Raw genomic sequence first — 144,179 nt, 5'->3', positions numbered from 1 at the left:
GTGTTTCTTATTTTAATAAGACAGTTGGTTACATCTACATCTGGCACCCAAAGTGGGGCTCGAACCCATGACCCCTGGATTAAGAGTCCCATGCTCTACTGATTCAATGGCAACAGAATGCCCCTTCCCTCTGGAGTATGCAGAAGGTGTGGTAAGGGAAAACACTGGACCAATGAATGTAGATCAACAAAGGACAGACGGTAATCCTTTGCCTCAGTTTTCAGGAAACTCCCAGAGTGGCCTCATGCAGGGCCCCTTAGCAAATCCAGTTCAAACCTTTCCTGCAGCCATAGAGGAAACCCCTGCTCAGAGCAATTAAATAACCAAATGCCTATTGGAATGAATAAATCATGCTGGTCAGGATGATGAAACAGAGAGAATAGAAAATTCAATAGAAAACTTAAAGAATTTTTTTGGCAAACTTTTATTAATGAACAGAGACCAAAACTAACAATAAAAATAAATGGTGTTTTCTTGTCTGGTCTGGTAGACACAGGTGCAGACTTTACAATAATTGCACCAGAATTTTGGCATCCAACTTGGCCTCTTCAGGAGGTAAACGTTCAATTGTTAGGAATTGGGACATTATCTCAGGTGAAACAGAGTGCAAGAGGGCTGGAATGTATCGGTCCAGAAGGACAGAGAGGAAAATTAAAACCATATGTGGCTAACATAGCTATGAACCTGTGGGGTCTACACTTGTTGCAACAATGAAACACTCAGATTAACATCCCTCAAATCTCAGAAACAAATCATAAACTATCACATGTTTCTGAGAGAAATATTAGAAGGCATCATTTTGAGTGGTCACCAGCCATCCATATTATACAAGAACAGGGCACAACACCTGATGATCTTCCAAAGACACCAACAGCTCTACCTTTAAAATGGTTAACAGACAAGCCTGTATGGGTCCAGGAATGGCCTTTAACAACAGAGAAACTCCAGGTTTTAGAAGAGCTGGTAGAAGAACAGTTAAATGCTCAGCATATTGAAGAATCAACTAGCCCTTGGAATTCTCCTGTATTTGTTATTAAAAAGAAATCTGGTAAATTGGAGAATGGTAACAGACCTTAGAGCAATTAACAAAGTAATTCAGCCAATGGGCTATCTACACTCAAGTGTTAGGATTAAGAGTGTGCACCATCATTGTCTGGCTTTGATTCCTCTCTGAGACTGAGTCAGTCTTGTGTAGTCCAGGGTGTTCTTGAGCTCACAGAGATTCAGATGATCACAGAGTAAACACACAGCGACTTATATTATTTACAAACTTTATGGCTGCAGCAGGCTTTTTGTTATTTAGTTTTTATATTTCAAATTAAGCCATTTATATTAGTCTATAAGTTGCCATGTGGCCCGTGGCTTACTGGTACCTTACATCTCGCTTGTCATGGCAGCAGCTGGCAGCATCTGTATGCCTCAGCCTTCTAATTTTTAGAATTCTCCTCTCTCCTTGTCCCACCTATACTTGCTGCCTGGCTACTGGCCAATCAGTGTTTTATTTATTAACCAATCAGAGCAACACATTTAACATACAGAACATCTCCCAGAATCTCTGCTTCCCAAGTGCTAGGATTAAAGGTGTGTGCCACCATTGCCTGACCTCTATGTCTAATCTAGTGGCTGGCTCTGCCCTCTGATCCTCAGGCAAGTTTTATTATGGTATACAATATATCACCACATTTCCACATTTTTGTCAAAAGTAATAAAAGAAGATTATAACTAATATAAGAAATCTATATTCCATAAGTATTATAAGTATATATAATATATCCAATCAAGAATTACGTTAACATTGTCCAGTCCATTAACATTGGACAGACTCAGAGAAATTATTCTATTATTTATTCCATTTTGGTGAGTCCAGAGTGTTGTACCTAATTCACATACTATCCTGCCTTGTACTACCAACTGAATATTCTCTTTTAATGACTTTCAAACATATGCACTTTACACATATTTAGTGAGTTTCTTTTCTGAATCTAATTCACTTTTTATTCTAACCTAAATACCAATAGAAAACTATCTTATGATGTCTTTCATATTTATACCTTTAACACATCTTAGTGAGTTTCTTATCTAAATTTCTTAAGTAGGAAATTTATGACTACACCTATTTATTGTTTAACTGCCTAAGAGACCAAAGAAAGAAATAATACTATCTAGTAAAACAGGAAGTGCAAATAAGCGACTTCCAAAAAACTGAGAGTTCACTGAAACTGTCAGCTGCCTGAATGGTTATCTGAGGTTTCTTTTACTGTTGCGGCATCATCTTCAACCTATGAGCTTAGAGTATCTGACAGACTCATTTGTGAAGTAGGGTGTATGCAAGGCCTACAGCTTAACATCATATTTGGTGCAAGTGTTCCATGTGCCATATAAACTTGAATTCCACCAGTGTCCTGTTATGATTCAGGATTTTAAATTCTGGAAATTGCTGTTGTTTTTGGTATTTTGGTTGTCCATTTTTCTCAACTAGTTGGTGGTTTCAACTCAGATTCCCATCAGTCTCAGCTTATGGGTGGTTTCATCTCCTTTATAAATTCCAGTCTATCATTGAGAGGTTGGATGCCATCAGCCTAGTTATTCCTTCAGGAATAACTGTTTCAGTTACTATTCCACTACATACCAGAAGCCATCAGGCCACTCTTTGTTTGGTTGCCTTGCAATAAAGAGGCACTGTACCTTTTCTGGATTGCAAAGCCACTTTGGTAATGGTAGCATATTGTCCTGGTCTCAGAGGACATCTGTTGACAAAGTTGCAACTACACTTGTCTCGGCAAGAATTGTTCATCCTGTGTTTGGTGTACTATTTGTCCATTTTGGATAGCACACTGTCAGCAGTCAATATGAGGTCACTTTATTGCTCAGTGGCTAAAATTTGCCACAAAAAGTTAACTCCATATGAATTTCTTTCATTGCCCATATCTTCTCTGATATAGATTTGTGCTGCTAGGAACATATATATATATATATATTCATATATATATATATATGAAGCCTTTTTTCTAGAATAATTTTGTACTTTATGACCATTAATAATATGACATAAGTTTAATATATATGTATATACATACATATGTATACATATATATTAATCTTATAAATTGTGACATAAAATTCATACCTTAAGAAAAGTTTAAAGAATCAAAATAGAACAAAAGAATTGAGATCAGTGGCAATAGAATAGTTCCATAATGTTTTGGTTTTCTTTTGTCCCATATCAGAAGATGGCTCTTCTGACACGATGCAGAGATTTTGCATTTTCCTTTTAACAACACACTTGGATATAGAGAAGGAGAGAACCATTCTCCATCTCAAAAACCAGCTTTAATTTTTAATAAAACTGGGACTACATAAAGACCATTTGTATTAAGTGTCTGTAGAGAAGAGTAGAAACAATCATTTAAGGAAAATTTATGAAATTTTATATGTGATATACCAATAGGCCATTTTTCTCTGTCCTATTTCTTCAGATGTCTTATTTGTCCAGTATTCTTCAGATTCCTTAGCCTTCATTATTCTGAATGACAAAAGCAAAAACCTTTCCCCTAGCCTAATTCAGGGATGTTCCTTTTTAGCTACTTATATCTGATTAAATGTAAAGCATTTGTTAGTTGTGTTAGTTACTTTCAAATTGGATGGTCATACTGGTTGATGAACTATCACCTCTTCTAATTAAGAGGACTCTCCTGTTCAAATCAATCCTTTATCACTTTTAATGATATCTATAGCTTTTTTCTCCTGTAGAAACAAAGCAAAATATCATCCCCAATGTAACACATACCCTGGTTTCCATTTTGGGGTCATCATATCTTTAAAGTATATAGGCTAATTAAATACTGTAGATTTTTTCTATTATCCAATGTCTCTCCACAGCTGTTGCTTCTTTCTTATTAGCATTGAAAAAATTCAGTGCCAATAGAACACTATGTAATCTATTTCTGGGGAGGGGGTTGACTTTTTCTATTTATTTAGCATATTCTTTAGAGTTGTATTTGATCTTTCTGTGACTGCTTGGGATGTAGGATTATGTGGTATACCTGTAATATGCTTTATCTTGTAATAAGCAAAAAAAAAAACTGTTTCACTTTAACAGAGACCTATGTTGGAGCATTGACAGTTTAATTTCATACAGGTATACCCACAATAACCATCACTTCTAGAAAATGTGTAATTATAGAAATAGCCTTTTCTGAACTGAAAGCAGTTGCCCATTAAAATTCTGAATAAGTATCAATGATGTGGTGTACATATTTCAATTTTCCAAATTCTGCAAAGTGAAACATTCATCTGTGAGATTTCATTCCTCTGAGTACCCTTTGGATTAAATCCTGCTGGTAGTGGAGTCTGATTTTAAATAAAACAAGTAGGACATTTCCTTATAATTTCCTTGGCTTCTTGCCAGCTTATGGAAAAATCCATTTTTAAAACTTTTACTATTGATATGATTTTTTTAATGAATACTGAGGCCTCCAGCACATTTCCTACCATTAATTTATTGATCTCATCATTACCTTGTGGTAGAGGGCCTGACAGACCTGTATGGGATCAGATGTAAGGTACATATGAAGGATGCTTCATCTTCCTGATTATATCTTGTAACTGAATAAATAACAAAGATAATTCTGACTCATTATGTATAAATTCTGCATTCTCAATATGTAAAACAACCTTTTTAGCATACTAAGATTCAGGTACTATGTTGAGAGGTTCAGAAAAACCCATTAATACTAACAGAAGAGCATACAATAATGATTTTTTAACTGAATTACCTGGACTTTGAACCACTTTACTTATTTTTTATTTGTATCCTGCCTTTCCTTTTATTTTTCATCTGTATAAAATGCATGGGCTTCAGATATGGGTGTTTCCTGAACAATTCAAAGCAGAATCCAATCAGATCTCTTTATAAGTTGAATTCTATTACTTTGGCATATTTACTGTTAATCTCTCCCCAAAATTTACAGCAAGTTCTTTGCCAAGGTTCACTTTCTGTCCATAATTTGTTATTTTTTCCTTTAATTAAAGGTGCTACACTTACTCCTTCATCTATTCATGCTAATTGAAAGTCTGAATTTTCCTTTTAAAATTAAGTAAGAGATATTTTCCACATAAATTTTTAATTTTTTACCCATTTCCTTGGTAGTAATATTCATTCCAGTATATTGTCTTCCCTCTGCACTAAAATTCCTGTAGGATAATGCTGAGACTACAAAATAACCAAAATGTAATCAAGCCTTTGATCCACACAATATACATGTCCTTCTTGTACTATCTATGAAATCAAGGCTAATTCTTTCAGCTTCACCTGATAATTCTTTGGACTATTAAAGTTCTTTTCACTTTCTAAGGTTTTGACCAAATTACTGAGTTCATCATTTTTTACCCCAAAATAGTTTGTGGACGGGAAATGTTTCCAAATAATCTTTGAAATTAATTAAGAGTCTATAATAGATCTCTCCTAATTTGCACCTATTGGGGTCTAACTTTTTGTAGACCTATGTTATATTCAAAATAATTAATAGATTCTCCTCTTTGTATCTTTTCAGGAGCAATTTTCAATCCCCAACAAGGCAAAATTTTATTTACTTCTTCAAACATTTCTTGTAAATTATATGCATTTGAAATAGCTAGTAAAATGTTGTCCATGTAATGATATATTATAGATTTGAGAAACAGTGTATGCATTACTTCCAATGGTTGTTGTACAAAATATTGGCACAAGGTTGGGCTATTCAACATTCCTTGTGGGATAACCCTCCATTGATATCTCTTAACCAGCTGAAAATTATTAGTAGTATGCACCATGAAGGCAAATCTTTCTCTGTCCTTTTCTTGTAAGGGTATTGTAAAGAAATAGTCTTTTAAATCAATACCTATAATAGGCTATCCTTTAAGTAACAGAGTAAGCAAAGGAATTCCAGATTATAGACATCACATTGGCTGAATTACTTTGTCAATTGCCCTTTGTTCTGTTATCATTTTCCATTTACCAGATTTCTCTATAATAACATATACAGGAGATTTCCAAAGGCTGTTTGATTCTTTGATTTAATTCTGCTGAGATTTAAGTGTTCTTGTACCAGGTTTTCTAAAGCCTGCAGTTTTTCTGTTGTTAAAGGCCATTGCTAAACCCATGCATCTTATCTGTTAACCATTTTAAAGGTAGAGCTGTTGGTGTCTATGAAACATCAATAGTTGTTGAGTCCTGTACTTGTACAATCTGGATGGCCAGTGATCTCTCTTTGTAATAATATCTCCTAATATTTCTCTCAGAAACATATATTGGTTTATGGTTTGCTTCTGAGCTTGGAGGAATGTTAATCGGAGTATTCCATTGTTGTAATAGATCATGGCCCCATAAATTCATAGCTATGTTAGCCACATATGGATTTAATTTTCTTCTCTGTTCTTTTAGACCTATACATTCTAGCCATCTAGAGATCTGTTTCACTTGTGATAATGTTCCCATCTCTAACAGCTGAACATTTACCTCCTGAAGAGGCAAATTTTGATGCCAAAATTCTGGTGCAATTAGTGTAACATCCGCACCTGTGTTTAACAAATCTTCCAAGAGAATGACATTTTTCATATTTTTAATTTGGTACTTGTTCATTTATAGAATTTTGCTAAAAAATTGCTTTATGATTTCCCCTGCAATTTCTGTTTTCACTGCTAAAGCTGTTCTATCACCCTGAGCAGCCTGGTTTATTCCAATAGGCATTTGGTTATTTAATTGCTCCGAGAAAGGGTTTCTTCTATGTTGACAGGAAAGGTCTGTACTTAATTTGCTGCGAGTACCTGCATAAGACCCCTCTGGGAGTTTCCCAAGGGTAGAGGAAAAGGATTACCTTGTCTGTCCATTGTTGATCTACATTTGTTGGTCCAATGTTTACTGTCACCCCACTTTCTCCATAATCCAGAATGGAGGGGCCTTCTGTTGCTGATGTTCCTTGAATTAACATTCTTTCTAGGAAAACCTTGTTTACACTCCCTTTTCAAATGACTTTGTTTCTTAAACCCGAAACATCTGACATTATTTTTCCTCTCTTATCCACATCTCATCATGGTCATGAGACTCAATATTAATTGTATCCCTGATCCAATACTCCAAGGGTGCTATTCAGGCCTTTTGCGGCCTGATTATTCTTTTCCATACCGCATTCACATTCTCAAAAGGCAAATATTCAATTATTATCTCTCTGTCTTCTGAATTTTGTATCATTCTATTTACTGCTGAAGACAGCCTTTGTAAGAAATCCGTGAAGGATTCTCTGGGGCCCTGTATAACTTTTGTAAATGATTCAATTTTATTTCTTGCTTCCTCAATTCTCTCCCATGCATTCATGGATGCCACTTAGCATAGAATAAAGGTTTTGTTATCATATAAACATTCTCTTTGTATATCAGTGTATTTGCCTTCTCCAAGAAGCTGGTCCTGGAAAATTTCCACACCTCCAGGCCTACTTTGTTGCTGTATTGTTTTAGCTTCCTCTTCGAATAACATTCTCCATGACAGCTGTAACAAATTCTTTCAGGTCCAGAGGGAAAATTCTGTTACAAGTTGACCAAAAATTTAACTCAGCCTAACAAATGGAGAATGCATACCATATGAAACTATAGCTTCTTTATATCTCCTTGAATCTAATATTTCAACCGGAGTCCAATTAGCTTTTACAGGCTCTTGAACAGGTAATTTCTATAAGATTACCAGTAGATTAAGTTCGTTTGTTTGAAAACAGGCTATATCTCTGTAATCTTATAATTCAATCCTGAAATAATTTCACCTTTAAAAACTTCTGTGTGTGTGTATAAATTTCTCTATAAGTCATTTAAACAGGTTTTTCCAAAGTCAATTTTAGATGAATTTCTAATCAGTCTTTTAAATAAGAAACAGAGTGCCAAATACAGGACTGAAAGCTGAAGAGATCAGAGAAATAAGCAGAGCCATCAGCTAACCTTAGATCACCATGCTGCTGTAGCTTCCAAAGCAAACCAGCTTCTTCCTGTCTAACCTGCACCTTTTTATTGCCTTGCTGTCCTTCCTTCTCAATGGCTTTTATCCAGCCACATCACTTCTTCATCAATGCCTGTCTGTACAGACCTTCAAATCTTTATGGTTGGCACTGGGATTAAAGGTACATTTCACCACTTTTGGCTGTGTCATTCAACAACACAGAGAGACTCTGCCTGCCATGTGATCTGATTAAGGGCATGTGCTACCACTGCCTGACTTTTCTTGATGGCTGGCTACGTCCTCTGATCTCCAGGCAAACTTTATTTATTAACATACACATAAAATATCACCACAGTCATTCCTGAGTTAGGTTAACATTTTAATTCTCCTGACTGGGTATGAATTTCTATGTTATTCATTTTAACAAGTTTTTCTAAAACTCTCATCCTGGCACTTAAGTTGATCAAACACTTTTAATACTATAATAAAGATGACTAAACAAATAATATTGATAATTGATGATATATATATATATATATATATATATATCCTATCAACATTAATTATACTCTCATTTAATTGTTCCATGTTCAGACTCCTAATATCTTATCAAACAGAGACCAGATTCCTTCCCTTGTGAAAATATTTACCATTTTTTAATGTGGGAAAAGTTTGTTTTTGAACTAATTTCACCCTTTAAGATATCTTAATTGACTCACCCAATCTGTTTTCTGCATAGAACTCTACAAGCCTGAGGGAATTTCAAAGCAGCTAAAAATTATTGTGGCAGTACAAGATGGAAATCCACAGAGAGGCAGAGGTATTGGGAGTCTGCTACCCACAAGTAGAGAGAACACCAAAGAGATTCTGGCCATGTGCTTGGGCCTGAGTCGTGCAACTGGTAGTGCAGCCAGGGACTCTGTAAGCCCAGAAGCAGTCTGGCTGCATGTAGCTCTGGCCACTTGCAGTTCTAGCTGAGGGCAGTGCCTGGCTCTTGTGGAGCTGGGGCCCTGCAATGCCACAGGCAAGTGGATTTTCTGTGAATTCCTGCCCCACAGTTGGATGCTAAATGTAGACAAGTCTCTAAATTGTCTTATTAAATAAATAAAAAGGCATGGAGCCAACTATAGGGGTGACAGCCTGTCCAAGATCAGGGAAATAGGAATAGCCACTAGCCATCCTTACCTCACCAACTCTGCAGCTTCCAAATACGAGATACTTCCTTTCTACCCACACCTTTGTATGCCTTGCTTTACTACCCTCTGGTTGGTTCTTAGCCCAGCTACCACACTTCCTAGTCACTGTCTGTCAGTACAGATATCTAGGTCTCTAGAGTTGGTACTTGGATTAAAGGCATATGTCACCACACTGGCTCTGTTCTCTAGTATGAGCTTAAAAACACAGAGATTCTGCCTGCTAAGTGATCAGATTAAGGGCATGTGCTGCCTGACTTTGCTTACTTAAAATGGTTGGCCTTTTAACCCTGATGTCCAGACAAGCTTTATCAAAGCACAAATAACTATTACCACATTTCATCACAAATAAAATATCACTACATGGTCTAACAAAATTAATATTTAACTCTTATTGTTATTGGTCAAAGTCAATATCTTTATAAAATAAGAAAGGGGGTATGATAGAGAAATGTATTATATGGAAATTATAAGTTAAGAAATTTGATTATTGAATCTACTATAAAAATGTAGAAGTGATAAGTTAAAAAAGTAGATTGTTGAATCTACTACAAAAGGAAAAAAAGTGGATATAGAAAAGAGGTAGATTACTGAATCTTCTCTAAAAATGTCATAGAAATGATAGGAAAAAATGGGTAGGTTACTGAATCTAATCTTAAAAATCAACTAGTAGTTTTAAATATTTTACATCAGATTGGATTTTTGTATGTTGTATACAGATTTTGTATATGAATACAAATTTGATTTGTTAGACCATGTAGTATTTCTTCTTCTTCTGAAGAGTTCTCTGAGATATAAAGTAAGAGATTTGGTAGAGACAGATGAATTAGGGCTGATTGTCCAAGATCGTCTCAAACTCTCTGTGTTGTCTGTTTGTTCCCCACTGCTTTGGGAGAAAATTTATCTAATGATGACTGAACAAGTGACTAATCTGAACATAGCAGAACATCATTAGTCATCATTTTTCACAATATTTTAGACCGGTATTATTTGGTTTTATCCCAGTCTCTTGTCACCAAACAGTGTCTGGAATGCATCCCATCTCATGGAGTGGGCCTTAAGTAAAATCTGTTACTGGTTGTTTATTACCATGAGATTTGTGGTATCATTGGCCTATCTTACCTTGCAAGATTGACTATGTAAATGAATGTTTCCTGTTCTAATTGCCTGGTCCCAAATAAACAACACAGAGTGTGAATGTGAATTATGAATGATTGGCTGATAGCTTAGGCATTTTACTAGCTAACTCTTACCTTTAAATTTACCCATTTCTATTAATCTATATATTGCCATGTGACTTCTGACTTTACCTGTCCTCTAGTATGTCTTGCTTCCTGGGTCAGAAAATTCCATTAATACTAACAGAATAGCATAGAATAATGGTTTTTGAACTGAATTACATGGACTTTGAACCACTTCACTTATTTGTTTTTGATTTGAACAATTTAAGGCAGAATTGAATCAGCTCTCTTTATAAGTTAAACGCTATCACTTTTGGGATATTTACTTAATCTCTTTCCACATATTTATTTGGAGGCAGGGATTCCAAAGGGTATGTCAATAAGGGAGTCTCAGTCTTGGCATGTAGCAGAGGATGGTTTTGAACTATTGATCCACTTGAATATGTCTCATGAATGTTGTCATTGAAGGCTTGCACCATAATAGTCAGCTAGGATATTTATTATTTTGTTACATTTTCATTGATGTTTATCAGGTGATGAGACCTAATGGCTGGATCTTAAAAAAAAAAACCACAAAATCTATGTGTTAACAGGGAGTAATGTTCAAAAAGCAAACAAGTAAATACCTGCCTCCTGGTGAAGTGTGCTATGAGGAAAGAAAGTTTACATGACAGAAATGGGAAGAATGATATTTTGTATGTTAGGATGAATGATTCCCATCAATACCAAAACATGTTGAGTGAAAAGAATTGATGGTATGAATCAAGGTTATATGACATTGTTAATAATCACATCAATGAACAGAGTGAGGAGAATAAATCATCTCATAAAGACTGGGGTGGGGAAGCAGAGAAGGAGTGGGAAAGATAGAGATGGAGGGTGGGGAGAGAGAGAATGGTTTACATGGACATCCAGCTAGTATGCGACACCCTAGAACCTTGTAGTTAATGAAATCCTTTTCAGGAGATTTATTTTTATTTTTGTATATGTTTGTTCATAATCAGAGGTGTATGAATCTGTGTGTGTATGTGTGAGTTGCATGTGTGTGTGCTCACTGAGGTTTGCAGAGTGTCAGTTCCCTAAAATGGAGTAATTAAACAATTTGAGCTACTTAATGTGAGTGCTAGGAAACACATGCCACTCTTCTAAGTACTTTTTTCTAAGTATTTCTAAGTACTTTTGATTACTAAAGTGTCTATCCAGTCCTAATGACATAATTTTGAAGAGTAAGTTATAAAAACAACTTTATTGAAGAAGGAAGTGTAGAAATTTTCACAGATGACATACACAACAAATAATTGTAAATAAAGTAAATAAATATACAAAAGGGAATGGTGGCATTATGAGAAAACAATGGGTAAAAATATACATTGTTCATTATAAACCTGATGATCAAATTGTCTCTGTTACCCACATATATCAGAAGTAGAAAAGTAATTTTGCAACATTGTCCTCAAGTTTTCTCAAATGTTCTTTGAAATTAGTGTAACCACACAGCCACACATGCACACATACACACTAGATCATAATTTATAAGATATTTTTACAGAATGGTGTGGGGGGAAGGAGGAGGGTGAATCTATGTGTGGTATGTGGAGTGAGTAGAAAATTTCTTAATAAAGAAAAATGAAAAAAAATGAAAAAAAGGTTTTAAAAGGGTATATTTAAAGGAAAAATTAATAGTGTGAAGGCAAGATGAAGGGCTTGGGACAATCCAATAATAACAAAGATAACATGATAAGAAGATAAAATTGGGAATTCCAAGATATCTATCATCCTATGCAAAGATGAAATATAAGTTCATAGGTGTAGTAAACATTTTATGATCGTTTCTTGTAATTAGGAAATGAGATATTATGTTTAGTAGCTTTTGATGTTAATTTAACACATCCTATATCCACCTTGGAAGAGATTTGCAATGAGGAATCATCTAGATTACATTGGCCTGTGAGCATGTCTTTGAAAGAGTATCCTGATAGTTCATTTATAATGTAGAATGATGAATCACATTGTGGACAGCATCATTCCCTACTCATAGGAGTCCAAATAAGTATAAGGGAAGAGAAAGCTAGTTGTAAGTAAGAAAGCAAGAGTAAACACTTTGTGTTTCTGATTTTGACTGTGAATACAGTGTTTTAACTTCCTAAGAAGACTTTTTATCAATGATATACTGTACTCTGGAGTTGTAAGTAAAACAAACCCTTTTCTCTCTAAGTTGCTTTTTGTTAGAATGGATGCACATTCAGATACAGGCAGAATTTAGAATCCCACATAGATAAGACCAGAAAAGAACCACCTCTCAGAATATTATATTTAAATAAAAATATGTATTGACATTGGCAAGAGAGAGACATCAAGACAAAATTAAAGGAAGACCTGTCAGAATAATAGATTTTACCTGAGATTGTGAAAAGCAGGAGAAACTGGAAAGCTGTATTTCATGTTCTAAAAGACAACTAATGACCATTCAGACTACCCATCAAAGCTGCTTTTCATTACTGAAGGAGATATAACAATTCATATGCTAAAAATATGCAAAATGAAATTATGACCACCAACAAAGCTCTATAAAGCATATTGAAAGGAAAGGAGTTTTTACAGTTAAGAGAAATATAGGCGTATCCTTAAGAGTGAAACAAACAAAATTCATTTCACCAGTCAACTTGACACAACCTAGATTTATCTGAGAAAGCCTCAGTTAAGATATTGTCCTCATCAGGCTGACTTGATACCAGGTGTTTGAGATGTCGTCTTCATTGATGATCATTGTGTTTGGGCCCACAGCATAGGTAGCAGAGACTGAGTTGTATAAGAAAGAAACTGAGCATGAAACACTGATGAAGTTAACAAGCAGATTAATAAAATGGTTTCTGCTTCAGTTCCTTTTGGAGATATTGCCTTGACTTCTCCAATAGATAAATTGTGACCAGAAAGTATAATAACTTCTTCCACTACATTGATTCTAGCAAGAGCGTTTTTTTTTTCACAGAAACCATAAAACAAAGTAGTGCAACAGCTCAACAAAAAATAATGAAAGGAAAACAACTTGAGCACATTGGCAAAATCATCAAAATTGCAATCGTGAATAGGCACCTTTCAGTAATATCTTAATTATAATGGAATCAATTCCTTAATCAAAAGACACAGGTTAGGAGATTAGAATAATAAAGTATGAAGTATTTTTTTGTTGTACTCCATCATAAAAGACATATGTAACCTTAAAATGAAATGATGAAAAAAGGTACTTGAGGCAAATGGAGCTTGAAAACAAGCAATTGTTGCTGATGCAATCTGACAAATAGACTTGAAAACACATCTAATGAGAAATGATAAATATCACTTCCTACTGAATAAGGGAACAATTCATGAAGAGAACTGTACAGTTCCTCACACAGGTACACCCAGTACTACACAGAAAATACTACTAGATGTAAAGCCAAAGTCTATCACAGGTATCATACTTGTTCATTCTAAGAATTAATCTTTCATCACAAAACAAGTAGAGAGAGTTAAATGAAATCAAAGGTAAAATTGCCTGAAAGACAACTATAGAATAGTGTATCCAAACATTGCAAAATACAAATTGTTCTCAGCAGCCCATGGAACTTTCTTTAATATAGATCATATATTAAGACACAAAGAATGTCGGAGCAAATATGGGGAAACTGAATTATTTCCTTTTATTGTACATGACAACAATGAAATATCTTCAATAAACAAGAGAAACACTAGAAGGTAAAGAAACTCATGGTGGCTTAACAACTCACAACATAATCATGAATGATTTCTTGAAGAATCCAAGAGTAGAAAGACACCTATAATAACATGAAAATTAAAACCAATCAATGTACTTTAATCTGTGAGATGCAATGTAAATAGTCCTAAGAGAGATGTTTAAAGGTCAACATGCCTACATTAAAAAATTAAAGAGATTTCTAATAATTTAGTTAATGGTTCACCTTAGGGCTCTGGAAAAAGAACAAGTTACACATCAAAATCAGGAGCTGGAAAGAAAGCGCTGACATTAATGAAATCAGTGAAATGCAAACAGTTGAAAAGGAAACAAACCACAGAGTCAATGAAATTGATTTTGGTCCTTCAAAATATAAACAATATTGACAAAATTTACATAAACTATGCAAAAGGAAGCATGTAATCCAACGCTGAATATGTAAGATTCAAAAATGGAGGCATTATGACAAGCAGCAGTCAAATTCAGAAAATTATTAGAGTTTACCTTAAGAACATTCCACTAAACTGGAAAAATCTAAGACATATGAATGAATTTCTAGACAGCTTAAAAACTACCATAATTAAACTAAGGTGATGATTTAAACATTTAATCAAGTGTGGATGGGGATAAGGCTCAGCAGTTAAAAGCATTCACTGTTCTTGTAGAGAACCAGGATTCAGTTTTTAGTGCCTGTATAACAATTCACAATGCTATTGCCTAGATTCTTGGGGCACCAGACATTTAAAACAAACACATACATGCATGCAAGAAAATCGCTTCTACACATAACATAAAAGGAACCTTAAAAATAGTCAGGACTGGCTCTGCCCCTTGCCCATCACCTCTGGGGTGAGAAAAGGCACAGCAAAGACCATCACTGAATAATTCTGCTACAACTGAGGCCCAATCTAGGGCTTTGAGTTGGGTCACCCCAGCATTGGCCATATCTATGAGCTGTTGGAGAAGTTGAAAAGGCCTGGTCCTTCAGAACCCAGTCACAGGATATCCATGACTGTTTGATAGTAACATATCCAAGATGTGTCTAGGTGAGGATGCAGTATTGATGGTGTAACCGAATGTGGAGGCCCTGAACCAGACCAACAGCTCATTGCAATGTACATTATCAGTAAGTAAAGCTTTTCAGGCAAAATGATATACTGCATCACACTCTCCAGTTTCCCATGCCATTATGATGAATAAATAATGGAGATGTGGGAAAAATGGAGTAATAAAGTGGTACAAGTAGGTTGGAACTGAAGGCATGACATGTTTGACTGGTATGAGAGAAGACTGCTATTGATAGTGGCGCATATCCATACCCAGAGTGTTCGACAAGATTTGGTTTTTGGTTTGTGTGTTTTTCTTTTCATTTTAAAATAAATTTACTTATGTATATTTTTACATTCAAGCCATAGTTTCCCATCCCTCCTCGTCTCCCAGGAACACCCCCATCCTCCCTTTTTAGGCACCCCTCAAACAATTCCTTCTACGTTTCTGTTTAGGAAGGGGCAGGTCTCCCATGAGTATCAAAAAATCATGGCCTATGAAGTTGCAGTAAGACTAAGCAATTCCCTATGCATTATAAACACAGGTGCGATGAACATAGTTGAACAATATCATTGTTGTATAATTGCGCATCCTTTGGGTATATGCCCAAGTGTGGTATAGCTTGGTCTTTTTGTAGGTTGATTCCTAGTTTTCTGAGAAAACTCCACACTGACTTTCAAAGAGAATGTACAATTTTCCACTCCCACCAGCAATGGAAGAGTGTTCCCCTTACTCTACCTCCTCTTCAGCATGAGCTGTTTGATATAGATACATATAAGATAAAAGGGTAGATTGTTGAACCTACATTTAAAAAGCAACAACTTGTTTAAAAATGTTTTACATTGCTATGGATTTTAGTTTATTGATACAAATTTAAAGTTAATTTTGTTATACTCTATATGTATTTTTACTCTTATTTAAGGTATTATGATCATCTAACGTATTTAAATTGTAATAAAACAATTAGTCTTCTATGATAGTCAGTCTTCAAGGACTTGAAGTTTTTGTCATGCAGGTCTTTCCATTGCTTGGTTAGAGTTATGTCAAGAATAAATTACTTCTACTTTAGTAAGTTAGCCTTGAGCAATGGCATATACCATTTTCCCAGTCCAAATTCCTGTTTTCTTTGTATGGTCTAATATGAACTCTCTAGCTATGTGCTGTTTGATAGGTTTTTTAATTTTTTCCCTTTTAGTGTGTTGAGAAACTCCTACAGAAATACTGTAATCATTACATTTTACCTTCTCTCTGTTTTGCTACTTCCCTCCTCTTGTGGTCCTCATTTACCAAGTTCTTAAAGATTTTTACGTATCTTATAATTGTACAAATATAATGGATACATTTATATGTTATGTATGTATATATGGAAATGTGATGCTTTTATATTGTTATACATATATAATATATTACACCTAATGTGTTTATTAAGTTTTGATCATATGTATATGTGTTTTGAAGTCACCACTTGGATGTATATAACATAGAAGAGCTGTAGGCAATTGATATATTTTAAAGAGAAAAGAGTTAATATTTTTTCTAGAAGGAATACAGATGTGAAAGAAGATAAAGATGATGCCTGATAGAGCTTATAGGAGAGACTTGCTGTTTGGTCCAGTGATAGGCAGCTGGACATAAGTCGTTTATTCATTAATAAAACACAAGTCTTCTGGTTAATATTTAGGCAATTTTATATATACCAGGTTCATCCTGGAAGAAGAAATTGCAATTTTGAAAATGCCTCCAACTGACTGGCATGTAGTTATGTCTTGGCCATTTCTTGCTTAATTATTCATGTGGAAGGACCCAATCCAGTGGTTTTGGAGGCACCTGCCCTAGGCAGTTTGTCTTGGTTTGTTTGGAAAAGCAGACTAAGGAAACTATGAGGAATGAGTTAGGGAGGAGTGAACTTCCATGTGACCTCTTCAGTTCTAAATAGACATCTGCCATTTTCCTTTTAGAAGTGACCATCACTTCCTTTTAGCTTGGACGGAAACTTCTGTTTGCTATAGGTGAAACAATTCTTACTAGAAACCTGTAATTTCAGCTTCTGTAAAATTTGGTCAGTTCCAGAAAAAATAATCTTTTATGGAACATGCATGAAAAGGGCAACCTGGAATAATTGCATAGACAAGATTATGTTGGTGCTTCCTCTTCTATATAAGCTATGGAATGTTCATGATCAGGAATAGACATTCTTGAGCTGAAGCTAGAGTTTTTGTGTCCTGGCTAGTTTTATGTCCACTTCACACAGCATCAAGTCATCTGAATGTAGGGAAATACAACTGAGAAGTACCTCCATAAGATTCAGCTGCAATGTATTTTTTTAGTTAGTTCTGGGAACATCCAACCCATGGTGATTAGTGCTATCCCTTGGTTGTTGTTAATGGGTTCCATAAGAAAGCAGGTTGAACAATGTCATGGACATGAGTCAGCAGCACCAATCTCATAACAAAAAATTATCATTTTGAATTCCTTTCTAACAAATTGTTATCATCTGACACCAAGTTGTGGTGGTTTGAAAGAAAATGGTCCCACATATCGCAGAATCTAAGGACTCCTCCACAAAACACTCAAAATGTATCACTACTTTCCACAAGAAAGCATTGCACAAGATCCATGATCTTTTAAAATTACAGTGAAAATGTTGAAAAAAAATAAGAAACTAATACTCTTAACAATAGATTAAACTATACTGGGAGGCGCCTCAAAAAAGGAAGTGAAATTAAATACAGTAAATATTTAATACTTAAAGAAGCACCTAAAGTGAACAACATGAACTGGAATGACACTCTCCAGCAATACACTCTTTACTGATTGACAAATTTAATATTATGAATATGATTAAATTAGCACAGAAAATCCATATTAAAATTTTGTCAAAATTCTAATTTTATTTCTTATTTTAAAAAGTTGTTTCAAATTTATTTTACTTTTATTTTTGAGCGTTATAAATGCATGATTATCTGTGTACCTCATGCATTTCGGGTGCCTGTTGAAGCCAGGAGAGATTATTGGATTCCCTGGAACTGTAGTTACAGATGGTTGACAGTGACATATGAGTGACAAGATGGAATCTGTGTTCTTTGGAGGAACAACAAATACTCTTAACAACTGATCTACATTGTGCCTCTCCCATTTTATAATCTTCATATAAGTGAGTAGATTTTCTACAAAATCAATGGAATATTTACTTCTCACAGTCCTAATATCTTGTATCTTCACCTATGACAATTAAGATTTGTTTCTTAGATAGTTTTTCTGTTGTTATGAGGAAATAAAATGACTTCAACAACTCCTATAAAGGAATATATTTAATGGGTGGTTAGTTTACACTTCAGAAGTTATCCAATTAACCTTATGGTGGCATGAATGGTAGCAAGCAGACAGATAAAATACTGAATCTGTGAGTCCTCACATCTTTATAGAATGGCAACAAAATGTGGTCTGAATCACTGGGAGTAGCTTGATCATTTGTCAAATCACAAAGCCCACCCCAACAATGTCACACATTCTCCAACAAAGCCAATCCTACTCCAACAAAGTCATACCTCTTAATATTACCACTCCATTTGTTGGGCATTTTGTTTCAAACCACCACAATTTGGTATCAGATAATAATAATTAGTTAGGAAGCAATTCAAAATGATACTCTTTTGTCATGGCATATATTCTATAATGTTTCACAATTTCTTCAAAATGAAATCCTGTTAAATATCAAAATAATAGGTAAGATCAAATTTTCTTCAACTTGTGGGGGCTAGTGTTTCCTAAAATTGATACTAAATATATTTTGAAAAGCCATATGAAAACCCACTAATTTAGATGCTTTCTAAAGTAAATAAAATAATTAAAATTTTATTATGATATATAGGGATGATCATGTCTTAACTAGAATTTATATGCTGTCAATTAATATCTATAGTATCAGGTATTGGTTTTCATCTTTTGAATAGTTGGCAAAAAGGATCCCATAGACACCCCCAAATATTACAGGATGTTGTCATTGTTATTGGTTACTTTCCACAACCTGATGATAAGGCCCTACTCCTGATGACAGAATTAACTTATATTATTCACCATGGAGAAACTGTTCTTGTGTCTAACAAGAAGCTTCATCTCTAATGATTATCATTAACAGTACTGGAAGGTACTCTGCAAACTACAGGAGGAGAAAAGCAATCATAAATATCATATATCTTCAAATACTATGACCTATACAAGTGACCTACCTTCCAGATTTATTGGTACTTTAGTAGAAAAAATATTATGGGAGTAGTCAACACCATTATTACTGGGATTAAATCCAATTCCATCAGATGGAACCCACATCTGACACTGATAATGAGGCCAAACCTGGTCCTAGATTGGTCATGGACTTATAGGAAAATCTATAACAATTATTGAAACATGCCCTGACTCTGAAACCATTACCAAAGAAACACTCTTGGTCCCTAGAATCAAAGTCAGTGAAAGAAATATGCCTTAGCCTTAGAATTAGGGTGAAAATGCCAAGAAAGCCAGTAAAAGAAACACAGTTTGGTTCTGAGATCAAGGCCAACTCTGCCCCTAACCCACAAAACTAACAAATCCCTGAACAGAAAAAAAAAAACTAACCAATATTTGGTTGACTCCATGCCGAAGATAATCTATATAAAGCACCCTGCAGGTTCAATTGTGGGCTACTTTCTAAACCTTGTTAGAGGCAGCCACTCTCCTGGACTACTCCCTCCCATATAAATTTCTTTCTCAAAAGAGTTTTAGGTGTGAAGATCTCAATTCACCCTTTCATGCTGAGCTGTCCTAGAAGTTCCAGGCCTGACTCTCCTGGGCAGTCAGAATACCTTCCTTTCCAGGGCTGAGCTGTCTCATTGCAGATCCAGTCATCAGAGCTGTCCTAGCAGCTCAAGATATCTGGGAGACCTTCCCCTCCAGGGATGATCTGTCCTAAGCCAGTCAAGGTATTTGGGATACCTCCAGGTTTGAGCTATCCTGTCAGCTTGAGGTATTCCAGATACCTCACCCTCTAGGGCTGAGCTTTCTCATTGCCGCTCCTGCTGTCAGGGCTGTCCTAGTTGTCATCTGACTCTCCAAATAGTTAAGATACCTTTCACCCAGAGTTGCAAAATTTATTATTTGGTGCCAATACCTGCGACCAAAAACACAGAGTTGCAAAATTCACTTACATTTTGGTGCCCAAAACTAGGACCATGCCCACAGAGTTTCAAAACTTTTTTACAATGAATCCACTCAAACCTAAGGCTTGTGAAAAACACAGAACCTGAGGATATCTGTTGATAGGATATATCCTACAGATATGACAGAGCAATACACATTTGAACACTCACCAGTATATTTATACAAATGAACCACCATAATGGCACAGTTGTTACCCAAATAATGATAGGGGAAATTTTACATTGTCTTATCCATAGAGGAAAAAAACAAACACAACAAAACAGGTCAGTGAAGGCAGAATCAACTACTTCAGGATGGGAAATCCCATATTGGTTGTTCAGGTCCTAGTGCTCATCTAAAGATATATTCACATACAAACAGAATTAAATGGACTCTGTATGTTATGTAAATGTGTGATCATATCAACATAGCAGTGAAAATTAAAGAAGGGATCATTAATATGGAAAAGGAAGGAAGGCAATGGAGGGGAAAAATGAGGCTGAGGTGTATCGAAGGAACTATATTTATCCAAAACAATCCCTACTTTTAAAAAATGATTGTATGTACATAAAAACTTTTTTTTCAGAGCAACATTTTTTATGGTCTCTGTAAATTTTTTGCACATTTGAAACCATTGAGAATGCTTAATTGTATTAGAAAATATTTTAAATAAGCCTTATTTCAATGTCTAAATAGTTGTTATTGAGTTTCTGGTTTGGGTCCATGACCTCAGTCTCACAATTATCTAGAACAATCTCTGAATATGTTCACAGTTGCTTAATACAGTAACCTTTGACTGATTTCTGCAATCTGTATTTCTTCCTATCAGCATCTCATTTTGTACAAACTTTGGGTGTTAATGATTCTTTTACTGCACTATAAATTTTACCTCTCAGCATTTGCTTTAATCTGAACAGGTGATCAATGCTGGAATTTTCACAGCACCAAGAAACAGTTTTTTGGGATGTCAGCCTACTTTTGGTTTGAAGGAATACCTTTCCCTGCTATGTTGTATAAAAGAGAAATTATTAAAGAAAGTCGTGATAAGTTTGTGATCAGAGATGAAGACACTGTTATAGTGACTTATCCTAAGTCAGGTAAGAACATCATTGAGAATGATCCTGAACTGTCTGTGGAAGTTTTGGGCTTTAATCATCCTTCATATAGGTGGTGAATGGAATGCTTTATATATCTCATGTGTTCAATGGTTTGTGGGTATGAAGAGCTGTATCAGAGCATTTTCACTCAGAGGAAGAACTCTAACCTAAGCAATGTAGTCAGTGGAGCAGCTCAGGCACTGCTAGTGCCTGAGCTGATCCTTGGAGCATTGACAGTGCTTCCTAAAGCAGATTGTGGCATTCGTTTCTCTGTGTGGAAGAGATATTGATTATAATAACCAGATAAAAGAGCATCAAGAAAAAAGGCATGAATGTAAGATTATGTGGAGGAGAGCACAATGTCATGTAGAAGAATTACAATGGACCTTCTTCAAGTAGAAGAAAGAGTCTCAAAACTCAAGGAACCAAGAAAGGCATCATGGTCATTGGGGGAGTAGTGTGGTGGGTGGCAGAAGCAGTAAACATTGGTTAAGTATTAGGTTGCTAATATCAAAGAGCAATAACTTGGAAAATCTAAGGACAGTGGACTGAATAATGCTAGAGAAAAACTCATTGACAAATGAACATATAATCACAAATACATTGTGTATGGTAAATAGACCATGGAATTTATTTAAGCTAAAGTGAAGCAGTACCAATACATACAGTGCAGGATGATGCATCTTAATGACCCTGTATTAAATAAAATGTTCCAATCTCTAGGACAGATACCATGACTGCATCCATGACAAATATCTGCAATAGTTGAATACACCAAAACAGAATGGTTCTTCAAATGAGTGTCAATAACTTTTCCTTCTTGTTCAGGAACTAACTGGCTGATTGAGATTGTCTGCTTGATTCAGACCAAGGGAAATCCCAAATGGATCCAATCTGTGCCTACCTGGGAACGTTCACCCTGGATAGAAACTAAAAAGGAACTTTCAATGTTGATCAATATGGAAGGACCACGCCTCATGTCCTCCCACCTCCCTTTCCATCTTTTCCCCAAGTCTTTTTTCAGATCCAAGGCCAAGGTCAGTGTTCAGTAGTTGAGCAATATTTGGAAAAATGCTCTTTGCAATTATTCTACTTCATTGGGCCCTAGAACTCTGCCAGAAATGCATTCTGTGTAGATTTTGAGAGGGAAGTTGGAATTTCATGCACTAGGTGATGCTAATCTGTCCCCTCCTCAGACTATATCAGAGTACCAGGATATCAACCACCTCTCAGTGATCCTGGGCAGATATAATGCGAAAATGTGTTATCACAGTAGGGCATTCATGGACTACACATACAGGTCATGTAGAGCTCAAACTCGTGTACAGTGGATATTACTGTTTTGTTGTCATCAAGGACATTTAGTTAAAATTGGTTCTATATATAGCTTAAACTTAATGGGTGTATCACCCAAGCAGGGTTGCTCATAGCGGAAGCATCCTCAACAGGCACGAATGCTGTAATCTGGGAGCTTGTTCAACAATCATGGCTTATCTGTATCCATTGTGTCTTGCTATGTGTAGCTGTCCATTAAGACCAGTAGCCACAAAAATCACCGACATCACTGATAGAGGATCTGCTAAGGGAATCAGAAATATCCAAGTTCTGACACATCATTGCTCATTGTTAATAAGAAAGTTTTGTGGAAATCCCCATACCTTAGAAACTAAAATTATTTATGCTTAAACACAAAGACAAATGTAGAAAATAATGTCTCTTGAAACTATCACAGTGAAGTTGTGATCATAAAGCTATATTTATGTGTCTTAAGTAGATTTAGAAAACTTATGTCTGGAGAAATTAAGGCCCAAAAGATGATTTATATAATAATGTCACAATGAGCATTGGGACAAAATATTTATTTCATTTCATTAATTTTTTTTAAAATTATTTCTTCTGTTCTGAGATTATACTATAATTACATGCATTATTCCCCCTTCTTCTTCCTATTATCAAACTTACCATCATACCGCTCTTTTCTGTCTTTCAAATTTCTGTTTTTTCATTATTTGTTGTTACATCTGTATATGTATATACATAGTCCTAAGTACCTTGGTACAATCTGCTCAATATTTACAATGTTACTTGTATTATGTTTTCAGTGCTAAGAAATTGGTATTGCATAACCAATTGCTATGCTTTTCCCATTTTTTCCCATCTCGACATTTTTTAGGTGCTCATGGGTCTTTGTGTTCACCATTTTGCAATGAAACATTAGCATTAAACTCTGCATAATGATTCTTTTGAGAGTTTTCTCTTATAGTTACATTTACAGAAACCAATTAGTTTGTCATTTTTAAGATAAATTTAGCTAAGTATGCATTATTCCGAGTACATAAAATATTCTTTCAGAATGGATAGATAGGCTTTTACCCTGTAAAATATTGATCTTTATAAGTATTGAATCAATCTTGTCTTTTTATTGCTGTTGTTGGTTTTATTACAGTATTACTGACCTAAGTCATTTTGCTGTTACATTTTTGTAAATCAAATAAAATTATAAAAGAAGATTCTGACAAATATAAACATTTTGCACTTCTGTTCATATTTTGTTCAAATAAAAATAATAAATATTTTTGGAAACCTCATTGGTATTTGATTGACTTTTCATATAAACTAAGCCAGATCAAATTGTTTTATGACTATATTGACCTTCATTTACATATTTTTCCGTTTAAGGTGATCTATGTCATCAGAAATCCCAGAGATGTTCTTGTGTCTGGTTATTTTTTCGGTCGTAACACAAACCTTATTGATAATCCAGAGTCACTAGGAACTTACATTGAACGGTTCCTCAAAGGAAATGGTGAGTGTCATGTTAAATATAGGGGTTGAGGGAGGCTCAGTTACATTTATGAAGATAAGGTGTGATACAAATTAGGCTGGCCTTGAATTCTCTATGCAGATAGGAATTACCTGGAAGATCTGCTCCTCGTTCCTGTACTTCATGAGTACTAAGACTATAAGCACTCACTTCAATATTCTGTTTATTTAATCATGGGATTCAACCCCCAAATCATTTATGTTATCTAACTTGGTTACAACTTAAGCCTTTAGTATATTCTATAATTTTCTCTTAGCTCCATCTTATTCCTCTACATTCTACCAACCTGTTGATCCAAGGATCATTACCATTACAAACCTAATTGTGAAGTCTTCCTGTTCTCACAAGCCACTGCATAATGGCACAGCTACAGCTTGACCTATGACTAACCATCCTGGCAATATTTGGAGTAGCTAGGTTTTCTAGTACTAATGAAGATGTTATACCTTGTGGTTAACAGAGCAACAGTGATAGCAACAACACTAGGACCTATTTCCTTCTCATCATGAATATTTGAACATGCTGACTATATCAGATGTGAAGTCTTATCAATCAGAAAATGATTGGTTACTCTGATACCACAATTGTAGTTATTGCACCAGTGGGTATATGTTGTATGGATAGTTGAAGTATAGATATCAGTGTCCATAGCTGAGTAATATTATTGACAAGATTCTCCCACTAGAATCCTACATAAACCTTTTGTTACAATGAGGGCTATTCAGCAGAAAGATATATTTCAACTCATTCCCAGTTTTCATTCCTTACGTTGTGTGATAAGAATATGAGATTGGCTTTAGGAATAGGTAGTGGTGGTGCACATCTTTAATCCCAGCACTCTGAGGCAGAGCCAGGTGAGTCTCTGTGAGTTCAAGGCCAGCCTGTTCTACAGAGCAAGATCCAGGACAGGCACCAAAATTACACAGAGAAACCCTGTCTCCAAAGCCAAAAGAAGAAAATAAGAATGGAATAGGTCTTTCCAAGCAGTTTTTGTGGGCAATTGACAATAGTGACAATTGCCTACATTATTTGGATCCCCAGGCCCATTTTAGGCAACAATTTCTAGTGAGGAATCCCAATAATAGCAATACAGCTTTGATTTTATAACCGATAACTTTTTGGAATGTTAGTATCTGCTCATGAAAGCTGCCTTGATTTAAACTCTTTAATAAATTTTTAAATGAGCTTACAAACTAATGGCATTTTCATATATTCTGGGTTTTGGTTAATTCTATCCCTAATTTACCCACCCCATCTTTGCATCCACACAATCAGTCTCATATTCCCTTCCTTCATATTGATACCATATGTGCCCTGGTGCTTCTCTCTTCTTAAGGTCTCTTTTTTCTTGCTCCTCTTCTAATGGTTCTTTTCTGCCTTCCTCTCCTTTATATACACATCAAGGTAAACATGCTAAGAGTTTGTCTAGAATCGAAATATGAGAAAAAGATGCAGTGCTTGTCTATCTGTGCTTGTGTTCCCTCCTTAGTTATATTTTCCAGTTCCAAATATTTTATCTTGAATTTCATAATTTTATCTTTATAGCTGAATGAAATTTTATTGTGTATACATATCACAATCTCATATATTTTCAATTGATGGGCACCTAAGCTAAACATGTTCTGTAGCTATTGTGAATAGAGCTTCAATTAGCACAACTGTTCAAGTATCTATGTAGTTGTATATATCTAAGTCTATAGTAGTATATACCTACCTAGTTTGAGTATATACCTAAGATTTTACAGCTGGGTCATATGGAATTTCTGTTTTCAGAATTTTAAATCTTCCCACAGTGATTTAAATAATGGCTGTGCAGTTTTCAGTCGCAACAGTGTTTTTCTTTCCCCACATTTTTTTCTGAAATTTAAAAAATATTAAAAATGAGTTTTATTATAAAGCAACTTGTACATAAATAAAAACCAGATACAGCAAAATTATAGAGACTCAAAGTCTATACAATTTAATGAATTCATGTACAGTTAGAATTGGTATAAAAGGGAAGCTGGGAAACATCACATTATATGTTATAATTGCAATATTGCTTATATTTCACCCAATTTTAGACCACAAAAACCCCAAATCCATGAGAAATTTACAACAAGAAAAACATTAGCCTATATGCCCATTCAACAGTCTTGTCCATTACTTACATCTATTCCTTTCTCATCCCTTTATATTTAAATTATCTCCTCTTTTCAAACATTTTCTACATATACTTCAAACATTTATTTTTTTCCCTTATGTCTTTTTTGTTGTTGTTTCTGAGACACATTTTCTCTGTGTTCCAACTCTGGCATATTTTTTTTAATAAAGGTGGCATTCTGACATAGATAAGATGGACTCCTAAGTAGTTTTTAATTTTTATTTGTATTTCCTTGATAGGTAATGTTGATGAACACTTTCAAAATTCATATGAGGCATTCTCTTTCTTTTACAGTATACTTTTTAGTTCCATAAAACAAGTTTGGATCCATTTCTTTCTTTATATTGAATATTTTATTATCTTTAATTTTTTATTTACTAGATACACATTTTCTTGAAGCATATAACTAGCAAAGGTTTCTTCCGTTTTATTAGCTAAATCTTCACATGGTTAATGATTTCCTCTGGTGGATAGGAATCTTTTAATTTCAAGGGGTCCCACTTGTTGAGTATTTGCCTTATTTTCTGAATGAGATGAGTAGCATTTAGAAAGTCCTTACCTGTGATTACCCCTCAAAGTACACTTCCTGTATTTTCCTCAAATGTGTCAGAGTTTTGTGTCTTATGTTCAGGGTCTTGATAAATTTACAATTATTGTGAATCTCTCTCTCTCTCTCTCTCTCTCTCTCTCTCTCTCTCTCTCTCTCTCTCTCTCTCTCTCGGTGTGTGTGTGATGAAGGATTAAGAACGAAATTCATTCTTCTACACATAGCAATCTAGTTTCCAAAATACTGTGTACTGAAGATACCAAGTTCTTTCTTCCAATGCATGTTTTCAATATGTTGTCAAAAATACAGTGCCTGCAGTTCTGTGAACTTACGTCTTGGTTTTCTATTCAATTAATTCACATGTTTGTTTTGTGTCAGTGCTTTGCTGTTTTCATTACTCTATCTCTGTAGTATAACTTGAAATAAGGTACTATTTTATTCCAAGGTTGCTTTGATTATCTGCAATTGTTTGTGCTTTTGTATGAATTTAATATTGAATTTGTTCTTTAGAAATTACAAAGATGTATAAATTATATTCTGCTTATTGAGACCCTTTTCCCTCTCTAATCTCCTTCTCACCTTTAGTAACCCCATTCCCTACAGTTCTCTTTTATAACTTTCCCATCTGTTTATCGGTGGCCCATTCAATTTAACCATGATTTTTATCTTCTGTGGGAATGTGGGGGGTTTTGATTACCAATGGAAACCTAGTTGGCACCTCACTGTGGACACAACTGAAGACAGTGTCTTCCTACCACCCAGAATCATTCAGTATTCATAATTTTATTTTGGAGTTGTAGTGTCCAGTGAGTATCTTAACTGCTCTATGATAGCTCATTTTTGAGCAAGTCTTATGTAGGATCTTTGCAGCTGCTTCAGTTGCTTTAAGATCATGAGTACACTTGTTCTGTCATGCCCACATGTCAGCATTTTCTAGCCCTTCTCTTTCTCTTTTTCAGCTTCTACATTATTTACACTGCCTTTTCTGCAATGATCCCTGAGGATTAGAGACAGTTCTGTAGTGTTGAATTTAAGAATGAGCATCCAACCATTCCATAATAATTTGAAGATTATTAACTTTTATTTCTATTGATAACACTCTTGATTGGTATTGTATTGAATCTGTTCATTGCTCTCGGTAGGATGGACATTTTTATAACATGAATTTCTCTAGTCTGTGACCATGGAAACATTTTCCATCTCCTAACATCTGCATAAGATTCTGTCTTCAATGTGTTGAGGTTTTCAGTAATGAGGGTTTTGCCTCCTGGGTGTATTCATTACTTTTCTATTGCTGTGATAAAACACCATGAACAAGGCAACGTATTGAAAGAATGCTTTGTTTGGAACTTATGATTCCAGAGTGATAAGAGTCAATTATTACCATTACAACAAGCATGGCACCAGGGAGACAGCATGGCATGGGCGTAACTCCTGAGATCTCACACCTCAACCCACAAACAGGAGGCAGAATGAGAGCACTCGAAACAGTGCTAGTCCTTGAAACCTTAAATCCCAACCCTGTGACATATTTCATCCAGAAAGCTCATACTTGATGATCTTCCCATAAGATACACCAACAGTGAACCAAGTTTTCAAACCTAAACATTATATGGGACATTTTTAGAACCCAATACACTTGTTTAGATTTATTCTGAGGTGCTATCTTTAGACATTTGTTAACAGACTGATAACTCTGATTTGTTTCTCAATTTGTTCATCATTGATATAGAGAAAAACTATTTGTTTGTTTGATAATTTTGTACCCTGTCACTTTGTTAAAAGACTTTATCAGATCTAAGTGTTTTCTGCTAAACACTTTAAGTGTTGCACTGATAGAATCATATCACTCAAGAATAGGTACATTGACTTTTTTTTCTTATTTGTACAGCTTTCATTTGTTTATTTTTTTTTTCAATCTTGGTATTTGGTACTATATTAAAAAAGAGTGGAGTAAGTGCACATCATTTTCTTCTTGCTTGTACTGGAAATATAGTGGATTTCCACCTACCTAGTGGAATGTAACCTACACTTTTCCTACATAGGGCCAATACTATGTTGAAATATTTTCCTTCTATTCTAAGTTCTTTGGCATTTTATACATAAGGGGATGATAAATTTTATCAAAAATTCTTTTCTTTATCTACACAGATTACAATGGGTTTTCTGTTTTTGAGTCCATTTATACTATTTAATTTATATTGATTGATGTCTGTGTATTGAACCAGCCCATCACTGAGTCTCTGAAGTAAAGATCATGGTTAATGGCTGTTTCGATAGTGTGTGTGTGTGTGTGTGTGTGTGTGTGTGTGTGTGTGTGTGTGTGTACTTGTGCATGTGCAGGTACATATATATGTATATTGTATGGGTCCATGTATACCCAAATATGCAGGTGCAAACCAGAGAAAAACTTACAAGAATGTGTTCTATCTTTTGGGACCATGTGGATTTTCGCCTTAGGTTTGGCAATAAACAACTTTACTGCTCAACCATTTTACTATCCACTGATATGTTCCTGAATATGTTAACAAAGTATTTTATTGAGAAACTTTGCATCTATGTTAATCATAGATCTTGATCTATATGGTTTGTTTGTTGGTGAATATTTGTCTGTTCTTTGTATCAAGAGGATACTTCAAAAAATATTTTGGTAATCAGCCTCATTTTCTTTTATATAATAGTTCAATAATCTTTGTGTTCTCTGAAGGTCTGGGAAAATTCATCTGGTCTGAACATTTCTCTTTCTTTAGAGATTTTTAATTACTTTTGCAAACTCGTTGATGTTTTAGGCCTTAGAGTATTTTTATAACATAATTTTTATTGATTCTTTAGAAATTTTCATCATGCATATCATTCACACTCATTGTCCTGTCCTTTCATATCTACCCTCCACCCTTGTATCCTGACACCCAAAACATAATAAAAATGAAAACAAAAATAAAAACAAAAACAAAAAACAAATATCTCACTGACCCCTCTGGGGAATGACAAGCTCTGCTGCCAGTCAGCAGTTTTCTCTCATACCAGTCACAGCTGTCATGTGTCCAATTCTGGCATACTTGTTCACTCCTCTGTATTCCCCATCTACCCACCACATATTTGTTCATTATAGTTGCACTGGGTGCTGCTGTGTGTCACACCACATAACTTTTGCCCAAAAAGCTTTAATTTCAAATGTTCATTGCAATAAATGGCTGGTCTGGTTCAGGGCCTCTGGCTTCTGCTACAACATTAATACTGGAGACTCATCCAGACTCCTCTCAGATATCCTGCTATACCTCAAAATCAAGGAAATTCTGTGGCTATGGTTCCACAGGACCAGCTCTTTCCATCATCTCCAGCAGCTCATAGACAGGGTAGATGTTGGAGAGAGCCAACTAAAGGCTGAGGATATGAACTTCAGTGAGAGCTGAGTTGTTCAGCCTCAGTATTTGCTGTGCCCTCCCTTGGCTCCTGAGGTAGCAGATGAGAGGTAGGTCAGGCATGACTATTTTACAGGTTTATTTTATGTTATGTGTAGAAGGGATTTGTCGCATGTATGTGTGTGTTTTGGATATGTGTCTTGTGCCCACAGAGGCAGGAAGATGGCATTGTGAGCTATCATGTAGGTACTGGAAATTGAATCCTGACCCTCTAGAAGAAAAGTAAATATTTTTAACTGCTGAGCCTTGTCACCACATCAACACATTTAAAATTTTAAAATGCCATTTTAGTTTTATTTAGATAGGTTTTAACCAATGTAGAAATTTAATTCATATATTTTAGATTTTCTGGTTTAGTGGAATGATTTTAATGTAAACTTTAATAATTCTTTGAAATCACTGGTGCTTGTCATAATGAGTGATTTCTTTTTTATGACTTAACTGTATTATCTTTTGCTGTTTCACTTCCTTTTCTTAGTTTATCTATGGTGATATTTTATTTGTGCTGAAATGTCGTGACATTTTACTTTTGTATTAATAAATAAAGTTTACCCTGAGAGAAAAGGAAATAGCAAGCCATTTTAAGTAAACAAAGAAGTCTGGCAGTGGTAAAACATGCCCTTAATTCTATCACTTAGCAGACAGGGTCTCTGTGTGTTCAAGGCCACACTAGAGAACAGTGCCAAGCATGGTGACATGTGCCTTTAATTCCAGTACCAATCATAGAGGCCTGGAGGTCTGTACAGTGAGACAGAAAATGACTGAAATGTGTAGGAAGGGGAAATCAGGTATCTGGGCTAGGAGACCAATCAGATGGTAAACAGCAAGTAATATAAGACTGGTTAGATAGGAAGTCACTCTCTGTGGAAGCTGCAGAGTTGGTGAGTTAAGGTTGGCTAGTGCTTTCCCTAGTTCCCTGATCTCCCTAAGGCTTTTACCCCTATATTTGGCTTCATGTTTTTTTCTTTAATAAAACCATTCAGAAATTCATCTACATTTATCTGAAGTTTTGTCAATATTATTTATATGTTGAAGGAAAAACTATTTCATTGACTCTCTGGATTTGTTTGCTTTCTGTTGCTGTTTTCATTTCACTATTTTTTTTTTAATATCAGTGTTTTTTTCCAGCTTGTAATTTTGATGTTTGAGGTATTCCTTTTCCAAAGCCCTAAGGGGATTCCTTAGCTAATTTATTAGAAATATCTTTGACATTATAATGTAGTTAATTTGAACTTTAAACATCCCTCTTTGGGCATTTTTCATTGCATCTCATAGGTTAAAGAATATTGTGGTATTTTTGTTTCATTTCATTGTAAGAATCTTTCCATTCTTGATTTCATCAAGAATTCTTTCATCATTAAGTTTTGAGTTGTTTACTCTCCATGAGTTTGTTTATGGTCTGGGGTTTTTCTTATTTATTTATAGTCATTTTATAGTTTTGATGTAGAACATAAAGGATTATTTCATTTTCCCTATGTTTTTAAGATGTTCTTTGTGACCTTGTATATGTCTATTTTATAGAAAGTCCCATGTACTTCTGAGAGAACATGTTGTATTCTTCAGTGTTTGTGTGTTCAATATTATATAGATGTCTTTAAAGACCATTTTACCTGTGATGTCAGTTAATTCTAATTATTTTCTATTGTGTTGAAGTGTTAACTATTGGAAATGAAAGTACTGTGATGCTTGCCTATGGCTTTACATCTAGTAGTATTTTCTGTGTATAATTGGGTAAACCTGTGTTTGTAATTGTACATTTCTCCCCATGAATTGTTCCCTTAAGCAGTAGATAGTAATGTTTATCAGTGCTCAATATATTTCAAGTCTATTATGTCAGATTAGATCAGCAACAAATCCCTGTTCCATTTCCCCAGAATCTTTTTTCCATTATTTCAAGGCAAGGTTATAGCTGTCTTATATGATGAACTACAACAAATGTAAACATCCTAGTACTTTAATCCAATGTCCTCCACTGTGTCTTTTGATTAAGGAATTGGCATCATTTATATTCAGTTACTAGTGTGTAGCTGGAGTTTTCTTGTGTCCTGGCCTTCCAGTAGTCAGGGCAAATCTCTCCCACAAGTGTCCCCCAAGTAAACACACAGAGACTTATATTATTTACAAACTGTATAGCCTAATGGCTCAGGCTTCTTGCTAGCTGTTCTCATATCTTAGATTAACCCATTTCTATAAATCTGGACTGTAGATGTAACCAACCATCTTATTAAATAAGAAACACAGAACCAATGCAAAGAAGAAAGCCAAGAGATCAGAGCCAAGAGCCTTACCTGTCTGCTGCAGCTAGCCTCTTTACTCCAGAGACCTACTTCTTGTGTTTTTGTCTTTATAGAGACTTTCTGTTCTGCCTTCTCATTGGTTGTAAACCCAACCACATGACTGCCTTGTCACTGCCTGTCTGTACAGACCTCCAGGTCTTCTATGGTTGGTATTGAGATTAAAGGCGTGTGTCTCCAATACTGGCTGTATCCTTGAACACACAGAGATCTACCTAGCTCTGCCTACCAAGTGCTGTTATTAAAGGTGTGCACCATCACCAATCAGCTTTCACTAAGGCTTTAATAGCTCTAACCACCGGGCAACTTTATTTATTAACCTACAAATAAAATCACATTTCAGTACAAATAAAATATCACCATGCTATACTTTGCCATGTGGCTTGTGGCTTACCTGTACTTTACATCCTCCACCCCATAGCAGGCTGGCACCATCTCTCTGACTCAGCCTTATTCCACCCAATATTCTCGCTCTCCTTTTTCTGCCAACACTATGCTTCCTGCCTGACTACTGGCCAATCTGTGTTTTATTTATCAATCAATCCTAGCAACATATATTCACAGTATATATGACATCCTGAACACTTCAGCTACACTAATGAAAGATCATTGTTGATTCCTCTCATTTTGATGATTTTATGAAGGTGATTGAGTTGTTTTCTTATTTAACTATTGGACTAGTTTGCTTTATGATCTCTTGAGCCAGAAGCAATATAGGGGAAGAAATTGTTTATCTGGCTTAACCTTTCAGATTGCAAATATCTATGGGTGAAGTCAGAGCAATTTCTCCAGAAGGAACTGAAGCAGAAAACATTTTACTAATCTGCATGTTAACTTGTTTCAGTGTCTTATGCTGAGCTGTCTTTCTAATAAAATCCAGTCACAGAGACCTATGCTGTGGGCCCTAACAAACCAATCATCAATCAGGACAACTCAAATACTTTGTCATCAGCCAATCTGATCTGTACAAACTCTTTTTTTTCCTTTTATTTTATTTTATAATACCATTCAGTTCTACATATCAGCCATGGATTCCCTTGTACTCCCCCATCCTGCCCCCTCAACTTCCCCCCAGCCCACCTCCCATTCCCACCTCCTCCAGGGCAAAGCCTCCCCCGAGGACTGAGATCAATCTGTTAGACTCATTCCAGGCAAGTCCAGTCTCTTCTTTCCAGACTGAACCAAGTATTCCTGCATAAGCCCCAGGTTTCAAACAGCCAACTCATGCAATGAGCACAGAACCCGGTACCACTGCCTAGATGCCTCCCAAACAGATCAAGCCAATCAACTGTCTCACCTATTGAGAGGACCTGATCCAGTTGGGGGCCCCTCAACCTTTGGTTCATAGTTCATATGTTTCCATTCATTTGGCTATTTGTCCCTGTGCTTTATCCAACCTTGGTTTCAACAATTCTCCATCATATAAACCCTCCTCTTTCTCGCTAATTAGACTCCCGGAGCTTTACTTGGGGCCTAGCCGTGGATGTCTGCATCCAGATTCCTCAGTCCTTGGATGGGTTTTCTGGCATGACTATTAGGGTGTTTGGCCATCCCATCACCAGAGTAGGTCAATTCCGGCTGTCTCTCGACTATTGCCAGCAGTCTATTGTGGGGGTATCTTTGTGGATTTCTGCGGGCCCCTCTAGCACTTTGTTTCTTCCTTTTCTCATGTGGTCTTCATTTACCATGGTCTCCTATTCTTTGTTCTCCCTCTCTGTTCTTGATCCAGCTGGAATCTCCCGCTCCCACAGGCTCTCTTTCCCTAGACCCTCACCCTTCATTACTGCCACTCATGTCCAGGTTGTTCATGTAGATCTCAGCGATTTCTCTGTCATTATCCACCACGATCAAGTAGGCTTCATCCCAGGGATGCAAGGGTGGTTCAACATACGAAAATCCATCAATGTAATACACCATATAAACAAACTCAAAGAAAAAACATGATCATCTCACTAGATGCTGAAAAGGCATTTGACAAAATCCAACACCCCTTCATGATAAAAGTTTTGGAGCAATCAGGAACACAGAGAACATACCTAAATATAATAAAGGCAATTAAAAGAATGCCGACAGCCAACATCAAATTAAATGAAGAGAAACTCAAAGCAATTCCACTATGATTTGTAGAAACTCTTAAATGAGTCTCTCTCAGATAATTCTAGGCTGAATCAACTTGAACATGGAAGTTAACGTTTGCTTTGTTGCAGCCTTATGGATTCATTTTTTTCTCTTTACTGGAAAAGATTCCTGTAAGTATATTTTGTAGAACTCTTTTGATGGTCATAAATTCATTTTGCATATTTTTAGCATAAATTTTTTTATCTTTCAATTATGAGAAGCAGTTTTGGTGGGTACAGTAGACTGAGTTGTCATTGCCTTTAGAATTTGAAATACAGCTTCCAGGCCCCCTGGCATTTTAAAATCTCTGTTGAAAAATCTATTATTCTGACAGACCTTCCTTTACATTTGCTTGGTGTTTCTCTCTTGCCAGTTTCAATGTAATTTGTTTGATTATAATTTTATGAGGGAAATATATTTTCTGGTCTTGTATATATGGTGTTCTATATTCCTCCTTTATCTTAACTGGCATCTGTTCTAACAAAAAACAACCTAGAGAAAAAATGGTTAATTTTTTGTACAATTCTAAGTTACACTTTATTTTTGAGGAGAAGCCTAGGCAGGTAGTTAAGGCAGTGTGTTCACAGACAAGAGTAGAGAGACAATAAATATGCTTGCCCTTGCTTTCTTGTCCTCAGTTAATATTCTCTTACCGTATGCTTTCCTGAACCCACCTGAGTAGAAAATGGGGCTGCCACAATAACCCTTCACCTTTTACATTATCAATTAACAATCAGAACAATCATTCATTGACATACCCACAGGCTTTTGTGATCTAGATAATTCCTCAATAAAAATCTGTTCCAAGGCAGTTATAGGTGTTATAGGTTGTAGCAAGTTATCAGGAGGTAATTTTAATATAACATCTCTTAGGTTTGTTTTTCCATAGAATGACAGATATCTTGGAATTCCCACTCATATCTTCTTCTTATATTATATTTGTTCTTGTTGCATTGCCCCACATCTTTCACCTTTTCTTCACACCGTGATATATTTTTCTTTTAAATTTTTCTTATTTATTGTGATCTACTGTACATGTGTGCTTAAGTGTCTGTGTGGATACACACATCTCACTGAACATTTGGAAGAACCTGAGAAAAACCTTGTTGAGTCAGTTGTCCATTTCTAATTTATATGGTTTACAGAGACTGAGGTTTTGGTCATCAGGTTTATATGATAAGCATTTTACCCATTTTCATATCATTATCCCACCATTCCTTTTTATATCACTATTTAATTCATTTAAAGTGTATTTGTTGTGGAGATCATTTTGTGGTACTTTATACTTTTCATTGTACAGTATGAATTATTCTTTAAAATTCTATTATCATAGGAGTATAACAGATGGCTCTGGCCAAAAGAACTTAATGCTTTTTAGAAGAAGGTGCTTAGTTTTCCAGAACCCTCATAGAGTGGTTTTCTACTTCCTGTAACTCTAGCATCAGTGGACACTAACACTCTTACCTCTGTAGACACACACTCACAGACTTATACTCACATAAGAACGCATAAACATACACAAATAAAAATACAATAAACCATTTAAATTTATTTCTTTAACTACAAGTTTCTAGAGACTTGTATATTCTCCAAATATACATGTTTACAATCCCCAGTCTCTCTCTCCTTTCCCTGCTCTCTCTCTCTCTCTCTCTCTCTCTCTCTCTCTCTCTCTCTCTCTCTCTCTCCACTTCCCCCATATCCCTCTCTCTCTACCAGTTCACTTTTACCTCACTCTGGTCATTAATGTAATTATTAATGTGGTCATAAAACCTTGATACATACCTTCATTTGATTTCACTCAATAGGTTGCTTTATTGATGGGAATCTTCCTTTCTATCATATTATGAGTTGCCATGCTTTACATATTTGTAACTGGAGTTTTCAGACTTCCTCTGGAAGTTTTCTAGGTGACAAGTATTTACTTGACTGGTTATTGAATATTACTCATCACTGACACTAAAATGTTGTTGTTTGTTGTAGATACAACCACTAGGTCTCATAATTTGATACCTATTTATTAAAATATTAACAAATAATAAATTTACAGACTGAGTAGGATGATGTAAGTATTAATTGGGTGGAGATGAATAGATCAAAAATTGAAGGCCATCCTTGTTTACATACTAAGATTGAGGACAGCCTTGTGATGGGGAAATGTCTTTCTGTATGCTGTGAATATGTGTTGCTCTGATTGGTTAATAAATAAAGGTATTTGGCCTATGGCAAGGCAGCTTAGAAGCAGGCAGGAAGTTCAAAGGGAGAGACAGGAAGAGATGCCAGCGAGCTGCCCAAGGAACTACAAGTATTGGGATGCAGATAAAGCCAAGACCATGTAAATATACATAGATTAATATTTATGGAATAATTTAAGATATAAAAAATAGCTAGTAAAAAGTGTGAGCCATGACCATGCATTTATAATTAATATAAGCTTTGTGTGTTTACTTGTGGGATACAAGTGGGAGGGATGTGTCCCTACTGCCAGAAGGTCAGGACACAGGAAATCTTCCAACTACAGTCTTGTTGGCATACACTTTGTAATTCATGTCCCCAAACAAATACCTTTTAAAACAACTTCCAAAGCAGAAATGCTATTAATTATTATCAGTATTTATCACTGGATTATTTTTGGTACACCCACTAAGATGTTGTCTTTTTTTGTATTTTGAGACAGGATCTGTTGTATCCCAAGTTGACAAGAAATTCATTATGTAATTGAAAATCACATTGAATCCTTGGTATTTGGGCTCTCCCTTCTTACTTTTGGCATTACATATATGTGACACAACATTTCACTTGGCTTCTAGCTTTTCCTTTTATGCATGTATGTTCTTGTGTTTATGATGATGTGTATGCAAATGTTAGAATTTAGGTGTTCTTATGTTAAAGACAGATGATAATATCAAGTGTTGAACCTTCATTTCTATTTTGTTTGAGACAATCTCATTCTTGTACATCCCTGGGTGTGGCATATTGGCAGGTCCTAAGCTTGTAGGCAATCTCCTATCACCAACTCTCATGTCATAGAAGGGATACTAGGTTTAAAAAAACAGGCTGTATCACCATGTTTGAATGGTTTTTGAGGATCCAAACTCAGGTCTTGTGACATACAAGGCAATTGATTTCCATTGAGCTATCACATGAGCCCAGATTTCAATCTCCTTAAGTAACTTAATTCTCTTATATATTACACAATTGACTTTATCTCTACACATTCTCTGTATATCATTAATCACCACCAGGTTTCAATCAAATCTTTGATTATCTGAATTCATGTATCCTACTTCTCTGGCACTGGCTTAAGTCTTACCTTCTCCCTGACTTGATTCAGTTGGTTCTTCAGATAATGGGAAACAATACAAGCCTGCAATGGAGAGTGAGGCAGGAAGAGACAGCACAACTAGACCAGGAACAGTTAGGACACTCTGACTATTGAAAACACATCAAAGTAGTACTAGGCATGTAAATGAAGCACTTAGTGAATGTGGGAGGCTATGCCTTGAACATCTCTTTCTGCCTATGTTTTGGTGTCTTTGGTCTTAAGGAGTCACTATTCACAAGTTGTGGAACCTTAGAGGTGAAAGTTTATGGAAACTGCTCTCTCTCCAAAGGGATTAATAGAGTTCTCCAGACATGATCATAATAAAAAGTCTCAAGCTGGACATGCTCAGAATCCTCTGGCTTCCTGTACTGTTGTGATCTCATTTTACCAACTCATGCCTTTGTCACTGCTACGTGCCAATTGCATGTCTCCTCATGGCATCAGTAGTAAATCTGTGAGGTGATGAGTTCACTAATGAACTGGATTTTATCTGCTTACTAACTGTGTGTTTATGGCAAATGATATCATTGAAATGATGACCAGACTTCAGGAGCTCATGATTGAAGGGGAAGCCTTGGAGTCAATAAATTAATCACTTAACTTGACTTTTTTATCTGAGGGTGTAAAACATAATTTGCTGGCCCAGAGAGAGGACAAAATTTAACAATCTGGGGCCAACAAAAGGAAAAAACATGCACAAATATTTATATTTCTCCATCATGTTCTCTGTCCTTCCTCGATGTTTCTCTTACAGCTTATATATCTGAACAAAATCTCTCAGGCAATATAAAAGTTACAAAGTGGATACACTCTATTTTTCAAGTGCATGACTACAATGAATACAGTTAGACAACATGATTTCCAATTTCCTTCAAATGATTAAACATCCTACACATTATGGATATAAAACAAATTATCCCAAGAAACCACATACATTCTTATCCAAGCAACTTGGTTTAGGTTAACAGAATATAAGCAAGTAAGATATATTTCTCAGCAATTCTTTTACTGCCATGCTGAATTTTGTGTTGCAAAGGAAGGATCAATGACTTTTTTAATTATCTTAAATGATAATCTTATAAACAATCTTAAAAGAATCACAAACCTAAATTATTATATATGAAAAACAATCAGTCTTCTGTCTTTTAAATACTCAGATTGTGTTTTCATTCATCAATAGCTTTTTTGTATCAAGAAACAGAGGGCATGAATGGGCATTAATTAATCACTGTCTTTGAATTAATTATCAGGATTTAAGAATTAAGGAATTAATCATCATCTTGGATTGCCAAACCATCCTAAGAAGAAATATCCATCCACAAATAATAACTTGGCTAGTTTGTTCTTATTTCTTGACCTCAATGAGTCCCTCACTCGACTATGTGCCTTTCTAAACTTTAGATGGTTTCCCCAGGTTTTTCACCTCAAATTATTAACAGAAATATCTTATCCTATCTATAAGTCATATTGAAACTTTGTTTTAGCTATGATGCACACTGAAGCCCATGAACATCTCTCAACATTAAGAATAAAATAACTTGAGCTAGCTTAACATCTGGGACACAATTTTGTTGTTGTTCATTTTTTACTATTTTGGGTGGCCTACCACCCAGCTCCCAAATGTATCAAACAAGAGGCTTATTCTTATTTGTAAATACATGGGCTTAGTTTGACTTGTTTCTTCCCAGCTTTCCTTAACTTAAATAATCTCATCTACATTTTGCCTTTGGGAATTTTCCATTCTCTTACATCTGTAAATCTTACTCTTACTGGCACTGGCTCTGTATCTGGTTGGCTGACTTTGATATACTCCTTCTCTCTCATTCATTGATCTGGTTTACTCACAGAATTCTACATATTCTCTGCCTGCCAGCCCCTTCTGTCCTTTCTCATGCCTTACTCTTGCCTTCAGATCTTTATTAGACCATCAGGTGTTTAGACAGGTACATAACATAAATTCAGAGAGTTAATAAATGCAACATAAAAAGTAACAGACTTTAAAATAATATTATTCAACACAATGGTTTTTCTTAATCATTAACCTAAACCACAATCCATATGTAACCTCAAATAAAACTACATATGTGAAAATTACTTCTTCTTGTTTTCTATCCTGGGCAGAATTTATCATGGGCAGGGGAAATGCCGTATCTTGCTTTTGACTTTATGAGTTTCCCCACTAAACGAAACTCTGTCATAATCAATTACTCCATTTATTAAAGAACACAAATAACCAAAATCCCATTTAAACCAACACTATTATTTTGTATAAAATCATTGCTCTAAACAGAATAGCTTAGGAGGAAATCATTTTTATAATAATCCACAAATTAAAATGCCAGTAGAATGGGATATTTCCTGGAGATAGCCATAATAAATTAAGGGAAGTGGGGATCTTCCCACATGCATTCACACCATGCTAGATAACACAGGAAAATAGCAGTGGCATAAATGTTAAGGTACAACATTAGCAGAAGACATTCTAGATCCAAAGTCTTTGGGCTTTAACTCTCTGAGACTCACCCATTAGAACTTTCCTTCCTGGTGGACCAACCTACTGATCTTCAGTTGCTACCTACTACTCCTCTGACATGTCTACATAAAATATCACATTAAATGTAGTAAATACTGGTTTTGTTTTTCTTAGTAAAGTTGTCTGCCATTTGTGAAAGTGATTAATAACAGGGAGACCTTAATTTTATTCTTTGTAATCAATAATTCCCTTCCCCTTTCACACAGTGCCATATGGATCATGGTTTGAGCACACACGTGACTGGTTGTCTATGAGAAAAAATGACAACTTCCTGTTACTGAGCTATGAAGATATGAAAGAGGTAACTGTCATTCTTACAGCAATCACAAAATCCTTTAGCAATTCACCCCATGCAGCACCCCACATTGTTCACTATCCCCATTCCACCTTCACTATCACTGGTAGAATAATGAAGAGTCAATAAATGTGAGATTATACCCTATTTCCTTTATTAAGGTGCATCTGTCATTTATTCTCCAGCCTCCTGGTCCCCCCTACTAGACCCTGAAGTAGGTTGGGAGAGCTCAAACTTGTTCTAGTGGTGTTTCAATCCTGTCTATGCAACAATTTTGATACAGCTGATAACCCAGTGGTAGTGGGGAAGGTGTAAACAGTGTCATACCACTGGTGTGCCAAAATGTATGCCATCTCCTTTTGATGAAAAGAAGAGGGACAAAGGCATGCAATCTTTCAGGAGGAAGGTGTCCTGTGCTCTTAAGTACTGAGGGTTTCTGCATGGTGAGCTAGAATACACTGGAAATTTCAATATTCTTATAAGAGAATATCTAAAATGTTTCAACACTAAGAAATGAAATGTATCTAAATATTCTGATAGGCCACATCCTTATGTTATTTTGCAGATTTCATTTCCCTGAAATGTCCCACTGAAAGTCATAAATATGTTTGAGTAATATGTGCATGTCATAAATATCTCTTACTTTAAAAATTAAAAAAAAACTTATCTTGGCAGGGTGTCACATGATTGTAAACCTTGCACTGAGATGTAGAGACTGATTCGGAACTACAGGCCATCCTTGGTTGTCTAGTGTGTTTGAGGCCAACCTTGTGTATGAGAGAACTTGTTTCAAAAGACTACAAAGGAAATAATTATGAAGTTAATTTTTGTATTTTATTTTCATGAAATTAAAAAAAATTCCCTCTAATGATGGGCACATAATAATGAAACCAAGCATATAAGCAAAAAAATATTCTCATTTGATCAGCAACTCTAAAATTTAAGTAGTTTGAAAGTTTTATGTGATATGTAACCATCAGTTACATATATATATACCAATGATAAAGATATCAAATGTACTTTTTATTGAGCAAAACAAAATTGTGCTGAGTAAACAGTCAGTTAGAAAAAATACTTGTCCACCATTAGAATTCTTCAAAAATTTAGTTAAGGAGAATCAGTCTTTTTTATATATAACTAATTTAATTTTGCATATCAGCCACAGATTCCCTTATTCTCCCCCTCCCACTTGCTCCCCGCCCCACCTTCCTCCCAGCCCACCCCCCATTCCCATCTCCTCCAGGTCAAAGTCTCCCCTGAGGATTGAGTTCAACTTGGTAGATTCAGTCCAGGCAGGTCCAGTCTCCTCCTCCCAGGCTGAGCCAAGTGTCCCTGTATAAGCCCCAGGTTCCAAACAGCCACCTCATGCACATAGGACAGGTCCCTGTCCCAATGCCTGGATGCCTACCAAACAGATCAAGCTAATCAGCTGTCTCACTTATCCAGAGGGCCTGATCCAGTTGGGGGGATACTCAGCTATTGGTTCATAGTTCATTGTCAGGGACAAGGACAGAATCTCTAGTTACTGGAAAAATACAGACCCCCCCATAAGACAGGGAACTGGAACATCTTAAGGACAGGTTGCCTAGCAAAAGGACACTGAGTCAGAGCCGTTGACCTTTTCACCCTGTCAACATCCTGCATAAACAACCTATGCAAACATCCTGCAGCTGGGTTGGCTTGCCCCACCCTATGCAGATAATAGCTTCCTGCTCCCCCCACCCTGCAGGAACTATATAAACCCTCCTGGAGAAAAATAAAGTTGCACCTTGATCATTATCTTGACTTGGTGTATTTCCTTTGTGTCTCTGTCCCTATTATTCTGTCCTTAGGGTGGTCGAGAACCCTTTGAAGGCCTGCTGGCCGGGGCAGTTATTGACTTTCCATTGATTTGGCTATTTGTCTCTGTGTTTTTTCCAACCTTGGTCTCAACAATTCTCACTCATACAAACCCTCCTCTTTCTCACCATTTGGACTCTTGGAGCTCCACCTGGGGCTTGGCTGTGGAACTCTGCATCTGGCTCCCTCAGTCATTGGATGGGGTTTCTAACACAACACTTAGGGTGTTTGGCCATCCTATCACCAAAGTAGATCAGTTCCGGCTGCCTCTCAACCACTGCTAGTAGTCTATTGTGGGGGTATCTTTGTGGATTTCTGTGGACCTCTCTAGCACTTTGCTTCTTCCTATTCTCATGTGGTCTTCATTTATCATGGTCTTTTATTCCTTGTTCTCCCTCTCCGTTCTTGATCCAGCTGGGACCTCATGCTCCACTAATCTCTCTTTCCGTCGAACCTTGCCCTTCATTACCCCCACTCATGTCAGGGCTGTTCATGTAGATCTCATGCATTTCTCTGACATTGGGCATTCCTTGTGCCTTTCTTGGGGTCCTGTTTTCTAGGTAACCTCCCTGGGTTTGTGAGTAGCAGTCTAGTCATCTTTGTTTTACATCAGTATCCTCCTATGAGTGAGTACATACCATGTTTGTCTTTTTGAGTCTGGATTACCTCACTCAGGATGATTTTTTTCTAGATACCAACTTATGCCTGTCAGAATGGCTAAGATCACAAACACTGAAGATACCTTATGCTGGAGAGAATGTGGAGCTAGGGGAGCTCTCCTCCACTGCTGGTGGGAATGCAATCTTGTACATCAATTTGGAAATCAATATGGCACTTTTTTAGAAAATTGGGAATCAATCTCCCCCAAGATCCAGCTATACCACTCTTGGGCATATACCCAAGGAATGCTCAATAATGCCACAAGGGCACTTGCTCAGCTATATTCATATCAGCATTGTTTGCAATAGCCAGAACCTGGAAAGGAGAAGCAGTCTTACAGCCACTGCTAACCTTATAGAAGTAGACTCTGGTGATGACAAAGGCTGCTGATAAATGTAACATCTTTTTTGTTGCTTTAATTTATCTTACATTTTTTATTGTTTAAAACAATTATATATTGTTATATATTATAGTGCATTATATATATTATATATATGATATATATTGAATTATAGCATATATATATATATATATATATATATATATATATATATATATATATTGCATCATTTTGGGAGACAGGGCTTCTCTGTGTAGATTTTGGAGCCTGTCCTGGAACTCAGTTTGTAGCCCAGTCTTGCTTTGAACACACAGAAATCTGCCTGCCTCTGCCTCCTGAGTGCTGGGATTAAAGGCAAGCACCACCACACATGACAATTTAAATATATTTTCATCATATTCTTTCACTCACACACTTCCTCCAAATCATCTCCTCTTCCTTATACACCCAACTTTAAATTCCTTTTTAAAAAAATCCCCAGATGAAAACAATAGCAAAAGAGCAAAACACCATGAGACTGGACTAGGACCTCTGCATAGGCAAGACAGTTGAGTAGTTTGCTCTGCTTAATGGGCACCCTGACAGTGGGATCAGGAACCATCTCTGGTGTATAGCAGGCTTTAGAGAGTTCACACATCCTAGCGTGGGACAACTTACACAACCTTGGTGCAGGAGTAGGGACTTGGACCAGCCTCAACTGAGTGTATTAGGCTCTGCTGACTGCCCATTGACGATCTTGCATTGGAGGAGATGGAAATGGGGGTAAGGGTTGAGAGGGATGGCAATGGGGGTCAAAGGAAGGTGGGGAAGGGGATATGTGGTCACTATATAAAATGAATATAAAAACTCTAATTCTAATAAAAAAGGAACAAAAGAAAAACACTAAAGTGTAACTAACTGTGAGCACCTCCCCGCCACACACTCACACAAAACTATGGAGTCTATTATATATCGGTCAATTACTCCTAAACATAAAGACTGCCCTGGATTGGTTGATATATACAGGGTCACTGCACTGGAGAAACCTGATTTTTCCTCTCCCAGAAGGAATAATTGACAGATCAGGTGTTAACCTTTACCCTAAGTGGTTAGATTTTCATCATTCTTTCATTCATTCATTCTTTCATTTGTAAAATGTATAATAAAATAAAATACAATATGATGAAACAATACTATCATCTTAGAGTTGGACAAGACAAACCAACAGAACAAAAACATCACAAGAAATGGCACAAAAATCAGAGATCTGTATGATTGATCACTTGGGAAGCCCGTAAAATCATGAAACTAGAAACTCTAATTTATAAGTGGAGAACTGGTGCAGACATGGAGCACAATGCGGTATGCTTCAGAATGTGGCTTCATATGTGTTTTTCTCATGCTGATGTGGAGGGCCCTGTTTCTTTATGTCCTCCCTCCTTTCTGGCTCTTACACTTTCTTCTTCTTCTGAGAAGTTCTCTGAGCTATAGAGGGAGGGATTTAGTCATCTGGTTGGGTTTACAATGAAAAGGCAGAACAGAAAGTCAATAAAAACACAGATACACAGGAAATAGGTCTTTTGCTGAGGGGAAGAAAAACAGCACCAGGAAGGGTAAGAAAGAAGGTGGTTTTAAGTCACAGATCTTACTACTGCTCTGACCTCTTGGGCTTTTAATTCTGCATTTGGCTCTGTGTTTCTTATTTAATAATAAGACTGTTAAATTTACAGAGATGCCACCATTTTCTATTGTCTCTCCTAATTCTCTCTCAACCCATCCTCCACCCACATGATCCCTCCTGTTCCCATATCCATTCTCCCTTCTAAGTCCCTCCCCCATCCACTAGCAATGTCCATGTTACTTCCTCACAGTGACATTCATGCATACGCCCTTGTGCATACCTAGTTATTTAGTTTCTCTTGGTCTGTCAGTTGTAGCTTGGTTCTCCTTTACTTTCTATGTAATAGTCATTTATGATTTAGTACATACCATTCTTGTATTTCTGTGTCAGAATTGCCTTAATTATGACTATCTTTTCTAATCCATCAGTTTGCCTTCAAATTTAATGATGTTATTGTTTTTAACAGCTGAGTAATACTCCATTATATAAATATACCAGATTTTCTGTATCCATTTTTCTATTGGGGTTATTTAGAGTTTCTGACTATTAAAAATAAAGTTTCTATAAACATAATAGTACAAGTGTCCTGTGGTATGGAGTGTTCTTTTGGACATATGCCCAGTAGTGGTATGGTATAACTGAGTCTTGAGGTAGATCGATTCCCAAATTTCTTAGAAACTGCTGTATTTATTTCCAAAGTGGGTATATAAGTTCACATTACCACCAGCAGTGGAGGAACATTCCCCTTTTTCTACGTGCTCTTCACCATAAATCTGTCAATGGTAATTTTGATCTTAGCCACTCTGACAGGGGTAAGATAAAATTTCAGTGTTGTTTTTAATTGCAGTTCCCTGATGGCTAAGGATTTGAATATTTCTTTGACTATTTCTCAGCCATTTGATATTTTCCTGTTGAGAATTCTCTGTGTAGATCTGTACTTCATTTTTAAATTGGATTATTTATGTTATTGATATCTAGTTTTTTGTGTTCTTTATATGTTTTAGGTATTACACCTATGTCAAATGTAGAACAGGTTAAAATCTTTTCCCATTCTGTGAATGGCCTTTGGTCCTATTGAGAGTTTCCTTTGCCTTACACAAGTGCTTCAGGTTTATGACATCCCATTTGTTAATTATCAGTGTTAGTGCCTGCTCAATTAGTACTCTGCTCAGGAAGTTCTGTCTTGTTTCAATGTGTTCAAGGCTATATCCCACTTTCTCTTTTATCAGGTTAAGTGTATCTGGATTTATGTTGATATCTTTGATCTTCTTGGACTTGGTTTTTGTACAATGATAGATATGCAATTATTTGCATTCTTATACATGCAATCATCCAGTTTTACCAGTGCCATTTGTTGAAAATGTTGTTTTCTCTATTGTGTAATTTTGACTTCTCTGTCAAAAATCAAATATCCACAGGTGTGTGTATTTACTTCTGGGTCCTTGATCTTATCAAAAGAACAATCTCTCTGTTTTTAATGACAAAAGCATATGAGTTTTATTACTAGTACTTTGTGGTATAGTTTTAAATCAGGGATAGTGTTGTTATTTTCTCATCCAAGATTGCTTTAGCTATCCTGCTTTTCTTTTTGTTTTTTCATACAGAGTTGAGTATTGTTATTTTCTGATCTGTAAAGAATTGTGTTAAAATTTTGAAGGGTATTGCATTAAATCTGTAGATTTCTTTTTATAAACTGGCCAGTTTTACTATGTTAAACCCGATGATCAATGAATATGGGAGACATTTCCATGCTTTGAAATCCTCTCCAATTTCTTTCTTCAGAGTCTTTAGGTTCCTGTCATACCGGTTTTTCATTTGCTTTCTTACAGTTACACCACGATATTTTATCTTACTTGTGGCTATTGTAAAGGAAGTTCTTTTCCTGATTTCTTTCTCACCACATTTATCATTTGAATATACGATGGTTACTGGGAATTTTTTAGTTATTAATGTATCCAGCTACTTCACTCACGATGTTTATCAGTTTTGGATCTCCTTGGTAGAATTTTTGGGTTAGATTATGTATCCTATTGTATCACCTGCAAATAGTATTTTTTTTACTTCCATTACAATTCCTTAATTTTTCATATTCTTGTATACAACATTTCAAGTGCTGTGTTAAATAGATGTAGAAAGAATGGAAATTCTTGTCACATTCCTGTTTTTTTTTGTGTGTGTGTGTGTGTGTGGAATTGCTTTGATTTTCTCCCCATTTAATTTGATGTTGGCTAGTGGTTGCAATATATTTCCTTTAGTATGTATAGGTATGTCCCCGTATCCCTGATCCCTCCATGATATTTATCATGAAAGAATGCTTCTGTTTGTCAAAGGAAATTTTGTTTTGCATCTAATAGGCTGATCTTGTGGTGCTTTTCTTTCAGTTGGTCTATATGATGGATTAAATTAACAGATTTTCATATGTTGAATCATCCTTGCATCTCTGTGATGAAGCCCACCTAACCAGGGTAGATTATTATTTTGTTTTCTTAGATCCAGTTTGTGAGTGCTTAATTGAGTATTTTACATTTATGTTCATAAGAGAAATTGGTCTGTAATTCTATTTTTGTTTCTTCTTTGTGTGGTTCAGATATCAGGTAACTGTGGCCTCATAAAATAATTTGGCAATATCCCATCTATTTCTATCTTGTGGAATAATTTGAGGAGTATAGGTATTAGCTCTTCTTTGAATATCTGGTAGAATTATGTACTAAAAAATCTGGATACAATTGGTTGGGAGACTTTTAATGACTGCTTCTATTTACTGGAGGATTATGTATCTATAAATATTGTTTTGAACTTCATATAACTTCAGTAAGTGATATCTAACAGAAATGTTCACATTTTTTAGATTTTCCAAGTTTGTGATGTAAACATTTTTGAAGTATGACCCAATGACTTCTTTAATATCCTAAGTGTCTCTTGTTATGTCTCTCTTTTCATTTCTAATTTTGTTAATTTGGATATTCTCTCCCAGCCTTTTAGTAAGTTTGGATAAATGTTTTTCTACCTTGTTGTTTTTCCTCAAGAACCAACTTGATGTTTCATTGATGACTTGCATTGTTTTCTTTGTTTCTATTATATTGAGTGTAGTCCTCTATTTGATTATTTGCTGAATTCTTTTGTAGTACTTGTGTCGGCTTATTATTGTTCTAGAGCTTTTAATTGTGCTGTTAATTATCTGGTATGAGAATTTTCTAATTTCTGCTATCAGGTTTTAAGTACCATGAGCCTTCTCTTAACACAGCTTTAATTGTGTCCCATTAGTTTTGGTAGGTCATGGAATTATTTTAATTGAATTCTAAGAAGTGTTTATTATATTTCTTTCTTTTTTGACCCATTATTAATTCAGGTGGGGATTTTCAGTTTTCATGATTTTATAGACTTTCTATATTACCTAAAATGCAAATTTTGCTCACAGTGGGCTCATTTTATATTGTGGGTTATTTCAAGTTTTTTTTTTTAAATCTGTGGATACTTGATTTGTAACTGAGTATCTAAATGATCAATTTTGGAGAAGGTTCCATGAGGGAATGAGAAACAAGTATAACCCTTTTGTGTTTGGGTGAAATGTACTATAGATGTATGTCCTGGTCATTTGTGCCATAATGTTTGATAATTCCATTATTTATCCATTTAATTTCCTTCTGGAAGGCATGCCCATTTATAGGAATTTGCTGCTGAAGTGTCCCACTATAAGTCTTTGGGATTTGGTGTTTGATTTAAGTGTTAGTCATATTTCTCTTACAAATATGGGTGCCATTGCATTGGGAAATAAATGTTAAGAATTGAAATATCATCATGGTGGATTTTTACCCTAATAAGTATAAAATATCCTCCACCTTCTCTTTTGAATAATTTTGGTTTGAATTCTCACTTTTACATTTAAATTAACCCATTTTTATTCATCTTTGTATTGTCACAGGTCCTGTGGCTTTACCTGTCCTCCAGTACCTTGCTCCTTGGGCATCTCAGATGTGTCTGTCCACTGTGCCCTTCTTCTTCCCCTCTGTAGTTTAGTTTTTTCTCCTAACCTTATCCAGCCAGGGTATTGGTGAATATGCTTCTTTATTAAACCAATCATAACATAATTTACACAGGGTGTAGAAATATTCCACAACATTTCCCTCTTTTTTGTCTAAATTAATAGGAAGGTTTTAGCATTATCATAGTAAAGCTATGGAAAATGGAAAAAGGTATTAAGATTTACAGTACGAATACCCAATCCATTTGTGCTTAGCAAAACAGATAAAATAGTTATGTAACTTATCTTAGTCTAAAGTTTTGTATCTAATTTTCTTTCCATTATAACTAAGGAATATTTATTTATAAATATTGATTTTTCAACTCCATCAAATCCCAGAAGGATGAAATATTACTCAATGACAGGGACATCATGCTATCTCAACAGTCACCCAAAGATCCTCTGCAATGATGGGGCATCCATCTTTTGCGTACAGGCCTGGAATATCCTACCGACTTTACTGTGCAGCAAATATTCTGAAAGACTTCCTACCTTGTCTTGGCAAAGTTTGGCAGTCCCCATTTGTTGTTTACCCCTAGCCAGTTTTTACAGTGACAGCAATTGAAGCAAAGGCCATTTCTTTGCCCACATTGCTACCTTTATTCATAAATAAAAAAAAACTCCGTACAGTTTCTTTGATGTTCACCATCTATTCTGAATTAGATTGGTGCTGCCAGGATAGACATATCTCACTTTCATGAAAAGCTTAAATTATTATAACATTTAAAACGTCATATTTTGTACTTCTTTGAATGTTTTAAAGATTGCCTATCTATTTAAAGTACATGATTCTATACCTAGAACATCTAACTAACAAGACTATAAATTTGAGTATTATCGATGACTACTGATCAGTATTGCCTAATTATACATTACATTTATTATTGAGTTGCATAAAAATTACCTTAAGCAATTGTGGTAGTATACATACATTATAACAAAAGTAACTTTAAATTTGTATAAATAAAGTAAAATTCATTCCAACATAAAATATTTAGAGATTAACAGTTTTTGGGGGGAATTAAATATTCCATAATCTACTCTTTTTTTTCCCTCATAATAATCTAACCTGTTTCTATCATTTCTATATCATATCCCCTTCCTTTTTTTAGAGATTATGACCAATTTCAATGTGTAAACATCCCTTCTTAAATGAAAACAAACATTTATAACCAATATTTTGGGACTGTATGTCTAGATTCCTAGACAATTTTCTGCTGATTGGTGGGTTCTGGTAAACTTTCAGGAACTCTGAGAAAATCTGGATCATTGTTAAGGTTTGGCTTGAATATTTTTGTGAGGCTAGATCATCACAGCTAGCAATATTAAAGCTTTTTTTTGGATGTTGAATCACCCTCAACATTTTTATTGTTTTTTTTGTCCTCTTGGTCTGAAATATTTAAAGGTATATATATGTATATATTACCTTTATTAAAAATATAAACTGTGCATTGTACACAAACTAGCCAGAAATAATGTTTTTTTGTTTTATTTTGGAGCAGGTAAAATATACACCATTTTTCTTGTATTTACTTTAGGTTTGTTTTTTCATGTCTGTAGTCAGGATTTTAGGGGATCTTTCTTGATCAAACCTGAATTTCGTTGACTCAGGATGAATCCACAGGCTCTTATTTTCTGTGGAAACAAAAGCAAATCAAATGTCTCTGAGACATTACCATTCACTCATTAAGAGTCAAAAAATCTAAACACAACATATAACATAATATAGAATCTAGAATCTGTTTTTGATCTATATATGGTTTATAATAATTTTTATTATTTTAATTCTTTTTTAAGGATTTTACTTAATTGTTTTTAAATCATTTAAATCTATGACTGTTTCTATTCTTTCTCTTCCTCTCCCAAGCCTACACACATTTTTCAAACATGCTGCGACCCACTTAGAGGCCTTTATGTCTGAATATGTACTTATTGTGTATCTCTAATACTTTCTGTCTTTATGAACAAAAAAACATAAATTTGCCACCTACCATGTGGCTAGAAGATGCCTATCTGTATCTCATCCTGTGTGAAACTGTGATAACTTGTCATGCTTCAGCTCAAGCCCACATGTCACAGCCAGGGAATGTGTCTCTGTATAGTGGCACACATGAGAGGCATGAATGATAATGCTGGTCTTGGCTCTGTTTTTGTGTGTCTAAAAGCTTTTTTAAGACATCTCACACTGTGGGACACACAGTGGTTGCCATATGTAAATCAACATTTCCCACATTTCAGTTTTGGAATTATCATCAGAGGTTTATATTAAATTCAAAATGCTCAGCCAATAGCTCAAGCTTGTTACTAACTAGATCTTACATTTAAATTAACTCATATTTATTAATCTATGTTGTGCCACATGTTCTGTGGCATCAACTGCCTATAACATCTTGCTTCTTCAGTGGCTCACTCCCATTCTGCCCTTCATTTCCTGCTCCATAATTTGGTTGTATTGCCTAACCATATCTTGCTTGGCTATTGGCCACTCAGCTTTTTCATTAAATTAATCTGGGCATAATTTATACAGTGTACAGGAACATTCCATGGCACTTAGAAAAGGGGGTGGCCTATGAGTGGTAATAGGAAGGATATCAGGATGGAAGAAAGCAGAGTTTTCCACAGGAACTGCATAGATAATCACCTGGAAATGGGGGCACTGAGTGAGGACAGGCCACAGCAAAATTTTGATATAAAGCTGTGAATGAAACTGAATGATTGCCTTGAGTTAAAAGAGGTAGATGTGAGGCTTTATAGATAGCCTACTTGCTTTCCTGGTCAGAGTGACCTGTGTTTTTTTTTTTTTTTTTGGTTTTTCGAGACAGGGTTTCTCTGTATAGCTTTGCGCCTTTCCTGGAACTCACTTGGTAGCCCAGGCTGGCCTCGAACTCACAGAGATCCGCCTGCCTCTGCCTCCCGAGTGCTGGGATTAAAGGCGTGCGCCACCACCGCCCGGCTGACCTGTGGTTTTTTATGGAGTGTCTTCTTCATTTGGAGGTGAGGGGAAAGCAATGAGTAGGTAGAAGGAACTTTGGAGAATAAGACCTATGTTATACACATTATATTGGGTAATTTGGGGGAGAGATGATACCAGGTATTCTGCACAGAGATGAGGATGAAACTAGGAGAATGGACTTGAGGAGGAATTGGAGAGATAAAGCTCTGCATTGAGTCTACTACTTTCATGCCCAGTTTTGCCTGTGAGTTCATGGGAAATGGTTGATTGAGTTGAGGTGTAGGGCAAATCAACAATTTATGGTAGGGGTATTTAGAAAGGTCTCTGAGATCCACTAGAGATGGAGGGGGCTGATGTAGGTGTTTTGATGTAGAACTGGGGATAATACTGGGGGATGGGACCCAAAAATGGAGAGTGAGCCAAAAATCTAAAGTTAGCTTACCTTTTTCCCTGCAAGAGTAATCTGTAGGTTCCCAAGAAAGTCCAGTTGAAGTAGTGGCTTGGGATAATCCTATGAGTTGGAAGAGTCAGGATAGGAGGAGAAGGTTTTTGGGATCCACACTAGATGGGGGGAGATGCCACAGATTTTCTGTGGCAGAATTTGGGATCATACTTGGGTATTGGAACTGGAAGAGAAGAGGAAAAAGAGAAAATATGTGGTCAGCCTACCTACTTCCCTGGCATGAGGCAGCAAAGTAAATTTTGATGAAATATACTAAGGATAAAAAAAACAGAAAAATTGAATCATTCCAAAATAATTTTCTCTCTCGATTTTATCTTCCAGGGGATTTTTATGTAAAAAGCAAAACCATCCATCAGATACTTTATCTTTTGAGAAATATTTGAATGTTTCATTATAAAATTCAATTTTTCCCAGGGAACGTCATTACCCACCTCTGTTGCATGCTTATTCATTTTCCCATGAGTCTCCTTTGCAACCATTCAATGCACTATTTTCAGGTATTGCTATAGTTGTTTACCTTTACATTAAATATTAACAGAATCTGTGATAAAATATGTAATAAAAATTTAGAGCCAAAAATTCCTCTATGTGCCCATGTGTAGGGCTTGGATTCCAAGCAAAGTCTTTCTTATTCCAAAACTTTGCGTTCTTATGACCAACTCCTAGAATTGAGCCAGCTATGGCAGTGCACAGTTATAATGCCAGTCCAGGCATCTGGTTGTGAATTTGATGCCCATCCAAGTAAGAGCATGAAATCATAATTCAAAACAATATCAAATATTGGCAATAGTCCCAAGTAAAAAATTATTGAGAACATTTTTTATGAAAGTGTTTTAAATCTGTGTTATTCTCAGTTACCCATAGGAAAAAGTATCATTTGGCATAAACATGAACCTCCACCAAATTATTTGTGTATATTGCTTTCATTCACCTTGACTGCTTTCTAGAAGTATTTCTATAAGTATCTTTAAACATCACAGGGCAGGTTGGGTATGGTGGTGCACACCTTTAATGCTTGCACTTAAGGGGAAAAGCCTCTTTGTGTTTGAGGTCAGTCTGGTCTCCACAGCAATTTTCATCAGACTAGATAGGACTCCCTCCATAGCATACTGTCTCAAGACACACATCCCATTGTATTTAGTAGGTAGGTTGGCATACACCTGTGAATATAGCAATAAACATTTAGAGACAAGATGATCAGATGTTGATGGTCTTTGTTCAATACCAAGTAAATTTGAGGACATTCTAAGTTATATGAGACTCATCTAATGTCAACTCCCCCATAAAAAATCACAGCTTCTGTATTTTAGGGGCCAGAGATCAGTCATATTGCAAGATGACTTAATATACAAATGCTGTGTTTGACTCTTGCCCTCTTTGCAAGGCCTGTTTCTTTTCTAAACCCAATTGAATACTTTTTCATTTCATGGTGCCATTTCATTCTTCATGTTTCTTTTTCCATCTTCCATCTGTAGTCACCTTTTCTGCATCTGCTCTCTCAGAGCTCTCTAATTATTAACCTCATTTTTGTTTTGTTTCTTCTTGTAGAATACAAGGGGAACCATAAGGAAGATCTGTGACTTCCTAGGAAAGAAACTGGAGCCAGATGAGCTAGATCTGGTCCTCAAGTACAGCTCCTTCCAAGCCATGAAAGAAAACAAAATGTATAATTTTAGTATCATCCGAAAAGATGTGAATATTAATGGTTTGGTCCTCATGAGAAAAGGTGAAGAAATTATCTAGTTCCAAAATATGTAAGAATAAGTGGAGGGTTTTTTGTTCAAATGAGGCTCTAAGAAATGGTTGTGAATGTGTCAACAGTCATTGCTAATCTCTGATAATTTCTCAGAGACCTTTGAGGGGAATCGTTCCGTGGTGATGACATGGACTTCAGAAACACTGAAAAGATTGATTTTTTTATCTGGGAGATGATGTTGGCATTTTAGAGGGTTGTGTACAATATCCTCAATGGAAAATAAGATTCATGTTTTTGTGAGTTTTTGTTAGGCTCTCTGTATCATGGCCCTAAACTCTAAAGAAAATGTTTAATGGAAAGAACCAAATATATATATTGGATGATTGCCACAAAATACACTTCCATTCACTGCTGGAAAAAGATGTTCAACAGGTCAAGATTGCTGATCCACTGTAGGCTAAGAGTAGAATTTATAAGGACTAAGTGGATTATCCTCCAGTGTTAAAATATGATGGCATTTGCCAAGCTAAATTTGGATTGATTCATGATCATAGCTACTGTCTTTTTTTTTTTTTTTGAATTGTCTCCTTTGGAATGGGAGTACCCATCCAAACGTCTGTGCCACCTCTCTATGTTATGAGTAAATTGTGTGTATGGTTTCATAGCTGTGCAGTTGAGGAGTGACTGCCAGAATACACCACACCAAATTAGTGAATAATTGGTGAGGTGGAACTCAGGGTTGAAGAAGGAATGTGTTTGATGTGAAGTATTTGGGGGTGACTAAAAAACTTGGGTATAAATGCAAGAAGTGGAGAGTTATGGGTTTAAATTCCCTCTTCCAATTATTTACATGCTTCAGCCTTAATCTTTAGTCAATCTCCAACCTACATGTGAGGATAACATCATAAGACTCTAAGGACATCAGGAATATATAGAGAGACATAAGTAAGTTAAATTCATTAGTGTATTGCATTTAATTCAGCACTCCTGGTGTCCTCAAAGGAGGAAATTATACTTAGATTTGGGCACACAAAAATGTCAACTCAAGAAAATGGTCATCTATACACTAAGGACTGAGGCCTATAGGAGGATCCACTGCCATTGATCCATAACCTCAAACTCCTGTGCTCCAGGTTCTGTGGACATAGAGTTCTCTGTACTACAACTGAGAATCTCAAGTAAGAAATTGCCCATTCTTGGATTTCCTGTAATGAATCAAAATTGGGTAGAGATAAAAGAGTATGTGTACATAAATGGCTCCAATGAAATGCCAAAACAAAAAGGTGGCTTGTTTAATAGAGAGAGGCTACTGAAACTAACAAAAGTTTTATCTGAGACACACTGGAGAAGGTGAATTAAAATTTGGAACAAAATTACATGAAGAAAACTGTAATTTCCTCTTTTCCAGCTATGTTTTTCCAGAATGAAACCACATTGGGATTTTAGTTTAGTATCTTCTAAAGTATAGAATTTTCATGTATTATATTTTTGGAGGAAAATATATAGTAGTTATTTCAAAAAACTGATATGGCCTTAAAGTCATATGTTCTTTCATTATCATAGTGATCATATAAGACACCCATTTCTTTTGCATTTGAAAATAACTTTTATTCTGAGAAATTGTTTTCCTTGTATTAAACTCACTATAAGCCATGAATCCCACAGGACACCAGGTCAATGAAGGGGTAGACAAACTTCATTACACCCCTCAACCCGATTCATGACTCCAGTACAGAAGTTGCTGAGATGCATATGTTGGGAACCCTTTTTGAAAGAATAAGAAGAATGAGGAAAATTTTGATCTTCTTAATTCCAACATTAGATTGATTCTTTTTTTTAATATGGAAAGTATGAGTAGATCAAAGTTTAATTCTAAAATTTATTTCATTACTTACCATTAGATACCTAATTCTTAAACCATAATACATGAAAAGTTGTGTTAAATGTTATACTAGCTTTGACTAAGAGGAATTCTCTCTACTTATTTTTGTTGTCATTCAGTTGCTTTTCTCAGGACACCAGAGAGATATATTTCCTTGCCTCTAGAGAGACACTCTGAAGAGCTACTCTTTATATAGGAGACTCACTTATCTGGATAGATGGGATTAATTTAGTTTAAAGCTCCAATGAAAAATTTTCAACAAACAATTTTGAACATTATGATTCAATATTTAGATATTTTTGGGAATATAGACCAGAGAGATATTCTGTTTAATTGATATAACTTTTATACAGACATTGTCACAATCAAGACACATGGGAGGAAATGTCTTCTGACAAACTTCAAAGGTTTCACCCTCATTAGTTCACAGTAGATATTTAGTGTAGTACTAAGTACTAGATATGTTACTTGAGTCAGTACTCATTTTCTCTGATGTACAAAAAAGATATTAATCTGAGACATAGAGGGAAGACCTATGGAGAAGCCCATTATCTACAGGTCAGAAAAGCCAGGAGGGTATGGACAACAACATTTTATGAGACCTGCAGCCTCTCAAACTAGGAGGAAGTTCCTTTCCAACAGGAGTTAATCCACTATGCATTAATGTTTTACTGACACTGGACACATCAGAGTTTGAGGAGGTTTTTACAAAGAAGCACTGAAGAAAAATACATGCATGAAAAGTATACAAGATTTTGAGATGGTTGGACTGAGAACTTTATGAGTGCCCCTCAACAAATATGAGTCTTTCATCTGGACTGATTCATTCAATTTAGCAGACATAGTGAATTTGCTGAGAGTCTGGTAGCTCAGCATCCAGTCTGGTTTATGAGAATCAAAAATTGCTGTGGGATACAATAATGCAACTTGTTCCAATAATGAGTATTATAATGAAGCTGAAAGTAGCAATGGGCATTGATAGATTCCAGTATTAATAGATGACACTCTTATAGACATTGCAAGTAATGGTATATTATTTGACTATTGTGTATCAATAATTCAATTTTTTTAATGTGTACCACTGGGCATTTAAAGTTAACTTATGTGATACACAAAGATTATATTTTAGTAAGGAAAAAAACATGACTTCTATTGTCAGTCTTTTTGGCTTCAAATCTACATGCATAACTATACTGCTGGAAAGATCTCCAGGACTAATTTTTCTTCATCAACAAAATGACAACAAGGCCACTATCTTCCTTACTCTTTCACAAATCCTTTCAATAATTCCATACTGAGAATGTTTTTGTATGTCTGACACACTTTGATAAATGAAGCCTTTGATAACTTAAGAAATATTTTACTCTTCAAACATATTAGATGCATATTTCAAGCATGTTTGAAAAGAGGAAATTTATCAAAGTATCACGGCTATGAAATAAAATACAGAAAGGATAGGGCCTGTAGAATTCTACATGGAAAGAAGATAGAAAGAGATGTTCACCATCACACAAATAAGGAAACAGACAAACAAGAAGTGACTATGTGGAACACATCAGCACTTCAGGGATAAGGAACACATAATCCAATGTGAGAATTTGGAATATTGGAGATATCTAAGTCCAAGCCTAAAGACCTCCTAGAATGTGGTTATGAGAACCAAAGTAGGGTAAAAAAAAAAACCTGGGATGAAATCATCTTCATGCATCAGCTAACTCCATACTGACTGAAAACAGGCATCCTGGGATGCTCTCAGCAGGCAGTATTTTGTGTCTCTTGTATCTGTTGGAAATATCAAGATGACTGATATGTACCTCACCATTGTGTGTATATCCAACTCCATGGTATCTGATACTTTCAATCTCTGAAGGCATGTGCATTCATATGCAGCTACAGACACATAATTAGAATTAATTTTAAAGGTGTTTTAAAAGTTGTGGCATGGTTTGCAGAACAGTTATAAGTAAACCCTAAAGGAAGAAAGAACAATTGAAGTATGTTTAGTTAATTGAGATATGAAACTCTGTTGGGCTTGGGCTCGATAGTATGATGGAAGCATGTCTAGTGAGAAGGAGAAATAATCTGGCCATTAAAAATATAGATCCAGTGTCCATGTTGTTAGATTGTGGAGTTGATATGTTGGTATAAGAGATGGTTGACATTACTTACACAAAGATACAAGTCTGTTTGCATACTTTCCAAAACATAAGAATTGTTCTCCATCGAGTAACTGTTAGTTCTAGTTTATTAACTGTGTGGTTCTACTTAAGCAGAAGGTAAGATCATGTGAATAAAGAAATGAGAACAGATTTGTAATCATCATTAACCCATCTCTGTGTCTGCTTCACATTTTCCAGGTGTTCCTGGGGATTGGAAGAATCACTTTACAGTAGCTCAAGCTGAAAATTTTGATAAAGTATTCCAGGAGAAAATGGCTGGTTTTTCTCCAGGGCTGTTTCCATGGAAATAAATTCTTAAAATTTTAAAATCTTACATGGACACTGGTGTTTATTTTCCTGTCCTTGTACAGGTGACTGAGTGGATATGGTCATAGAATACATCCTATTATTGAATTGTGTAGGGTTTTTTTCTAAAATATATTAGGAGTAATAATAGCAGTAGTTATAGTGGTTATAGTGGTAGTAGTAGTGGAGTAATTGTGGTTGTTTTATGTGAGTCTGTGTGTGTGTGTGTGTGTGTGTGTGTGCAAGTGCATGTTGTTGCAGGTGTGCATCATGCACATGGGTGTGCACATACATTTCTGTGTGTAATACCTTTAGGGATGAGAAGAATGCATTTGTTCCCATGGAGATGCCATTGCATGTGCTGTAGGCTCCTTTATTTGTGTCCTGGGAACTAAATTCAGGTCTTCTATCAGGGTAGTACAGTGCTCTTAACCTCTGAATCATCTCTCCTGCCCTGAATCTTGTAGTCTTGAGTTATCAAATATTTGTTCCTATTATGACTGGTTTACTATACACTGCCAGTTAAGTCCAATTTGCTTCACAGAATTGCAGCTTAAAACAACCTTTGTAATATCTGCAATATAAAACACATTACAGAAATTTGTAGATAATTTTTGTTCTGTTACATCTGGGCAAAAATAAATAAATTGTATTTATAGAGACATTAAAACCTAATTTAACTAGTCTATGGTAGAAGATCTTCATAAACTTACATTTCTACTCACAGCTGTGTATTTGTATTTCAGCTTTTTTCTTCTTTCTGGATAATTTTTACTGGGTGTATACAATAATGGGTTTCATTATAAAACTGGTTCATACATGCATATAATTGTCATTTTCTCAGTATTTCTCCTCTACTGCGAAGTGCCATACATTCATTCATGTTAGTACTTTATCATAACACACAGCACCTCTATGCTTGGGTGTCCTATGGACACACATATATTAAAATAGGGATGTTCAGAATGGAGAAATAATGCAATATTTTCTTTCCTTTTTATGATGACAGGGAAGTTATTTATTTTAGGTATGATGGAGAATATACCTAGGGGCTTCTAGAAGAGTCCGGAGCAGAGAAAGAGAGTAGTTGACAGAACATGGCCAGCAGAATAGGTCAGGCCACTAAGTGGGGATCAAGAAAGCAAGACTAAAACAGAATAAACTGAGAGAGTGCGGCCAAGAAGATCAAGAGAGCCAAGAGTAGGCATTATCAAATTGACAGTGTTATATATAAATCAGAGGCTAGGGAATAGAAGTCTATGACCTGGATAAGTAGGTGAGAAGAGCAGAGAGGAGTCAGAATACTGAATACTTGTGTGAACTTGGTAACAGTATTTGCCATGAGGGCATGGAGGCCAGCATGCACTTTGATATGCTAATAGGTACCAATTTAGCCATTTGTCCTAAGGACATTTTTGATCCTGACATTCCAGACAGTTTTTTTTTTTTTTTTTTTTTGGTGATGAAGGCCTATGTAATCTGTTCTGTGACTGCTTTTTGGCTGAAATTATGATGGTGTTGTCAAGACCTTGGAAGTTTGGAGTGCTTATCAAAGATTAGAAGGAAGGAGTTGAATTAAGGTTGGAGACATCTGTTTTGATTCCTATCCAGGTATACAGGGACAACCTGGCCAGCTTTAGAGCAGTATGAAAATTCTGGTTAAAGCCAGAGGCTCAGGCCTGTTTGGAATTCCATCACAAATGTCAAGTTAATATGGTTTACAGAAAGTGTAGGGATAGCTGATTTTGATTTGGAGCAGTTTATAGTTTTCAAATAATTAGAAATCTGAAGGGGCAGAAATAGACTGGAGAAAAAAGATAGAGTAAATGAGCATAGTGGAAATTTTTTTCTTGGGTATACTCTTGAAACTTCCAGATCCATAGGTAATAGGGTGTGCAAATAGTCTGAAGCCCAAGAGTATCTCAGTTAGACAGCTAGATGGACAGATACGTAGGTAGATAGTTAGATAGATATATCCCAATATTAGGAATTGACAGTACATAAGTAGGGAAGCTTAAGCTGTTGATTGACAGGAGTACTTATTAAGAGTATGAGTTGTGACAGATGGATGCAAGATATAAATCCTTGAAGCTTACATCAATTTCTTAAATATGCACAATGAGATGAAAATTTTGGATATATTATAATTGCTACTGCTTATAATCTATACTTAAATTTTTAGTGTTGAAAAGTCAGTTAACAGGTGTTTAACACAATATGCTAAATGGTCTTATTAATAAAAAAAAAAAGAAATGCAGAGCCAGATATTGAGGTAAAAGCTGAAAGATCAGAGAAACAGAACAAGCCAGCCACGTTTTTACCTATACAAAATCCTCAGCCTCAAGAGAGAGACTTCTTCTTTACTCAGGCCTTATGTACCTTTTTCTGCCCTGACATTTTGCTTTGTGGGATTAAAGGATTGTATGCTTCCCAAGCAAAGACATGAGATCTCAAGAGTTGGGATTAAAAATGTGTTCCACCACATCTGGCTCTGTTTCCATTGTGGACTTGAACTCACAGAAACCTGACAGAGCTATGTCTTCTGAGTGATAGGATTAAGGCTGTGTGCCATCACTATCTGGTCTCCATTTCTAATCTATTGGCTGGCTCTGTCCTCTGACCCCCAGGTAAGTTTTATTGGGGTGTACAATGTATAACCACATTTCTCCTTTTTGTCTAAAATAATAAAATATTATTTCTCAAGTCCTTGTTTAAGTAGACTCTAAGGTTAGATATCTCAGGTGGCAAATTGAAATTGTCCTGAGCAGTTTGTAGTCCAAAGCGGATCTTTGGGTGGTAATTATCATCTTAGTGGTATTATCATCCTCCTGATGGAATTCTTGTTGTGGGACCCCATCATCATTTCTGGATACTTCAAAATCACTGTTATGTATGGTCATGGTACTCTGCAGAAAACTGATAGAAACTCCTACCCGAAATCATGTACAGGCAGGTAATTGAAGCCTTTTTTTCTAGGATTAGTTAATACCCTATGACCACTAATACCATGTCAAAAGTTTAAAATGTTCATATATACATATATATGTGTACACACACACACACACACACACACACACACATATATATATATATATATATATATATATATATGTTATATATTAAGAAAAGTTTTAAAGAGTCAAAATAAAACCAAGGAATTATGAAATTAGTGGCAATAGAATATTCCCTTATGTTTTTCCCTATCCCATTTCTGGTAGCTTTTCTGACTTGATACAGAGATTTTTCATTTTCTTTTAACAAACATGCTTGGGTTTAGAAAAAGCAAGAACCATGGTCCACCTCCAAAAATAGCTGTAATTTTTAATTGAACTTGGACTGCATTAAGATTATTTTCATTATATGCTTGTAGAGCTCAACAAAAACAAACTTTTAGGAAGACTTATGAAATTTTATCTTGTTAAATATGTGATATACCATATACCAACAGGTCATTTTACTCTTTTTCTTGGGACGTTTTTGGATGTTTTGTCTTTTTCCTTTAGATGTTTCATTTGCCCAGTGAAAAAAAGCGTTTTTTAAATCAATAACTATAAGGGGTCACCCTTTAGGTAACACAGAAGACAAAGGAATCCCAGATTGTAGACAACCCACTGGCTGAATTACTTTTTAAAAAGCTCTTATATCTGTTATCATTCTCCACTTACCAGATATCTTTAAAATAACAGATACAGGAGAATTCCAAGGTTTGATAGTTTCTTCAATATGATGGGAATTTAACTGCTCTTAAAGCACCTGTTCTAAAGCCTGTAGTTTATCTCTTGTTGAATTGATTTGAATTCTAGTCATTGTCCTGAGCCCTCATTGTATTATTGGCTCAATAGTTTTATTATATATTTTATCACAAGTTAAGTTACTATCTCCTGTGAAGGAAAGATCCATGGCAATAGCTGAAAAGAATGTGTTGAATGGTTGCACATGGGACTTGTGAGAACCTGCACTTCTAAACAACAGAAACATCTGTGTTGTTGGAGGACCTTTCTCCAGGTTCCCCAAGCCCCACAGTCCCACAATCCACATATAAAATAATCACTCAGATGCTTATATCACTTATAAACTGTATGGCCATGACAGGCTTCTTGCTAACTGTTCTTTTATCTTAAATTAACCCATTTTTATAAATCTATACCTTGCCACGCGGCTGGTGGCTTACCAGAGTCTTTACATGCTGCTTGTCCTGGTGGTGGCTGCAGTGTCTCCCTCCTCAGCCTTCCACTTCCCAGAATTCTCCTCTCTCCTTGTCCCACCTACTTCCTGCCTGGCAACCTACTTCCTGCCTGGTCACTGGCCATCAGTGTTTTATTTATATAGAGCAATATCCATAGCACATCTGTGTAAGGAAGCTTCCTGGGGAAAATTGAATTTTAAAATGAGAAAGTAAACTGTTTTACAATAAACTAAACAGTTGTTGTGTGTGTTGCTACTTACACAGGAACTTTCTGTTCCTGGATGATACGATTAAGATATCAATTTCTTTTGAATATTCCAGTTTTTCTATTTTTATTGCTCCTTAATATTTGTCATTAAAAACATATTTGCTTTTGTTACTCCTGCCTGTGGTAATATATTGTGTACCCTAAAAAAGCTTGTCTGAAGATCACAGGGAAGAGCCAGCCACTAGATTAGACATAGAGTTCAGGTAGTGGTAGCACACACCTTTAAATCTATCTCTCAGAAGGCAGAAATCCATCTGCACCTCTGTAATCTCAAGGTTACCCTGGACTACAAGAGACTGACTCAATCTCAGAGAAAAATTGAGCCAGACAGTGGTGGCACACACTTTTAATCCCAGCACTTCAGATTTTATGCCTTTGCTTGGGAAGCAAGCATGCCTTTAACCCAAGAAGTAATATGGCATGGCAAAACAGGTCTATGGGGGTTGAGAAGATAGGATCTAAAATCTTTCAGGTGAGGAAAGCTTCTCAGGGAGAGGAGTCCTAGCTGTGAGAGATGGCTTGTTCTTTTGCCTCTCTGAACTTTTAGTATTTACCCCAAATTCTGGCTCCAGGTTTTTTATGAAAAGACCTTGTGGAATTTGAGAAACATCTAGCATACAACTTTTGGAGCATGAATTCACATAATAGCCACTTGCCTGTGGCCTTGCAGTCGCCTGCTCAGGCCTGATCTGCATACTGCCAGAGTCTTCACCTCATGTGGGCTGGATTCTATACCCTACTGGCTAAGTTTTTGTTGTAGTCTTTCTGCAGCCAATTCCAGAGTTATTTTTGGCTCCAAAATTGACAAGAGTTAGTCACTTTCAAACACTTTACCCATGCAGGTGGGTGAATATTTTGCTTCTTTCTTCTCCTTGTGGGTTTTGGCTTTCTTTCAGCAAACTCCTCTGCCTGCTGCCACACTATCATCAGAATCTCATTGTCAGAAAATTTGGTTATTTTGTTGGGATTTCTTAAGGAGATATTAGTTAACAGAAGGACTTCTTCCCACATTAAATATTGGAAATATTTTTACAATGGAGGAATTTTGGTTTCTGTTTGATAATGCAATTGATGCTCTAAAAATGGAACAATTACATGAAAGGATAATTAATGCTGATGGGATTCACATAGCATCATTGATAAATATTATTTGTTTGATCATTTTTATTTTATCATTTAAAAAAATTGGTTAAGATGAGTCCCAAGTTAAAAGTTTACAAGATATTTTTGAACAGATAATAGAGATATTCAGACCCAGACAGAATAATTTAAAAAAGAACCAATTTCAATATTGCATTATAAGGTAACAGAAAACAATCTAAGTCTTTCAAACAACCAATGTTAATCTATCCAAAAACCTTCCAGGAACTACCAAGTGACTTGTTATTCTTAAGACTTTGTAAGAACTGACTTGACTCAAATGTTAGATTTGAGGAGATTCTTGGAAGCAACAGTCTCATATGGCATCCACTTATCTTTCATGAAGCTGATCTTAAACCCATAATCAACTTATATTAGAATTATCCCTCAAGACTTGAGAGATTTAGTTATAGCAGTTTAGAGGCTGGTATTCAATTACTAAGAAGGTTCTGTGAAAAGATGTGAGTAAGACCATTGAACAACAAAATAAAGTTAGAGGTACAAAAATTTCTGAAGACAAACTTCTTGGAGAAAGTGATTATGCTGAAATACAAAGACAATCTTTATATAAATACCACACCCTGGCTTTATGCCCAATGGCTGACTTGAGTGCTTGAGACAGAAATGAAGACACAGAAAAAAAATGAGTCATTTATTAAAGTTATACAGGGCCAAAAGGACCCTCACTTATTTCTTAAAAAGACTACCTTCAACAGTAAATACAATGGCACCAATTTCAGAAACTAGACAGATAATAATTGAATCTCTAGCTTTTAAAAATGCTAATGCACAATACAAAAGGGTAATTAGGCTGTTATAAGCAAGACTAGTACCTTCTGATGAATAGATCTGAGTTACAATAAATATTAAATCCCATGACCATGATGATGCTTAGAAAAGAAAGGTGATTATCATAAGTTTGAGAAAAATAGTTATATCAAATATCTTAATTGAGTTTAACAAGGTCACCAAAGAAAGGGACTGAAAAGAGGGCATTCCTATAAATAATCTTTTCATGAGAAATAATCTCAACAAAAATGCTGGATTATGCAAATTATGCTGTGGAAAAAGCACATACATGAATAAGGAATGTTGATTAACAATGGGCACATGAAGTAATCATTTGCCTTGCCATTAAGAAACTCCCTGAGGGGTCTTTCATAGTCCCCATGTCAAATTCTGTTGAATCCTTTCCTATAATTATGAAGAACACAACTTTTCAGAGCAAGTAAAGAATGTAATGCCTATTGTAAAAAAAAAAAAGCAAAACAAAACAAACAAACAAAAAACCATACTGCTCTGAGTGTTAGATGGTAGAAAAACTATAGAAAAGAGAACCAAAAATTTGAACCAAAAAAAAAAAGAGAAAACAAAAATTTAAAGAGAAATCACAAATCAAATTTTCTGAAGATTAAAAAAGGGAAAGTCCCCAAAGTTATGATTGGGGAAGGGTTTTTGTTTTTTTTTCAGGAGAAGGAATGCTAAAGAATTTGAACACCACTGGGCAAATGAGACATCTGAAGAAGAAGGACAAATCATGCAGAGAAAATATTCCAAGAAAGAATGTTAGAACCAGAGAAGAGGGAGGACAGCAAACAACAAGGCCTTCCACATCAACACAAGAAAAGCTCACATGACCCACAGACTGGAACAGCATGCATAGTGCCTCTCCACTCTGCACCAGTTTTCTGCTTATAAGTTACGGCTTCCAGTTTAGTTATGTTATGGGCTTCCTGAATATGTGAACATGTCAGTCTCTGCTTATGCCTTCTCTTGTGCTCTTTTCCTTCTGTTGGTTTGTCTTGTCCAGCTTTGAGGTGATAATACTATTTTAACATATTGTACTTTATTTTGCTATATTTTTTAAATGAATGAATTAATGAGTGAGTGAATGAATGAAAATCTATCCACTAAGCTAAAGGTTAACAACTCAGCTCTCATTTATACCTGCTGGGAGAGGGAAAATCAGTTTATTTCAATGCAGTGACCCTGGATATATCAATCATTCCAATGCAGTCTTCATGTTCAGGAGTAGTTGACCAACATGTAATAGACCTGATCTGATGTGGTTGTTTCTCTTCTGCACTCTAATTTTAGCAGAAGAACAACCATATTCACACATTTGTATCCATACCATCATAAACCAACACACTTATGCACATCAAAAGTAAAGGTAAAAGCCAAGTCAAATGTGATGGCATCCATCTGTGATACTAAAACTCAGGCGGAAGAGACTTGAGAAGACCAAAGATCCAGTGTCATTTTCCAGTTCACACAGCATTTGTGGCCATCCTATTATACAACAGATCTGTAAAAGAAAAAAAAAAGCCAAACTCTGTTACTACAAGCACAAAAATAACCAATATCATAAATGTAGCAGATAATTAACAGTTGTTCTGACTTGGAAGTGATATTAAAAATATGTGTTTATAATAACAATTTTTAGCCAACCCATAAACATAGACAAACAATCTATTTTTGGGAATGTCCACACAGTTTTTCAGGATACTTCCTTATTTGCTCTAAAAAGGAGTGTCCTCCATAATTACATAAATACTAAAAGTTCAGAGAGGCAAAAGAATAAACCACTCTAAAAAGGAGTGTCCTCCATAATTACAGGAAAGGATTCAACTGAAATTGACAATGGGGCCTGTGAAAGGCCCCTCAGGGAGTTTCCCAATGGCAAAGGCTAGGGATTACTTCATGTGTCCATTGTTGATCTCCATTCATTATTCCTGTATGTGTCTTTGCCACAACATAATCTGCATAATCCAGCAGTTCTGTTGGGATTATTCCTCAATAAAAGATAATTTATATTATATATAGATTATTTCAGTCCCTTTCTTTGATGACCTTGTTTAACTCAATTAACACATTATATGTAAAAATTTTTCTTCAAGCTCCTGAAAAACAGCTTTCCTTTCTAATCATCGTCATGGTCATGAGATTCAATATTTATTGTAACTCAGATCCATTCATCAGAGGGTACCTGTATTGCCTGTAACAGCCTAATTACCCTTTTGTATTGTGCATTAGCATTTTTAAAAGGCAGATATTCAATTATTATCTGTCTAGCTTCTGAAATTGTTGTCACTGTATTTACTGCTGAAGGCAGTCTTTTTAAGAAATCTTGAGGATTTCTTCTGGGCCCTGTATAACTTTAGTAAATGACTCATTTTTTCCTGTGTCTTCAGTTCTGTACCAAGCACTCAAGTCTGCCATTCAGCATAAAGCCAGGGTTTGGTCTTTATATAAAGTTTGGCTTTATATAACAGAATAATCACCTTCTCCAAGAAGTTTGTCTTCAGAAATTTCTATACCTCTAGTTCTATTTTGTTGTTTGATGGTCTTAGTCTCATCTTTCCACCAGATTCTCCATAGTAATTGAATACAATCCTCTAAACTGCTATAACCAAATTTCTCCAGTCTTGTGAGATAATTCTATTACAAGTTGATTATGGGTTGAACGTCAGCTTCATGAAAGATGAAGGGATGCCATATGAGATGGTTGCTTCTAAGAATCTCCTGAAATTTAACATTTGCTCTTCAGTCAAGTCAGTTCTTACAAAGCCTTGAGGATACCAAATCACTTGGTAGTTCCTGTAATGTTTCTGGATAGATTAATGTTTGTTGTTTGAAAGACTTAGGCTGTTTCTCTGTTACTATACAATGCAATATTGAGACTGGTTCATTTTTAAAATCTTCTGTTCGGTCTGAATATCTTACGATCTGTTTAAACATGTTTTCTAAAACTTGTCTTTGGAATCATATTAACCAATTTTTTAATAATAAAATAGAAATGATCAAAGAAATAATATTTATCAATGATGTTATGTAAATCCCATCAGCATTAATTATCATTTCATTTAATTGTTCAGTTTTTAGAGCATCAATTGCATTATCAAACAGAGACAAAAATTCCCCCATTGTAAAATGTGTCACATATTTAATGTGGGAAGAAACCCTTCTATTAACTAATTTCTCCTTAAGAAATCCCAACTGTATTATCAAGTCTGCTAACAATGAGATTCAGATGACTGTGTGGCAGCAGCCAGAAAAGTTTCCCAGGAGAAAGCCAAAACCCACAAGGAGAGGAAAGAAGAAAAATATCCAGCCATCTGCATGGGTAAAGTGTTTGAAATTGTCTAACTCCTGTCATTTTTTGAGTCAAAAAATACCTATGGAATTTGCTGCAGAGTGTCTGCAACAAAAACTTACCCAAAGGGTATAGAACCCAGCTTAACTGAGGTGAAGACTCTGGCCGTGTTTAGATCAGGCCTGAGCAGGGCACTGCAAGATCACAGGCAAGTGGCTTTTATGGGAATTCATGCTTCAAAAGCTGTATGCCAGATGTTACTCAAATTCTACAAGGTCTTTTAATAAAAACCTGGAGCCAGTAATTAGGGTAAATACTAAAAGTTCAGAGAGACAAAAGAACAAGCCTCCTTTTACAACTAGGACTCCTCAGCCTGAGAAGCTTTTCTCACCTGAAAGGTTTTAGATCCTATTTTCTTAACCCCTATAGACTCGTTTTGCTACACCATATTAATTCTTGGGGTAAAAGGCACATTTGCTTCACAAGCAAAGGCATGAGATCTGAAATGCTGGGATTAAAAGTGTGTGCCACCACTGTCTGGCTCAATTTTTCTCTGAGATCGAGTCAATCTCATGTAGCCCAGGTTGACCTTGAGTTTATAGAGGTGCAGATGGATCGCTGAGAACTAGGTTTAAAGGTGTGTGCCACCACTGCCTGATTTCTTTGTCTAATCTAGTGGCAGGCTCTTTCATCTGGTCTTTAGAAAAGCTTTTTTATGGTACACAGTATATCACCACAGGCATGAGTAACAAAAGCAATGTTGTTTTTAATGACAAATATTAAGGAGCAATAAAAACAGAAAAACTGGATTACTCAAAAGAAATTGATATTAATTTTATCGTCCAGGAAGGAAAGTTTCCATGTAAGTAGCAATACCAATAATTTTTTAATATATTGTAAAACAGTGTACTTTCTCATTATAAAATTCAATATTCCCCATGAAGCTTCCTTACATCGCTGTCTCTGTTGTTTAATAGTGCAGTTTCTCAAAGGTCCCCTGTGCAACCATACAACATATTCTTTTCAGCTATTGCCATGGTTCTTTCCTTCCCAGGAAATAGTAACTTAACTTGTGATAAAATATGTAATAAAACTACTGAGCCAATAATAACTTGAGGACTCAGGAAAAGGGCTAGAATTCAAATCAATTCAATAAGAGATAAAATACAGGCATTAGAACAGGTGGTACAAGAGCAATTAAATTCCCAGCATATTGAAGAATCAATCAGACCTTGGAATTCTCCTGTATCTGTTATTTTAAAGATATCTGGTAGGTGGAGAATGGTATCACCTATAAGAGCTTTTTAAAAGCTACTTAAGCCAGTGGGCTCTCTACAATCTGGAATACTTTGCCTTCTCTGTTACATAAATGATGACCTCTTATAGTTATTGATTTAAAAAGCTGTTTCTTTTCACTGGACAATGAAACATCTAAAAGAAAAAAACAAAACATCCAAAAATGTCCCAAGAAAAAGAGTAATTTGCCTGTTGGTATATGGTATATCACATATTTAACAATATAAAATTTCATAAGTCTTCCTAAAAGTTTGTTTTAGGTCATCTCTACAAACATATAATGCAAATATAGTCTGTATGCAGTCCCAGTTCAATTAAAAGTTACAGCTATTTTTGGAGGTAGAGCATGGCTCTCGTTTTTTCTAAACCCAAGAATGTTTGTTAAAAGAAAATGAAAAATCTCTGTATCAAGTCAGAAAAGAGTCTGGAAATGGGATAGGAAAAACAATAAGGGACTACTCTATTGCCACTAATCTCATAATTCCTCGGTTTTATTTTGACTCTTTAAAACTTTTCTTAATATAAAACTTATATATATATAAACTTTTGTCATGATATTAATGGTCATAGAGTATTATCTAATCCTAGAAAAAAGACTTCATCTAGCTGCCTGTACATGATTTCAGGTTTGAGTCTCTACCAGTTTTCTGTAGCATACCATGACCACACATAACAGTGATTTTGAAGTCCAAAAATGATGATGGGGCCCCACAACAAAGATTCCATCAGAAAAATGATAATACCTCTACTCAATGTCCTGTTGCTAGGCAACCTGACTGTAAGCTGATCTAGTTCTCTGTCTTATCAGGGGTCTGTATTTTTCCACTGACTAGAGATTCTTTCCTTGTCCCTGACATCTCCCCCTTCTTAGTAATAATCTAAAGGCCAACATAAACCAGGTACAAATGGTCTAAAAGGAGGGCTCTGAAAGAGGCTTGGAGGATTGTAATCTATGGAGGATTACAGAGGCCCTATCCCTCTAAAGGTTTTGAAAAGGTCAGAGAGGTAATGTCTCTCTAGACTCAAGCACCACAGGCCTCCCCATAGTGCAGAAATCAATGGACTGTGCAGTTTTTTGAGGGAGCAGAAATGGATAAGTGTAAGGCTGCTACTGCACAACCGCTATGCAACAGGGCATATAATCCAGGCTCTCGGGATTTTGGGGTACCATGGTCCCCATCCTGTGCAGTCCCAGCTGTACTCCAATCATGCCTTAAGTGAGCCCTTTTCCCACACACAGATGCAGCCTCCCCAGAGTGAAGAGGTCTGTGTGGGGCATCTGTCAGGGCAAATTTCAACCCTGGAGTCATGCATATCAAAGCAGTGGTAATGAACCTGGATCTGCCTGGCTGGCAGCTCTGTTATTTGGCTTAGGATGAACCGAGTGAGGCAGGAAAGTGCCCAAAGGACCAGGAGCAGGCCTACAAACAGTTCCTAGGAGGGAGGAAAGAAGGGTTGTTAGCCAAGGGGAATTTGGAAAACTAATTCTAGAACCACCCAAGCTCTTGTTCTCCTTTTCTTTTTCTCTTTTTCTAGTCCTTTTTTAACCTTTACTATACTATCTCTGACTATCCCGGTGTGGTCTGTAAAGAAGCAACATTCCTCTTTGAGCACAGTACAAAGGCCACCCTGTTGTAAAAAGGGGAGATCCAGGCCTCTCCTGTTCTGTAAAACTATCTCAGCTAGGGAGAAAAAGGATGACTTGAGGGCAGAAATTCCCTGTTCACTTTGGGCAATATCCTCATCTATGGACAGGTGAAGCTCAGAGTAATGTTGGTTGAACAGGACCAGAGAGGCAAATTCTGTGCCTGTTTCCACTGCTCCAACCCCCAGAAGGACTGCTAAAGTGATGGCAGTAACAGGCTCCCATCAAGGCAGTCATCTCAGCGTGGCTTCTCTTCCTAAAGATCTAGGAATTGATCTGAGGAATAATAGGTTAGTCTAGGTGGAAGGGACCTAAGTGTCCTGAGTGGTGTCTCTGGTGCTACCCTGTTTGCTGTTCTTCCTGCCAGCCACAGGATGTGTCAAGCTGGCCCAACATGGCTATTGACCACCTGTGACACCAAGGCCAGCAAGTCCAACAAGCCTTTCTGACACTTTGGATGAAAAATTCAGCACTGCCCTTGGAAACATGACCCCTGCTGTCAGACTGGATTTATGACAAGCAGTGTCCCTGCTCAGCCCAGAACGTGATTGACTATGGGACTTGTATACTGTATGAAAGGTCTCAAACACAGTTTGCTGTAAAGTTCCCACTGTCCCCCCACAGGAACTCTGAGCAGTGTGATAACAGAGCTAAAAGGCTGGTGGGGGTTGCTGTGAGTGAAGACAATAGCCTGGATTGCTTGCTTGAGGGACAGCATTTAAAACAGAAGAAGTTTCCTCAGGAGAGGGGCTCTCTCTCCTGGGCAGACCAGGTATATTTACAGCTCTAACAAGGCCTTCAGGCAACCATCTGGGAGCAGAGTGTATCTCTTTTATGGCACCATTAACAGGATTTAGTCTTTCTGTGATGATCAGCAATGGTGTTAATGCTGAATGTTCTCCTACCTCACATCATGAGAATCAGAAGGCTGCTGTCCCCCAGACTCCTCCCCCTGCCGGCCCCTGTGACTTTTTCACCATGAATGAAGGAGCAGGCAGGCACCAAGGTGGAAAGGCTCTCCCCTTCCCCATCCACGGTCCCACAAGCTCCCCTCCCCCCAGTGCCATTAAGAACCAACCCTCCACAACAGCAAGCATCTGGCCCCACCAGCACCCCAGTCCTGGGAACCACCTCCAAGTCCGGCTCCATCCCCCACCCCTATAAAGACAAACCATCTCCAATACCTCCTACACTTTGAGATCCTTTACCATCACCCCCTCCAGAGCGGCCTTACTCTGTTGGAGCAGAAACAGGATCTCAGAGACGGCCCCATCCTGCACATCAGGCGACTGTCTATCTAGAGACAAAATGTCCCTCATTCCCTCTAGCCACCCAGCGGACTCATGGTTGCTTCAGGCAAATCCCAAAAGCACCACCAGTAGCTACCACAAGCCCTAGTTCCTGGCAGTCAGGGTTTGTGTTTTCAAAGGCCAAGTGTTTAAGGAAGGTACTTTTGTTTTTGTCTGGCCCAAACAGTCTCTCGGCCGGAGGGAATTTTGCCTGTGCTGTATTTGTATCATAGGGAGAGTTGCCAAGAAGTTTCTTAAGTGGCTAAGTTTTTGAGGATGGCTGTTCAAGTGAAGTAGTGGGAGTGGAGAAGGAACAAAGAAATCTGTAACTGGTTGTGATCAATTAGCTGTAAACACCACTACCTTCAGACCAACCCTTTAGGGAGGCCTCCTCGGCAGGGTCTAGAGGGAAGCTAGAGGCAAAATTGTTAACAGAGGGATAAAGATCGGCAGGAGCGGACTCCTGAGGATTCCTAGGTTTAAAAGTCATGAGCGTCCCCTCTTCCATAGAGCGCAGGTCGTGATCCGAGGGATAGACCTAAGGCTCTTGAGAAAGTGCTCGGGGGATCTTAGGGCAGGTAGAGGGGGAGTGAAAAGCTTCTTAGAAGATTTTTTCTCCTATATTAATAACCTCTTGCATGTCAGGGGAATGTTTATAGACCCTAAGAATGTCATTAATAAAAAAAGGCTTTAAGGTCTTTTTTCTTTACCCTAGTTCCTTGTATTTGAGAGGCTCATTTAGGCCAGAAATGAATAAATCTCGTGACGAAGTTGCCTGTCCCATGGCTTGTCACTTTCTTACCTGCCTCGTCTCTGCTCTCCTCTGGGATCACATCCTGAACCAGGTGATTTCAGGGGGATCCAACAACTTCACCAAGGCCTTGGTCTTCCTCCGGGAGACAACATTCAGAACCTTAAGAGGTGGTTTCACCCAGTCGCCCCACCTGCAGGGCTTCAACGGGTTCTCAACCACCCTAAGGAGGGAATGTAGGGACAGGAGATACAAAGGAAAACACACCAAGTTTAGATTCTGATCAAGGTGCCACTTTATTTCCTTTCACAATGGTTTATATAGTTCCACACGGTAGGGGGGGAGCAAGTAGCTGTCATCTGCATAAGGTGGGGCAAGCTAACAGGATGTTTGTATGGGATGTTTACAGGGTGAGAGGGTCAAGGGCTCTGACTCAGTGTCCTGTTGCTAGGCAACCTGACTGTAAGCTGATCTAGTTCCCTGTCTTATCAGGGGTCTGTATTTTTCCACTAACTAGAGATTGTGTCCTTGTCCCTGACAACCACTGAGATGATAATCACCACCAAAAGATCAGCTTTGGACTACAAAGTGCTCAGGACAATTTCAAGTTGGCTAGCTGAGATAATCCAGCCTGAGAGTCTACTTAAACAACAACTTGAGAAATAATCTTTTATTATTTTAGACAAAAAGGGGAAATGTGGTTAGAGATTGTACACCCCAATAAAACTTATCTGGGGATCAGAGGACAGAGCCAAGTACTAAATTATGAATATAGACTAGACAGTGGTGACACACACCCTTTACTGTCACTCAGGATACATAGATCTGTCAGGTTTTCTGTGAGTTTAAGGCCACACTGGGAACAGAGTCAGATGTGGTGGAACATGTTTTAATACCAACACTTGAAATCTCATGCCTTTGCTTGGGAACTATACATGACTTTAATCCCAGGAAGTAAGATGCCAGGGCAGAAAAATGGTATATAAAGCCTGAGTAAAGAAGAAGTCTCTCTCTTGAAGCTGAGGATTTTGTACAAATAAGAACATGGCTGTCTTGTTCTGTTTCTCTGATCTTTCAACTTTTACCTCAATATTTGCCCCTGTTTTTTTTTTTATTAATAAGACCACTTAGCAATTTGTGTTACACACCTGTTAACTGACTTTTCAACAGTGAAAATTTAAGTACAGATTATAAGCAACAGCAATGATAATATACCCAAAATTTTCTTATTTTTTTCTTTTTTGAGACAGGGTTTCTCTGTGTAGCTTTGTGCCTTTCCTGGAACTCACTTTGGAGACCAGGCTGGCCTCAAACTCCCAGAGATCTGCCTGGCTCTGCCTCCTGATTGCTGGAATTAAAGGCGTGCTCCACCACCGGCCAGCTAAATTTTCATCTCATTGTGTAAATTTAAGAAATTCATGTATGCTTCAAGGATTAACATCTTGGATCTATCTGTCACAACTCATACTCTAGATAAGTACTCCTGTCGATCAACAGCAGAAATTTCCCTACTTACCTACTGTCAATTCCTAACATTGGGATCTATCTATCTAACTATCTACCTCTGATATGCTTAGTCTTTAGACTACTTGCACACCCTATCAATCTGGAAATTTCAAGCATATACCCAAGAAAAAGTTTTTCCACTATGCTCATTAGCTTTATTTTTCCTATAGTCTATATCTTTCCCATCAGATTTCTAATTATTTAAAAACTATAAACTGCTCCAAATTAAAAACAGCTACCCCTACACTTGCTGTAAATCATATATACTTGACATTTCTGATGCAATTCCAAACTGGACTTAGCCTCTGGCTTTAACCAGAATTTTCATACTGCTCTAAAGCTTTCTGTATTTAGCCTGCCCCAGGTATCCCTGTAAACCTGGATATCAAAACAGATATCTCCAACCTTAACTCAACTCCTTCCTTCCAATCTTTGATAAGCACTCTAAACATCCAAGGTCCTGACAAAACCATCGTAATTTCAGCCAAGAAGCAGTTACAGAACCGATTACATAGGCCTGATGAAGTATTTAAATAATAAAAAATAGTCTGGAATGCCAAGGTCAAAAAAATTCTTAGGACAAATTGCTAAATTGGCGCCTGTTAGCATACCAAAGTGCATGTTGGCCTCCATGCTCTCATGGCAAATACTGTTACAGAGTTCACACAAGTATCCAATATCCTGACTCCTCTCTGCTCTTCCTACCCCAGTCCCTATCCTGATCTTATCCTGGTCTTAAACTTCTATTCCCTAGACTCTCATTTGTATATAAAACAGTCAATTTAACAATGTCCACTCTTGGCTCTCTTGATCTTCTCAGCCACTCTCTCTCATCTTATTCTGTTTTAGTCTTGCTTTCTTGATCGCCACTAAGTGGCCTGACCTATTCTGCTTGCCATGTTTTGTCTACTACTTTCTCTCTCGGCTCTGGACTCTTCTAGATGCCCCTAGGTATATTCCCCATCATACATAAAATAAATAACTTCACTGTAATCATAAAAAGGAAAGAAAACATTGCATCATTTTCTCCATTCTGAACATCCATATTTAAATATAAGTGTGTCTATAGGACCCCCAGACAGAGAGGTGCTGTGTGGGAGGAAAAAGTACTAATGTGAGTGAATATATGGCACTTGGCAGTAGAGTAGCAATACTGAGAAAATAAAAATGATGTGCATGTATGAAGCAGTTTTATATTGAAACCCATTATTGTATACACCCAGTAAAAATTACTAAACGAAGGAAAAATCTGAAATACAAATACACAATTGTGAACAGAAATGTAAGTTTTAAAGATCTTCTACCATAGACTAGTAAAATTAGTTTGAATGTCTATAAATACTATTTATTTATTTTTCACCCAAATGTCACAGACCAAAAATTGTCTACAAATTTCTGTAGAGTGTTTTGCATTTCAGATATTACAAGGGTTGTTTTAAGCTGCAATTCTGTGAAGCACATTGTACTTAATTGGCTATGTATAGCAAACAAACATTTCATGACTCAAGACTACAATATTTAGAGCTGGAGAATTGATTCAGAGGTTAAGAGAACTATACTACCTTTACAAAAAAACTGAATTTAGTTCCTAGGATGCAAAGAAAGGAGCTTACAGCACACGTAATGTCAACTTCATGGGAACCAATGCATTCTTCTCATCCCTAAAGGTACTACACACAGAAATGTACATTCACACACACACACACACACACACACACACAAATACATATAAAACAACCACCACTACTATACTACTATGGCCACCAATACTACTGCTACTGTTACTACTAATACATTTTAGAAAAATACTACACAATTCAGTAAGCACCAGTGTTCATGTAAGATTATGAAGTTTTAAGGTTTTATTTCCATGGAAACAGCCCTGAAGGGAAACCAGCCATTTTCTCCTGGAATACTTTATCAAAGGCTTCAGCTTGGGCTACTGTAAAGTGATTCTTCCAGTCCCCAGTTGTGCCTAGAAAATGTGAAACAGACACATAGATCAGTAAATGTTGATTGTAAACATGCTCTCACTCCTTTATCCAACACGATTTTACCACCTGCTTAAGTAGGACTACACAGTCAATTAAGTAGAACTAACAGTTATTCTGTGGAGAACAATTTTTATGTTTTGAAAATATGCAAACAGACTTGTACCTCTGTGTAAATAATGTCAACCATCTCCTATAGAAACATATCCTCTAAACAATCTAACAGCATAGACACTAGATCTACATTATTTAGTGTCCAGATTATTTCTCCTTCTCAATAGACATCCTTCAATCATTCTCAGCAAGATACAGCTTGCTGAGAGCAATCCAGGATGTCGGTTTTCAGTTAGTATGAAGATTGGTGATGCATGAAGATGATTTCATCCACAGTCTTTACCACCATATCTTGGTTCTCATAACCACATTCTAGGAAGTCTTTAGGTTTGGGCTTAGAGATCTCAAGTAGTGCATATTTTCACATTGTATTATGTGTTCCTTCACCATAATGTGCTGAAGTATTCCACATAGTCCCTTCTTTCACTTTTGTATCATTATTTGTGTGACTTTAACCATCTCTTCCTATCTTCTCTCTGTATAGAATTCTACATCCCCCATCCTTTTTGTATTTTATCTCACAGCAGTGTCACTTTATGCATTTCCTTTTTCTATACATGGTGGAAATATTCATCAAATACATTTGAAAAGTAAAATATTTCTTAAATTCCATTAGCTTCATTAATCAAAGTGTATCAAACATACAAATTATATTCAGTATGAAATTATTAAAAAGATTAATGAATGATTAAGGAAGATAGTGGCCTTGTTACCATTTTGCTGATGAAGAAAAATTGGTCCTTGGAATCTTACCAGCATTATAGTGATGTATGCAGTTTTGAAGCCAAAAAGCCTAACAATAGTAGTCATGTGTTTTCCTTACCAAAATACAATATTTGTGTGTCACATATGTTAACTTTAAATGCCCAGTGTTATACATTATAAGAAATGTAATTATTGATACACCACATTCAAATAATATACCATTACTTGTGATGACTGCAAGAGTGTCATCTATTAATAATGGAATCTATCAATGCCCATTTCTACTTTTCAGCTTCATTATTGGAACTCATTATTGGAACAAGTTGTGTTACTGTATCCAATAGTAATCTTGATTCTCATAAGCCAGACTAGATGCTGAATTTCCGGAATCTGAGCAAACTCAGTATGTCTGCCTAAGGGAATGAACCAGTCCTAATTAGAGAATCATGTTTCTGGAGTTGCACACATGAAGTATAACCGTAATGTATAGTGGCTGGACACTTCTTGGAAAGGAACTTCCTCCTGGTTTTAGAGACTGTAGGTCTCATAAAATGTTGTTGTCTTTTTTGTTCTGTAGATAATGTGCTTCTCTATGGGTCTTCTATCTGTGTCTCAGATTAATATCTTTTTTGTACACCAGAGAAAATGATTACTGGCTCAAGTACACTGTCTAGTAAATATCTGCTGTGAATTAATGAGGGTGAAAACCTTTGAAGTTTGTCAGAAGACATTTTCTCCAATATATCTTCATTGTGACAATGTCTTTATAAAAGTTATGTCAACTAAACAGGACATCTCTCCGATCTATATTTTCTGCAGTATCTAAATATTGAATCATTATGCCCAAAATTGTTTGTGGAAAGTTTTTCATTGGAGCTTTAAACTAAATTAATCCCATCTAGCCAGATAATTGAGTCTCCCAGGTAAATAGTAGCTCTTCATATTATCTCTCTAGAGGCAAGGAAATGTATCTTTCTGGTGTCCTGAGAAAAGCAACTAAAGGACAACAAAAACAAGTTGAGAGAATTCCTGTGGTCAAAGCAAGTATAACATTTAACACAACAATTCATGCTTTACAATTTAAGGATTAGGTATGCAAAGGTAAGCAATGAAATAAATTTTAGAATTAATCTTTGATCTACTCATACTTTCCATATTAAAAAAGGAACCAGTCTAATGTAGGAATTAAGAAGATCAAAATTTTCCTCTCTCATCTTATTCTTTCCAAAATGTTTCCTAACATGTGCATCTCAGCAACTTCTATAATGAAGTTATGAATCAGGGTGAAGTGTGTGATGAAGTTTGTCTCCCCTTCATTGATCTGGTTTCCTGTGGGATTCATGGCTTATAGTGAGTGTTAGTACAAGGAAAACAATTTCTCAGAATAAAAGTTATTCAAACTCAAAAAATGGGTGTCATATATAATCACTATGATAATTAAATCACATATGACTTATAGGGCCATGTCCATTGTTCTGACATAACTGATATAATTCCTCCTAAGGAATATAATGCATAAAAATATACTATGTTTTAGAAGAGACTAAACTAAAATCCCAATGCGGATTCATTCTGGAAGAAGATAACTAGAAAACAGGTAATTATAGTTTTCCTCATGAAATAGTGACCCTAATTCTATTTCATCTGCTCCATTGTGTCTCAGATAAAAAATATTGTCACTTTCAATAGCTCTTCTCTAGTAAGCAATCCACTTTATTTCTGTGGCACTTCATTGGAGCCATTTATGTACACATACTCTTTTATCTCTACCCAATTTTGATTCATTACAGGAAATCCAAGAATGGAAAATTTCTTTTCTTACTTGAGGTTCTCAGTTGTAGTACAGAGAACTCTATGTCCACAGAACCTGGAGCTCAAGAGTCTGAGGTTATGTGTCAATGGCAGTGGATCCTCTGATAGGCCTCAATCCTTAGTGTATAGATGACCATTTTCTTGAATTGACATTTTTGTGTGCCCAAATCTGAGTATAATTTCCTCCTGTGAGGACACCAGGAGTACTGAATTAAATGCAATCCACTAATGACTTTAACTTACTTATCTCTATGTATATTCCTGATGTCTTAGAGTCTTATGACCTGATCCTCACATTGTATGTTGGTGAGGGACTGAAGTTTAAGGCTGAAGCATGTAAAAAACGGAAGAGGAAAATTAAACCCTTATCTCTCCACTTCTGCGTTTATACCCAGGTTTTTTAGTCATCCCCAAATACCTCATATCTAACTCATTCCTTCTTCAACCTTGAGTCTCACCTCACCAATTATTCACTAATTCGGTGTGGTGTAGTCTGGCAGTCACTCCTCAACTGCACAAATATGAAACCACACCCAAAATTTGCTCCTAATGTAAAGTGGTGGCATGGGCATAGAGAAGATGGCTATTCCTATTCCAAGAGAGACAATTCAGAACAAAGCCAGTAACTATGATCGTGAAGCAATCAGAATTTTGCTTGGCAAATGCCATCATATGTTAACCCTGGAGGACAATTTTCTTAATCCTTGTAAGGTCTTCCCTTTGCCTGTGGTGGATCAGCAGTTTTGACCTTTTGGACATCTTTTTCAGCAGTGAAGGGAAGTGTATTTTGTGCTTATTATGCAATATGTGTGTTTTGTGTGTGTGTGTGTGTGTGTGTGTGTGTGTGTGTGTGTGTGTGTGTGTACCTTTAGTTCTTTGCATTAAACATTTTCTTTTGAGTTTAGGGCTATGCTACTGGGAGCCTAACCAAGCCTCACAAAAACATTTCTACTTTCTCATTTACCATTGGGGATATTGGACATAACACTCTAAAATCCCAAATCATCTCCCCCGCAAAAAAAATAAATATTTTCATTTTCTGAAGTCCATGCCATTACCATGGAAAGATCCCCCTGGAAGGTCTGTGAAAAACTATGAGTAATGGGCAGTGACTGCTGACATATTCCCAATTTTTTTTAGTCTCATATGAGCAACAAACCCACCACAGATTCTGACATATTTTGGAACTAAAGAGTTCCTTCACCTTTTCTCATGAGGACCAAACCATTAGTAGCTATATGTTCTGGGACAAGTCTAAAATTAGACATTTTGTTTTCTTTCATGGCTTGGAAGGAGCTGTACTTGAGGACCAGATCTAGCTCATCTGGCTCCAATTTCTTTCCTAGGAAGTCACAGATCTTCTCTATGGTTCTCCTTGCATTCTAAAAGAAGAAACAAAACAAAAATGAGGTTAATAATTAGAGAGCTTAGAAAGAACTGATGCAGAGTAGGTAACTACAGATGGACAATGGAAAAAAATGAAGAAAAAAATGGCACCACAATATGAGAAATTATTCAATGGGGTTTAGCAAACAAACATGCCTTGTATGGAGGGCAATAGTCACACACAACATTTGTATATTTAGTGGGTTGGAATGTGACTGGTCTCTGGCCCCTAAAATACAGAGGCTGGGATTTTTTTTAGGGGAGTTGATATTAGATGGGTCTCATATAACTTAGCGTGTCCTCAAATTTATATTGTACTGAATGAGGAACTTAAACTTCTCATCATTTTGTGTTCATCTGAGTATTGCTATATTCACAGGTGTATGCCTACCCACCTACTATCTGCAATGTTATATTTTGTCTAGAGACAGAGTGTGCTATGTCCTATAGAGGGGGGAGTCCTATGTGGTGTAATGTAAATTGCTGTGGAGACCAGAGGACCTCATACAGAAATAGGCATTTCCTTTTAAGTGCTAGCATTAAAGGTTTGCACCACCATACCCAACCTGCCCTGTGATGTTTAAAGTTACTTATAGAAATACTTCTAGAAAGCAGTCAAGGTGAATTAAGGCCATATGCACAAATAATTGGATGGAGGTTCATGTTTATGCCAAATGATATATTTTCCTATGTGTAACTAAGCATAAGACAGTTTTAAAATACTTTCATAAAAATGTTCTCAATAAATTTTAGTAAGGGTTACAGCCAAACTTTAATTTTGTTTTGAATTATGCTTTCATGCTGTTACTTAGATGGGCATCAAATCCACAATCTGTTTACCTCAGACCCACTTAGACTGGCATTATAACTGTGCACTGCCACAACTGACTCACTTCTAGGGTTGGACATAAGAACGCAAAACTTTGGAATAAGGATGACTTTGCTTAGAATTCAAGCCCTACACATGGGCTCATAAAGGTTCTTTTAGCTCTAAACTTGTAGTACATATTTTATCACAGATTCAGTTGACTTTTAATTGAAAGTAAACAACCATGCCAATAACTGAAAAGAAAGTGTTGAATGGTTGGAAGGGAGAATTATGGGAAACTGAATACACATACGGCAGAGGTGAGTAATGAAGCTACCTGGGGAAAATTGAATATATAATAAAAATTAAAGTATTTTTCAAAAGGCAAGGAATCTGATGGATGGCTTTGCTTCTTACATGGAAACTTTCTATCCCTGGAAAATAAAATTAAGAGAGCAAATTATTTTTGGAATAATTCAATTTTTCTGTTTTTGGTAATCCTTAATTGTTTTTCTGACTCCTGCCAGGGAAGAAGGTAGACTGACCACATTTTTTTTTCACTTTTTCCACTCCTCTTCCAGATCCAATCCCCAAGTCTGATACAAACTTCTGCTGCAAAATATCTGTCTCATCCCCCACCCCCATCAAGTGTAGATCCCAAAGAGTTTCTCCTCCTATCTTGCTCTTCCAACTCATAGCATTATCCCCATGCCCTACTTCAACTGGCCCTCCTTGGGACCCCACAGATTGTTCTGGCCAGGGAGAAATAAGCTAACTATATATTTTTGGCTTAATCTCCATTCCTTTGAGTCCCATCCACAAGTGTTATCCACAGCTCTGCATCAAAACACCTACATCAGCCACCTTCATCTTTAGTGAATCTCAGAGATACCCTTAAACATCTGTACCATAATCATTGCTTTGTCCAACACCTCAACTCCATCAAGCATTTCCCAAGAACCCACAGGCAAAGGTGGGCTTGAAAGCAGTAGGCTCAATGCAGAGCTTTACCTCTCCATTTTCTTGTAGTCTAGTCTCCTAGTTTCATCCTCATCTCTGTGCAGAACACCTGCTATAGTCTCTCCCCAAAATTCCCCAATATAATGTGTATAACATAGGTCTTATTCTCCAACGTTTCCTCTACCTACACATTGCTTTCCTGTACACTGTATAAATTATGCCCAGATTGGTTTAATGAAAAAGCTGACTGACCAATAGCCAAGCAAGTTATGGTTAGGCAATAAAACCAAATTATGGAGGAGGAAATGAAGGGCAGAGTGGGAGTGAGCCACTGAAGAAGCAAGATGTTATAGGCAGGAGAAACCACAGGACATGTGGCAATACAGAGATTAATAAATATGGATTAATTTAAATGTAAGATCTAGTTAGTAACAAGCTTGAACTATTGGCTGAGCATTTTGTAAATAATAGAAGCCTCTGAGTGGTAATTTTAGAACTGTCACGTGCGAGAGAAATATCCATTTACACATGGCACCCACTGTGGGGCCCCCAGTGTGAGAGGTCTTAAAAGACTTCTAGACACACAAAAACAATAACAAAACCAGCATTATCATTCATGCTTCTCATGTTGGCCACCATATAGAGACACATCCCCTGGCTGTGACATGTGGGCTTGAGCTGCAACATGGCCAGTTATCACATTCTCACACAGGATGAGGTACATAGAGGCAACTTCCAGCCACATGGTAGGTGGCAAATTGAGGTTTTTTGCTCATAAAGACAGAAAGGGTTAGAGATACACAGTAAGGAGAAATTTAGACATATAGTCCTCTAAGCGGATTGCACCATGTTTGAAAATTGTATGTAGGCTTGGGAGAGGAAGAGAAAGAATAGAAACAGTCCATAGATTTAAAATGTTTCAAAACTCCTTAAATGTCTTTCAGCCATTTGAGTTTCCTCTGTTGAGAATTCTCTGTTTAGTTCTATAGCCCATTTCTTAATTGGGCTGTTGGTCGATTTGATGTCTAATTTCTTGAGTTCCTTATATATTCTGGATATCAGTCCTCTGTCAGATGTGGGGCTGGTGAAGATCTTTTCCCATTCTGTAGGCTGTCGTTTTGCCTTGTTGACAGTATCCTTAGCTCTACAAAAGATTCTCAGTTTCAAGAGGTCCCATTGATTGATTGTTTCTCTCAGTGCCTGTGCTACTGGTGTTATATTTAGCTGGGACTGACCTACTCTGGTGATGGCATGGCCAAACACCCTAATTGTTGTGCCAGAAACCCCATCCAAGTACTGAGGACTATGGATGCAGACATCCATGGCTAGGCCCTGGGTGGAGTGCTGGGAGTCTAATTATCAAGAAAGAGGAGGGTTTATATGAGCGAGAATTGTTGAAACCAAGGTTGGATAAAGCACAGGGACAAATAGCCAAACAAATGGAAACACATGAACTATGAACCACAGGCTGAGGGTCCCCCAACTGGATCATGCCCTCTGAATAGGTGAGACAGTTGATTGTCTTGATCTGTTTGGGAGGCATCTAGGCAGTGGTACCAGGTCCTGGGCTCGCTGCATGAGATAGCTGTTTGAAACCTGGGACTTATACAGGGACGCTTGGCTCAATCTAAAAGGAGGGGACTGGACCTGCCTGGACTGAGTCTATCAGGTCGATCCCAGTCCTAGGGGGTGGCCTTGATCTGGAGGTGGTGGGAAAGGGGGTGGGCTGGGGGAAAGGGGAGGGGGGCAGGAAGGGGGATAACAAAGAAATCTGTGGCTGTTATGTAGAACTGAATAGTAATGTGAAATAAAATAAATAAAAAAAGTTTTAAAATTAATTAAGTAAAATCCCTAAAAATGAGTAGGAATAATAAAAATTATGTGAAGCCATATACAGATAAAAAAACACAGATAGTCTAGATTCTATATTATGCAGTATGTTGTGTTTAGATTGTTTGACTGTTTTTTTGTGGATCATAACATCTGAGAGACATTTAATTGTGAAAGCAATTAAATTAAACCAATCTATATAATTTAAAATTATCTTGATTTCAAAATTTAAGTCCAAAGCTATGTTAATTGTGGGAGAGTATATGCTTTTGTTTCCACAGAAAATAAGAGTCTATGGATTCATCCTGAGTCAACGAAAATCATGTGTGTGTGTGTGTGTGTGTGTGTGTGTGTGTGTGTGTGTGTATATATATATATATATATATATATATATATATATATATATATATATATACCTTTAAAAGTTACATATTTTCAGACCAAGGGAACAAAACACCAATAAAATGTTGAGGGTGATCCAACATCCAAAATAGTTTTAATATTGCTAGCTGTGGTGATCTAGCCTCACAAAATATTCAAGCCAAAACTTAGCAATGATCCCAATTTTCTCCGAGTTTTGGAAACTTTACCAGTACCCACCAAACAGCAGGAAGTAGTCTTGAAATCTAGACTTAAAGTCTCAAAATATTGGTTATAAATGTTTGTATTCATTTAAGAAGGGTTGGTTAAAAATTGAATTTGGTCATAATCTCTTTCTAAAATAAGAAAGGGGATACAATATAGAAATGATGGAAAACAGTTATATTATTATGATGGGGAAAAAGAGTAAATTATGTAATAATTAATCTCCATAAATATTTGTTAAACTCTAAATATTTTATATTGGAATGAATTTTACTTTATTTATACAAATTTAAAGTTACTTTTATTATAATGTATGTATACTACTATTGCTTAAGGTAACTTGGTGCAACTCAATAATAAGTGTATAATTAAGCAATACAGATCAGTAGTCATCTATAATAGTCAAATTTATAGTCTAGTTAGTTAGATGTTCTAGGTATACAAACATGTATTTTAAAGAGATAGGCAATCTTCAAAACATTGAAAGAATAACAAAATATGACATTTTAAATGTTTCAATAATTAAAGCTTTTCATGAAAGTGAGATATGTCTGTCCTGGCAGCACTAATCTACTTCAGAATAGATGGTGAACATCAAAGAAACTGTATGGAACTTTTTTTTTCATTTTTCTTTTTAATGACTAAAGCTAGCAATGTGGGCAAAGCAACGGCCTTTGCTTCCATTGCTGACAGTCACTGTAAAAACTAGATCAGGAGAATGCAACAAGTGGTTACTGCCAATCTTTGCCAAGACAATGTAGGAAGTCTTTCAGAATTCTCTGTTCACAATAAAGTCTGGAGGATATTCCAGGCCTGTATGGGAAAAATGGATGCCCCATCATTGCAGAGGATCTTTGGGTGACTGTTGATATAGCCTGATGTCCCTGTCATTGAGTAATATTTCATCCTTCTGGGATTTGATGGAGTTGAAAAATAAATAGTTATAAATGAATATTCCTTAGTTATAATGGAAAGTAAATTAGATACAAAACTTTAGACTAAGATAAGTTATATAATTATTTTCTCTATTTGCTAAACACAAATAAATTGGGTATTGGTACTGTAATTCTTAATAACTTTTTCCATTTTATATAGTTTTACTATGTTAATGCTAAAACCTTCCTATTAATTTAGACAAAAAAAGAGGAAAATGTTTTGGAATATTTCTATACCTTGTGTAAGTATGTTGTGATTGTTTAATAAAGAAGCATATTGACCAATACCCTGGCTGGATGAGGTTAGGTAGAAAAACTAAACTAAAGAGGGGAAGAAGAAGGGCACAGTGGAGAGACACATGTGAGATGCCCAAGGAGCAAGGTGCTCAAGGACAGGTAAATTCACAGAACCTCTGACAATACAAAGATTAATAATCATGGCTAAATTTAAATGTAAAGGTGAGAAATAAAAAAAAATAATTATTCAAAAAATAATTTGGAGGATATTTTATACTTATTAAGGTAAATATCCACCAATATGACATTTAAATTCTTAACATTTATTCTCCAATGCAATGGCAACCATATTTGTAAGAAAAACATGACTAACACTTAAATCAAAAGCCAAATCCCAAAGATTTATACTGGGAAACTTCAGCCGCTCATTCCTACAAATGGACATGCCATCCAGAAGGAAATTAAATGGAAGAATAATGGAATTATCAAATATTATGGCGGAATTGACCACAGGACATAAATCTATAGTACGTTTCACCCAAACACAAAGGGTTATACTTGTTTCTCATTTTCTCATGGAACCTTCTCCAAAATTGATCATATACTCAGTTACAAATCAAGTATCCACAGATTAAAACAATTGAAATAACCCACTATGTACTATGAGACCACTATGAGTAAAATTTGCATTTGAAAATAACAGAAACTATAGAAAGCCTATAAAAACATGAAAACTAAAAAACTCCTAACTGAATTAACAATGAGTCAAGAAAGAAATAAAGTTATTGAACACTTCTTAGAATTCAATTAAAATAATTCCATGACCTATTGAAACTAATGGGACACAATTAAAGCTGTGTTAAGAGAAGGCTCATAGCACTAAGAACCTGGAAGGAGAATTTAGAGAATTCTCATACCAGAGAATTAACAGCACAATGAAAAGCTCTAGAACAATAAGAAGCAGACACAAATACTACAAAGAATTCAGGAAATAATCAAATAGAGGATGAAAATCAATATAATAGAAACAAAGAGAACAATGCAAAACAATCAATGAAACTTCAAGTTGGTTCTTTGAGGAAAAACAGCAAGGTAGACAAACATTTATCCAAACTTACTAAAAGGCAGAGAGAGAATATCCAAATTTAACAAAATCAGAAATGAAAAGAGAGACATAACAAGTGACACTTAGGATATTAAGGGAATCGTTGGGTCATACTTCACAAATGTTTACACTGCAAACTTGGAAAATCTAAAAGAAGTAAACAACATTTGTGTTACATATCACTTACTGAAGTTATATGAAGTTCAAAACAATTTATATAGATGCATAATCCCCAAGGAAATAGAAGCAGTCATTAAAAGTCTCCCAACCAATAGTAGCCAGGAGTAGATTGTTTTAGTACATAATTCTACCAGACATTCAAAGAAGTGATAATAAGTATACCCCTCAAATTATTCCACAAGATAGAAATAGATGGAATATTGCCAAATTATTGTATGAGGTCACAGTTACCCTGATATCTGAAACACAAAAAGAAAAAAACAAAAATAGAATTATAGACCAATTTCCCTTGTGAACATAGATGTAAAATACTCAATAAAGGATTCACAAACTGAATTCAAGAAAACAAAAAAAATAATCCAAACTGATTAGGTGGGCTTCATCCCACAGATGCAAGGATGATTCAACATATGAAAATCTGTAATTAAATCCATCATATAGACAAACTGAAAGAAAAGCACCACAGGATCATCCCATTAGATGCAAATAAATACTTTGACAACCAGGACCACTCCTTCATGATAAATATCTTGGAGAGATCAGTGATATGGGGATATACCTATACATTCTAAAGGCAATATATTGCAACCAATAGCCATCATCAAATTAAATGGGGAGACAGTCAAAACAATTACACAATAAGAGGAATGTGACAAGGCTCTCCATTCTTTCTACATCTTTGAAATACAGTACGTGAAGTGTTGTCTAGCAGAACATGACTACTTAAGGAGAATAATGGGAAACAAATTATAAAGGAAGTCAAAAAATTACAATTTGCAGGTGATACAACAGTATACATAATCTATACCAAAAATTGTACCAAGGAGATTGATAACTGATAAACATCTTGAGTGAAGTAGCTGGGTTTATAAATAACAAAAAAAACCAGTAGCCTTCCTAAATTCAAATGATAAATGGGGTGAGAAAGAAATCAGGAAAACAACACCCTTAACAATAGCCACAAGTAAGATAAAATATCTTGGTGTAACTGTATGAAAGCAAGTGAAAAACCATTATGACAGGAACCTAAAGACTCTGAAGGAAGAAATTGGAGATTTCACAGCATGGAAATGTCTCCCATATTCATTGATCATCAGGTTTAACATAGTAAAACTGGTCAGCTTATAAAAAGAAATCTACAGATTCAATGCAATACCCATCAAAATTCTAACACAATTCTTTACAGATCAGAAAATAACAATACTCAACTTTGTTTAAAAAAATAAAAAAAAGCAGGATAGCTAAAGCAATCTTGGATGAGAAAATAATAACACTATCCCTGATTTAAAGCTATACCACAAAGTACTAGTAATAAAACTCATATACTTGAGTCATTAAAACAGAGAGATTATTCTTTTGATAAGATCAAGGACCCAGAAGTAAATACACACACCTGTGGATCTTTGATTTTTGACAAAGAAGTCAAAATTACACAATAGAAAAAACAACATTTTCAACAAATGGCACTGGTAAAACTGGATGTTTGCATGTATAAGAATGCAAACAGCCGGGCAGTGGTGTCGCACACCTTTAATCCCAGCACGCAAAGGGCAGAGCCAGGCAGATCTCTGTGAGTTGAAGGCCAGCCTGGGCTACCAAGTGAGTTTCAGGAAAAGGCACAAAGCTACACAGAGAAACCCTGTATCGAAAAAAAAAAAAAAAAAGGAAATCTATCGTTGTACAAAAATCAAGTCCAAGGAGATCAAAGACATCAACATAAATCCAGATACACTTAACTTGATAAAAGAGAACATGGGATATAGCCTTGAACACATTGAAACAAGAGACAACTTTCTGAGCAGAATACTAATTGAGCAGGCAACAACACTGACAATTAACAAATGGGATGTTATAAAACTGAGATACTTGTGAAGGCAAAGGAAACTGTCCATAGGCCAAAAGGCCATTGACAGAATGGGAAAATATTTTAACCACTTCCACATTGGACATAGGTGCAATACCTAAAACATATAAAGAACATAAGAAACTAGATATCAATAATATAAACAATCCAATTTAAAAATGAAGTACAGATGTTCACAGAGAATTCTCAACAGGGTTGTATCAAACAGCTGAAAAAATAGTCAAAGAAATATTCAAATCCTTAGCCATCAGGGAAATGTAATAAAAAAAACACTGAAATTTTATCTTAACCCTGTCAGAATGGCTAAGATCAAGATTACCATTGACAGATTTATGGTGAAGAGCACATGGAACAAGAGGAACACTCTTCCACTGATGGTGGGAGTTCAAACTTATACAGCCACTTTGGAAATAAATATGGCAGTTTCCAAGAAATTTGGGAATTTATTTACCTCAAGAGTCAGTTATACCATACCATTCTGGGCATACGCCTAAAGAACACTCCATACCACAGGCCCATTGTTCTACTATGTTTATAGAATCTTTATTTGTAATAGTAAGAAACTGTAAATAAACTCAATAGAAAAATGGATACAGAAAATCTGGTTTATTTATATAATGGAGTATTACTCAGCTGTTAAAAACAATGACATCATTAAATTTGAAGGCAAACTAATGGATTCAGAAAAGATAGTCATGATAAAGGCAATTCTGACACAGAAATAAAAGTATGGTATGTACTCAATCATAAGGGACTATTACATCAGAAGTAAAGGAGAACCAACCTACAACTGACAGACCAAGAGAAACTAAATAATTAGGTATGCCCAATGGGTTGGTATATGCATGAATGTCACTGTGAGGAAGTCAAATGGACATTGCTAGTGGATGGGGGAGAGTCTTTGAAGGGAGAAAGGATATGGGAACAGGAGGGATCATGTGGGAGGAGGATGGGTTAAGAGAGAATTAGGAGAGACAATTGAATATGGGGGCATCACTGGGATGAGATGGAAACTTAGAGCAATGGAAACACCCTCAGGAATGGATGAGGGTGACCTAGTAACATAGAATATGGCAGCTGAACTAGCCATCTCCTCTAACCAGGCAAGATTTCCTGTGGAAGCCTGGGACACCAGCCCAGATACAAAGCCTTCAACAAACAATCTGTCCTGCCGAGAAAATTTGCTTGGGTAAAGATGTGGCAGCTTTTGGGGGAATGAACAAGTAATGACCATCAGAGCACAGACCCATCTCCTGAGAGGGGCACCCATCTGAGGGCCTGCACCCAAAGGCAGTATAACCCAGAGATTTAGGATAGCAAAAATATGAATGGCAAAAGAAGTCAATGAAATGATATACTGCTTTTTTCATAGATTGATATCTAGTACAACTGTCGACACATAGGCTTCACCACAAAGCAACTGATTGAAAAATATGCAGAGACTACAGCCAAACATTAGGTGGAGCTCACAAATACACTTCATAACAGGGCAAGGCTAGAGTGTAGGGTCCAGTGATATCAAAAATACGAAAAGAAAATCCACAAAATCAACTAACCTGGGCTCTAAGAGTCTAAGAGCCAGAGAGGAGGGAGGACATAAAGAAACAAGGCCCTCCACATCAGCATGAGAAAAACACATATGAAGCCACATTCTGAAGCATGCTGCATTGTCCTCCATGTCTTAATCAGTTCTCTACTTATAAATTAGAGTTTCTAGTTTCATTATTTTTTTTGCCTACACATGTGATCAAACATTGAGATCTCTGATTTTGTGCCATTTCTTGTGATACATTTGTTCTGTTGATTTGTCTTGTCCAACTCTAAGATATTAGTATTGTTTCATCATATTGTACTTTATTTTGTAATAATTTCTAAAAATGAATGAGTGAATGAGTGAATGAATGAATGAAAATCTAGGCACTGGGATAAAGGTTAATGCCTGAACTGTCATTTATACCTGCTGGGAGAGGGAAAATCAGGTTTCTGCAGTGCAGTGACCCTGTATATATCAACCACTCTAGGCCATTCTTCATGTTCAGGAGTAATTAACCAACATTTAAGAGACTCTATAGTTTTGGTTTGTGTGTGTGTGTGTGTGTGGATGCTGACAGTTAATTACACTTTGGTGTTTTTCTTTTGTTCCATTTTATATTAGTGTTAGAAATTTTCTATTCATTTTACATACTGACCACAGATCCTCTTCCCCACCTTCCTCTGACCACCATATCCTTCCCCCTCAACTCATACCTCAATTCCCATCTCCTCCAACACAAGACTACTGATGGGGAGTCAGCAGAGCCTAACAAACTCAGTTGAGCCATATTCAAATAAACACTGATTGGCCAGTGGCCAGGCAGGAAGGATAGGCATGACTAACAGAGAGGAGAAAAGAGGAAACAAGAAGGCAGAGAAGAGACTATCTGGAGCCACAGCCAGGACAAGGGAGATGTAAAGTAGCTGTAAGCCATGAGCCAAGTGGCAAAGTAAAGATTAATAGAAATGAGTTAAATATAAGTGTAAGCACCAGACAAGATAGGCCGGAGCTAATGGCCAAGCAGTTTAAATAATGTAAGAGTCTGTGTGTTTATTTTATAAGTGGGCTCTGGGACTGGCAGGACTTGACGGCGGGAGCTGGAGAGATATTCTCCAACAACACTACTGCACCAAGGTTGTGTAAGTTGTCCCATGCTAGGATGTGTGCACTCTCAAAAGTCTGCTATACACCAAGGATGGTTCTTGATAACACTGTCAGGGTGCCCATTAACCAGAGCAAACTACTCAACTGTCTTGCCTTTGCAGAGGGCCTAGTCCAGTCTCATGGTGTTTTTCCCTTTTTCTATTGTTTTCATTTGGGGAATTTTTTAAACAAGGAATTGAAAGTTGGGTGTGTAAGGATGGGGAGATGATTTGGAAAGAATTGTGTGAGGGAAAGAATCTGATCAAAATATATTTAAATTGCCAAGTGTGGTGGTACTTGCCTTTAATCCCAGCACTCAGGAGGCAGAGGCAGGCAGATTTCTGTGTTCAAGGCAAGGCTGGGCTACAAACTGAGTTCCAGGACAGGCTCCAAAACAATATACAATTAATAATTGTTTTAAAAAATAAAAAAATATAATAAGAGAAAATAAAAGCAACAAAAAAGTTACAACTATCAGCAACCTTAGTCATCACCAGAGTCTACTTCTATAAGGTTAGCAGTGGCTATAACACTGGTTCTCCTTAACTAAATTTTTGAAGAATTCTAATGGTAGACAAGTATTTTTTTCTGACAGACTGTTTGCTCAGGACAATTTCCTTTTTGCTCAGTAAAAAGTACAATTGATATCTTAATCATTGATTATAAATGTGTAAATAATGGTTGCATTTCACATGTAACTTTCAAACTACTTAAATTTTTGAGTTGCTGATCAAATGATAATACTTTTTTGCTTATATGCTTGGTTTCATTATTATGTGCCCATCATTAGAGGGACGATTTTTTTTAATTACATGAAAATAAATTAGACAAATGAACTTCATAATATTTTCCTTAGTAGTCTTTTGAAACAAGGTCTCTTGTACCCAAGGTTGGCCTCAAACACACCAGACAACCAAGGATGGCCTGTGGTTCTGAGTCAGTCTCTAACTCTCAGTGCAAGGTTGACAATCGTGTGATATCCTGCCAAGATAAGTTTTTTAATTTTTAAAGTAAGAGATATTTGTGACATTAACATATTACTTAAACATATTTATGACTTTCAAGGAGCATTTCAATGAAATGAAACCTGCAAAATAACATAAGGGTATGGCTTATCAGAGTATTTAGATATATTTCATTACTGAGTGTTGAAATATTTTAGATATTCTCTTCTAAGAGTATTATATTTCCAGTGTCTTCTAGCTCACCATGCAGAAACCCTCAGTACTTCAGAGCACAGGACACCTTCCTCCTGAAAGATTGCATGCCTTTGTCACTCTTCTTTTCATCAAAGAGAGATGGCATACATTTTGGCCCACCAGTGGTATGACACTGTTTACCCCTTCCCCACTACCACTGGGTTATCAGCTGTATCAAAATTGTTGCATAGACAGATTTGAAATACCACTATAACAAGTTTGAGCTCCCCCAATCTACTTCAGGGTAAAGTAGGGTGGACGAGGAGGCTGGATAGTAAATAACAGACCACATTAATAAAGTAAATAGGGTATGATATCACATTTAGTGACTCTTCATGATCCTACCAGTGATAGAATAGGTGGAATGGGGATACTGAACAATGTGGGATGATGTATGGGGTGAATTGCTAAAGGATTTTGTGATTGCTGTAAGAATGACAGTTACCTTTTTCATGTCTTCATAGCTCAGTAACAGGAAGTTGTCATTTTCTCTCATAGACAGCCAGTTGCGTGTGTGCTCAAACCATGATCCATATGGCACTGTATGAAAGGGGAAAGAAATTATTGATTACAAAGAATAAAATTAAGGTCTGTCTGTTATTATTCACTTTCCACAAATGGCAGACAACTTTACTAAGAAAAACTGAATCAGTATTTAAAGCATTTAATGTGATATTTTATGTAGCCATGTCAGAGGAGCTGTAGGTGGCAACTGAAGATCAGTAGGTTGGTCCACAAGGAAGAAAAGTTCTAATGGGTGAATCTCAGATAGGTGAGGCTCCAAAGGCTTTGGCTCTAGAATGACTTTTGCTAATGTTGCACCTTAACATTTATGCCACTGCTATTTTCCTATGGTATCTAGCATGCTGTGAATGCATGCAGGAAGATCCCCACTTCCCTTAATTTATTATGACTATCTCCAGGAAATATCCCATTCTACTGGGCATTTTAATTTGTGGATTATTATAAAAATGATTTCCTCCTAAGCTATTCTGTTTAGAGCAATGATTTTATACAAAATAATAGTGTTGGTTTAATCAGCATTTTGATGATTTGGGTTCTTTAATAAATATAGTAATTGATTATGATAGTTTAGTTGAGTAGGGAAACTAATAAAGCCAAATGCAAGATAGGTGTTTCCCGTGCCTATGATAAAGTATGGGCTGCAGAGGACAGAAAATAAGAACAAGGATATTTCACATACCTAGTTTCTTTTGAGGGTCCATATGGATTGAGGTTTAGATTAATGATTAAGAAAAGCAATTGTGTTGTAGAATATTTTTTAAAGTATGTTACTTTTTTATGCTGCATTTTTTTAACTTTGGGAAGTTATATTATGGTACCTGTCTAAACAAGTGATAGTCTGATAAAGATCTGAAGTCAATAGGGAGGCATGAGAAAGGACAGAAGGCGCTGGCAGGCAGAGGACATATAGAAGAATCCTGGGAGTAAAAAAGATCAATGAATGAGAGAGAAATAGGAAGACATCAGAGTCAGCCAACCAGATACACAGCCACTGCCAGAAGAAGTAAGAAGAAGAGTAAGATTTACAGATGTAAGAGAATGGGAAAATCCCAGAGGCAAAAGCGAGATGAGATTATTTAAGTTAAGCAAAGCAGGCAAGAAACTAGTCAAACTAAGCCCAGGTATTTACATGTAAGAATAAGCCTCTTTGTGTGATACATTTGGGAGCTGGGTGGTAGACCACCCAAAAGAGTAAAAAATGTACAATAACACAATTGTGTCCCAAAAGTTAAGATAGCTCAAGTTCTTTTAATCCTAATTTTGAGAGATGTGACATGGGCTTCAGTGTGCATCATAGTTAAAACTAAGCTTTCAATGTGACTTACAGATAGAATAATTTATTTTTGTTAATAGCATTGAGATTAAAAACCTGAGGAAACCATCTAAAGTTTATAAAGGCACATAGTTGAGTTAGGGATTCATTGAGGTCAAGAAACAAGAACAAAGCAGCCTAGTTATTATTTGTGGGTGGATCTTTCTTGTTAGGATGGCTTGGCAATCCAAGATGATGACTAATTCCTTAATCGTTAAATCCTGATAATTAATTCAAAGACAGTGATTAATTAATGCCCATTTATGCCCTCTGCTTCCTGAAACAAAAGAGCTATTGTTGAATGAAAACACAATCTGAGTATTTAAAAGACAGAATACTGATTGTTTTTCATATATATAATAATTTAGGTTTGTGATTCTTTTAAGATTGTTTATAAGATTACCATTTGAGATAAGTAATAAAATCATTGATCCTTCTTTTGTAACCACAAAATATAGCCTGGCAGTAAAAGACTCACTGAGAAATATATCTTACTTGCTTATATCCTGTTAATCTATACCAAGTTGCTTGGATATGAATGTATGTGGGTTCTTTGGATAATTTGTTTTGTATCCATAATGTGTAGGATGTTTAATAATTTGAAGGAAATTGGAAATCATGTTTTCTAACTGTATTCACTGTAATCATGTACTTGAAAAATAGAATGTAACCACATTGTATGTTTTATATTGCCTGAGAGATTTTTTTCAGATGTATAAGTCTTAAGAGAAACATAGAGAAAATGATGGAGAAATATAAAAGTTTGTACATGGTTCCTCCTTTTGTTGCCTCCAGAGAGTTCAATTTTGTCCTCTCTCTCGCCCCGCAAATTAAGTTTTACACCCTCAGATAGAAAATTCAAGTTAAGTGATTAGTTTGTTGACTCCATGGCTTCCCCTTCAATTCTTGTGCTCCTGAAGGCTGGTCATCATTTCAATGTTATCATTTGCCACACACATACACAGTTAGTAATATGTAATTTTATCATATCCAAAGAAAATTATAATTAGAATTATCTAGTCTTCAACTACATCAAAGACCCCAGAAGGATATATTACTTAAGTATACAACAAATACATTGTATGCAACTTCCAAAAATCTAGAATGATAGAGAGAGCTGGCTCCCTGGACAGTTGCCTGCAACATTAGAGCATCCTTATATCCAAATTTTGAAGTCAAAATACCTTTAAAATACATATATTGGTTTAACTTAGAACCCCATATAATCAAATGTCTTTCTGAAGTTAAAAATCCCAATGACAATATAATCCAAATTCTGTGTATGATTTCCATGTTTATGTGGCTCAATTTTTATATTACTTTTACTGTCTCTTTAAAGACTACTTTTAGAACTTTTTTATATAACTCTCTATTTTCCTTTTCCTCCCTTCCAAGCCTATGTATATTTTCACACACAGTATAAACTCTTTAGAGTTTATTCCATTTGAATCTGTCTCACTGTGAAATTATTGCATTAAACTGCAGTGGCTCGTACTTGTCAGTCTTGGGTTCTGAGTCTGCCCACCTCAGCTTTTCAACATGGTGGAGATAATTCACCACTGTCTCTGGGAGCCATGCTGTACACTGACTCCAGGACACAGTGGGTCTCTGCTTCCATCCAGAAGTGTGTAGCCCAAAGCCTCTTCTTTTTTTGTGTACTAGCAAAAGCTAAATCCACTGTGCAGCATGGAGATGCCTCTGTAAACTCTGGAGGCAATCTGCCATGCTACAGGTCAAGCCCACATGCCACAAATCTGCCATTCTCAAGTCCCCAGGCTGCAGTTGGCCAGACAGACACACTAGGAAGCTGTTGTTATCCCCCTTTTAGAATCTTTTTTTAAAAGCTTTCTCAAGTTTTGGGTGGAAACTCTTGCCACATGTTGGGCACCAAATGTAGCTTGAAGCTTTCATGTGTCCTGCGTAGTCTACAGCCTCTCAGACCCAGTGTAAACACACAGAGGCTTATATTAATTATAACTGCAAGGGCATGGCTCAAGGTTTTTTCTAGGTAAATAATCTTAAATTATTCCATAAATGTTAATCTATGTATCTTTACATGTTCTGTGGCTTCACCTGTGTCCCAATGCATGTTGCTCCATGGATAGTTTGCTGACATCTCTACCAATCTCTCTCTCTTTGAACTTCCTGCCTGCTTCTAAGCTGCCTTGTCATAGGCCAAATAGCTCTATTAATCAACCATTTGGAGCAACACATATTCACAGCATACAGAAAGACACTACCACCATCACAAAGCTGTCCTCAAACTTGGTATGTAAACAAAGATGGCCTTGCATTTTTTATCTATTCAACTCCACCCAAATAAAACTTACATCATCCTACTCAGTCTGTAAATTTATTATTTGTTACATTTGAATAGATATGTATCAATTTTGAGACCTAGTGGCTGTATCCACAACAAACAACCGCAAAATTTTAGTGTCAGTGGTGATTAATATTCAGTTATCCTGTCAAGTATGTACTTGCCACCTGGAAAACTTCCAGAGGAAGTGTGAAAGCTCCAGTTACAAATATATATAGCATGGTAACTAATAATATGACAGAAAGGAAGATTACCATCAATAAAGCAATCTGTTGAGTGAAATCAAATGAAGGTATGTATCAAGGTTATATGATCACATTAATAATTACATTAATGAAGATAGTGAGGAAAAAGTGAGCTGGGAGAAAGAGAGAGAGAGAGAGAGAGAGAGAGAGAGAGAGAGAGAGAGAGAGAGAGAGAAGGAAAAGGAGAAAGAGACTGGGGATTGTCAACATGTATATGTGGAGAATATACAAATCTCTAGAAACTTGTAGTTAAAGAAATAAATTTTAAATTGTTTGTTTTATTTTTTATTTTGGTATGTTTATGTGTTTTTATGTGAGTGTTTCTCTGTGTGTGTCTACACAGGTAAGAGTGTTGGTTTCCCCTGAAGCTAAGTTATAGGAAGTAGAGAGCTACTCTGTGAGAGTTCTGGGAAACAAAGCACCTTCTTCTAAAAAGCATTAAGGACTTTTGGTCAGAGCCATCTGTCAAACTCCTATGATAATATAATTTTAAATAATAAGTTATATTGTAAAATGAAAAGTATGAAGTAGCACAAAATGATCTCCACAACAAATACATTGTAAATTAATTAAATTGTGATACAAAAAGGAATGGTGAGGTAATGACACAACAATGGGTAAATTGCTTATCATATAAACCTGATGACCAGACCTCAGTCTCTGTAAACCATGTAAATTAGAAATGAACAACTGACTCCACAAGGTTTTTCTCAGGTTCTTCCTAATGTTCTGTGAGATGTGTGTACCCACACAGACACTTATGCACACATGTACCCTAGAACACAATAAATAAGAAAAAATAAAAGAAAAATATATCACAGTGTGAAGGCAAGGTGAAAGATGTGGGACAATTCAATAAGAATAAAGATAATATAAGAAGAAGATATGAGTGGGATTTCCATGATATTTGTCACTCTATGGGAAAAAAATCTAAGAGGTGTTACATTAAAATTACCTACTGTTAACTTGCAAAAACCTATAACTGCTGTGGAACAGATTTTTAATGAGGAATTATCTGGATCACGTAAGCCTGTGTGTATATCAATGAAAGATTGTCCTGATTGTTAACTGATGATGTAAAAGGTGAAGGATTATTGTGGCAGCCCCATTTTCTACTCAGGTGTGTTCAGGAAAGAATAAGGTAGGAGAATATTAACTCAGGGCAAGAAAGCAAGAGCAAACATATTGATTGTTTTTCTACTCTTGTATGTGAACTCACTGTCTTAATTACCTGCCTAGGCTTCTCATCAAAAACAAACTGTAACTTGGAGTTGTAAAAACTATTAATCCTTTTTTCTCTAGGTTGCTTTTTGTTCAAACAGATGCCAGGTAAGATAAAGGAGGAATTTAGAACAGCATATATACAAGACCAAAAAGTATATTTTCCTCATAAAATTATAATTAAAGAAAATACATTGAAACTGGCAAGAAAGAAACACCAAGCTAACTTCAATGTTTAAGTTAACTCAACCTAGAATTATTTGAGAGAGTCTCATTTAAGAGTTTGTACAGATCAGATTGGCTGGTGACAAAGTATCTGAGTTGTTGTCCTGATTGATGATTGGTGTGTTAGGGCCCTCAGCATAGGTAGCTGTGCCTGAATTTTATGAGAAAGACAACTGATCATAAGACACTGAACAAGTTAACATGCAGATTAGTAAAATGGTTTCTGCTTCAGTTCCTTCTGGAGAAATTTCTCTGACTTCTCCCATAGATAATTGCAATCTGAAAGTTTAAGCCAAATAAACAATTTCTTCCACTATATTGCTTCTGGCAAGAGTGTTTTTATCACAGAGACCATAAAGCAAACTAGACCAATAGTTAAGTAAGAAAACAACTCAATCACCTTGGTAAAATCATAAAAATGAGAGGAATCAACAAACATCATTTACTAGTGTAGCTGAAGTGCTGTGGGATGTCCTGTATGCTGTGAATATATGTTGCTAGGATTGTTTGATAAATAAACCACTGATTGGCCAGTAGCTAGGCAGGAAGGATAGTGTAGGCAGGACAAGGAGAGAGGAGAATGCTGGGTGGAAGAAGGCAGAGTCACAGAGATGCTGCCAGTCCGCTATGGGATGCAGGATGTAAAGTACCAGTAAGCTACAAGCCACATGGCAAGGTATAGATTTATAGAAATTGGTTAATTTAAGATATAAGAACAGTTAGCAAGAAGCCTGAGCCATTAGGTCATACAGTTTGTAAATATATAAGTCTCTGTGTGTTTAGTGGGAGAGATTTGGCCTGACTACCAGCATGCCGGGACACAAGAAAACTCCAGGTACAAACGAGCAACTGAATATTAATGGCACCAATTCCTTAATCGAAAGACCCAGTGTAGAACATTACATTAAAGTACTAGGATGTTTATGTTTGTTGTAGTTCATCATATAAGGCAGCTATAAACTTACAATGAAATAATGGAAAAAAGAGATTCTGGAAAAATGGAGCTATAAAACAGAGATATTTAGCTGATCTAATCTTACATAATAGACTTGAAGTCTATTGAGCACTGATAAACATTACTTCCTACTGCTTAATGGAACAATTCATGGGGAGAACTCTACAATTACAAACACAGATTCACCCAGTTATGCACAGAAAATAGTACTAGATGTAAAGACATAGGCAAGAATCTCAGTACTTTCATTTCCAATAGTTAACACTTCATACAAATAGAAAATAAATAGAATTAACTGACATCACGGGTAAAATGGTCTTAAAAGACATCTATGGAATATTGTATCCAAAAACTGAAGATTTCACTATGTTCTCAGAAGTCCATGGAACTTTCTGTAAAAAAGACATATACAAGGTCAGAAAGAACATCTTAAATAACATAGGGGAAATGAAACAATTCCTTATGTTCTAACTCAAAAGTATAAAATAACTATAAATAAATAAAAACTCCAGAACATAAACAAACTCATGGAGAGTAAACAACTTACAACTTAAGGATGAATGAGTCCTTGATAAAATCAAGAATTGAAAGATGAAATGAAACAAAAATACCACAATATTCTTTAACCTACGGGATGCAATAAAAAATGCCCTAAGAGGGAGTTTTAAGGTTCAAATGAACTACATTATAATGTCAAAGAGTTTTCTAATGAATTAGCTAATGAATCACTTTAGGGCTTTGGAAAAGGAATTCATCAAACATCAAAATTAGTAGCTGGAAAGAAAATACTGACATTAAAGAAAAAAAGGTTAGTGAAATGAAAACAGCAGCATCAACCAAACAAATACAGAGTCAATGAAATAGTTTGTTCCTTCAACATTATAAATAATATTGATAAAACTTTTGATAAATGTAGACATATTTCTAAATGGTTTTATTAAGGAAAAAGCATGAACTGAAATATAAGGGTGAAAGCCTTAGAGAGATCAGGGAACTAGGGAAAGCCACCAGCCAACCTTAACTCACCAACTCTGCAGCTTCCAAAGAGAGTGACATCCTATCTACCCAGTCTTATATTACTTGCTGTTTGCCATCTGATTGGTCTCCTAGCCCAGATATCTCACTTCCTCTTCCTACATATCTCAGTCATTTTCTGTCTCTCTGTACAGACCTCCAGGCTTCTATGGTTGGTACTGGGATTACTAGCATGTGTCACCATGCTTGGCTCTATTCTCTAGTGTGGCCTTGAACACACAACGATCCTGCTTGCTAAGTGATAGTATTAAGGGCATGTTCTACCACTGCCAAACTTCTTTGTTTACTTAAAATGGTTTTCTGTTTTCCCTGATCTAATAGCAAACTTTATTTATTAATGCAAAAGTAAAATGTCACCACATTTGAGTACAAATACAATATAACCATGGATAAACTAAGAAAAGGAAAAGAAACAGCAAACGATAATTCAGTAAGTCATTAAAACGGAATCATTCATTATGACAAGCACCAGTGAATTCAAAGAATTATTAAAGTTTACATTAAAGAATACACCTTCTTCTCAGCACCCCATGGAACTTTCTCTAAAACTGACCACATACTTGGCCACAAAGCAAATCTCAACAGATACAAAACAATTGGAATAATCTACTGCATTCTATCAGACCACCATGGTTTAAAGTTAGATTTCAACAACAACAAAAACTATGGAAAACCCACAATCTCATGGAAACTGAATAATGCTCAACTGAATCACCAATGGGTTAAGGAAGAAATAAAGAAAGAAATTAAAGACTTCCCAGAGATCAACGAAAATGAAGACACCACATACCCAAACTTATGGGACACTATGAAAGCAGTGCTAAGAGGGAAATTCATAGCACTATATGCCCACATAAAAAGTTGGAGAAATCTCACACTAGTGACAAAACAGCACACCTGAAAGCTTTCGAACATGAAGAAGCAAAGTCTCCCAGGAAGAATAGACACCAGGAAATTATCAAAGTGAGAGGTGAAATCATTTTATATTTTCTTTTTGGTGGCAGGATATAAGGTTGGATGGTAGATTTGAAAGGACAGGGCAATGAGTGGGACTGATATGCATGATGAGAAGAAGTTCAAAAGAATCAATAAAATTTATGTTATAAAAATATTGTAAGGCCTAATACAACGAGTTGCAAAAGTAATTTAAAAAATCTCAAAAAAAGAGAAATGTTCAGACCAGATGAATTTTTCCAGAACTTCAGAGAACACAAAGATTATTGAACTGTTACATAAAAGAAGGAAAATAAGGATCATTACCAAAGTATTTTTGAAGTATCATATTGATACAAAGAACAAAGAAATATTCAACAACAAAAAAATCATATAGACCAAAATCAATGATTCACATAGATGCAAAGTTTCTCATTAATATAGTTTGTTAACATATTCAGGAACTTATCAAAGGATAGTAAAATGGCTGAACAGGTAAAGTTGTTTATTGCCAAACATAAACACCTTAATCCACATGGTCAACCTGCACATTTGGATATACATGGAGCCACACAATGTGCATATATATGTACATGCACAATTACACACACACACACACACACACACACACACACACACACACACACAGAGACACACAGACACAAACACAAACACAAATACACACTATATCAAAACAACCATTCACCATGATCAAGTTGACTTTACTCCAGAGACTCAGTGATGGACTGGTTCAATACCCAAATATCAATCAATATAAATTAAATATTATAAGTGGACTCAAGAACAGAAAACACATTGTAATCGTGTAGATAAAGAAAAGAATTTTTGATAAAATTTATCATCCCCTCATGTATAAAATGCCAAATAACTTAGAACAGAAGAAATATATTTCAACATAGTAATGGCCATATGTAGGAAAACTGTAGCTTACATTCCACTAGGGAGGGGGAAATCCAATATATTTCTAGTACAAGCAAGAAGAAAATGAACTGACTTCCTCCACTCTTATTTATTATAGTACAAAATTCTAAGATAGAAAAAAATAAATGAACAAAAAAAGCTGTACAAATATAAAATCAAGTCAAAGTACCTATTCTTAAGTGATACAACTCTAAGGCCAATCTCATAGTCTTGTCACACAATGTATGGAAAGAAAGCTGGGAATAGCTGAAATATAAATTTCTGCTGAATAGCCCTCATTGTAACAGAAGGTTTCTGTAGGATTTTAGTGGGAGATTCTTGTCAATAATATTACTCAATTATGGACACTGATATCTATACTTCAATCATCAATACAACATACACCCACTGGTGGAATAACTCCAATTGTGGTATCGGAGTAACCAATCATTTTCTGATTGAGAAGACTTCACATCTGGTACTGTCATCATGTTCAAATATTCATGATGAGAAGGAAATAGGTCCTAGTGTTGTTGCTCTGTTAACCACAAGGTATAACATCTTCATTAGTACTAGAAAGCCTTGCTACTCCAAATATTGCCAGGATGGTTAGTAATAGGTCAAGCTGTAGCTGTGCCATTATGCAGTGGCTTGTGAGAACAGGAAGACTTCACAATTAGGTTTGTAATGGTAATGATCCTTGGATCAACAGGTTGGTAGAGTGTAGAGGAATAAGATGGAGCCAAGAGAAAATTATAGAATATACTAACGGCTTGAGTTGTAACCAAGTTAGATAACATAAATGACTTGGGGGTTGAATCCCATGATTAAATAAACAGAATGTTGAAGTGAGTGCTTATAGTCTTAGAACTCATGAAGTACAGTGAGGAAGAGCAGATCTTCCAGGTAATCCCTATCTGCATAGAGAATTCAAGGCCAGCCTAAGCTATATCACACCTTGTCTTCATAAATGTAACTGAGCCTCCCTCAACCCCTATATTTAACAGGACACTCACCATTTCCTTTGAGGAACCATTCAATGTAAGTTCCTAGTGACTCTGGATTATCAATATATTTTGTGTTACGTAGGAAAAAATAACCAGACACAAGAACATCTCTGGGATTTCTGATGACATAGATCACCTAAAATGGAAAAGCATGTAAATGAATGTCAATATAGTCATACAACAATTTGATCTGGCTTAGTTTATACAAAAAGTCAATCAAGCATCAATGAGGTTTCCAAAAATATTTATTATTTTTATTTGAACAAAAACAAGTGCAAAATGCCTATATTTATCAGAATCTTCTTTTATCATTTTGATTTGCAAAAATGTAACAGCAAAATGTCTGAGGCCAGTAATACTGTAATAAAACCAACAGCAAAGATAAAAAGACAAGATTGATTCAATACATGTAAAGATCAATATTTTACAGGGTGAAAGACTATCTGCCCACTGTGAAAGAATGTTTTATATACATTGAATGATGCATACTATGCTAAATTTATCTTAATAATGACAAACTAATTGTTTTCTGTAACTGTAACTATAAAAGAAAACTCTCAAAAGAATCATTATGCAGAGTTTAATGCTAATGTTTCATTGCAAAATGGTGAACACAAAAACCCATGAGCACCTAAAAAATGCTGAGATGTAAAGAAATGGGAAAAGCAACAGCAATTGGTTAGGCAATATCAATTTCTTAGCCCTGAAAACATAAAAAAGTAACATTGTACATACTGAGCAGATTGTACCAAGGTACTTAGGACTACATAGATACATATACAGCTGTAACAACAAATAATGAAAAAACACAAATTTGAAAGATAGAAAAGAGGGGTATGATGGTCAGCCTGCAGATAGGATGAACAAGGGGGAATACAGTATGTAATTATAGTATAATCTCAAAACAGAAGAAATAATTTAAAAAATTAATGAAATGAAATAAATATTTTGTCCCAATGCTCATTGTGACATTACTATATAATTCATCTTTTGGGCCTTAATTTCTGCAGACACAAATTTTCTAAATCTATATAAGACTCATAAATATAGCTTTATGATCACAACTTCACTGTGATAGTTTCAAGAGACATTATTTTCTACATTCGTCTTTGAGTTTAAACATAAATAGTTATAGTTTCTAAGGTGTGGGGATTTCCACAAAACTTTCTTATTAACAATGAGAAATGATGTATCAGAACCTGGATATTTCTGATTACCTTAGCAAATCCTCTATCAGTGATGTCGGTGATTTTTGTGGCTACTGGTCTTAATGGACAGCTAGACACAGCAAGATACAATGGATACAGATAAGCCATGGTTGTTGAACAATCTCCCAGATTACAGCATTCGTGCCTGTTCAGGCTGCATCCCCTATGAGCACCTCTGCTTGCGTGATTCACCCATTAGGTTTTGGCTATATATAGAACCAATTTTAGCTAAATGATTTTGATGACAACAAAACAGTAATATCCACTGTATATTAGAGATTGAGCTCTACTTGACCTGTATGTATAGTCCCTGAATGCCCTACTGTGATAACACAGTTTTTTGCATTATATCTGCCCAGGATCACTAAGAGGTGGTGGATATACTGGTACTCTGATATAGTCTGAGGAGGGGACAGATTAGCATCACCCAGTGCATGAAAATCCCAACTTCCCTCTCCAAATCTATACAGAATGCATTTCAGGCAGAATTCCAGCGCCCAACAAAGTAGAATAAGTTCAAAGAGCATTTGGCCAAAGATTTCTCAACTACTGGACACTGACCTTGGCATTGGATCTGAAGAAAGACTTGGGGAAAAGATGGAAAGGGAGGTGGGAGGACATGAGGCGTGGTCCTTCCGTATTGATCAACATTGGAAGTCCCTTTTTAGTCTCTATCCAGGGTGAGCGTTCCCAGATAAGCACAGATTGGATCCACTCAGGATTTCCCTTGGTCTGAATCAAGCAGACAATCTCAATCAGCCAATTAGTTCCTGAACAAGAAGGAAAAGTTATTGACACTCATTGGAAGAACCATTCTGTTTCAGTAAATTCAACTATCCAGATATTTGTCATGGATGCAGTCATGGTATCTGTCCTAGAGATTGGAACATTTTATTTAATACAGTGTCATTAAGATGCATCCATCCTGCACTGTATGTATTGGTACTGCTTCACTTTAGCTTAAATATATTCCATGGTCTATTTACCATACACAATGTATTTGTGATTATATGCTCATTTGTCAAAGAGTGTTTCTCTAGCATTATTCTCTGGGCTATTATCTGAATCCTTTTCCTGCAGTCCACTGTCCTTAGATTTTCCATGTTATTGCCCTTTGATGTTAGCAACCTAATACTTAACCAATGTTTACTTCTTCTGCCTCCCATCACACTCCTCGCCCAATGACCATGATGCCTTTCTTGGTGCCTTTAGTTTTGAGACTCTTTCCTCTACATGAAAAAGATCCATGGTAAGTCTTCTACCTGACGTTGTCCTCTCCTCCACATAATCTTATATTCATGCCTTTTTTCTTGATGCTCTTTTATCTGATTATTATCATCAATATCTCTTCCACACAGAGAGAAATGAATGCCACAATCTGCTTTAGGAAACACTGTCATTGCTCCAAGGATCAGCTCAGGCACTAGCACTGACTGAGTACATTGGTTTTGTTAGAGTTCTTCCTCTGAGTGAAAATTCTCTCAGATATAGCGCTTCAAGCCCACAAACCATTGAACACATGAGATATATAAAGCATTCCATTCACCACCTAAATGAAGGATAATTAAAGTCCAAAACTTCCACAGACAGTTCAGGATCATTCTCAATGATGTTCTTACCTGACTTAGGATAACTCACTATGACAGTGTCTTCATCTCTGATCACAAACTTATCATGACTTTCTTCAATAATTTCTCTTTTATACGTTATATCAGGGAAAGGTATTCCTTCAAACCAAAAGTAGGCTGACATGCCAAAAAACTCTTTCTTGGTGCTGTGAGAATTCAAGCATTGACCACCTGTTCAGATTAAAGCAAATGCTGAGAGGTAAAATTTATAGTGCAGTTTAAGAATCATTAACATCCCAAAGTTTGTACAAAATAAGATGCTAATAGGAAAAAATACAGATTGCAGAAACCAGTCAAAGGTTGCTGTATTAAGCAACTGTGAACTTAATCAGAGATTGGTCTAGAAAATTGTGAGCCTGAGGTCATGGCCCCAAAACAGAAACTCAATAACTACTTCTTAGACATTGAAATAAGGCTTAGTTAAAGTATTTTCTAATATAATTAAGCATTCCCAATGGTTTCAAATGTGCAAAAAATTTACAGAGACCATAAAAAAATGTTGCCCTGAAAAAAAGCTTTCATGTACAATCATTTTTTTTTAAAGTAGGGATTGTTTTTGATAAATATAGTGCCTTCATACACCTCAGCCTGATTTTTCTCCTCCATTGCCTTCCTCTCTTTCCCATATTCATGATTCCTTCTTTAATTTTCACTGCTATGTTGATATGATCACACATTTACATAACGTACAGAGTTCATTTAATTCTGTTTGTATGTGAATATATCCTTAGATGAGCACTAGGAACTGAACTACCAATATGGGATTTCCCCTCCTGAGGCAGTTGATAATACCTTCATTGACCTGTTTTGTTGTGTTTGTTTTTTCTTCTATGGATAAGACAATGTAAAATTTCCCCTATCATTATTTGGGTAAAAACTGTGCCATTATGGTGGTTCATTTGTATAAATATACTGGTGAGTGTTCAAAGGTGTATTACTCTGTCATGTCTGTAGGATATATCCTATCAACAGATATCCTCAGGCTCTGTGTTTTTCACAAGCCTTAGGTAGAACAGATTCATTGTAAAAAAAAAAAGTTTTGAAAATCTGTGGGTTTGATCCTGTTTTGGGGCATCAAAATGTAAGTAACTTTCCCAACTCTGTGGTTTTGGTCGCAGGTTTTGGCACCAAATTATAAATTTCGCAAGTATGGGGTGAAAGGTATTGTAACTATTTGGAGAGTCAGATGACATCTAGGACAGCCCTGACAGCAGGAGCTGCAATGAGAAAGGTCAGCCCTAGAGGGTGAGGTATCTGGGATAACTCAAGCTGACAGGATAGCTCAGCCCTGGAGGTATCCCAAATACCTTGACTTGCTTAGTACAGATCATCCCTGGAGGGGAAGGTCTCCCAGATACCTCGAGCTTCTAGGACAGCTCTGATGGCTGGATCTGCAATGAGACAGCTCAGCCCTGGAAGGGAAGGTATTCTGACTGCTCAGGAGAGTCAGGCCTGTAGCTGCTAGGACAGTTCATCTCTGGAGGGGAAGGTACCCTATCTGCTCAGGAGAGTCAGGCCTGGAGCTTCTTGGACAGCTCAGCCTGAAAGGGTGAGTTGAGATCTTCACACCTAAAACTAATTTGAGAAAGAAATTTATATGGGAAGGAGTAGTCCAGCAGAGTGGCTGCCTCTAACAAGGTTTAGAGAGTAGCCCACAATTGAACATGCAGGGTCCTTTATACAGAATATCTTCGGCATGGAGTCAACTAAATATTGGTTAGTTTTTTTCTGTTCCGGGATTGGTTAGTTTTGTGGTTTAGGGACAGAATTAGCCTTGATATCAGAACCAAACTGTGTTTCTTTTGTTGGCTCTTCTTGGCATTTTCACACTAATTCTAAAGCTAGGGCATATTCCTTTCACTGACTGATTCTAGGGACCAAGAGTGTTTCTTTGGAATGGTTTCAGAGTCAGTGCATGTTTCAATAATTGTTATAGATTTTCCTATAGGTCCATGACCAATCTAGGATCAGGTTTGGCCTCATTATCATTGTCAGATGTGGGTTCCATCTGATGGAATTGGAATTAAATCCAGTAATAATGGTGTGACTATACCCATAATATTTTTTCTACTAAAGTACCAATAAATCTGGAAGGTAGTTCACTTGTATAGGTCACAGGATTTGTAGATATATGATATTTATGATTGCTTTTCTCCTCCTGTAGTGTGCAGAGTACCTTCCAGTACTGTTAATGATAATCATTAGAGATGAAGCTTCTTGTTAGACACCAGTGCAGATTCTCCATGGTGAATTATATAAGTTAAGTTCTGTCTTCAGGAATAGGGCCTTATCATCAGGTTGTGGAAAGTAACCAATAACATTGACAACAGCCTGTAATATTTTGGGGTGTCTATGGGATCCCTTTTGCCAACTATTCAAAAGATGAAAACCAACACCTGATACAATAGATTTTAATTGACAGCATATAAATTCTAGTTGGAACATGATCATCCCTATATGTCATAATACAATTTGAATTATTTTATTTACTTTAGAAAGCATCTAAATTAGTGGGTTTTCATATGGCTTTTCAAAATATATTTATTATCAATTTTAGGAAACACTAGCCCCCACAAGTTGAATAAAATTTGATCTTACCTACTGTTTTGATATTTCACAGGATTTCATTTTGGAGAAATATTGAAAGGACATTATAGAAAATATGCCATGACAGAAGAGTATCATTTTGAATTCCTTTCTAACTAATTATTATTATCTGACACCAAATTGTGGCGGTTTGAAACAAAATGCCCAACAAATGGAGTGGTAATGTTAAGAGGTATGACTTTGTTGGAGTAGGATTGGCTTTGTTGGAGAAAGTGTGACATTGTTGGGGTGGGCTTTGTGATTTGACAAATGATCAAGCTACTCCCAGTGATTCAGACCATATTCTGTTGCCATTGTATAAAGATGTGAGGACTCACAGATTCAGTATTTTATCTGTCTGCTTGCTACCATTCATGCCACCATAAGAATAATGGGATAACCCTCTGAAGTGTAAACTAACCACCCATTAAATATATTCCTTTATAGGAGTTGTTGAAGTCATTTTGTATCTTCATAACAATAGAAACCCTATCTAAGAAACAAATCTTAATTGTCATGGGTGAAGAAACAAGATATTAGGCCTGTGAGAAATAAATATTCCATTGATTTTGTGGAAAATCTTCTCACTTATAAGAACATCATAATGTGGGAGAGGCACAATGTAGATCACTTGTTAAGAGTACTTCTTGTTCCGACAAACAACACAGATTCCATCTTGTCACCCATATGTCACTCTCAACCATCTGTAATTGCAATTCCAGGGAATCCAATAATCTCTCCTGGATTCAACAGGCACCCAAAATGCATGAGGTACACAGATAATCATGCAAGTAAAACACTCAAAAATAAAAGTAAAATAAATTTGAAACATCTTTTTTAAAATAGGAAATGAAATTAGAATTTTGACAAAATTTTACTATGGATTTTCTGTGCTAATTGAATCATATTCACAATATTAAATTTGTCAATCAGTGAAGAGTGTATAGCTGGAGAGTGTCATCCCAGTTCATGTTGTTAATTTTAGGTGCTTCCTTTAAGTCTTAAATATTTACTGTAATTAATTTCACCTCCTTTTTCAGGACCCTGCCCAGTAGAGTTTAATCTATTGTTAAGAGTATTAGTTTCTTATTTTTTTCAACATTTTCACTGTTATTTTAAAAAGTCATGGATCTTGTGCAATGCTTTCTTGTGGAAAGTAGTGATACATTTTGAGTGTTTTGTGGAGGAGTCCTTAGAATCTGTGATATGTGGGACCATTTTCTTTCAAACCACCACAACTTGGTGTCAGATGATAACAATTTCTTAGAAAGGAATTCAAAATGATACTCTTTTGTTATGAGATTGGTGCTGCTAAGTGGCTCATTTCCATGACTTTGCTCAACCTGCTTTCTTATGGAACCCATTAACAACAACCAAGGGAGAGCACTAACCACCATGGGTTGGATGTTCCCAGAACTAACTAAAAAAATACATTGCAGGTGAATCTTATGGAGGTATTTCTCAGTTGAATTTCCCTCCATTCAGATGACTTGATGCTGTGTGAAATGAACATAAAACTAGCCAGGACACAAAAACTCTAGCTTCAGCTCAAGGATGTCTATTCCTGATCATGAACATTCCATAGCTTATATAGAACAGGAAGCATCACCACAATCATGTCTATGCAATCATTCCAGGGTTCCATTTCCATGCATGTTCAATAAAAGATTTTTTTTCTGGAACTAACCAAATTTTACAGAAGCTAAAATTACAGGTTTCTAGTAAGAATTGTTTCACATATAGCAAACAGAAGTTTCTGTCCAAACAAAAAAGCAGTGAATGGACACTACTAAAAGGAAAAGTGTAGTTGGTAGCCATTCCAGCTTGGATCCTGAAGTTCCAACCGCCATTGAGACTCTGGCAACTGTCACGCCTATGAGGCAGGGCCAAGGGAGGCCTCTGGAGACCCGAGACCTGGATGGGCGAGCACTCTTTGTTCCTGGACCCTAGACAGTGGAGGCTGACTGAGCAGAGCTCCAGAGAACACTGCTGGACTGCGATTCACCTTCCCCAGAACCCCATGGTCTACCTATCCCTTCATTTGTAAGTCACCCACTAAATAAATCTTCCTCTTAACTATGTGGAGCGGCCTTAGTAATTTCACCAATATCTGGCCCACAGAGGTAGATGGGCCCTGGCAACGGCGACAAGCAGAGGCAGGTAGGCCCGAGGTGGCAGCCAGCAGAGACATTCAGGCCCAGCAGTGGCCAGCAGGGACATTCAGGCCCAGCGGTGGCCCACAGAGGTGGACCGGCACCACAAAGGTGACAAGCAGAGGCATGGACACCTCTAATATCAATACCAGGGGAAGAAACTATCTCCATGGGACGGAACCAGAACGAATCTGAACACTCCGTCTGAGGACAACTCAGGGCCCAAACCCAACAACATGGAGGTGTTGGTGAGACTAACCCGCTCAGCTGAAATCCATCTGGGAGAGGATTTATATGCCTACAGTTTGAAGTCTAAAGAAACAAGATCAGCTGAGGAGTTGACAAATGAACAAAATGTGACATGGGAACACAGAAGAAGGTGCTGCCCAGCCACCAAACCATATCACCAGAATAATAAGTATATACTTCAACGACTGAGATCAACTGCCCCTAAAGAAACAGCTCAATAGCACCAATTTAACCAAGAACTCCTACTGAACCAAGACTAAAAATTAGAACAAGGGAGGCACTCTCAGACACAGACACGACCTGCACTGAGCAGAGGAAGAGATGAGTAGAAGCCAGTGCAAAAATACAGGCAACAACATAAAGACATATATGGCAACATCAGAACCAAGTAATTCTACACCTGCAAGACCTGAACATAACAAGACAGAAGAAACAGAAGAAATCAACCCTAAAAACGACTTTAAGAAGATGATAGAGGCCCTTAAAGAAGAAATAAAACATTCCCTTAAAGAAGAAATAAAAAATTCCCTTAAAGAGTTAATGAAAAACTCCATTAAAGAGGAAATAAAAAACTCCTTTAAAGAAATGGAAGAAAAAATGAACGAAAAATTGGAAGAAATCAAAGAAAGCCAAGAAAAAGCAATTAAACAAATGAAAGAAACATTCCAAGATCTGAAAAATGAATTTGAGACAATAAAGAAAACACATGCTGAGGTAATGCTGGAAATAGAAATCCTGACTAAACGAACAGGAACTACAGAAACAATCATAACCAACCGACTGCAAGAGATGGAACAGAGAATCTTTGACACTGAAGACATAATAGAGAAAATAGTTTTGTCAGTCAAAGGAAACACTACAGACAAAAATGTCATAACACAAAACGTCCAGGACATTTGGAATTTCCTAAACTAAGAATAATAGGGATAGAAGAAGGAGAAGAATACCAACTCAAAGGCACAGAAAATATATTCAACAAAATCATAGAAGAAAACTTTCCTAACCTAAAGAAAGAAATACCTATGAAGATACAAGAAGATTATAAAACACCAAATAGACTGGATCAAAAAAAAAAGTCCCCTTGCCACATAATAATCAAAACACTAAACACACAGAACAAAGAAAAAAATATTAAGAGCTGCAAAGGAAAAAGACCAAGTAACATATAAAGGTAAACCCATCAGAATAACACCAGACTTCTCAATAGAAACTATGAAAGCTAGAAGATCATGGACAAATCTTATGCAGACAATAAGAGGCCATGGATGCCAACCCAGACTATTATACCCACAAAATTCTCAATCACCATAGGCGGAGTAAACAAAATATTCCAGGATAAAACCAGATTTAATCAATACCTGTCCACAAACCCAGCCCTACAGAAAGCACTAGAAGGGAAAATCCAACCCAAAGAAGCTAAACACATCCATGAAAAATCAAGCAATAGATAATCCCACACCAACATACACCAACGAAAAACAACACAACACAACCATAAAAAATAACAGGAATTAACAATCACTGGTCATTAATATCCATCAACATCAATGGTCTCAACTCACCTATAAAAAGACACAGGCTAACAGAATGGATAAGAAAACAGGACCCATCCATCTGCTGCATACAAGAAACACACCTTAACTTCAAAGACATATACTACCTCTGAGTAAAGGGCTGGGAAAAGGCTTTCCAAGCAAATGTAACTAAGAAACAAGCTGGTGTATGTAGATGTAACCAATCGTCTTATTAAAATAAGAAACACAGAGCCAATGTAAAAGAGAAAGCCGAGAGGTCAGAACTCAGAGATAAAATCTTACCTCCTGCAGTGCTCCTAACTTCCCCGAGAGAGAGCTACTTCCTGTTTGTCTGTGTTTAAATAGTCTTTCTGTTCTGCCTTCTCATTGGTTGTAAACCCAACCACATGACTGCCTCATCACTGCCTGTAAGTACCGCTCTCCAGGTCTTAAAGGCATATGTCTCCAATACTGGCTGTATCCCTGAACACACAGAAATCTACCTAGCTCTTCTAACCACCACACTCTTGCTATGGCTCTAATAGCTCTAACCCCAGGGCAACTTTATTAACATAAAATTAAAATCACATTTCAGTACAAATAAAATATCACCATATTTCCCCTTTTCTATTTTAATAAAAAGAAAAAAGGCAAAAGGTTATAACTAACAAAAGAAAAACTATATACAAAAGTACAATAACTATATACAATATATACAAGTAACAAATACCTAAATGTTGTCTAGTCCATTTGTATTTGACAAATCAGAGAAAATAATTCCCTTATCTATCCTATTTTAGTAAGTCCAAAATGTATCTAATTCACTTTCTATCCTAATTAATCTTCAACTATAACTAACTAAACTTCAACTCCCTCAGAGACCCCAGAAGGAAATAATATTAGCTAACAAAAATAAAAACAGGAAGTGCACAAAAGCAACTTCCAAAAATTTTGTGAGTTGACAGAAACAGCCAGTTGCCTGGACAGTCACCTGAGGTTTCACTGCATTGTTGGGGCATCATCTTCAACCTATAGGCTTATCTTATCTGACAGACTCATTTGTGAAGTAGGTTGTACACAAGGTCAACAGTTCAACGTCACATAGGGTGAGAGCAGTCCATGTACCAGAAACACCTGAATTCCACTAGTGTCATGTCATGATTCAGGATTTTAAATTCTGGAAATTGTTGATGGTTTTTGAATTCAGCTGTCCATTCTTCTTGGCTGTGTATATATGGCTTCATCTCAGAATCCCCTTCTGCTCCACATACCTCTATTAAATGCCAGTCTACTATTGAGAGGCGTGAGCTTTCAGTTGCTGTTCCATTGCACAACAGAAACTATCAGCCCACTGCCTGTTCAGCTGCCTTCGAAGAAAAGGGCACCTTTTCTGGATTGTGAAGGCCACTTCAGGGATGGTGCCATATTGTCCTGGCCACAGAAGATGCCTTCTGATAAAGCCATAACCACACTTGTTTTGGCAGGAATCGGTAGTCCTTTGTTTCGTGTTCTGTCTGTCCATTTTGTCCTGTTGATTTGAGGATACTTTGTTGTCCAGTGGCTAACTTTTGCCACAATGAAAGTTAACTCCATATGCAGTTTCTTCAATGCCCATATTTTCTCTGAAGTAGATTGGTTCTGCCAGGAGCCGACATGTCTCAAAAAAGAAAAATTTCTAAGTTATTAAAACATTTTAAATGCCATATTCGGTAGATCTCTGAAGGCTTTGAAGATGACCTGTCTAAAACATCTCTGCTCAATTTTTAAAACATATCTAATATGACTACAATTTCTATTGTAATGTCTAACTACTTTCATTTCTTTATATCCTAATAGTTGGTAATAATGTAAAGTATTTAAAACTAGTAATTGTCTTTTTCTTTTCTTTTCTTTCTTTCTTTTTTTTAAACAAGAACCTTAAATCTAATCTAATCTCCTTTGCTTAGCCTTTTTCTAACCCTTGACAACAACTTGTAACCTACCCTCCTAAATAATGAAAATTATCCCAGACCCAAAACCCATTAAAAAGACCAAAAAATATTTCATGAATATATAATATATTATCTAAAATTGCGGAGAAAAATAACCCAACAAGTGCATTTATCAATGTGTATCTATGAACTTATTAAGCTAAATGCCGAAGGGTTAAATGGCGTATTACAGATAGTTGGGCAAAAATTACATTGGCTCAAAATCTTCTCAAAAAGTAAATACACACAAACATAACCAAATGTTATGTAAAATAATGCCAGGTGTAAAATACTAAAAATGGATGAAAAGATTTGAAATTCCCAACTGAATTCTGTACGCACTCTCTTCCTCTTCTCTTCTTTCCTGTCCTGATCTGTCCTATCTGACCTGTCCTGTCCTGACATTTCCTATCTTGAAGTGTCCTGTCCTGTCCTGATGTGTCCTCTCCTGTCCTGATGTGTCCTGTCCTGTCCTGATGTGTCCTGTCCTGTCCTGTCCTGTCCTGATGTGTCCTGCCTGTGCTGATGTGTCCTGTCCTGTCCTGATGTGTCCTGTGCTGTCCTGTCCAGATGTGTCCTGTCCTGATGTGTCCTGTCCTGTCCTGATGTGTCCTGTGCTGTCCTGTCCAGATGTGTCCTGTCCTGATGTGTCCTGTCCTGTCCTGATGTGTTCTGTGCTGTCCTGTCCAGATGTGTCCTGTCCTGATGTGTCCTGTCCTGTCCTGACCTGATGTGTCGTGTCCTGATGTGTCCTGTCCTCCCCTCTCACTCCTCACATTTCCTCTCCCCTCTTCACTCTATCACTCCATGTTTCTTTTGGAGGTAATATCTTACTCTGACTCCTAAGCTAACCTTGAACTCACTGTAGAGATTAGGTTGGCCTCAAACTCTTTAGATCATCCTACCCCAGTCTTCCAATCATCATGATTACAGGCAGGCAGTAGCACACGCACTGTTGAGCCCTGGATTCTAATGTAGACTAAGATATTACCCATCACCCAATTAGAATAGCATGTATTTAATTATGTATTTTTAGAATATTTAATGCATTTCTGTTTTAAACAGATATTTACAAATTTAAGATAGCATTGTCTGGGAACCTCCTGGCTACTCTGGTCAGGGAAACAGGTAGGTTATCTGAAGATCTTTACCTCTTCCTACATTCTTCCAAACACAGTTCCACAGTCTCACCCCCAGCTCTGCAGTAGAACACTTGTTACCTCCTCTTGTCCCTCACTCCCCCCATGTCCAGTGGGTCACATAGCTCTTCCCCTTCTCACTTCTCTCTCCCAGCCCGTTGCCTCATCCCAGCCTCCACCTACAGCAGTCTCTTCAAAGATTAGTTAGTAAAGAGGTGAGTTATGGACATTTATTCACTATGAAGCCATGTGCCCTTATATAATTGTTAACTGCAGAGTTTATATATTACAATGCTGCATTCTATTAAAAAGTCTTATAGAATATTTGTAATATATTGTTTATAATTTAATACATTTAAATTTCCCATAATTATAGAAAAGTCTTCATAATATTAAGTGTATTTACTAAAGCTTTTTATTTTTTCATCATTGAAGTAGATTCTTGGGGAACAAAAGAAACAACTAATGGCCAAAGAAAAGCCTTCCTCTCTATAAGCTGGTTAGTTATATATTCTTTACAGCAAATGCCCTCCAAGTGTTCGGATTAGCATACTGGAGTCCTCATCGTGCCATTGTCTTATTCCTGACTTGTAAATCTCGTACTGTGGGGATTTGACTAATGAAGTTTCAGTGCCCGGACAATAATGGCTTCCTCGGAGCAGAAACTGCCAATTCAACCACATTGTGCTGAACCATAGGAGATGGAGCCAAATTGTGTCTGTCTACTTTGGAAACAAGCTGTTCATTAAAAAGGGGGAAATGTAAGCAAGAAAACATCTCTTTAAATAGCAACTATGAGGTCCTGGCGCACTTTAAGGATTTGATTTATTTTCCCACAGTATCAAAAGAGTCAATGTAACAGTTTCCATCTGAGGATGAGAACAATTAATAAACTTTACTAAGATTTTTTTTTGCGTGTGTGTGTGTGTGTGTGTGTGTGTGTGTGTGTGTGTGTGTGTGTGTGTTGGCTTTAGTATTAAAGCCGATGTCTCACACATACTCTCCAACTAGCTTTACTCCTATCACTCATTGTTCATTTTATTAAAACATTTATAATTTATCTCAGTGAGTGAGTCCCAGATTATCCTAAAATAATTTTTCATTTATTCCAAAACTGATTATTTTTTCATAACTTCTTTCTGGGCATCATACTAATCCTTATTAATTCCCTTATTTCTCATTGTGTTTAAAATATGTTAAATATTTTATTTGGCACATCAAATTAGTAAACAATGGATGCTTGTCTTATAATGCTTCATGGTAAAAGACAGAGTGACTTTTCTACCCAGGTGTTCTTATTCCTAAAGAAATACATCCTCAACAACAAAGCAAACAGTGTTGGGAGTTGCAGGGTGACCGAAAGTAGTGTTTTTTGAATTAGACTTCAGAAAATAGGCAAGCTCACCAAAGAGAATCTGTGAGCAATGCTCCAAGGTGTGTGTGTGAGAGAGAGAGTAGGTGCTTTTGGTACTTTAAAGTTATAAATCTTGAAGGGGGCTTGATACTCCATATTTCCTTCCCTTGTTCTTGGCTATGTCCCAATTGGTTTCACATTTTGGTTTATGCTGACCTTCTGTAGGTTGTAAAACAAGACTTCTTCTTCATTATAGGAGGTTTATATTAAAGGATAACCTTGACATTGTCCAGACAAATTTGGCACGTTTTGCCTACTTAATACTCCCTAATACAAATACTATGCTGTCCATGGTAATATTTGTGCTGGAGGATCCTGGCATGCTGATGTTCACACATCCCAAATGGTGTCTGTGAGGCAGATGGCTGAAAAGAGCCTTTTTATTCATTCCCTTTATTTCTGAACAGTGCTGTCTCTATTTATAAAATACTGTGCAATCAATCGTAAAAATGTAAATTCATTTGTGTGTGTATGTATGTGCGTGTGTGCATGTGCGAGTGCACACTCACAAAAGTGCGTGTGTACCTGATTTGGGGTGCCAAAGATGAAACCTAGATGCCTTTTATTTCTTACTGTGACAAAGATTTCTTCAGCAGCATGGTAACCAGGCTCCTCTGAGTTTTATTCTGCATAGGACTCAGTCTTGGAATACTCTAAAAATTCCCAAGTTAAAAGTGCCACAGACAAGACCAAAATGTTAAAGAATTCCTTCTTCTAACATTAAAAAGACATAAACAAATAAACACAGATTCTGTCTGAGGTTTAATCCCAGGCATGACCCTAGCCCCCATTAAAATTCCTCACCGAGAAGACTCAAAACTGACCCAAAATGTACTGTTTACTTTAAACTGTAATTGGGTACTATGCCTCTTCTCTTAAACATTCACTAAAATATGACTATGTATTTCCCATCGTGGCTTTGTCCCTTTGAGCTGTATGGGCATCTCCTATCAATTGTGTCTCAATCCTGCAATTCCTTGGGAATGGTCAGGGAGGTAAGAATCCTTAAGTATATGAACATGGATTTAAAGAACATAGTAATAAACACTATTACATGGACCAAAACTGAAAGTTTTTTTAAACTTCCCTGACTATCAAGTGCCTGTCCACCCCCTCTATTCTCTCATTCTCCTTTTAAAATGCCCAGTCATGCGCACATAAATGAGGTTGAACTAGTTCAAGGCTCTCCTCCCTATTGCTGTGGTATGTTACTATATCAAAGCTACCCTTACACAAAGACACACACATAGTTGTTTCTTGAGCTTTTTATTTGGCTTTTTTTCTCTTTGTTTGCTTGCTTGTTTGTTTTTGTCCTATTCTGATTTGTTCTCTTATATTCTATTATTATTTTGCAGATACCTGCTTGTTTTCTAATGATAGAGAAAAAGAGAGCACTAGAAGATTTTGGATTTGGGAGTGTATGGAAGTGAGAAGGACCTGGGAGAAGTCGGGAGAGGGGAAACCATAATCAGAATATGTTGAATGAAAACAATCTATTTTCAACAACAAAAAAAGAAAATAAAATAGTGTATCCCACAAAAAACAACATAAACAACAAAAGATGTCCTTACTTTAAAAAAAAAAAAAAAAAAGACCAAAAAAAAAAAAAAAAAAAAAAAAAAACCACCCGCCCCACGCCACCTCTTTGGGAATGTGGGCGTCGTATTCTTAAAATTGCTTCCTGCTGGGTATTGGCAAAGTTATCTTTATCCTAACAGAAAAATTTAGGTTAATTGTCAAATTCTAGGAAAGGTAACTATATCCTTCATTATTATCCAGTCTGTGTATAATGCCAAGGTGCAGGGTTTATCTCAAGTCCTTATTCAAGTAGTCTTTGAGACTGGATCATCTCAGCTAGTCATCTCAAAATTGCTCTGAGCACCTTGTAGTTCAAAGCTGATCTGTAGATGATGTTTGTCAGCTTAGTGATATTATTATTGTCCACGTAGAATTGGTGTTGTTGTGGTTGTTGTTGTGGGGCCCCATCTTCTTTCTGGAGACTTCAGTTGATGTTAGGCCTGGCCGTGATTTCCTGCAGAAAACTGATAATTACTTGAACACAAAGACATATATATGAAGGTAATTGAAGCCTTTTTTTTCTAGAATTAGTTAGTACTCTATATGAACATTCATATCTTAAAAATGTTTAAAATGTGTATATATATATATATATATAAATCTTGTAAATTTTGATATAAAATTTATACTTTAAGAAAAGTTTAAAGAATCAGAATAGAATCAAAGAGTTGAGATTAGTAATAGAATAGTCCCTTAAATAATTTGGCTGTTGTCCTGTCCCATAGCAGAAGATGGCTCTTTTCTTCTGGCATGATACAGGGAGTTTGCATTTTCCTTTTAACAACATGCTTGAGTTTAAAGAAGGAGAGAGCCATTCTCCAACTCCAAAGTCAGCTTTAAATTTTAATTGAACTGGGACTATTAGAAGACCGATAGTGTTAAATCTTTAGAGAAAAGCAGAAACAAACATTTAAGAAGACATAAAATTTTTTAGATATTATATACCCATACGCCGTTTCACTCTGTTTCCTGGGATAGATGATTTGTCCCTTTTCTTCAGTTGTCTCATTTGTCTTGTGTTCTTCAGATTCCTTAACCTTCATTCTCCTAGAAAAAAAAAACAAAAACCTTTCCCCAAGACTAATTTTGGGGATGTTCCTTTTTGGCAAGTTATTATCTGATTAAATGAAAAGACATGTGTTACTGGTACAAGTTAGTTTAAATTCGATGTTCATGCTGGTTGATGAACTATCACCTCCTCTAATTAAGAGGTTTCTCTTGTTCAAATTGAACCTTTATCAATTTTGATGGTACCCACAGCTTATCTTCTCCTGTAGAAACAAAAGCAAAACCTCGTCCCCAACGTAATACATACCCTGGTTTCCATTCTGAGGTCAGCACATCCTTAAAGTATATAGGCTGATTTAATTCCGTAGTTTTTTCTGTTACCCAATGTCTCTCTGCAGCTGTTGTTCCTTTCTCATTGGCATTCAGAAAGTTCAAAGTTAATAGAGCATTATGCAGTCTATTTCTGGGGGGTTTTGTTACTCCTTTCTGTTTATTTAGCATATCCTTTATAGTTCTGTTTGATCTTCCTATAACTGCTTGACCTCTAGGATTATGTGGTATACCTGTAATATGCTTTATTTTATAATGAGCAAAAAACTGTTTCATTTTAACAGAGACATATGATGGAGCATTGTCAGTTTTGATTTGTGCAGGTATACCCATGATGGCCATAACTTCTAGCAAATGAGTGATTACAGAATCAGCTTTTTCAGAACTCAGAGCAGTTGCCCATTCAAATCCTGAATAAGTATCAATGGTGTGGTGTACATATTTCAATTTTCCAAATTCTGCAAAGTGAAACACGTCCATCTGCCAGATTTCAATTTTCTGAGTACCCTTTGGGTTACATCCTGCTGGTAATGGCATTTGATTATAGAAGGAACAAGTAGGACATTTCTTTACTATTTCTTTGGCTTGTTGCCAGGTTATGGAAAAATCCTTTTTTAAACCTTTACTACTGACATGATGTTTTTTATGAAATTCTGAGGCCTCCAACACATTTCCAATCAATAATTTATCAATCTCATCATTGCCTTGTGCTAAAGGGCCTGGCAGACCAGTATGAGATCGCATGTGAGTTATATATAAAGGATGACTCTTTTTCCTGATTGTATCTTGTAATTGAATAAATAGTGAAGTTAATTCTGAAGCATCAGGGATAAATTCTGCAGTCTCAATATGTAATACCACTCTTTCAGAATACTGAGAGTCAGTTACTATGTTGAGAGGTTCTGAAAAATCCATTAAAACCAACAGAATAGCATACAATTCTGATTTTTGCACTGAATTATAAGGACTTTGAACCACTTTACTTAAATTTTCTGATTTATAACCTGCCTTTCCTTGTTTTTTGGCATCTGTATAAAATGTACAAACTCCAGATATGGGTTTTTGCCGTACAATTCGAGGCAAGATCCAATCAGCTCTCTTTATAAAATCAATTCTGTTGCTTTTGGGATATTTGCTGTTAATTTCTCCCAAAAAATTACTGCAAGCTCTTTGCCAAGGTTCACTTTCTGTCCAAAATTTTTCAATGTCCTCCTTAGTTAAAGGTACGACAATTTCTGTTGGGTCTATTCCTGCTAATTGAAAAAGTCTCAATTTTCCTTTCCAAATCAAGTCAGAGATTTTTCCCCATAAGTTTTTAATTTTTTATTTGGTTTATTTGGTAAAATTATCCATTCCAATATAATATCTTCCCTCTGCATTAATATTCCAGTAGGAGAATGCCTAGAAGGTAAAATAACCAAAATGCAATCCAGCTTTGGATCAATACGATCCATGTGCCCTTCATGTACTTTCTTTTCTACCAAGGCCAATTCTTTCTCAGCTTCAGGTGATAATTCCCTTGGACTATTTAAGTCTTTGTCACCTTCTAAGGTTTTGAAAAAAATTAGTCAGTTCATCATTTTTTACCCCAACAATAGTTCGTAGATGAGAAATATCTCCAAATAATCTTTGAAAGTCATTAAGAGTCTGTAGTCTATCTCTCCTAAATTGCACCTTTTGGGGTCTAATTTTTTGTAGCTCTATTTTATATCCTAAATAATTAATAGAATCTCCTCTTTGTATCTTTTCAGGAGCAATTTGTAATCCCCAGCAAGGCAAAATTTTCTTTACTTCTTCAAACATTCTTTCTAAAGTATCTGCATTTGAGTCAGCTAGTAAAATATCATCCATATAATGATAAATTATAGATTTAGGAAATTTTTTATGTATCACTTCCAATGGCTGTTGTACAAAATATTGGCACAGAGTTGGGCTATTTAACATTCCCTGTGGGAGGACCCTCCATTGAAATCTTTTAACCAGTTGAGAATTATTATAAGTAGGCACTGTGAAAGCAAATCTTTCTTTGTCTTTTTCTTGTAAGGGTATTGAAAAGAAACAGTCTTTTAAATCAATAACTATGAGAGGCCATCCTTTTGGTAACAGCGTAGGCAAAGGAATTCCAGATTGTAGAGAGCCCATTGGCTGAATTAATTTGTTAATTGCTCTAAGGTCTATTACCATTCCCCATTTACCAGATTTCTTTTTAATAACAAATAAAGGAGATTTCCAAGGGCTGGTTGACTGTTCAATATGCTGAGCATTTAACTGTTCTTCTACCAGCTCTTGTAAAGCCTGGAGTTTCTCTGTTGTTAAAGGCCATTGCTGAACCCATACAGGCTTGTCTGTTAACCATTTTAAAGGTAGAGCTGTTGGTATTTTTGGAAGATTATCAGTTGTTGTGCCCTGTTCTTGTATAATATGGATGGCTGTTGACCACTCAAAATAATGCCTTCTAATATTTCTCTCAGAAACATGTGCTAGTTTATGATTTGTTTCTGAGATTGGAGGGATTTTAATCTGAGTATTCCATTGTTGCAACAAGTCTCAACCCCACAAGTTCATAGCTATGTTAGCCACATATGGTTTTAATTTTCCTTTCTGTCCTTCTGGTCCTATACATTCCAGCCATCTTTCACTCTGTTTCACCCGAGATAATGTCCCAATTCCTAACAGTTGAACGTTTACCTCCTGAAGAGGCCAAGCTGGATGCCAAAATTCTGGTTCAATTATGGTAACGTCCGCACCTGTGTCTACCAGACCAGACAACAAAACACCATTTATTTTTATCGTTAATTTTGGTCTCTGTTCATTAATAGAAGTTTGCCAAAAAATTTTCTTTATGTTTTCTCCTGAATTTTCTATTCTCTCTGTTTCATCATCCTGACCAGCATGATTTATTCCAATAGTAATTTGGTTATTTAATCGCTCAGAGCAGGGATTTCCTCTACAGCTGCAGGAAAGGTTTGAACAGGTTTTGCTATGGGGGCCTGCATGAGGCCCCTCCGGGAGTTTCCCAAAAACTGAGGCAAAGGATTACCCTGTCTGTCCTTTGTTGATCTACATTCGTTGGTCCAGTGTTTTCCCTTACCACACCTTCTGCATACTCCAGAAGGAAGGGGCATTTTGTTGCCATTGTTCCTTGAAGAAACATTGCTTCTAGGAATGACCTGTTTACAGTCCCTTTTAAAATGTCCTTGATTTCCACACCTAAAACATCTAACACTCCTCAAACCTTTTGAAATTACTTCTCCTACCCATGTATCATCATGCTCATCAGCCTCAACATTAATTGTTTCTCTAATCCAATCTTCCATAGGTGCAGATCTTGCCCTTAATGGCCTGATTATTCTTTTGCATGCTGCATTCGCATTCTCAAATGCCAAAGCTTCAATTATTGCCTTACTACCTTCTGATTCTGAGACCATTCTGTGTACTGCTGAAGCCAGTCTTTCTAAAAAATCTGTGAAAGATTCTTTTGGGCCTTGCATAACCTTTGTAAATGACTCAGGTTTTTTTCCTGGTTCCTCAACTCTGTCCCATGCATTCAAGGCTGCCATTCGACATAAAATTAGGGTTTGGACATCATATAAACATTGTGTTTGTACCGAAGCATATTGGCCTTCCCCAATAAGCTGATCCTGACAAACTTGTATTCCTTTATCCCTCCATTGTTTTTCTACGTTTCTAGCTTCCTCCTTAAACCACGTTAGAAACTGAAGTCTCTGTCTGGGTTCCAGAACAGCTTGTGCAAGGTCACCAATCCTGTGGTACAATCCTATTATATGTTGACCAAGAGTTTAACATTTGCTTTACATATGGGGAATGCATGGCATAAGATACTATTGCCTCCTTAAACCTTTTAAAATCCATCAGTTCAATTGGACCCTAAATATTTTGTGTAGCCATTTGATCAGGCATCTGCTGTACTGTTACAGGATAAATTAAGGGTGACTGTGTGAAAACAGGCTTTCTTTCTGTAACCTTATGAACCAAACTTGAACCAACTTCACTGTTAATTTCTCCTGTCTGAATTTTTACAGGTTTAACAAGTTTTTCTAAAGCTGTTTTCCTGGTACTTAAATCGACTATCTTTTTAAATAGTAAAATGAGAATAAGCATGGTGATAAACTGCATAATTCCCATAATACTAATCTTTTCATATAGTTGTTCCATTGTCAGACTGCCTAAAATTTCAAACAAAACCCAATTTTCTTCCAATGTACACAGGAAACCCATTTTTTTAAATGTGGAAAAAATTTGTCTTTTAAGTAGTTTCCTTTATGACTTACCAAATCTGCGTAGAACAGTAGAAATCCAAGCGAATTTCAAAACAGCCAACTAGTGTCCTAGGTGTGAATCCAGAGAAAGAGAGACAGAGACAGAGACAGAGAGACAGAGAGAAAGCAAAAGCGAAAGTGAAAGTGAAAGCGTAGCCGGCTAAAGCTTAAATCCAGCCACTTGTTCCCTCTTGGGCCCAGTCAAGGCTTGGCTTTACAGGCAGGGGCCCTGTTTAGCAGGGCAGGCCTGAGTTGTTTGTAGCACTGGCTTTAAGCAAGCAGCTCACAGTCCGGCCTGAGGCCAAGCAGACCTGGGCCAGGGCTAGGGAGCCGGCTGCTCCAGCTAGGGAGCTGGCTGCTCAGGCTAGGGAGCCGGCCCCAAGCAGTTTTTAATGGGTTCTTGTCACGTTGGGCGCCAGATGTAGATGTAACCAATCGTCTTATTAAAATAAGAAACACAGAGCCAATGTAAAAGAGAAAGCTGAGAGGTCAGAGCTCAGAGATAAAATCTTACCTCCTGCAGTGCTCCTAACTTCCCCGAGAGAGAGCTACTTCCTGTTTGTCTGTGTTTAAATAGTCTTTCTGTTCTGCCTTCTCATTGGTTGTAAACCCAACCACATGACTGCCTCATCACTGCCTGTAAGTACCGCTCTCCAGGTCTTAAAGGCATATGTCTCCAATACTGGCTGTATTCCTGAACACACAGAAATCTACCTAGCTCTTCTAACCACCACACTCTTGCTATGGCTCTAATAGCTCTAACCCCAGGGCAACTTTATTAACATAAAATTAAAATCACATTTCAGTACAAATAAAATATCACCATAGGTGTAGCTATCCTAATATCTATTAAAATAGACTTCAAAGTAAAATCAATCAAAAGATATCAGAATGGACATTAAATATTTATCATGGGAAAAATTCCCCAAGATGAAGTCTCAATTCTAAACATTTATGTTCCAAATAAAAAAGCACCCACATTCATAAAAGAAACACTACTAAAGTTTAAAATGCACATCAAACTCCACACATTTGTAGTGGGAGATTTTAACACACCACTCTCACCAAAGGACAGATCTACCAGACTGAAACTGAACACAGAAATAAAGGACCTAACAGATGTTATGACTCAAATGGACTTAATAGATATCTACAGAACACTCCATCCTAACACAAAAGAATATACCTTCGATTTCATTAAAGAAAGAAATTGAAGAAGATATCAGAAAATGGAAGGATCTCCCATGCTCATGGATAGGTAGGATTAACATAGTAAAAATGGTAATCTTACCAAAAGCAATCTACAGATTCAATGCAATCCCCATCAAAATCCCAACACAATTCTTCACAGACTTGGAAAGAAAAATACTCAATTCATATGGAAAAACAAAAGACCCAGGATAGCTAAAAGAATCATATCTGATAAAGCAACCTTTGGACGTATCACCATCCCTGGCCTCAAACTCTACTATAGAGCTATAGTAATAAAAACAGCTTGGTACTGGTATAAAAACCAACATACAGACCAATGGAATCGAATTGAAGACCCTGACATTAATCCATGCATATATGAACACCTGGTTTTTGACAAAGGAGTCCAAACTATACAATGGAAAAAAGAAAGTATCTTCAACAAATGGTGCTGGCATAACTGGATGTCAATATGTAAAAGATTACAAATAGATCCATATCTGTCACCATGCACAAATCTCAAGTCCAAGTGGATCAAAGACCTGAACATAAACCCAGTTACACTAAACTTAATAGAAAAGAAAGTAGAAAGCACTCTTGAACATATTGGCACCGGAGACCATTTCCTAAATAAAACAGCAACAGCACAGACCCTGAGCACAACAATTTATAAATGGGAACTCTCAAAATTGAGAAGCTTTTGCAGGAAAAGCCACAGTCAATAAGACAAAAAGACAGCCAACAGAATGGAAAAAGTTCTTCACCAACCGCACATCTGACAGAGGATTGACCTCCACAGTATATAAAGAACTCGAGAAACTAGACATCAAAATACTGAACAGCCCAATTAAAAAATGAACTAAATAGCTAAACAGAGAATTCACAAAACAAAAATCACAAATGGCTGAAAGATATTTAAAGAAATACTCAACATCCTTAATCATCAGAGAAATGCAAATCAAAACGACTCTGAGATACCGCCTTACACCTGTCAGAATGGCTATGATCAAAAACATCAATGACAGTCAATGTTGGAGAGGATGTAGAGCAAAGGGAACACTCCTCCACTGTTGGTGGGAATGTAAACTTGTACAACCACTGTGGAAATCAGTATGGAGGTTTCTCAGAAAATTAAGAATCGAAATACCTCAAGACACAGCCATCCCACTCTTGGGCATATACCCAAGGAATGCTGATTCATACCATAAAGATATATGCTCAGCTATATTCATAGCAGCACTATTTGTAATAGCCAGAACCTGGAAACAACCTAGATGCCCATCAACGGAAGAATGAATGGAAAAAAAAAATATGGTACATGTACACAATGGAGAAAAACAATGAAATCATGAAAATTGCAGGCAAATGGATGGATCTAGAAAAAATCATCCTAAGAGACGTAACGCAAACCCAGAAAGACAGTCATGTTATGTACTCACTCATAAGTGGATTCTAGATATAAAATAAAGAACAATCAGACCATAACCCATTGAACCATGGAGGCTACATATATAGCATGGACGTCCCTAGGACGACTGTGGCTTACAATAAATTTTGGTTTTACTCAATTTAAAAAAAAAATAGCCAAATGAATGGAAACACATGAACTATGAACCAAAGGCTAAGAGGCCCCCAGCTGGATCAAGCCCTCTGAATAGGGGTGAAAGTTGATTGGCTTGATCAGTTTGGGAGGCAAAAAGGAAATGGGACCAAGTCCTGTGCTCATTGCATGAGTTGGCTGTTTGAAACCTGGAGCTTATGCAGGGACACTTGGCTCAGTCTGGGAGGAAGGGACTGGACCTGCCGGGACTGAGTCTACCAGGTTGATCGCAGTCCTCAGGGGAGGATATGCCCTGGAGGAGGTGGGAATGGGGGGTGAGTTGGGGGTAAGGGGAAGGGGTCGCAGGGGGGAGAATAGGGGAACCCGTGGCTGATATGTAGAACTGAATGGTATTGTAAAATAAAATAAATAAAATTTAAATAAAAGATAGCATTGAAGGCTTACAGAAAAAGAATCTCTTTCTGGAATCTGCTTTAAAAGATAGCAATGAGGGCTTACAAAAAAAAGAATCTCTTTCTGGAATCTGCTTTAAAAGATAGCAATGAGGGCTTAGAGAAAAAGAATCTTTTTCTGGAATCTGCTTTCAAAGATAGCAGTGAAGGCTTACAAAAAAGATTCTCTTTCTGGAATCTGCTTTAAAGATATAAGTGAAGGCTTACAGAGAAAGATTCTCTTTCTGGAATCTGCTTTAAGAGACAGCAAAGAAGACTTGCAGAAAAAGAATGTTTTTCTGGAATCTGCTTTCAAAGATAGCAATGAAGGCTTACAGGAAAAGATTCTTTCTCTAGAATCTGCTAATCAGGATTTACAAAACAGGCTTGTACCCAAAATTGATTATATTGATAATAAATATGAATATCTAATGGATAAAACACTAACTCTCCAGAGTGATCTTATGCCTACTCAGACACTACAAAAAGGAAGAAAGATTATCATTAATTGATAAGAAAAGATCCATGGAATCACGTGTTTCTGAGGAAAATAAAAATGTCTATGATTCCATGAGAAATCTGGAATCCCTTGCAAGAGAGGAGGTTCACTCCGTAGAACAGACCCTAGGTGCTCGTTTGCAAGCCATAGAAGAAACTCTCAGTAAACATGACAACGGAACTAATAAGCAGAAGGTCGAGACCATAGAGGTTGTAACATCTCCAAATGGCTCTCACACAATGGCTTATCCTGTTATCGTCTATGAGAAGTCAGCAGATGACACACACCCCGAGCCATATATGACATAAACATTGCAACAAGGGACTTTAAAAATGTAAAGGAAACAGTAGTTACATATGGGATACACTCCACATACGTAAGACAGATGTTAAATTCATGGTCTACCTCACATGGAATCATCCCAGATGACTGGCATCAGTTAATTTCAGCTGTTCTAGAATATAGCCAGCAGCTACAATGGAAGAGCTTGTTGAGAGAATAGGCAAAAAATTTAGAACAAGGTAAACTCAGAGGTTTTGTGATCTCCCAAGATCAAATACTTGGTGAGGGATGTTTTGCTGACAGGAATGTACAGACACTTATGATGAGCATACAATATCCTTATGTCAAATAGCAGCTCTAAATGCTTGGGAAAAAATTCCAGAACCTGGAAAACCAACTGAGGTATACACAAAGATATTTCATGGACCACACGAACCCTTCCCTGATTTTTTACAAAGGCTGAACACAGCTATAACAAAAGCTGTATCAGATAAAGAATTAAGAAAAGTATTAACTGAGTCCTTGGCATTTGAAAATGCTAATGCAGAATGCAGGAGAATACTTACACCACTAAAGATCAGATCAGCTCCTTTGGAAGAATGGATTCAATACACTAATGGTGTTGAGTCTCTTAACTACAGTAATTAGGCTTGGATAGGATAGACAAATCCCAGAGGTGAAATAAGGCCCCGTGTTTCCAAATGTTTTAAATGTGGTACACCAGGTCATATAAGTAAAAACTGTAGGTGAGGTACTCCTAGAAGTAATACTCCTTTTAGGAATAGCCTAAACAGAAGACCCCAACCACCTCCTGGATTATGTAGAAGGTGTGGCAAAGGCCGACATTGGACCAGTGAGTGCAGATCAAAAATAGATGTACGAGGCAACCCTTTACTGGCAGGAAATGCCTCAGGGGGCCTCTTGAAGGCCCCCAAATCAAATGTAGTACGAACATTCCCAGCCACTGTGGAAGAAATTCCTTTCCAGGACAACTGAATGAACTAAAGCATAAGGTAAAAACCTATACTGCAATGGAAGAAAAAATAGCTCTGACAGATGGATCACAGTTTACAAAGAACACTATAAAACAAATATTTTGGCAGACTTCCATAAATGAACAAAGACCAAAGCTTAGAATTCGAATTAATGGCCTGGTTCTGGAGTGCCTGGTAGACACAGGTACAGATGTGACTATAATTACACCAAAATCATGGCATCCGAATTGGCATCTCCAAGAGGTAGATGTCCAACTGTTAGGGATTGGCACCCTATCTCAGATAAAACAGAGTTTGAGATGGGTTGAATGCATAGGGCCAGAAGCACAGAGAGAAAGGCTAAAGCCATATGTAGCAAATGTAGCAGTAAATCTTTGGGGCTGAGATCTGTTACAACAGTGGAATACCCAGATTAAAATTCCTACACTCTCAGAGAAGGAATACAGACCAATGCATGTTCCTAGGAATAATATCATAGCATGCTATAAAAAACAGTCACCAAACATTCAGTCTGTATACAAACAGAGCACAACTGCTGCTAAACTCTCAGAAGTACCAACTGCCTTACCTTTAAAATGGCTAGCTAATAAACCTGTCTGGGTTGGACAATGGCCTTTGACGAAAGAGAAGCTATAAGCTTTGGAACAGCTGGTTCAAGAGCAGTTAAATGCTCAACACATTGAAGAATCTAGCAGCCATTGGCATTCTCCTGTATTTGTTATTTTAAAAAAAGTCTGGTAATTGGAGAATGCTGACAGATCTGAGAGCTATTAATAAAGTAATTCAGCCAATGGGCTCTCTACAGACTGGGATGCCCTTGCCCTCTCTGCTACCCAACGAATGGCCTATAATAGTTATTGACTTAAAAGACTGCTTCTTTACCATACTCTTACAAGAAAATGATAGAGAAAAATTTGCCTTCACAGTACCTAATTATAATAATTCTCAGGCAGTCAACAGATATCAATGGAAGGTCCTCCCACAGGAAATGTTAAACAGATCTACTTTGTGCCAATACTTTGTGCAGAAACCATTGGAGATAATTCGTATAAAGCTTCCGCAATCCATAATTTAACACTATATGGATAATAACCTATTAGCTGATCCAAAGTTAGATACATTAGAAAGCATGTTTGAAGAAGGAAAAACAGTTTTGCCTCGCTGGGGACTGCAAATTGCTCCTGAAAAAATACAAAGAGGAGATTCTATTAATTACTTAGGATATAAGATAGAGCTACAAAAAATTAGAACCCAAAAGGTACAACTAAGGAGAGATCCATTGAAGACTCTTAATGATTTTCAAAAGTTATTAGGAAGCATTTCCAAATTAATGGGTATCATGGGAATGCCCAAAGATGGACTACAAAATTTGGCTAATTCTCTAGAAGTAGACAAAGAATTCAATAGTCCAAGAGAATTACCAGCCAAAGCTGAGAATGAATTGACTCTAGTAGAAAAGACAATACAAGAAGCACATGTGGATTGTGTGGATCCAGAACTTAAATGCATTCTTGTCATATTCCCCTCCAGAAATTCTCCAACAGATATTTTGATGCAGATGGAAGATATTATATGGGAATGGATATTCCTACCACGGAAACCAAATAAGAAATTAAAGACATATATAGAAAAGATCTCTGATTTGATTCAAAAAATGTAAATTAAGACTTCGCCAGTTGACAGGAATGGACCCGGCAGAAATTGTAGTACCTTTAACTAATGAGGAAATTGCATCACTATGGAAAGATAATGAATACCGGCAGAGAGCCTGCAGTAAATTTTTGGGAGAGATTAACAACTATCCCAAAAGCAAGAGAATAGAATTCATAAAGAAGACTGAATGGGTCCTTCCTCACATTGTATGACAAAAGCCAATTTCTGGAGTCCTCACATTTTATACTGATGCAAATAAATCAGGGAAAGCAGGATATAAATCAGGAGTTTAAGTAAAGTGGTACAAAGTCAATACAACTCTGTACAAAAGGCAGAACTGTATGCTGTTCTTATGGTACTGATGGACTTCACAGAAACCCTCAATATAGTCACTGACACTCAATATGCAGAGAGAGTTGTTTTACATATTGAAACTGCTGAATTTATTCCTGATAATACAGAATTAACATCATTATTCATACAATTTCAGGAAATCATCAGAAAAAGGGAACATCCTATATATATAACACATATCAGATCCCATACAGGTCTGCCAGGACCTCTAGCACAAGGTAACGATGAGATTGATCAGTTACTAATAGGTAATGTGCTAGAAGCCTCAGAATTTCATAAGAAAAACCATGTAAATAGCAAAGGTTTGAAGAAGAATTTCTCCATCACTTGGTAACAGGCTAAGGACATTGTGAAAAAAATGTCCTACTTGTTCCATCTATAACCAATCTCCATTGCCTGCAGGGAGCAATCCAAAAAGTATACAAAGAAATGAAATTTGGCAGATGGATGTGTTTCATTTTGCACAATTTGGAAGATTAAAGTATGTACATCACACCATTGACACCTATTCAGGATTTCAATGGGCAACTCCTATGAGTTCTGAAAAGGCTGATTCTGTGATCACACATCTATTAGAAGTTTGGCCATCATGGGAATATCTATACAAATTAAGACAGACAATGTCCCAGCATATGTCTCCAATAAAATGAGACAATTCTTCACTTATTACACTATAAAGCACGTTACAAGTATACCACACAATCCCACAGGCCAAGCAGTCATAGACAGATCCAATCAAACCTTAAAGGATATGCTAAATAAACAGCAACAGGTAACAATGACTCCTAGAAATAGACTGCATAGTGCATTATTAACCTTGAATTTTCTCAATGCTGATGAGAAGGGAACAACAGCTTCGGAGAGACATTGGACGAGAGACACAACTCCTGAGCTAAACCAACCGGTTTATTTCAAGGATGTGCTGACCTCAGAATGGAAACCTGGATATGTTCTACGTTGGGGAAGGGGTTTTGCCTTTGTTTCTGCTGGAGAAGTAAAGCTATGGATACCAACAAAATTAATAAAAAATCGATTTGAACAGGGAAAACCCCTTGATGAAGAGAAATAAAAGACCATCCACCAATGTGACATCTCTACAATTAAGAAAAATTTAACAATTAAAGGTTGGGGTACGGATCTGTTTTTGTCTTTCCAGAATAACGGAAATACCCATCTTCCAAAAATCATAAGGCCTCAGATATCCGGATGTTTACAAAAGGAAGAAAGAATCTGTTGGTACCACTTTACACATGGTAAATTCTCACTGTCTAACATCTATCTCTCTATCAATCTAGTAAAGTTATTGTTCCAATTCAATTATAAGCCAAGCTGGCTTTGGAGATGGAATTGGCTCACTCCTTCTCTAAACCCAAGCATATTGGTAAAAGAAAAGTTTGAGACATTCTTCAGTCCCGTATCAGAAGAGTCCTCTGGTGTGGGACAGAAGGAAACCAATAAAAAGGAACCATTGTCTTCTAAATTCTAATGCTCTCCATACTTACTCTTGATTTCTCAAAATCCTTTCTTACATGCTATGTCCTCTTTAAATCCAAACCTTCCATTTTTGATAACAAATAAGTTTTTCCAAAAGCAATCTCCAAAGTCTCCAGAAGGAAGATGGGGCCCCAACAACACCAACTCTACCCAATCCAGAATGATGTCATGGTAATCATCATCTTACTACACTTCTTGCCAGAATTTCAGACAATCTTCTCCATTACTCTAAGACTTGCTGCAGAAGCTACAGTTAGTCTAACTGAGATTTAACTATCTGAGCTTTCTCACAGTACCCAAAAGAGATAACATCACCCCCTAAACAGCAGGAAGCAATTCTAAGAAAACGAGGCACCTTGTCCCTTAGTTTTCATATTTCTCAGGTTTATGGATGATGGTTATAGGTTGGGGGGTGGAAGAAAATATTAAACTCAGTATTCTCCTTTAAAAAAAGGAAAAAGAAGAAATGGAATGGATAGGTGTAAAATATTATGGTAGATCATTGTATATATTAGTAAACAAATTTAGTAAAATAGCAACCTTAGATAATTTGCACTGTAACATGTACTGTTATGGATTCTTATATGTTGATACAAATGTAAACTATTTTATATTCCTGTATAAGATGATTTGTATATTGATACAAATACAGAAATATATTTGTTATAATGTACGTATATTTCTACTCTTATTTGAAATATTTTTATATTGATACAAATGTAAATTTATATCTGTCATACTTTATGTATGTTCTACTTCTGTTTAGGATATTCAGTATATTGATATATATTTAAGATTATAGTCATATTACATATCGTACTATATATTCCTACCTCTGTTATAAATATCTGGTGTATTGTCACAATTTTGAAGTCATCGTTCTTCACCATATATTTGCTTATAGACTGTTTACCTTGTTTACATGAAGCCTTAGTCCTTAGGTTATTTCGGCCGATAAGATTTATAGATTTATAGTCACCTATGCCTGTCATCTCTATAGTTACATTAGTTAGGTTATCCACATTTACAGATACATAGGTCAGATCACAGGTAATCTTCAAACACTTCATAGACCTAGAGAATATGGCATTTAAATAACTTAGAATTCTGTTGACGTGAGACACAATTGCTCCTGGCTGTGCCAATTTGATCCCGAGAGAATGTTGGGCTTCTAAGACATTTCCATTTGGAAGTTTGTCTTCTTGGCACAAAATGGCCTACTGGGCAAAGAACTGCCCTTGCCTTGACAGCTGAGAGTATGAATACAATGCTGTGCTTCCTGGACAAGCAGGACACAAGGAAAGCGACCACTGTACTCTGGCAAGACTGGGTAAGATGGTCTTTCAGAATTCCTGCTTCTGAAAATGGTCTGTCAGATACTCTAGGCCTGTAGCCAATTTGAATGCACCAACAATGCTGAGAAACATTAGGTGACTGTCCAGGCTGCCAGCTGTCTATGTCTACTTTTGCAAGACTCCCGAAAGTTGCTTGAATCCATCCACCATTTCTCACGAACCATTATGTTCCTTCTCATGTCTTTGATGGGATTGAAGACTAGCAGTTATAGTTACAACTAAATATATATAATAGCTTAGATAGGACATATTAAGTATTAGAATCAGGTTCTTTAGGATAGGACACCTTTGGAATGACCTTTATAACATGCCATTTACCTATGCTCTATACTTACTTGATATTGTTTGCATTGGTTGTAGTTCCATCTTATCTAGGTCATTATCCTTCATTATTCCTGGACAATATTTGATAACCATTCCTTTGTATATAGTCTTGTACTAGTTTAGAACATTCTTATTTAGACAAAAAGGGGGAGATGTAGCCATTCCAGCTTGGATATGGAAGTTCCAACCCCTATTGAGACTCTGGCAACTGTCACGCCTATGAGTCAGGGCCAAGGGAGGCCTCGGGAGACCCAAGACCTGGATGGACAAGCGCTCTCTGTTCCTGGACCCTAGACAGTAGAGGTTGACTGAGGAGAGCTCCAGAGAACACCGCTGGACTGCGATACACCTTCCCCAGATCCCCGAGATCTACCTATCCCTTCATTTGTAAGTCACCCACAAAATAAATTTTCCTTTTAACTACATGGAATAGCCTTAATAATTTCACCAATAGAAAAGGGCAGATGTCTACTTAGAACTGAAGAGGTCACATCACAGATCACTCCTCCCCAACTCATTCCTCAGAGTTTCCTTAGTCTGCTTTTCCAAACAAACCAAGACCAACTGCCTATGGCAGGTGCCTCAAAAACGACTGGATTGGGTCCTTCCACATGAATAATTAACCAAGAAATGGCCAAGACATAATTACATGTCAGTCAGTGGAGGCATATTCAAAATTGCAATTGCTTCTTCCAGGATGAACCTGGTATATATAAAATTGCCTAAATATTAACCAGAAGACTTGAGTTTATTAATGAATATACAATGACTTATGTATAGCTACCTATCACTGGACGAAACAGCAAGTCTCCCCTATAAGCTCTATCAGGCATCATGTTTATCTTCTTTCATATCTGTGTTCCTCCTAGAAGGATATTAACTCCTTTTTATTTAAAATATATCAATTGCCTACAGCTCTTCTATGTTATGTACAACCAACTGGTCACTTCAAAACACATAGACATATGATCAAAATTAAATCAACATATTAGGTGTGATATATTATATATGTATAACAATATAAATGCATCTCAATTTTTATATACATACATAACATATACATTTATCTATTATATTTGTACATATATAAGATATGTAAAAATTCTTATGAATTTGGGAAATGAGGACCACAAGAGGAGGGAAGTAGCAAAACTGAGAGAAGGTACAATGTAATGATTACAATATTTGTGTAGGAGTTTCTCAACACACTGAAAGGGAACAAATTAAAAAAACCTATCAAACAACATATAGCTAGAGTGTTCATATTAGACCATACAAAGGAAACAGGAATTTGGACTTAGAAATTGGTGTATGCCATTGCTCAAGGCTAACTTACTAAAGTAGAAGTAATTTAATCTTGACTTAACTCTAACCAAGCAATTGAAAGACCAGCATGTCAAAAACTTCAAGTCCTTCAAGAATGACTATCACAGAAGACTAATTGTTTTATTACAATTTAAATGAGTTGCATGAACATAATTCCTTAAATAAGAGTAAAAATACATATATAGTGTAATAAAATTAATTTTAAATTTGTATCAATAAACTAAAATCCATAGCAATGTAAAACACTTTTAAAGAAGTTGTTGCTTTTTAAAAGTAGGTTCAACAATCTAACCTTTTATCCTATATATCTATATCAAACAGCTTATGCTGGAGAGGAGGTAGAGTAAGGGGAACACTCTTCCATTGCTTGTAGGAGTGGAAAATTGTACATTCTCTTTGAAAGTCATTGTGGAGGTTACTCAGAAAGCTGGGAATCAACCTACAAAAAGACCCAGCTATACCAAACTTGGGCACATACCCAAAGGATGAGCAATCATACAACTATGATATTGTTCAACTATGTTCCTAGCAACTGTATTTATAATTCATGGAGAATTGCTTAGTCTTACTGCAACTTCATAGGCCATGGTTTGTTGATACTCAGGGGAGACCTGCCCCTTCCTAAACAGAAACAGAGAAGGAATGATTTGAAAGGGAAGTTGGGGGCATTCCTGGGAGGCAAGGAGGAATGGGAAACTATGGCTTGAATGTAAAAATATACATGAGCAAATTTAGTTTAAAATGAAAAGAAAAACAAACAAACCAAAAACCAAATCTTCTCGAACACTCTCGGCATGGATATGCTCCACCATCAATAGCAGCCGTCTCTCATACCAGCCAAACATGTCATGCCTTCAGTTCCAACCAACTTGTTCCACTTTACTACTCCATTTTCCCCACATCTCCATTAATTATTTGTTCATCATAATGGCATAGGGAACTTGGGAGTGTCATGCAGTATATTGTTTTGCCCAAACAGCTTTATTTACAGATAATGTACATTGCAATGAACTGTTGTTCTGGTTCAGGGCCTCCGCATTGTGTTACACCATCAATACTGGACCCTCACCTAGACACATCTTGGATATGTTACTATCACTCACAGTCATGGATATCCTGTGACTAGGTTCTGAAGGACCAGCCCTTTTCATCTTCTCCACCAACTCACACATAGGGCCAATGTTGGGGTGACCCAACTCAAAGCCCTAGATTGGGCCTCAGTGGTAGCTGAATTATTCAGTGATGGTCTTGGCTGTGCCTTTTCCCACCCCAGAGGTGACAGGCAAGGGATAGAGCCAGTCCTGATTATTTTTAAGGTTCCTTTTATTTTATGTGTAGAAGTGATTTTTCTTGCATGTATGTATGTGTTTGTTGCAAATGTCTGTTGCCCCAAGTATCTAAGCAATGATATTGTGCATTGTTATACAGGTACTGGAAATTGAATCCTGGTTCTCTACAAGAACAGTGAATGCTTTTAACAGCTGAGCCTTATCCCCATCCAAACTTGATTAAATGTTTAAATCATCATCTTAGTTTAATTATGGTAGTTTTTGACCTCTCTAGAAATTCATTCATATGTCTTAGATTTTTCCAGTTTAGTGGAATGTTCTTAAAATAAACTCTAATAATTTTCTGAATTTGACTGTTGCTTTTCATAATGACTCCATTTTTGAATGTTACATATTCAGTGTTGGCTTACATGAGTCCTTTTGGATAGTTTATCTAAAGTTTGTAATTTTTTTTTTTTATTTTGTAGGACCAAAATCAATTTCATTGACTCTGTGGTGTTATCTTTTCAGCTGTTTGCATTTCACTGATTTCATTAATGTCAGTGCTCTCTTTGAGCTCCTGATTTGGATGTGTAACTCGTTCTTTTCCCAGAGCCCTAAGGTGAAACATTAACTAAATTATTAGAAATCTCTTTAAATTTTAATGTAGGCATGTTGACCTTTAAACATCTCTCTTAGGACTATTTACATTGACTCTCACAGATTAAAGTTCATTGGTTGGTTTTAATTTTCATGTTATTATAGGAGTCTTTCTACTCTTGGATTCTTCAAGAAATCATTCTTGATTATGTTGTGACTTGTTAAGCCACCATGAGTTTCTTTACCTTCTAGTGTTTCTCTTGTTTATTGAAGTTATTTCATTGTTGTCATGTACAATAAAAGGAAATATTTCAGTTTCCCCATATTTTCTCTGACGTTCTTTGTGTCTTAATATATGATATATTTTAAAGAAAGTTCCATGGGTTGCTGAGAACAATTTGTATTCTGCAATGTTTAGATACAATATTCTATAATGTCTTTTCAGGCCATTTTACCTTTGATTTCATTTAAGTCTGTCTACTTGTTTTGGGATGAAAGATTAATTCTTAGAATGAACTACTATGATACCTGATGATAGACTTTGGATTTACATCTAGTAGTATTTTCTGTGTAGTACTGGGTGTACCTGTGTGTGGAACTGTACAGTTCTCTCCAGTATTGTTCCCTTAATCACTAGGAAGTGATATTTATCATTTTCCATTACATGTGTTTTCAAGTCTATTTTGTCAGATTGCATCAGCAACAATTGCTTGTTTTCAAGCTACATTTGCCTCAAATATCTTTTTCTTCATTTCATTTTAAGGTTACATATGCCTTTTTATGATGCAGTACAACAAAAAAATACTTCATACTTTATTATTCTAATCTCCTAACCTGTGTCTTTTGATTAAGGAATTGATTCCATTATAATTAAGATACTACTGAAAGGTGCTTATTCATGATTGTAATTTTGATGATTTTGCCAATGTGCTCGAGCTGTTTTCCTTTCATTATTTTTTGTTTAGCTGTTGCTCTACTTTGCTTTATCATTTCTGTGAAAAAACACTCTTGCTAGAATCAATGTAGGGAAGAAATTATTATACTTTCTGGTCACAATTTAGCTATGGGAGAAGTCAGGGCAATATCTCCAAAAAAAAACTGAAGCAGAAATCATTTTCCTAATCTGCTTGTTAACTTCATCAGTGTTTCATGCTCATTTTCTTTCTTATACAACTCAGTCTCAGCTACCTATGCTGTGGGCCCAAACACATTGATCATCAATGAAGATGACCTCTCAAACACCTGGTATCAAGTCAGCCTGATGAGGACAATATCTTAACTGGGCTTTCTCAGATAATTCTAGGTTGTGTCAAGTTGACTGGTAAAATGAATTTTGCTTGTTGCACTCTTAAGCATACACCTATATTTCTCTTATCTGTAAAAGACTCCTTTCCTTTAAATATGCTTTGTAGAGGTGTGTTGGTTGTCATAATTTCATTTTGCCTATTTTTAGCACATAAATTTTTGTATCTCCTTCAGTAATGATAAGCAGCTTTGATGGGTAGTCTGAATTGTCATTAGCTGTCTTTTGGAACATTGAATACCACTTTCCAGTTTCTCTTGCTTTTCAAAATCTCAGGTAAAATCTATTATTCTCACAGATTTTCCTTTAATTTTGTCTTGATGTTTCTCTTGCCAATGTCAATACATATTTTTTACTTAAATATAATATTTTGAGAGGTGTTTTTTTCTGGTCTTGTCTATTTGAGGTTCTAAATTCTGCCTGTATCTGAATGTGTATCCATTCTAACAAAATGCAACTTAGTGAGAAAAGGGTTTGTTTTACTTACAACTCCAGAGTACATTATATCATTGATAAGAAGTCTTGGTAGGAAGTTAAAACACTGTATTTACAGTCAAAATCAGACAGACAATGTGTTTACTCTTGCTTTCTTACCTGCAACTAGCTTTCTCTTCCCATATACTTATTTGGACACCTATGAGTAGGGAATGATCCTGCCCACAATGGGATTCATCATTCTACATTATCAATGAACTATCAGGATATTCTTTCAAAGACATGCCCACAGGCCAATGTAATCTAGATGTTTCCTCAGTGCAAATATCTTCCAAGGTCGATATAGAATGTGTTAAATTAACATTAGAAGCTACTAAACATGATATCTCATGTCCTTATTACAAGAAATGACCATAAAATGTTTACTACACCTATGAAACTTACATTTCATCTTTGCATAGGATGACAGATATCCTGGAATTCCCACTTTTTTCTTCTTATTTTGTTACCTTTGTTATTATTGGATTGTCCCAAGTCCACCATCTTGCCTACACACTATTATATTTTTCCTTTAAACATACATTTTTAAAATCATTTTTTAAATTTATTTTTCTTTTTTCTTTATTAAGAAATTTTCTACTCACTCCACATACCACCCATAGATCCACCCTCCTCCTTCCTCCCATGCCCAGCCATAAAAATATCTTATTAATTTTGATCCCGTGTGTATGTGTGCATGTGTGAATCTGTGGTTACACAAATTTCAAAGAACATTTGAGAGAACTTGAGAACAATGTTGTGGAGTTACTTTTCTAGTTCTGATTTATGTGGGTTACAGAGACAGTTTGATCATCAAGTGTATAAGATGAACAATGTATATTTTTATCCATTGTCATCTCATAATGACACCATTCCCTTTTGTATATTAATTTACTTTATTTACAATTATTTGTTGTATATGTCATCTGTGAAAATTTGTACACTTCCTTCTTCAATAAAGTTGTTTTTATAACTTACTTTTCAAAATTATGTTATTAGGGCTGGATAGATACTTCAGTAATCAATAGTACTTAGAAATACTTAGAAAAAAGTACTTAGAAGAGTGGCAAGTGTTTTCTAGCACTCACATTAAGTAGCTCAATTTGTTTCCTGACTCCAGCTTCAGAGAACTGACACTCTGCAAACCTCAGTGAGCACACACACATGCAAACTCACACATGCCACACAGATTCATACTTCTCTGATTATGAACAAACATATACAAAAATAAAAATGCATCTCTTGAAAATGATTTCATTAACTACAAGTTTCTAGGGTGTCACATACTATCTGAATGCCCATGTAAACCATTCTCTCTCTATGCCCCCCATCTCTATCTTTCCCACTCCCTCTCTGCTTCCCAACCCCAGTGGCTATGACATGATTTATTCTCCTCACTCTGTTCATTGATGTGATTATTAACAATGTCATATAACCTTGATTAATACCATCAATTCTTTTTATTCAACATGTTTTGGTATTGATGTGAATCATTCATCCCAACATCATACAAAATATCATTCTTCCCATTTCTGTCATGTAATCTTTCTGTCCTCATAGCACACTTCACAAGGAGGCAGGTATTTACTTGTTTGCTTTTTGAACATTACTCCCTGTTAACACATAGATTTTGTGGTTGTTTTTTTTTAGATCCAGCCATTAGGTCTCATCACCTGATAAACATCAATGAAAATGTAACAAAATAATAAATATCCCAACTGACCATTATGGTGCAAGCCTTCAATCACAACATTCATGAGACATATTCAAGTGGATCAATAGTTCAAAACCATCCTCTGCTACATGCCAAGACTGAGACATCCTTATTGACATACCCTTTGGAATCACTGCCTCCAAATAAACACATATTTTTAATATCACTTCCAAGTCAGAACCACTGTTAATTATCTGCTATATTTATGATATTGGTTATTTTTGTGCTTGTAGTAACAGAGTTTGCCTTTTTTTTTCTTTTACAGATCTGTTGTATCCTAGGATGGCCACAAATGCTATGTGAGCTGGAAATTGACACTGTATCTTGGGTCTTCTCAAGTCTCTTCCTCTTGAGTTTTAGTATCACAGATGGATGCCATCACATTTGACTTGGCTTTTAACTTTTCTTTTGATGTGCATAGGTATGTTAGTTTATGATGGTATGGATACAAATGTGTGAATATTGTTGTTCTTCTGCTAAAATTAGAGTGCAGAAGAAAAACAACCACATCAGGTTTATTACATTTTAGTCAACTACTCATGAACATGAAGATTTCATTGGAATGATTGATAAATCCAGTGTCACTGCACTGAAGAAAACTGATTTTCCCTCTCCCAGCTGATATAAATGAGAGCTGAGTTGTTAACCTTTAGCTTATTGGATAGATTTTCATCCATTCATTTACTCATTAATTCATTCATTTAAAATTATATAGCAAAATAAAGTACAATATGTTGAAATAGTATTATCACCTCAAAGCTGGACAAGACAAACCAACAGAAGGAAAAGAGCACAAGAAAAGGCCCAAGCAGAGGCCGACATGTTCACACATTCAGGAAGCCGTATAACATCACTAAATTGGAAGCCATAACTTATAAGCAGAAAACTGGTGCAGAGTGGAGAGGCACTATGCATGCTGTTCCAGTCTGTGGGTCATGTGAGCTTTTCTTGTGTTGATGTGGAAGGCCTTGTTGTTTGCTGCTATCCCTCTTCTCTGGTTTTAACATTCTTTCTTCTTCTGAAGAGTTCTCTGAGATATAAAGTGAGAGATTTGGTAGGGACACATGATTTAGGGCTGATTGTCTAAGAGCATCTCAAACTCTCTGTTTTGTCTATCTGTTTGTTCCCCACTGCTTTGGGAGAAAAATTTATCTAAAGATGACTGAACAAGTGACTAATCTGATCATAGCAGAACATCATTAGTCATCATTTTTCACAATATTTTAGACCAGTATTATTTGGTTTTACCCAGTCTCTTCTCATCAAAGCAGTGTCTTAAATGCATCCCATCTCACGGAGTGAGCCTTAAGTAAAATCTGTTACTGGTTGTTTATTGCCATGAGATTTGTGGTATCATTGGCCTATCTTATCTTGCAAGTTTGACTATGTAGACGAATGTTTCCTGTTCTAATTGCCTGATCCCAAATAAACAACACAGAGTCTGAATGTGAATTATGAATGATTGGATGATAGCTTAGGCATTTTACTAGCTAACTCTTACCTTTAAATTTACCCATTTCTATTAATCTATATACTGCCATGTGGCTTTTGACTTTACCTGTCCTCTAGTATGTCTTGCTTCCTGGGTGGGTGGCTAGCATATCTTCTAAATCCACCCTTCTTCTTCTTCCCATCATTCAGAGTTTGGCTTTTGTCCATTACTCCCTTCCACATTACTTTTCTATCAACTTTTTATTAAATAATGAGACTAAACATATACATAGTGTAGAGAAGGATTGCTGGACAGCAGACACCATTGTAGATCAAAAGATTGTGGCTGGCTTCATGTCTACATTTCTCTTTTGATAGTGTGAAAGCACATTGCAGTATTGAAGATCTAGGAACTAGAGGTGAAAGCTCTAGGCTATGTAGTCACCAGTCAAGCATCTCCATGTTCAATGAGTTCTGAAGGTGTTGTCCTCAAGATTGCGTCCTTCCAGTCAGTTTGTAAAGAGCAACTTTGAAACTGTGTTGTTTAGAGGTTTCAATAAGGTCTCTTTGCCAAAAAATAAATTAAATTTAATCTAATCAAAGTAAAAGAAAATTCCTTTGTTTTCTAGAGATAGACATTGAGGAAACCATCTCCACCATTATTATTTTATAGTATTTAGATGGTATTCATATGTATGTACATTCATATTTATATTTATTATTCATTTATATATTATATAATTTATAATATTTATGTATAATTGACCTGGGTTTTCTTCTTTTTCTTCTATTCTTAA

The 144,179-nt window shown here is 36.3% G+C and overlaps 2 protein-coding genes and 1 long non-coding RNA gene across 6 annotated transcripts; 2 read left to right on the top strand and 1 right to left on the bottom strand.

Moving 5' to 3' along the window:
* The first annotated feature begins 21,162 nt into the window (after positions 1-21,162).
* On the top strand, positions 21,163-58,834 carry LOC102912552 (sulfotransferase 2A1-like). 2 transcript variants are annotated; one of them, XM_042263100.2, is made up of 6 exons: positions 21,163-21,386; positions 22,215-22,423; positions 24,066-24,192; positions 53,178-53,260; positions 54,312-54,489; positions 58,699-58,834. In XM_042263100.2, the coding sequence occupies exons 1-6, from the start codon at positions 21,254-21,256 to the stop codon at positions 58,809-58,811; spliced, it is 843 nt and encodes a 280-aa protein (XP_042119034.1). In that variant the 5' UTR covers positions 21,163-21,253; the 3' UTR covers positions 58,812-58,834. The 2 variants fall into 2 exon arrangements, with proteins under 2 accessions (XP_042119034.1, XP_006997242.1); XM_006997180.4 differs by lacking the exon at positions 53,178-53,260 and adding an exon at positions 40,799-40,893 and having other exon boundaries at positions 21,175-21,386.
* A 17,988-nt stretch (positions 58,835-76,822) lies between these two features.
* LOC102912864 (sulfotransferase 2A1-like) lies at positions 76,823-107,103 on the bottom strand. Of its 3 annotated transcripts, XR_006064961.2 has the most exons (7): positions 106,898-107,103; positions 105,840-106,048; positions 104,080-104,206; positions 93,817-93,911; positions 80,810-80,987; positions 79,616-79,791; positions 76,823-76,958 (listed from the first exon to the last, which is right to left on the bottom strand). XR_006064961.2 is itself a non-coding variant. In XM_006997181.4 (6 exons), the coding sequence occupies exons 1-6, from the start codon at positions 107,028-107,030 to the stop codon at positions 76,846-76,848; spliced, it is 855 nt and encodes a 284-aa protein (XP_006997243.1). In that variant the 5' UTR covers positions 107,031-107,102; the 3' UTR covers positions 76,823-76,845. The 3 variants fall into 3 exon arrangements, 2 of the variants coding, with proteins under 2 accessions (XP_006997243.1, XP_076427818.1); XM_006997181.4 differs by lacking the exon at positions 79,616-79,791 and having other exon boundaries at positions 106,898-107,102; XM_076571703.1 differs by lacking the exons at positions 76,823-76,958; positions 79,616-79,791 and adding an exon at positions 79,868-79,932 and having other exon boundaries at positions 106,898-107,102.
* Positions 107,104-108,175: 1,072 nt separating this feature from the next.
* LOC121824477 (uncharacterized) lies at positions 108,176-143,697 on the top strand. The gene is made up of 3 exons (XR_006066382.2): positions 108,176-108,455; positions 133,250-133,346; positions 142,217-143,697. It is a non-coding gene; the product is annotated as an uncharacterized LOC121824477 (long non-coding RNA).
* Positions 143,698-144,179: the final 482 nt, after the last annotated feature.

The sequence above is a fragment of the Peromyscus maniculatus genome, chromosome 1 (assembly GCF_049852395.1).
Source record: "Peromyscus maniculatus bairdii isolate BWxNUB_F1_BW_parent chromosome 1, HU_Pman_BW_mat_3.1, whole genome shotgun sequence".
In the NCBI taxonomy this organism is placed as follows: domain Eukaryota; kingdom Metazoa; phylum Chordata; class Mammalia; order Rodentia; family Cricetidae; genus Peromyscus; species Peromyscus maniculatus.
The sequence above is the reverse complement of the archived record's forward strand: the minus strand, read 5'-3'. Positions and strand labels throughout refer to the sequence as shown.

Bases quoted from the DNA above. Each gene is read 5' to 3' on its own strand.
- LOC102912552 (XM_006997180.4), top strand. From the start codon at position 21,254: ATGTCAGCCTACTTTTGGTTTGAAGGAATACCTTTCCCTGCTATGTTG. The intron at 24,193-40,798 runs GTGAGTGTCATG...CCTTTCACACAG, and splicing joins ACGGTTCCTCAAAGGAAATG to TGCCATATGGATCATGGTTT. The intron at 40,894-54,311 runs GTAACTGTCATT...TTCTTCTTGTAG, and splicing joins GCTATGAAGATATGAAAGAG to AATACAAGGGGAACCATAAG.
- LOC102912864 (XM_006997181.4), bottom strand. From the start codon at position 107,030: ATGTCAGCCTACTTTTGGTTTGAAGGAATACCTTTCCCTGATATAACG. The intron at 106,049-106,897 runs GTAAGAACATCA...CTTCTTGTTCAG, and splicing joins AGTGAGTTATCCTAAGTCAG to GAACTAATTGGCTGATTGAG. The intron at 80,988-93,816 runs GTAACTGTCATT...TTCTTCTTTTAG, and splicing joins GCTATGAAGACATGAAAAAG to AATGCAAGGAGAACCATAGA.